Raw genomic sequence first — 104190 nt, 5'->3', positions numbered from 1 at the left:
CCTTTTTGGTTAATTGCATCAAGAATCCATTCAGGAAGATTTTTATTCCAGTTTTGTGTTTGCCACACCGACTGAATGAACTATGAACTCAAGAATTGTTCACACATATGTCTTATGAAGCTCAAACTGTATCGATGCATAGCTCACACGCAAATGCACAAAACATGCAAATCAAACCTGAACCATCTGGAGTTTAAATAGGCTAAGAAAGTAACCATATAGTATGCTTATTATACTGGAGCAGTGTTTTCAAGTACTTGTACCCTGTTTAATTATTGCCATTATTTTTTAGCTGCCAAGTCAGCTCAAAACAAAACTGAAGAACAACTAATATATGCTGAAACCTTTTTGTTGTTCTTTACATGAATTTTACTTCACATTAAAGTTAGAACTTCCTTATATTCAAATATCAGCACTAATCCCTGCGCTCATTAAAAGAACAGATACACACAATGAATTTCAAGTAATGTGCTTCAAATGATTGTTGCTGAAAAGATTTTATTGGGTTTTTGTTCCTGTTGTACAGATCAATGGAGAACATATGGATTAAGTGACCGCACATGGTAGCAAGTGTGATATGATTGTAGCAACGCATTACCTCCAACAATGTTTAAGACTTTAGGATCTTACAGGAAACAATGGAAGTCTTTGGCACTGACAATTTTTATTCACATAGTGTTGAGGTTATAAGATGCTACATCTTAGAGATCTATCAGGATGACCTCTTAATTTCTGTGCCCCTTGCTAATGGTCAGTACATTTTCTCTAGCTGTATATGATTAACAGTCAATGACGCAGCCAATCAGAATCGCATAACAAAACATAAAACAACATCTGGACCCACAATTCCAGATGTAGCTGAGACAGAGTGAACGTCAGCCAAGCAGTTTCCCTTAAAAACACCAGAGGGAGCTCTACTCAAAGAAATGCATCCAAAGCGCCATTGAAACTGCATTTGCTCTGTCACTTCACTTTTAAGAATTTGTTAGAAAAAAATGCATAAAAATCTTTGATTGTTCACGTTATTAAGACAATGATTCATTTGTTTTAAAACTAAAAAGTTTGTATTTAACTGAGGCTTTATCCATAACTGAGCTCAACTACAACATTTTATTTTTCATCAACAGTGAACGTGACGTTTTGTGAAGTAAAATGTTTTTCATGCTACAGCTGGCTTTGTGGGCATATTTGTTGTGGTGAGACTGGAAACTCCAAACGTCTGACAGCCAATAACAAGTCTGCAGGTCACACACAGACAGACACAGTGACCTCACAGGAAACAAGATCCAAGATAAGAAAAACATTCCGCGTTATCGTGCATCCCAGACGCAGAGCCCACAGTCCTCTTAATCCAAATCTACTGTTTGCAACGCATGCCCAGAACGTATGTGAACATGGTTCTGTATCCAGTAAGTGCGCACACTCACATGCCTTAACGCGTGTGCGTGTGTTCATATTCCCAGATGGTTTCCTAAGCAGTTATTTTACCAACAAACCCGGCCTGATGTATCACTCCTGACAGTACTCAAACAGACTAATGGTGCCTGCTGGGGATCAACGCTTGCCATCAATGCAATATGTTCACTACCACACACACCAAAACACTCTTAATGCACATAAATCCTTTTACGAGTTTGGTCGACCATATTCTGTCCTGAAATAGTTGAAAGAGCCGATTATGGGATCAGACGCTATATGAGGACCCTGCGGGGTGTAATAGATGGATTTCCTTCCGCTTTTTACCCAATCCAGCTGAGCTCTAAAACATTCGGCTCTGTGGAGATTATGAAGATGAAACTGAGTAACAATACATACTGCAGTCTTAACACTGCTGAGTAAGAGCTTCATCAGCGGTTTAGCTCAGTCCGAGTGCCTCTCTGCTCCAACTCTAGCTCTCTCTGTCTTGTGCGGGACACAGTAAGCAAAGCCAAAAGACTGAAGGTTCTGCTCTGTGCTTACCTTGAGATTGTACTAACCTAATGAGGCAGACAAAAACACACACAAAAAAATCTCATAGTTGCAAGCAAAAAAGAAAAAAAGTAAAAACATGAAATTCCACCTCGTCAGAAATTATAATGACAAGTCTTGCAGTTACCCTCATAGTCTTTAGATGAGAAGTATTTGAGTTAAAATAAATAAACCAAACATTAAACGTGTGGACGGTCACGAGCCAGTTTGCATTTCTGAGCAAATGCACAAACTGCAAACTGGTATCTCGCTCAGTCAGCCAGAGGAAGAGAAAGTGAGAGGAGCTGGTGGGGCTGCTGGATAATCTCCTGAGCTCAACCTGCACAGGTGTGCTGCATGGCTGAGCAGGTCAGCTCCACCCACCCACCACGAAGAAAGAGAAGACAAGAGGCCCACTCTGTGCCGCCCTCCCACTCCTGTGAGACATCTGTGAACACATCCGTCTATTTACATTGTGAAGAAACTGGACAATATGGAATTATGTTAAAATATTTTGCATGTGCATGACCTGACATCCCCTTCCAAACACTTCAGAGTCTGTGAACAGATTCACAGTGAAAAGTGAAGAAGACTGCAGAAATCATGAAAGGCCAGAAAGTCGCGTTAAAGATGGAGATGATCAGGAACTAATCTGACGTGTTTCTCGTCAGCTGTAGTTAAGACTTTGAAATATTATAGCGCATTTTGGCAACCGCACTTTTTTCACCCCTTTTTGCTGACCTGAGAGATGACGGTTCTATTTCCAACCGAACTTAATAACTGTTGATTATTTGACATCCCAGATATCAAGTTTGACTTCACTGCAGTTCTCATGTAGACCAGACTGATCTCAAGAATAAAACCTGTGACATTAATAAAAATACTACGCAAACGTGGATAACAGCGCTGACTTTTAACCGTGTAAACACACCGGCCCATAGATTATTAAGTCACGCACGGAATTAGTTTGATAAGTGTGTTTCAGACAGTTATCTGAAGGCAACTTTGTCTTAACCCTCAGTACCGACTTTCTACTTAACAAAGGCTGGCATATCAGTCCAGATTACCTTTGTTATCAAGAGTGAGAAAGTGTGTGTGTGTGTGTGTGTGTGTGTGTGTGTGTGTGTGTGTGTGTGTGTGTGTGTGTGTGTGTAAGTGAGAGAGAGGGGGCGAGAGAGCGAGAGAGGAGGCAGGAGGCGTGTCCCAGCGTTACAGCACCCTCCTGTTTTGTCCTACACACCAGAGCAGCTTGCCCTGACGCAAGGACGCACTCCTCATCTCCTCTCCGGAGCAGCGCGCAGGGCTCAGATCGATATGCCGGGGAGAGAGCCATGAGGTCCCAGCAGACTGCCCCAAAACAGACCACGGAGGTAAATAAATATATGTGATTTTTTTCTTTTTAGAAATAAGGCAGATATTTTTAAGCGTAATGAGGTTACATGTCCGGACTTCTGAGCGCATTTAAAGTGAGAGCTGACACAGACGACTGCGCAGAGAATTCCTGATGAATGTTTTGCATCATTAATAAAAATATTTTTGTCTCCTTTATTTTTTTTAGTTGCAGCAGACGAAGGCAGCAGAGAGGATTCAGTGAGGGAACTTTTCTTTCTTTCTTTCTTGGAGTTCAGCCGGAGATGGAGCCGGAGGAGGGAAAGATCTCGGTATGGGTCTGCCGGGAGGAGAAGCTGGTCTCGGGGCTGACTAAGCGAACCACCTGCGCCGACGTGGTCAAAGTCCTGCTTGAAGATCAGAACCTGCAGCAGGGCGCCTCGGCAGCGATGCTGTCTGGCTCTCCTCAGTCCTACTGCGTGGTGGAGAAATGGAGAGGCTTCGAGAGGATTTTACCCAACAAGACCAAAATCCTTCGGCTGTGGAGCGCCTGGGGAGACGAGCAAGAGAATGTTCGCTTTGTCCTGGTGAAAAACGAGGCTTCGCTGCCCAACAACGGGCCCCGCAGCGCCGAGGCCCGAGTCGTCCAGAGCCGGGAGAGTGGTAGTCCGGGCGGCTTGCTCAAGGGTACCGCCCGGACCTGCTGGACCGCAGCGGCCGCCGCGGCCAACCTGTCCCAGGAGAAACAGCGGCGCATCGTCAGGAAGGCCTTCAGAAAGTTGGACAAAATGAACAAAAAGAAGGAGCAGACTGTTTCTAAAGATAAAAGCTCGGTGGAAAAGATGGAGACGTTGGTCCACTTGGTGATTTCTCAGGACCACACCATCCGCCAGCAGATCCAGAGGATCAAGGACCTGGACCGGGAGATCGAGCGCTACGAGGCCAAAGTGCACTTCGACCGCATTAAGAGACACGGGGTGAACTACGTGCAGGACACTTACCTCGTAGATTCCACTTCAGGGGCTCCTGCCCTTTCGGATTGTAAGCGAAAAGCGGAGCGTCAGGACGCGCGGTGCACGTCGGAGACGCTTGCGCAGTTTGAGGAATACGCGCGCCGGTGCGAGGAGGTGGTGAGGCTGCAGGAGGAGCTGACGGAACGCGAGGCGCTCGTGGAGAGCATCACCGGGGAGATCCAGGAGGAGCTGAATCGGCGGTGGATGAAGCGTCGGCGGGAGGAGAGAGGCGCAGAAGCAGCACAGGACACGGACAGTGTTTCGGAGGAGATGTGTCTCACTGTGTCCGCCCCTCCAGCTGTGGAACCAGATGTTGAGAGTTTGTCTGAAAATGAGCTCGTACTGGAAGAGGAAAGGATCAAAACGCAGCTGGACACCAGCCTTTACATCGGCCTGAGACTGAAGACAGATCTGGACGCCATCAGGGGGGACTTGGACCTAAGTCTGGCACTCTGGGAAACCAAGGAGAGTGAACTGCTGGACCTGCTGGCCAAAGTGGAAACCATGGAGATAGAGCAAGCAAACAACACACTGACCGATGATGGAAAGGGGGAGCTGGGTGCAGTGAGCGCTGATGCAGAACCAGCATCAGGGGAGAAGAGCGGCGGTTGGGTGGAACAGGCCCGAGGTCTTTCCAAAGCCTGCAACACAAACGATGAGGACTCGGACACGGGGCTGAGCTCCATGCACAGCCAGGACTCTGACAACACACCTGTGTGCGAGTCACTCGTATAGACTCACTTTGCTTGGAAGCATGTTGGACTTTTATGCAATGCCATAAACTCAGGGGCAGAGAAATCAGTGTTGGCAATACTGGGAGATGTTCTCCCCTACCCAAAATGCACCTCTGTATGGATGATGTAGTTCTATAGCAATAATTCTGACATGTAGTCATGCACAATAAGCTAGAAAGGACAGCATGCTTATAGAGAGAGATGCCATGCTGCTCTATAGCTGACCTTTGACCTGTAAGAGGAAGGTCAACAAAGCACCACTTGTTAGGCGAAATAACCTAGAAGAGTATTATAACAAGCCTCTTAAAATCTGTAGTCCTCAAATTAACTTTAAGGCGTCATTGATGGAAGGATGGCTCAGCGGTAACAGCTCGCTTTTGTCAGGGAGTCCAACAACTCGCTGAAGCGACTGAAAGACACGGCTAAGTGTTGTTATGCTGAAAGTAGGTCTAATGGCCATGCAAAGTTTCCTTTAAAAGGCCAACATGAAATGTATCTTAATGCACAGTAAAGACTAGTCAGCTATCCACTACTATACAGATAGATGAGTCAGCTAAGAACATGTTACAGCTCTTTCAGTCTCCAAAAAAGTAAATGTGGAATCAGTTCATTGCTTCCTTTTCAAAATAAGACTGGAAACTATAAGCGCTGACTATTATTACCCAGAACTGCCTAATATTCTGAATGATATCAGGGTTTGGAGCAATTATACCGTAAAGTTTATGAACGTATACTGATCCCTGATCTAGTCGGCTAAGCAGAGCTGATAGATTGCTCGATATTGTCCTGTCATACAGTATAGCGTGTCTCTTAAGCACAAGAAGTCATACGTATTTAACCATACTGCTGAACTCTCACATTCTAGACTTAAAAAGAAAAAAATGAACTATTTGATTCTTGTGGTTTTTGATTGCTGTGAGCTTGTGACCCTTTAAACCGATGCAAAGTCAACATCATGCATTATATATTTCCATGAGCTCTTAGCGTTTCAAGTAAGCAAAGCCAGAGAAGGCCAAGTGTTATGTCATGAATAGCCCTGAACAAGCACCAGGTTTCCAAACATTTTTTTTTTAAGTTGATTTATCTATTTGATTATTAGGTTGAGTTAACAGCAAGAAAAAAAGTGCCATCTTTCTAACGAAACAGCTATGGAAAAAGGGGGAACTCCAGCAATGTAGTAACAGATTAGGGGAATCACAGGAAACGGACTGAAAAACAAACAGAAACAGCAGAGGCTCCTGTTTCTCAAACAGATCCCAAACCTCTGAATCTTCAGGATTTCCTAAAATACAACTGGATATGATCTCTAATTAGACCCTCCTGCCCCCTCGATGCCCACAGCTTTTAAATCTTAGACCAGACCATATGTTAGATAAACATGAGATAAGCTAGGTGTTGTCATGAGGAGTGACAGAAACAGAAAACATCAGCAATTTATTTACATCAGCTGGGGATTGCGCCTCCTGATGAGTACTTTGAATTTGGTTAGCGAAACTGACAGAGTGCTCCTTTAAATCTGGGTCTGGATTATTGTAATGGAACATCGGTTTGCTGCTCTGAGCAGTGTTGTTAACATGAAAAGCTTCTTACTCAAGCATAATCAATGTGAACAGACAAGAAAAGCCAGATGTTTATATCAAAGTTTAAGTCGAGGAATTACTTCCCCTATCAGACGCCACATGCATTTGTGTAACAAACTGAAACAGCAGGTTTACATGTGTGAACCTGCACGTTAGTTATTTACATTATGGTGGATATGTTTTTTGCCCAATCAGCAAAATACCCCCCCCCCCCAAAAAAAAAAACAAAAAACAAAAAACCCCCCACAAGAGAAACGTAGGCCACATTCCACACATTTCCATAAATGAGATTTAATCTTGAACTTGTTTTTATTTCCAGTTTAAATAGGCATGACAACATCCCACTTATTTACAGAAACAGATTAGAAAACTGTCTAATCTAAACCTTTACATGCTGGCGGACCTCTTTGAATAACACCTGTGAGGCTTTAAGATGCTTTTTGGGAGATTCAGCACCCCAAAATTTAGCAGTCCCTCCGTAGCCGACCACTGGACTATTTTAAGACTCTCTTCATCTTTTTTCTGGAAATATTTGCTCCAAAGCAGTGTTAGCTGTGCTGCCTGGTATGCTACTCTAACATCTGCAAGGCAGGGGTGCCTCCAGAATTTTTGCATAGGGGTGGCCAAATGGGGGCCACTAAAAATATTGGGGTGGCACACCAAAAACTGAATTTCCAGTTTCATTATGCTGTTGTTAAATACATGTTACTTCAAAAATATTTCCAAAAAAGAGAGACAGAAAACAATGATATGCCTAGATAATTTCCTGCTATTAAAGTTGACATCACTGAAAATAGATACATGAAAACCACATCAGATTTTGACATCCATAATAATCTGTTTAAAGCTGGAATAAATAACAATTTAATGTTTTAAGTTGTTTTGGGGTTGTCTTCCTCTCACTTGTGCTCACATTTATTAGAATTATTACCAAAATAGGACAGTCTTGCCAGGGGTGCCACTGCGGAGGCCCCCTTGGTGGCGCCCCTGCTGCAAGGGGAGGGGTCAGAAACAGAAGCTAATATATATATATATATCATTATTATTTTAAGATCGTCCTTCAAATAAATCATTTACCCTGTGTTATGTCAGCACTGTGTGATTTCAGATCTTGACTCTGTCTACCTGTAAATGGTGAAAAGTAACATGTTTATGACAGATAGCTGATAATACTGTGTCTGTGGAGTTAGCTGTGATGTGTCTCCTCACACCAAAATGACCAGCGTGTAGCTCATTTATGTCGCTTGATCAGGAACAGTTTGGGTTTCTTAGTTTGGGACATTCAGCCTGCTTTTTCTAGATAGACGGCTCTAGATTAGCAACTGTGAGGCTACAGCAACAGAAGTCACATGACGCCAGTCAGCACAATATTACACATGACTGTTAGTGTTGAAATAAATGGGGGAAAAAAAACCTGGATCAGTGTGTGGCTTTATTCGGTATGACTGACAGGGCTGAATGTATTTTGATCTCAAGCACGTCAGTGTTTTCACACCTCGATTAAAAGATGACTTCCTCCCGCTGCTAAACATCTTTTCCACGCACAAGTTTAGGTTTAGCCTGCATGCAGGGGTTAGGGATAGGAAGATACTTTGCATACCTCTAGGCCACAGAGCTTGACAGTGGAAGATGTGTGTGTGTGTGCATGTGTGTGTGCATGTGTGTGTGTGTTGGTAGATTGTGGACTACCTCTCCTGTTATCCTTTCGTACTCGTCATGCATAGTTGTGTTTAATCGCTGCCTCTTGATCACTCTTGCATGAACTCCTACATTAATTATGACAGGATGAAACGGAGATCTGAACATACAGAGCACAGCTGTACAGCTCAGGTTACTGGTTAGTAACACTTCCCTTCACATGGTCCTCAGGGGGTGTCTTAAAGGGTCAATTAACCACTTTATTAAAAGTGTACATTCTCACTTAGTCCTATCATCTTACTCCGTATCATCTCACTTTTTGTGGCGCTCACACTGATGATAAATTGCTTTTTTAAAATATTCATAAGTACAATGCTATTTTAGAAACTCTGTCCTGTGTGTCTGGATCATCCACAGACCTTAGTGTGGATAGTTTTGGATAGAAGAGTTTTCTTAGATGAAACAGGAGTGCTCCATTCACGTCTGCTGTGCTGGTTCTACAAATCCAAGAACAAGGCAAACTTAATTAAGTCAAAAGCTCCAAAAACTATTTTTCCAACTCCTGTTTCCAAAGTCAAGAATGAGTTTTCAGAACCGAGTAGAGAAAATGATTCATATCTAAGGGTAGACTAGCTGTAGTCTCAATATCATATAGTGTGTACTTTTCCTTAATGCACTAGCTCGCGCTCCTTTCTTCAGGCCTCGCGGACAAGTCAGTGCTCCTGTCAGCTTAACCAAAAGAATTCGAGATATTTCCTCGAACATAGGTTGTAATTTGGTACAAGTTTTCCTTGTTTGGTGATGTGTCACTCTGATCAGTTTTCCCCTCCCTGCCGTTGGCATGATTAGTATTATCTGCAGAGCCTGTGTCTACAGAATAAGCCTTGTTTCTACAACCTAACCTGCAACGGGGGAAATGGTCTTAAGTGTAGAGAGAAAACGTGTTTACCAAACAGGCACAGAGTATTAGCATCTTTGTGGGAATTCCAGAAAAGTGTGTGAGATGGAAAATGTGGACAATTGTTCCCCAGGGAGATGTGGAAAGAACCAGGAACTACAATTTTGTGCTTACTTCTACTGATCATTTGATCTGAAGGCACTGAAAGAAGCTGAGGCTAAAGCTGGGTGATAACACTAAGTTTCAATTTTATAGGAATTTAGCCTTGAGTGCAGCTTTCAGTAGAACCATTCAGCTGAAGTCAATGGGCATAAAAGAGTGATTTTGATTAACAGAAGCATCATTAAAGTTGAAGTCCTGAAAGAAAGAATGTCATTGAAAGTATACAAATTAAAAGATTAGATCAGAAATCAGTAAAAACACACAGTGAATGAAGAGAGGAGTGGGAGTGGTGCTGAAGATGTTAACCAATGAAAGCAGCTGAACTGGTAGCCATTGAAGCAAGTTTAAATGTGGAGTGAACTGACGTTAAAATAATACAGTTTTTCAATGAAATACCAGGTGAAATAATAGACTGTATATAAGTGATGGACACTGCAATTTGAGGCTTTAATGTGAGATCTGGCTGCCAAACAGTTATCTTGTTTCCCATCAGCTGTAAGCGTGCAACACAATGAACCGCACTCTGAAGTGCAGGATAGGTCTAGTTTAGTGACTCCAACTGAGACCTCACAGACACCGATTGGCTACAGCAACCTTCACTAGGACACCTGTCAATCAAAACAGCCACTCCCCCAGAATCCAGACTCACTTCCTGTGGTGGCTTTTCTGCTCTCTGTGACAGTAAACATGCTTTTTAAGGCTGCAAAGTTGAACATTTTATCACAGGATAAAACTCATTTTTGGAGCCACCTTCAAACAGCCATTAGAGGAAGTCATGTTTTTGGTATTTCATTCTTCATCCCCAAGGTTACAAGTGATAAATCAGGTTTCCTTGGAAGAAGTTAATGGTAACTAAACTTTACAACCGGGGTCTAAACTGGGGGGATGTTTTCCTCATGGTGCATGCATGAGGCTGGGCACGCTAGGCCTAAACTTTAGAATTGGTAACCCTTAAGGGTGAAACAGATTTGACAGTGTTTGCACGTGTATTAATTCTGTGACAGCGTGATGCTCTTTGAATGGCTGCATCAGCATCGCTGCGAACGCCACAGAGTCTACGTGCAGCGAAGCATATTTCAAACTTCAGTACTGTCATGTGTAGATAAGACATTTTCCCAGAGGGGTCGTCTCACATCTCAGCCAACTGTGAGCCTGCTGATCTGGGTCTCATCTAAACGTGTCACTCAGGATGCCTGCAGTCATCTGATACCATCTGTTTTATTCCTGCTCTGACGGGTTAAATTCATCTGGGTTCTCATTCACTGCTTAAATCCACCAGTGGTTCTGCTGAGTCCATCCATGCTGGACTGACGTAAGACGTCGGAGTGATCCAAGCTGGCAAACGACACCCACTTTCTCCTGTGTCTTCAGGAACAGAGTTTCAGTTACACCAGCAGCTCTTCTTTTTCCTCTTTACTTTCTTTACTTTCTGCTTTCTTTGACACTCTTTCCCCATTATTGTTCTCCACATGTTTAAGGTTATTTTTTGCCCCTTAATATGATAACAGATAAATATTTTTTACACATGAATGTCTGTATAAAAAGAGCATTTTGCTGCTTTTTTTTAAAGGAGAGAATATTATTTGCTTACCTTTGCATAAACTCAGAGACAGTATAACTATACTATATATGAAGTAATTTATAAAATAATTCCTTAATGGCAAATATGACAGTTGTCCTACAACACCCCACAAAATAGCCTTGAAATAGCTCATCTAGGAAACATTGCAGGCATATCGACTGGCTGTCGTAATAGAGATGCATGAGGTCTAAATAAAAAGTTCTAAGAACTGGTCCACAAGACTCAAACCCCTTACCCAATTTAAAAGCGGCTGATCTCACATTCAGAGTATTCTTCGCATTCACCTCTGGACCATTTTCAGCATTTAAAGTCTTTCTATGTTTTGTTTTGTGTTCTTAATTCGATTTGAAGTTCACTGGTGATTTTATACATGCAGTTTATGTCTTAGTGATGACTAGAAATCAAATTAATGGATCTCTTTGCATTCACTTATTTAGTTTCTTAAAACTAATTCCCTGGTAGTGTTAGCAAAACTGCCAAAAAGTAGTAAAAGTTGCTTTTAAAAGGGCTTTGCTAAAGTCTAACTCTATTCAAAGTTTATGGCTCAGCTCAAAAGTGAGACAACGAGAAATCAACTTTTTGGTTTTTTTTAAGGATCTTTCAGAAACATGAATTTTATTTAAATGATTAAAAAAAAAAAGCTGATCAGTGGACAACAGAGCACGATGAGGTCCAGTAAAAGGTGGGAGGCCTCCTGAGCCTCCTTCATACTTTTATCCACACTTCATAATCAGTGAAGCTAAAACACCACCTGTCTCATGTTTTATTCTAGAGTGAGACTTTTTTTGGCAATGCAGAAGGTTTGTCTGTTTTCTCTTTCCAGCAATGACAGCTGCACAGAACATGCCAATTTTAAGAAAACATGTACATTTTCTGTAAAACAAAAAGTACTGGAATATACTGAAAACTGATACTGTGAATTGTTATAACTCTGCTACGTCAAAACACAGACTTACTGATTGCATCAAAAAACAAAAGCTGAAAAATCAGATAATCTTGTAACTCCATGTAAAACCAGATCGGTCGTCTAACTGTTGGGTTCAGAATTGGTTTAAAGAAATTAAATACACTGAGTGAGAGTTCAGTTTTCGAGAGATTGGGAGTTACTGTCACAGTTCTGGGTCAGTTTGACCCAGTATTTTGAGTTGTGTTTTGGCTTATTTTTGAATGATGAATCTGCATTTCAAGGTACTTTGGTGTGTTTGATTGTTTTCTTATTCTCTTAGTGCTTGTGATGATGATTATGATGATGTTCTATGTTCCAGCTTATTCTGGTTTATTTTTAGTTCTGCCCGTGTTAAGTTTGTGTTTCTCAGTCTGCGTCCTTGTGTCTTATTTCCTGTTTTATTGTGAAAGTCTATGTCTTATGTTAGTGTGTGCAGCTTTGCTCCCCCTGTCTCGTTAGTCCAATTTCTCCCAGCTGTGTCTCCCTCCTGTTGCCCATTCCCTGATTACCACCCTGTGTATATTAGCCCTGTGTTTTCCTGTTCTCAGTGTCGTGTCCTCAGAATTATGCCTGTGTGTTCAGTTCATGTTTTTGTTTATCACCAGCAATAAAGCTAAGGTTCTCAGTTTCAATTCAGTCTCAGAGTCTTGCATTTGGATCCTCCTCTCCATCCGCCTGCACACAGAGCCCTGACAGTTGTGTTAGTTAACTTTAGACGTAACAAGGCCAGCTGTTCACCTGCACTTCTAGTCTTTATGTGAAAAACTAGGGTAATCCCATTTGGACTGTGACTCCACACTGACTCCACAATCTGACTTCCCACTCAGAGATCGGCCAGGTTTGCAAACAGGAAATAAGTTAGGGCTTTAATTTTTACCCATAGTGAGAGGCAGTTATCAAACATTTTAACAAACACCATTAAAAAAGTACAGTTTTTGGTATAAATGTTGTGTATTTGCATGTCCACCAACCCCAGCATCTTCCTCTTAGTCTGATCCAGTTCATAAAAGTAAGGCTTTATTTCCAAAACGACACCAAACAAACAAAACTCACAATGTGAACATCATCCAGAAACCAAATCTTAATCCTGGAGGAATTGATAGTGTGCTGACTTGTAACAAGGTCTGAGCCACTCTTTTTTCTCACTGAAGTGTGTCTAAACACACAGCTTGCGGTTCGGTTTGCACGAACGTGCCTTTTTCCACTGTAAACACTGGTCACTGTAAGAATTCGTAGCGCTCAACATGTATCCAAGTGAACCACAGAATAAACTGCACACTGTTGTGCAATCAGACAAACAAAACATGCAGTAATAGGAAGGCTGCAATTACTCTTAAACAGCCACTAACTACATGGGTTATGTGTGTGTCTGTGTGTTTCTGACCTCCTGGTGCCATGCTTGGCATACTCACTGCAAAACCATTCAATTTACTCAAAAGACTGGAAATTATGTAACTTGGCATTTAGGCTTCTGGGGATACATTCAGTGTGTGTGTGTGTGTGTGTGTGTGTGTGTCACTGAGATAAATAGAGACAAGCAGTGATGAGAAGACAAGAGGAGAGGGCGATACAGTTAGATTATGCAATTTTGTTAGAGTGTTTTGTGTGTGTGCAACTGTGTGTGTGCTTGACCCCCTGGTGCTGTGTTTGGCACAGACAGTGTGGGGTGGTATAAGGCCCAGTTAGCAGCAGCTGCTCACATCTTTATACCAAAAACACCACGGTTTATGTAACCAGACCTGGAAAAACGTGCAAGGACAACATGCATTATCTATGCACAATGGATGAGTGTAAATAGGACTTAACTAGCAGTTTATCGACATGGAGTTACTATAATTATATATAAACTCACCTGCAGGGACCAGATGCAATACTGAGGGACACAAGAAATGAGAAACGGGGCGAGAGCGTGGGGCATGAGAATGAGAAAAAAAGACATATGTAGTGAATGAGTGTATGAGTTGTGGTTCTGTTGCTGATATTCAGGTAAATTATCTCAAAGAGATGCAACATGCAAGCACTGATGTACTTTTTGAACCTCTCAATGATGGAAATGCTTTGAATTTAACTTAATTTTGCAGCCGGTGAATGTCTTCACCAGCTGTCGAGCTCTTTCGCTGCTTATCCCACAGATAAATGATTTCTTCCTTCTTTTAAACTATAGAAAATCTACGTGTGATTTTTGGATTCACCCTATTGGCCATCTGCCTCTGCGGTCTTAAAAAACCTGAGTTTATATACATACATACAGGCGGGCAGGGATTTATGGACAGCACGTGCACAACAATGATGTAACATTGTTACGTAGAATGAACTGAAAACCTCATAATGAAAAACAAAAGAAAAACAGGCAAAAGCTTACAACCACACAGCAAACTGAATAAATGAGTTTCTCCGAGTCCTTCAGGCCGAGGACGTGGATACACAAACAGCTGTCCAGCCTGGACAAAAGAGGATAGTGTTTGAAAGAGTGTGTGTATGTGTGCACGTGCAGTTGTGTGTTAAGTTAATCCCTGATGACAGCTTGCAGACAGACATACAGACAGAGCTGTGTGTGTGTGTGTTTAGTATTTGTGGAGTAAGATGGTCACCCCGTGTCTTCCAAATCATGTCACAACAGATCTGATGCACATTTCAGTGGAGACACATTCAAACACTATCTGGGCACCAGATCCTCGTCAGGAAATGTGAGACTGAAAGGTAAAATAGATGGAGAGAGCATCTGATCTGTTAAAGCAATCCATTCATTTGCCCTTTAAAGCTGCGAGTGTGTGTTAGCGTGTGTGTGTTGGGCACCCGTCGGTCACACAGCTGGTGACAGATGCAGCTTAATTTCTAGTGCAGCATTTTAAAAACACCTCGTTAGCAGCTCACCATGTCAAAATCTAATCCTCATTGAAAGGCTTTAACAGAATTTAATTTGGAGTGTGAGAAAGGGGCGGAGGTATTCTTAGGATGTGTTTATGCTCGGTGCCTGATTGATATTGTGCATTTCAGCTGATTTTATCTGGCAGCGATCAGCCACTGCGATAAGACTGAAAGCCACAGCTCGTCTTTCTGCTGTGTCCTTAACTGGCCTCTCGCTTTTCAGAAGCCAGTTTGTCGGAAACTACCTGCAAAGGGATGAGACATCAACTTATGTTTACTGAATAAAAGAAAAAATGAATGCTATACGTGCAGGACTCTTCTTTATGGGGCTACACGGTGTTTTGCACAGAACCCCCCCATTACTACCACCACCACCACCACTAACAACAACAACAACAAAAATGCAAATAAAAACAGTTTCATTGATCCAGTTTATGGAATCCCAGGGCTGCCAATATTAAAACTAAGCAGATTTTACTTTTTTCTTTTTGCATAACTTGATTAATATTTTTACTGCCTGTCATACAATAATTCTTTTGCCTCACATACCATATTTATACTTATGTCACACAAGAATGTATTTATTCATTTTTTAAAATTATTTTATCAATTTTATTTTATTCATCTATTTTAGTTAATTTATCTATTTATTAATTAATTTAATTTTTTTGCATTTAAATTGGTGGTCATTCATAGTCAAAATTAAGTGTAGACAGCAGTTTAAATGTTTATTTTAATAGATGTAGGATAGAATCCACTGTCAAATATGCTGTGTCTCAAATCAGACAGTGTAGCACTAGCAAAAAGCTGGTATATAGCATCAACTTAAGTTAAATATATACAGTCGGGGCTGAAGTTGCAAAGCAATACGACATCCCAGAGCCCACTTACAAGCTCACCACATCCCTTTTTTCTTCTCATCCCAGTGATGCGTTCATGGTGCAGATGCAAATGAAGTTGTGGTTGTGGTACTACCTAGCTAGCATCTAGCAAGTGAGCACAGTAGCTAGCGAACATAAAAAGATTCGTGATTTCAAGAAGCTCAGCAAATGTGATGAATGTGTTCGAAATTGTACTTTCAGCTAGCAGACACATCCTGTGGAAAAGAGTTTCTCTGCAGTTTGCCACACAATGAATCTACAAGCTAAATATACAGTTTTCATTAATGTGCAACACAGAGACGGAGACAGAGAAGACAGCAGAGGAGGATGAGAGATTATGTTTAAAAGTATAGACTGCTAAGCACGTCAAAAGTGGCAATTTAAGTCTTAAATTAATTCATTTTAGAGCTTTTAAATGAGATATTAAATCTAACTAACCCCCAGCTAAGTTGGTTAGCTAACAGAGTCATAAGACTAGCCCCAATAAAAGTGATCGTGTTGAGAATATGAATGTGCATGCTGGATTAGAAAAAAGTCCATCAAGTGGGTAACTACAAGAACATCTCCCATCAGACACTGCAGTAGGATTGTGCAGTCACTCTGGCACATTAGAGTTCCCTCCATCATTAACCTTTTATCATAGCCTACACAGAGCCCTGACCCCGTGCAACAAGTCACTTAGCTCGTGATTTATAATGCTTGTCAGTGATATTATTTATTTAAACACATTTTTACCCCAGGGTAGAATGTGTCTAAATACACATCCTCTATGAAATCCACTAAGGCTGACAACCGAGTAAGAGTCAGGCCATAAATAATGAAGCAGAAACAGCTTGTAGGGCCAGAGCTGCTGTTCTGCCATGTCAGCCTGTATTAAGACAGGGACTGATGAGGACAGCAAGGGTGGAACGTAATCATACGTTTTACTTAGAGAATCACAATCTGGTGGCAACACTAATGAGCATGTCAACATGCATTAGCAGGCTTGTACTTTAAGAGACCAGCAGGCAAAAAGATACCAGGGAAGAGTTTTTAATGGCATGAATTTGAGCTGTGTGGTTTACAACTTTCAACGTGAAGATACTGGTTAAAACTCAGTAAAGAGCAAGCGTCCCTGACGCCGAGAGGGAAACTTAATCCTCTGCAGCATCGGGGATTTACAGATATGTTAGCACTTTGTGACGGTTTTTCCTTAATAATAAAAGCAGCTGGCAGCAGCGCATTGGTTAATGCAGGTGCAGAGAGCAATGACAGGAACAAGATACTCCAGTCATGGAAAGGGATGAAATAAGCTTGCTTCTGTTTTCTGGCATGAAATCTGACTCAACACAAACTACTTCTGTTTTATTTTGACTGCTTTTGTCTGCCTGCTGCAGCAGTGCTGTCTGACAGTGTCGAATCCTTCAATCCTTCTTATCCACAGTCGTGTCACAGACAGTGTCTGGAGGCCAAAATGCATCAGAACAGTTGATTGTTTTGCACGGCTGATATTTAACACCACGTTCACCCTTTGGCTACTCATCATGCCGGTTTATTGAAGCAACTGCAAATATACAAACAAATTCCTTCTCGGCTCTGTGTCTCTTTGACACGTTCTGTTCTTAAGCTCTGTCGCAGCATTTCTGGAAGAGCAAGAAAACAGGCAGGGAAATGTTTTCATGCTTTTGTATTGAAAACACATCCCCAGGTCTTTAGGAGGAAAAAAGATGATTACATTTTTACCAGCTGCAGTTAAGGAGAAACATTTATTGAGCACACCTTAATGTTTTTGAGAAGACAGATTTATCCCTCGCAGTTTTCTAGCTTAGTGGTATTAAGAAGGAGTTACATGCTGTTACTATCTCAGTGTACAAAGTTCATCTCCAGCGTCTCCAGCTAGTGAGGCTTGTTAGATTTGGTCAATGACAAGAATCAGTGCTACTGGTGAAATGTTACCCAAGGCCACTCATAACTGAATAATAACATGCTGTTTTTAACACATCCATCCTGTCCATAAGTAAGAGATACAGAAACAAAAGCACATTTATAAATAGCCACACCTGATACAGTTTTAGCCACGACTGTGAGAGAAGTCATGATAAACTCACTGGAACAGTAGACTGATTATCAGCCTGGCTGATTATTGGATCTAATATATCTAATGATCCATTTGCTTATTTAATAGAAGTATTGGTATAATAAATTCATTTTCACAGAGAACCGCTGTTTTGGTTCTCTGTGACCAATACTGTTTATTTACTCATTAAAACAAAAATATGAAACATTTATGCTAAAAAAGAAATGATTATGTTTTATGCATCAGGACATGGAGGTTAGGCAGCAGCCATGTACTCCTGATCATCAGCTGGTGTGAGCACCTCTATAAAAGCAGAAAATTTTGGAGTTTGATGCTCTGGAGCAAGGATTAGCAAATGCATCAGCAATGGTCTTAGTCTAGGAAGAGTTATTAGTCCATCATTCTACAGAGAGATTATTCACAAATAAAAAACATTCAGGATCGCTGCCAACCTTCTCAGAAGTGATCGTCCCAGAAAGATCTGCTCAGAGAAACTGCAAACAATCTCAAGAGCTACACCTGAGATTCTGTAGGCCTCGGTTATTGCGTTAAATCTTAAAGTTCATGACAGTAAGACTGAACAAGTATGACTCGTTTGGACGGGTTGCCAGGAGAAAGACTCCTCTCTGTAAAAAGAACTCATATAACCTGTGAAGTGGAGAAAACTCTGCTCTGTTAACTGTAACTCAGATTTGTAAAATCTTTCACATGACCCCTGTGCTGAGGGCAGCTTTAAATTTGGAATCCCATCCATGTACAACATAATCCAACAGAATTGTGTTTGCATTGGATTGTTCTGGCACTCCTTCCTGAAAGTGTCCTGTCAGATTTAGTCACTTATTCCAGAAGAAAAAAAAAGCTGGATAGAAAAAGAGGAAGACGGAGAGAGGGGAGTGCAGGAGCAGATGATAAACAAGAGGAATGAGACACTGTGATTTATACGGCGAGGAGGAGGGAGCTGGGCTTTGACGTTTATGAACTCGATGAGCCGGTTCTTTTTTTCTCCTCTTCTTTCGCTTCATTCAGACTCTTCAATCATTTCTGCGGCTCTGTTGCTGCCAGTCAATTAAGGCAGACGCCAGCAAGGAGGGCGGAGAGATGATCAATATTTCACGAAAGCAGCTCAGCGAGACAGAGCGAGTGCCGGTGGTGACGCCAGAGACATAAAGACACGAACAAACAAACAAAAAGCTCCAGAGTCCAAAAACTAAAGTCAGTCCCATATACGAATTCCATCAGTTGGCGTGAACAGAACAGAGAGGCGTGGGTTTGATCAGCGGAGGCACAAGATTTATTAGACTTCAGCTGCTGATGTCCTCTGTAATCTCAAAAGTTGCATGAAAGTTGTTGAGGCAGTAGTTATGACTTGACTGCTGTTACTCTGCTTCAGTGCCAGAGGAAAGCTGATGCTGCACTCCTTAACTTTTTCATTAGCTCTTCCTGCGCCAGTGTTTTGTGACCTTCACTCAGTCGGTGTAGCCACAGAGGAAAATGACTCAGTTTGATAATAACTTAGTAGTGTGCGGCAAAGCGCGATGAGATAATTGAAGAACGTATCGCTCAAACATCAGGTGCCTTTCTATTTTCAAGCCACGGCGCACAAATTCATATGATAGAAAATCCAAAGAGCGTGGGCTCTTTTTGTGCTGATGAGATCATTTTTCAAGTCTGTGCACTTACTTTCTAATCAAATGTTTAATCAAAATCATGCAAATTCTGATGAGAAGTTTGAACTTTTGAGTGATTTCCTCTTTTGATAAACTTGTATAATCAGTACTTTTGGAGCGGGATGGTTAGCGGCCCCTTTCAAGCTTTCCTACATACTCATACTGACTAAAGTGCACCTTTAGATTAGATATATATATATACCAGATATAGTTGTGGTCAAAGTTTTAAATACACTCATGAACATGAATGGGTTTGTTTAATTGGACCACTGTACAGCTTATGTCTTTAATGACTTTAAAAACCAAGAATTGGGTGAACAAGTTAGAATTTGATCTTTTTAGGATTTTCTCTAATCCAAGTATACGCCAACATTTGGTTAAATAGCAAGGTGCGCTTCAACTCATTTTCCAGCACAGACGTGGCTTCTAATCGCAGTCCAGACATTTCACAAATGTTCAGCTTTGGGAAGCCCAGAAGCTTAATGGTAGCATGCTTTATCCACTCCACGCGTTTGGGATCATCGTCCTGTTGAAACATCCAAATATGTCCAAGTTTCAATTCTCTGTTAATACAGGTGAAGTTGAAAACATTTGGATGTAGTCATTCTCATTCTTCATTATTGGATTTGTACTATTACAACTTGCAAAACAGCCCCAGAGCGTGACGCTAACACTGCCATAAGCCGAAGTAAAAACACAGAAAACAAATTGAAACAAGAAGTAAACTTAAATGAAAACAGTTCAGAGGCTTTTAGCATTTCACTGAATTGTGTCACCTGCACTTCTGTCTCCTAAGGCCTATGAATGAATCTTAGTACACCATGTGGAAATCCTATTGCATTGTGGAAAAGTGCAATCATTCTGAAAATGAAAGAAAATAGGGGACTATTACTGATTAGGCTGATGTGGGAATTTTGCATGCTAATGAATATTTTGCACACCGAAATAAAAACCCTGTTAAAAGTCAGTGAATTTGCTCTTTAAGACATACAGCTGGGAAAGGTTCCACATGGAAGAGATGCAGTATTGTGCAAAGATTTTAGGCATTTAAAATAAAGTGAAGAGGCTTTCAAAAATAGTGCCGCCCATAGTTTTTATTCATAAGCTGACTTCATGTGAAGTGTACCTTCTAAAGTGGCTGCAACCTTGTCTCAGTATTGTGGCTCTGGATACACACACAGTACATTAGTTGGATCAATTCATTATTGATTTTTGTCTTTTAATGGAATTTGTTGAGTGTAATAAAAATGGAGAATATAGCAGGAGGAAAATGCTTTGCACCCCATCTTCTTCCAGCATGGCAAGATGGTGAAAATCCTCTGGCTCCGTCTGAGCTCCACACCAAAATAGCAAAGACAGAAAAAGATTTGTAGTCTGGATGACAATGTCAGCTGAGGACGCACAAAGCAAGTCAGAGAGAACGCAATGAAATGTAGAGAGCCTCATCTGTTAGAGAAATTGGAGATAAAAGACAGAGCAGCTAAAAAATGGCATCGCACACGAGAGCAGTCCTGACATCATTCGTGGATCACAGGAAGGAAAAGCACTCGTCTATTTTAGTCATCGTTGTTCCAGATGGGCAGGGCCGGGTCAGACGGAGCGGAACAGCACGATTCTCCATCACACTGATAGAAAGAAATCGATTTGTGATGAAAGGTGAAAAATACTAAGGAGCCAATCAAATGAACCTCTCAGTTCTGAAGGCTCACGTATACAGAGAGCTTCAGTTTTGTATGCAGAAGTTTTGCAACATCCGCTTTACATCTTTAACAGAAAATGCTGTAAGTTTCAAAAAACCCAGAGCTGCATCGATGGGTGGTCAAGACACCCTCTGCTTACTGCGATGATATTAAACCCAAAACTATTTGCTTGGCAGGACATAAAATATGGCTCTGAAGTTTAGTGATGGTAAGCAGGTGGATTTAGGGAGTTATCTGAGGTTAGTCCCAGATTCACCCTACATGATATCTGTATGAAAGTAATCTGACCATAAAAGATTCAGCTTTCTGATCTGAGAAGTAAAGGAGGTGCTTTAAACCTGCATTCTTTTTAATTGTCAGCAGGGGGCGACTGATCTGGTTTCAAAATGAAGTCTCACAGTGTAGAAGTCTATGAGGAAATAAGAAAACTTCTCACTTGGATTGTTATCTCACTAAACAGTTTCCAGTCTCAGTTGCTACTTTTAGGCTTTCTGCAACACAGGATGACTTTCATTTAGAAAATTATTCTTTCATTTGAAGTACGATTTGTGATGAAGGTGGCATCTGATTTAGAGGATTTGTGAATGAGTTGAGTTTAGGCCCTCAGTGCTCAGTGACATGACATTATCTGTTTTTTGTAGCACACTTTTATAGCATTAATCACCAATAGCCCAATGAGCTCGTTCACGCTCAGTGTAGCAAATGAATGTCGCTACACGCTGCGTTGAATCGTGAGACCCATTTAATTTCAGGTCCTGTTTTTCCTTTCATGTGTTTCTTGTAGCTGATGATGCCTGAATGGTTGTGAAAGTATGGAAGATATGACTGGCCTGTCAGTCTGTAATGCCTCAAACATTTAGGACTAATCATTTTACGCAGTGACTATCTTATCAGACACAAATATTGTGCAGGCTGAACCTAGCGCCAGGCAGCGACTGCTACTGGGCAACGTAAGTACCAAGGAAAGTCTCAAAGAGGCACCGCCTTAAGGACACACCAACGAATAAATGTCAAAATGTTCTTCCATGACTCACCGGCTCCGTACGTCATAACCTGACTATCACTCTGAGGCATTATTACTTCTGACTGTGCTACTCAGGACTACAAGCCCAATTCCAAGTTGGAAAACTGTAAAATGTAAATAAAAGTAGAATACAATGACTTGCAAATGTGATAAACCAATATTTTATCTGCAGTAGAACACAGAAAATTTCAAATGTTGAAGCTGAGAACATTTGAATGTGATTGCGGCAGGACATCCCATGTAAATAGAAATAGCTGATTATTTATCTCTCTATCGTTATGCATGTATGTGAACAGCACTCTACCCAGTTAAACATCAGCCAGGAGTCAACACACACTGCCTGAAGCTGCCTTAACCTCACATTCCTCAAAAAGTGTCAACAGCACAAACACCAGCCGATGTTAGGGTTTAAAAAATCATTATTTTAAAACACTAAATACTATATTTAGCAACTCTCCTTCTGTGGGTTGGTGAAAGACAGGATCTCTTAGGAAAAAGGAAGAATCTTTTTTTTTTCTCCAGACTTTCACATTTTCTCCGAAGGAAAATGGTCGATGGGCTGCGGTGGTGTGTGAATGTGTGCGAGCTCGTTCCCACAGGTGGGTGGTATCAGAGCTGAGCACCAACAACTTATCAATCATCCCACAGTGGAATTAGAGACAACACACATGCACGTGCACCCCTCCCCCACAACAAAAGGGTTTCTTTTTCACTGTTTAGTGGTGGAAAAGATTTTTTTTGTTGCTCACCAAAATCACCATTTTTTTAATCGAATAATATTTAAATCAAGTCAATTTTAAGGAGGAAAAAAAACATGACCAGTGAAAACCACAGGCACACTTTTCAGTCTGTTAGTCACCACTTGTTGTTTACACTGTTGTCATCATGTCAGTGTAATCTGAGATAAATGAGGAAGGGGCTTAGAAGGCAAAGCTGACTGAGGGGTATCAATCAAAGCCTTAGGAGACTGTTGAAAGGTATGTACATTTAGAGATGATCTACCTTTAGCTGGAGACTATTGAGGCCGGGTGTTATTAACAGGCTCCCCTGGATTACAAAGAAACCTACCCATTCATTACCATTGCTGGCATGATAGGTACCTATTATGTATTAGTATAAAGGATGGATGTGATTTGGATGCTTATTACATAATGACACCATTTATTATATCTAGAAAACCAATACGAAGGCTGTTATGGGGGCTTAACTCCCACACTATTGACAGAAGCTCCGTCTCACATGTACAAGAAAATCTGTATAATGACAGTAGGTGTAATATATATATATGGAAATACTTATTGTATGTAGTTATTGTATGTATCATCATACATACAATAACTAGAAACACTACGTTTTATGGTAAAGCTGAAGAGGTGTTTCGCGATTTTGATACTGGATGATCCCCAAAGAATGTTTTGCAAAATTTTATGGAAAATGTTATTTTCACGTTTTTCAATCAAAACCAACAATGACTCTCCTGGTAAAGAAGAACATAGTTAGGACACCAACGTTGCTCTTCAGTTGAGATGATCAACAGAGTCTGCAATAATCAGAGACAGAAAAGACAAATCATGCCCTCATGAAACAGAGATCAGGATCAAAAACAGCTCAGTGTTAGTCAGTATTTCTGGTAAATGAACCAAAATCCGTATAAGTCAAGGTGGCTGAATCTTTCTTATATTCTGATTTACTGTCACTAAATTTTCGAAAGCTTTGTGCTGAGGTTGTTGCAGTATCTACGTAACACTTACAAGCCACTCTATAGTTAGGATTGATCTTGCTGAGATGGGATGCATGTTGAGTATTGAAAATAACAGTGTGCTGAGAACAGAGCCTTGAGGGATTCCGCGATTAAGTATCGGCAACTCAGGAGCTTGCATTAGTAATGGCCAGAGAAAATGTTCTGTTTGAGATGTAAGAAAATAAAAGATCCTTGATAACTAACCCAGACGTTGTGCAGGACAGTAGAATGATTGATGGTACAAAGACTGAGTTTGCGCAGAGCCAAGTTAGTGCTAGCAACTCCAGATCTGGCACAACCAAGTGTGTAGTAACACCCCCATGAGGGACTTTACGAATGATGCAAACTGGAAAAATGGAAAAGCTGCAAATCTGGATGGGCATGGTGAGTATGGAAGAGGCAGGCAGGATGTTCCCTAGGTCTCCAGCCTCGCCATCGTCCTAACCAAAAGATGAATAGAGGGAAACAGATGCTGCCTTTTTCTTTCCTGTCTGTCGCTTCCCATTACCTCTGCAGTGTGTGCGCACTTACATAAGAGGGGTGTGTGTGTACTATCATCAGCACAGCTACAAATGGGGGTCGGTGTGTAAAAGGGCACGACAGGCCCTAAACCCTGAACTCCTACTTCCTTTTTCTCTATACGCAGGGCACCAAATACCAGGTAAATGCATAAATATCGTTTACACCTTATAATGATATTAATCAGAATAGTTCTGTCATATAATATTTAAAGATGTTTAAATATAAAAATTATAACAAGTCTGCACCTCTGAGATTTCTCTAGTCGGCAAACATCATGTGTTTATGAACTGAAATGAACGTTTTATTCAAGAAAGATTGTTGTTGTTTTTTTATATATATATATTTTTTAATTCTTCCACTGACAAAACATTTTTAATGATTGTCTAGTTAAGGTTTTTGCACTGAATAAATTTGGCTTATCACCTACCCTTGACACTGCCTTTTCTACTTTTATTTTATATTATTTTAGATATATTTTCCCTAAAGCACTTTATGGTTCCTGTCTGTTAAAAGCACTGGATAAATATTGGTTGCTTTTATGTGATGCTCTTCTGCAAAAACAGATTGTAAAATGGGAAATATTTTGGGATTATGGCATCATTTAAATAATTTCCAAGTTCAAGTTTTACTTCAACATACTATCCATCCATCCATCTTCATCCGCTTTATCCGGGGCCGGGTCGTGGGGGCAGCAGCCTAAGCAAAGAGGCCCAGACCTCCCTCTCCCCAGCCACCTCCTCCAGCTTATCCGGGGGAATACCAAGGCGTTCCCAGGCCAGCCGAGAGATATAATCTCTCCAGCGTGTCCTGGGTCTGCCCCGGGGCCTCCTCCCGGTGGGACATGCCTGGAACACCTCACCCAGGAGGCGCCCAGGGGGCATCCTTGTCAGATGCCCGAACCACCTCAGCTGGCTCCTTTCGATGTGGAGCAGCAGCTGCTCTACTCTGAGCCCCTCCCGGATGGCCGAACTTCTCACCCTATCTCTAAGGGAGAAGCCAGCCAACATACTAATCTATCCAAATAGCATCATGTCACTCTACATATTTTGTATTTATATAAAAGTCAGGTAAATAAATGAACTTTTACTGTATGTCATGTTAGAGCAAGACTCTGCTTCTAAAGCAGATTATTACCACATACAACGACATCACTGACCGATAACCTGGTTTTTCAACATGCTTTTGATTCATTAATCAAAATGTTCATGTTGTAATCGTACCTGACATGAGCCAGGCTCAGCTTAATTTAGTGAAAAGTAAACATCACATCAGATTAAAAGAAAGATTACGTATTGTGACGCATCAAATTAAACATGTCGGTAAAGTGGAACAATCTGAGCTGATGCTCAGATATCAAAAACCAGAATCATGTGTCGGTGACAGATTGGTGGAGATCTATTCAGTCTAGTTCTACGTTGTTCTCTGTTTACTTTGCAAAGTAACAGCGGCAGCACTCGATGCTGTCAGGAGGAACCTATCAGCAAAACAACAGCTTTTCCATGTGGAAACTGAGGTTAAAGGAGCGCACATGAAAAGCTTTGGCTTCACTCCTTGCTTCACTCCTTCATGTAATTTAAAAGATGGTAGTCTGGTTTATTACACGTTGAGAAGCTGTGAACTTGATTAATATTATTTTACTTCTTCTCTAATGTGTTTAACTTGATAATGAGATAAGACTAGTGCTAATAAACTTGAAGAATAAATACAAATTCGGGAAATTTATGTTCTTTGATGGTTTTTAAATCCCTTTCTCAGAGCAACTGACAGTTTACTGTTTCTATGAGGTAAATCAGGCATACTAGCAGATCAGTACTCTTCTTAGAGCAACCGTATCTACATCTTCACATCTTTATTTACATTTTCACTACTTTAAAATTCTTAACCCAGACTTTAAACTCTCAGTATTTCCAAATATCACAGTTTGTACAGAACTACACTGTTTGTCTGTGAAGGTTCTCAGTCATCCAGGTCATCGTAGTCAAAGGAGCTTGCAAAGAAAAGCGTCTGGACTTCTTTAAGTTGCTTGAAGACGTTTCACCTCTCATCCGAGAAGCTTCTTCAGTTCTTCTTCAGTTTCTTCAGTTCTGATTGGGACCCACACCCAGTTTCACACCTTGGCTCAGGCGATTAGAGGATCATCAGGGGGTCCTTTTGTCCCTCTGTGGGGGGAAACTCCCACTAGGTTTATATCTGGAACTCCCCACCATTTGACCTTAGAACTGAAGAAGCTTCTCGGATGAGAGGTGAAACGTCTTCAAGCAACTTAAAGATGTCCAGACGCTTTTCTTTGCAAGCTCCTTTAACTACACTGTTTGTTTTTTCTGCAAATTAAAACTTCTTTTGGTTAATGGTTAAGTCAGATTGCACATAACCATCTACTGTTTGAATTACAAGGTTATTCATATCAAGTTCAGACTTGCGCGCACTGACTCAGATCCAAATGATGTGAAAGGTTTTCAAAATCATCCAGTGCAGTCATATAACTTGAATTTTGTAGCTGTTTACACGTATTGCGTACATTTCCACGCTGTACGCTGTGCTAACCTCTTGTATAACCGTATTTCTGGGTCTTGTCATGCCAGCACTTGAACTAATTATGTATACAGACTTGGCATTATTATTTATGGTTTTATGATTAGTTAAGAAGCTGCAGTTCTTGCCTGGGTTGAAACCGACACTCCCACGGTTAGTTCGCACATTCAGCATGGTGCAGGGATATTTGGTTCAGAGGGACTGTCCTCCACTTTACCCTGGAATGAAAGAATGCCATTGTAGATTATCTGAGAGGGGAAGTTAAGAAACAGGTGGCAATCATTAACCTCCGGTTCCTATCCAACAAACTATGAATTGTCACATAAATTTCCCTGCTCCATATGCAAGAGTGACAGTATTTATGGTATATTCATACTAATTTGTTTGTGCAATGCATTTGTAACCATCAGAGAAACTGTAACAAAACAATTAGTCCAACCTTTAAGAATTTGGTGAAAAAAATATATTGAGCGGCATCACTCTTGCCAAAAGTAATTTTAAACCTGCAGTTAGTTGAAAGCTGAAACTAAAATAGCTTTGTTCACATTCTCAGCCACAACAGATCGTGCTACAATATACTATTGTAAATATTGAAGGAAACCATGGGAAAAATGTTTGCTGAAGGCATTGATTAAAAAAAAAAAGGGTATTAAGGCAGCAGCGTGTTACCTTTAATGATAACTGTACATCTGTGGGGTGTGTTTGCTTTAGTCTATGTCCCATCACGGTTGTATGTTACAAAGAGCTTTGCAGGCAAGTGTCTACATACTGTTACTGCAAACTGTCACTTCAGTGTCAAAAACATATGGAATACGTTCTACAGGAAAGCTTCATTATTGTTGCTGGTCCTTTAGCTCGCTGCTGAGAACCCAAAACTTAAAACATAAAACAAAATGTATTTAGTAAAGTAAATAGATAGAGATGATTAAAAAAAACAAACATGGACATAGAAATGTCTATGTTCAAAATTGGTGTTGAACTTTGCATTTTGAAGCCTCAATGTCAGCACTTTGGCCACCACAATGTTTGTCTTTACTTTAGCAAGAAGTTACTACATCAGGACCAATCACTGTCATTGATCAGGACCATAGGGCTCAGTGCTAAGTCATTATATAAGGCTAGCATGTTTTGTTAGCAAGCTGCATTCATAAACTGTATGTGCAAAACAAGCATACTTGCTCAGAACGACAGCAAAAGAACAACCCTGTTGGAGAGATTCAGTTCAATGACTGGTAAAAGTGGAGTCTATCAGGCAGCTACAGGTTAAGCCCCTTTCATGTAGGACTCGGCAAACACTCTGAAACCCAGTCTTTTCCATTGCTTGTATGAGGCAATAACGGTTGCCTGTGGACGAGCCGGTGAGTAGTCATGCATGCTGTAAAAGGGCCTTTAGGCAGCAAAACTATCAGTCTAAACAATCAAATTTAATCCCCAACAGTATCCAGATGGATAACTAATGAGCGGCTATGGAGGGTAAAATTATAATAATTATAATCCACAGAGGCCAAAGGTGTTTTTTATACCAGGCTTTAAACCAGGGGTCCCTAATCTCAGTCCACGAGGGCCGGTGTCCCTGCAGGTTTTAGATCTCACCCTGGGTCAACACATCTGAATCACATGATTAGTTCATTACCAGGCCTCTGGGGAACTTCAAGACATGTTGAGAAGGTAATTTATCCATTTAAATCAGCTGTGTTGGATCAAGGACACATCTAAAACCTGCAGGGATACCGGCCCCTGTGGACTGGGATTGGGGACCCCTGCTTTAAACAAACGTTTTAATGCTGTTAAATTGGGCATTTTAAAGGATGCCTCAAGTGGCCATTAGAGGAACTGCACTTTGTGTTGGCTTCACTTTTTAGCGGGGGGGGGGGGGGGGGGGGGGGGGGGGGGGGGGGGGTGTTCCTTTTCTGTTTAAGATTTTTCAACAAATCTGTATTTGACCCACGGGATAGGTAACCAGCGCTGTTGGTTGGACTGCATTCAAGTGCAGCTCCAGAGCCTCTGCACTGGTTGAACTACAGTCAACGATGGATTAACCATAGTTGCAGATAGTTGTAAAAAATATTGTCTCCTTCATGATATTTGTGAATCCCAGTTCTGGTATTTAAAAGAAATGAAAGTGCTTCATAATGGGCATCTGATTACCATTTAACTGATATGACCTATAATTTTAGCACTTCCTTAAACATCGAGCATACACTTACACAGGCAGGATGGGGAACAAAACCTCCATGGTGGAGGTAATAATATGTTAGGTGCCTTACATATAATTATCCCAAACAGCAATTTTCTGTATTAAACTTAAATCCAGAAATTTAATGTTTTACACTGAAAATATAGCCCTTATGATACGTAAAAGGAAGGTCTGCTTAATGGGTTTGGTGTTCTTTTGTTGTTTTAAGACTTCCTACAATAAATACAAATCCTTAATCTGCAGCATGACAATATTTTAGGGGCTTCGGGGAAATGTGTAAAAACATCAGAGTGTTAATGTTTGACCAAAATGTGATCTGTTTCGTTTTACCTCAGCTTAGAAACAGACTTAGTATCCTGTGAATCCAGGGACAAAATACCTGCTGTAACCAGTTTAAAACTAAGCACAGGCTTAATGTTTCTCATAGAGAGAGCTGATTTCATAATGACATACTGAAACTGTGCAGGCCAAGTGAACACAGGTATGCGACCTGCTCTGTGCACCCCCGCCTTTTTGGGCAGGTTGTGCAGTTTGTCTTTGATCCTGAACTACCGGGTTAACTAATTTCAAGGTCAGAGGGTCCACAGTGTACATTCCACAGCTTTTAATAGGTCACTGCTACAACACTTTGCACTGGAAAGAATGACAGAGCATGTACAAAATTATTAATTGGACGAGGAGCAAACATGTAGAGGAGGTGAAGGATACAAAAATGTTCCCACAGTCTATCTTCTTTCACCTGCTCCCCCATTTAAAAGCCTCCGCCATCTGTGAGCCAAGTATCAGGAACAATGTCTGCTTGTCTCAGACTATGCCCTTCACCCATCCTCTGAAAATGCAGTTTGCTGCGACATGATAGATTAATGCCAGCACTAAATCAAGCTCTTCTGTTGTGACACTGCAACCTGGTGTTAATAAACAGGGAGACCCTGGGCTTTCCAGGTAAACAAGGAAACAAAGGAGCAGTTAGAGTATGTTAGAACAGAATCTAGTGTTTATCTGGTATATAAAGTGCTGTAAGACCAAAAATAAATTATTATTATTGTATTACATGTAAATTAAGCTTCGTTACCATCGCTCCAGTCAGCTGAGCAAATCAGCTGCTGATTGTGGTTTCATATGTTTGACACAGATGCATTACAGATGCAATGCTTGCCTTGAGACTGTTGGTAGAGAAATATACAGATGATCAGAAGTTGCACATCTGTGCGCCAAGAGAGGAGCTATAGTACTGCATGAGGAGTCGGGAGTGGCAGAGAAGTACAGTATGTGATGGTGCAGGACACGTAACATGACAGTGGTGAAGCATGCGGCAGGAGTGACAGATGGGATGGGGTGGGAGTACATCAGGGATCAGCTGTGAGCCCATTCTTGTTTGCAGTGATGATGGACAGGCTGACAAATGAGGTCAGGCAGGAGTCTCCATGGACCATGATGTTTGCAGATGGTACTGATCTGTAGTAAGAGTAACAGGCAGGTGGAAGAGAGACTGGAGGGGTGGAGGTATGCACTGGAGACTAGAGGAATGAAAGTCAGTAGAAGCAATACAAAATACATTAGTGTGACTGAGAGGGAGACAGACTAAATGATGAGTATACAAGGAGCAGAGGTGGTGAAGGTTGTTAAGTTGGAGGTGTTTAGATTCTTGTTGCGTGTGGCCGGGATTACAAATAAGTATATGAGAGTGACAGCTGGAGAAAGAGTGGAAAGACAGATGGTTTGGACCTGTGCAGAAGAGGGAGAGTGGATAAACTGGAAAAGGGACATTGAATTTTTCAAAGCAGAAAGAAACAAGTCAGACTAGAGAGAATAAGAACTTCTACTTCTGCACCATCGAGAGCATCCTGACGGAAAACATTCGCACCTGGTTTGGGAACAGCACCAAGCAGGACAGACAAGATTATGATGGACCTCTCCCATCCCAACAATGGGCTCTTCTCACTGTTGAGGTCTGGGAAGCGCTTCCGCTTCCTTAAGGCCAAAACAGAGAGAATGAGGCGGAGCTTCTTCCCCCAGGCTATTCTTGCCCTGAACCAGGTGTAGGACTGGACTCTCTCACACACATCGCATCACCGCACACACTCTGTTTATTGGCACACTTCTTATAATTTTATTTTTCCCTTTCATAATTTCCTCTGTAAATCGTTATTTATTTGCACATTTTTACTGTAAATTTCTAAGTTAAAATCTGTAAATTTTGTAGTCTGTAAATCTCTAAATCTCACTGTCATTTAATGGTCGGGCATTGCACAGCAATAAGCATTTCACCACATGTTGTACTGTGTATGGTTGTGTGTGACAAATAAAATATGAATTTGAATGAAAAGGCAGAATTTAAAATTAAACAAAGTAGATCAGTTTAAAAATTTAATCTTTGCAGTCATGTTAACTTCCAAAACCAGTCACGTCATTTAATTACTTCAAATGTGAGTTAACTACAGTATCTTAAATTAAAACAGTTGCATGCTCTGAAATAGACATGATATTGTGAAAAGTTACTTATTAGGAAACCCTTTTTAAAGACATTTCCAAACACATCTGTGACATTCAACAAGTTGACTCCCTTCTGCTTTTGTAACTCACATAAACTTGCATTATTCTACTTTGAACTGTGGGAGGTGAGAGATCAGATTATATACACATACTGGCCTGAAATGTTGCCAAGTTTCAAATGTTAAGATCATGCTAACTAACAATGCAGCTAGAAGCTGCCAGCTTAGCTTCAGTACAACCAGCTGCTAACTGAGGGTCATCCCCAAAAATCTATTTCAGTCATTCCATGTCAGTCAAATGTTCTTCTACTAGAAGGCTACGTAAACCATTAATGATGTTAAACCATAAGCTTCAAAATATTTCCAGTGCTCAGCTTTGACTGCCGTCTTCAGTGGCTGGAACGCAGAGAGTTACATACTAACGTAAAGTAGCACCAGGACGAGTCAGACTTACGCACAAGCTTCCTGGTTAAAATTTAAATCACGAGGGAGCCACAATCATTGAAATCCAAACCAAAGATCTTGTGTTTTCTTGTTTTCCACAGTTCTTTACGTTAAAGTCTGATTAAATGATGCTAATATTGAGCTTTGTCATATTAAATGTAAACCACAGTCTCCAGTATCGAAGGCACACACTGAACACCCTGAACTTATTGATATTTATTGCAGTGCTACAAAAACATTCTGCTCTTTCTGTTCCTGCTATTTTTGAGTCCGAGGGAGGAATGACAGTTAATGTTAACAAGACAGTCCTCGTCTGTAGAATGTGGTCATTTTCAGCATTTTAACCAGAAGCCACCGCCTTTATCCTGGAGCACAACTGCACCAATAACCAGTCAAACTGACCCAATTTCCAAAGCTTTTTGCACTCAATTTAAATGCAGTGAACACAAACATCAAAGACTGAGCACTGGTGACACTTTCTGGGTGTGACTGATAAGAGTTCCAATACTGGTTCAAAATAATTACATAGTAAGACGGTGGTTTTGATAGTCTGATGAAAAACTGGCACAACCAACGCAGAGTGCAGTTTGGGCATGCTCCTAAATAAATAACGTGTCACTTTCAAAAACAATATCATAATTTATTAGTGTCAGCTGCTAAAGGGAATAAAATGTCAGTGTTAAGCATTTATGATTCAACTAGAAGAAATACATTGCACCAGTAGACAGAAAATAAGCACACAATAAAATTTCAGTTACACAATCAAACTACATAAAACAGTTAGCAGGTTTCACACTGCGGCTGATCTGAGATTGGCTATACAGCTCAGCACAAACTATAAAATCAGATTGACCTCAGATGATCTGGGTGTGTTTGAGGTGCAACTTAATCACACATCCTTTACCAACTATTCCAGATCCCAAACCAAACTACATAGTAAGGTTTAAGCACTGTATTCCTCCCTTGTTCCATCACATCTTTTCTTCTTCCTTCAGTGTCAGATCAGCTTAGACTCTTTGGCCTTCCTGAACGGGAAGCTGTTCTGCTGTCTGGATGACAACTCCCTGAAAGACAGAAATAAATGTGAAGAAATATTCAACTTTAGGGGAAAACAAAAAGTGGAGATTACATTAAATGACAAATCCTAGCAAGTTATCTAAACAAAAAGAAAGAAAAAAAAAAAACACAGATCCAAGGGCTTGATGGCACTGTGATACAGAAGTGCTGCAGTTTTTGAGCCAAACATCTCTCTACTAACATTTCTCATTATCGTACACATTTAAATGTCAAGTACGTTCAGTGTGTAAAGATAGTGAATTTGTCACTCTGCCATAAATACTAGGGATCAGCCAAACACTGGCATCATAGAATCCTAGAATAAGATAACGTTTACTCGACAATCGTCTAATGTGTCCAATCAATCCTGTGCTAAATGTTCAAAGAGAACATAATAAAGGTGTGACACAGCCTTTTCCAGAGGTGAGCAACCAATAATGACAATGAAAATGGGACATCTACTTTTTAATATACAAGAAGAAATGTTTGCTTTGTTACATTATTCTTATATCATAACTTGGGTTGGTTCTCTAGCTTTAGCATTAGTTAGCATCATGAGAATACAAACACACAGCTGGAACACTTCATAAGCTTGTTTTGGCAGAATGCCTACATGTTGCTTCATCACATGCGTGTCTACAAAACCTACACACTGCAAGAGATCTTAAGCTTTATCATCTAAGCAGAATCCAATAACGTGATTTTCAATTAATGCCGTTTTCCATCTTGAACATTTACTGTAGGACAGGTTTCATTTCATGGGAACAGTTTTTTAATACCCAAGCTTCCAGACTAATAAGTGACATGGCAGCAGACACAAACAACACTGGTGAGTTATAATTATGTTCTGGGATCTGACTGTTACACCCAGATGCAGCAGTTTAACCCGATCGACTTCACATATTTAGTTTGGTTCATTTAGTGAACTAATATAAAACGATTTCATTTTATTTCCTGGATATCAGAACCAATTCTGTGGGTTTATTCAGTTATTAATTATGGTTTCTGGCATTTATTTGAAATGATCCCATCCCATCCATACCACAGCTCCTCTTAAATTGCACCACAGATGATCACTCTCAGGAGCTCAAATGACATTTAGCTCATCTGCCAAAGCCAACAGACGTAGAAAATGTTCTTGGGTCCAAATAAACCACAAACAATTGTCCCCACCCAGCAGCTTATCTAAGAGAATCCGTCAGGCGAAAACAAAGCAACGTGGAATCAAATATTGTACAAACATCCTGAAAGAGGTTATGCATACAAAGCGTGTTTGGATCCAAACAGAGCAGCGCTCTGAATATTTCGGATGCCATCTGTCCTTCCTTTATTTTTCATTGTTTCTGTTTCTAAGGACTTTAAATATTTGACACAAAAACACTTCATAGATACACAGCCTTTGAACAAAATTAAAAAAGATGCATTGCCTGTGACACAAAGTATTATCGAAAATTCTAGCTATGCTTCACTGCACAGTGAGACCCCGTCTTTACCGTCAAGGCCGTTTCACTCTCCTTTGCCAGCCAATAATAACCCAGCCTGCATCAACTCCACATGAAATAAACAGCAATTGAGTTTCTTGGATTAAAATGTCTGACTGTGCTGTGATGATGTGAAGGAGGACTTGTGGCTGGAAGAGATATGAAAGTTTGTCTGTGGGAATATGCCTTTTCTCAACTCTGTGTTTGATTGACTCAGTGCTGTTTGGCTTGATTGTGTGTTTCTGTCAGTGTGTGAGAAGTGATTAGACTGAGCAGGTTAGCTATGGTGGCTTTAGCTGCATGTGGTTGGAGACAGACCCAACCTGATGCAAAACAGCCATTCACTGTGACCAGCCCTCAGTCTGGCTGTCTTACTATACAAGCCAGTGGAGGTAATTCAGTGGAAGAATTGACACTATGGTAATGGTGCTCCTTGACCTGGTCCCATACTATACAAGCATATGGCCAAGGTGGTCTTTATAACCATTTAAATGTTTCACTAAGCAGCACAACCCCATGGAGCAACCCCACAGTATTCAGTGCTCAGCCTTTAAATGAACTCAAATAATTACTTTATATAGGCAAAGAAATCCTATAAGAACCCCCCCCCCCCTCCAGAGACAGCTGAATGGCACAAGAAATGAAAACACATGGCTCAAACGAAAACAAGAAATGACCATTTGGAGAATAATGCACACGCACAAGCACTATTAAACAAGAAAAACACTGTTGAACAATTGCTAGATCTGGACTTGCATGGCTAATGATTTTTTTGTTGTGTGTGCAGCTGGACAGTCTACATGCCTGCGCATATGGGTGTGCTCCCTTCATTCAAGGTGGAAACCTAAACTTGTGAAAACCCTTTCTCCATGCAACAACCCACATAGAATAGAATAGAATAGAATTAAACTTTATTGTCATTGCACATGTCACAGGTACAGGGCAACGAAATGCAGTTTGCATCCATCCAGAAGTGCTTTAGCCATGATAGATATATTACAATATATATTAGCAATAATATAGATATGTAAGTATACTACAGAATGGGTCTATTACAGTATGTAATATGTACACGGTATGAAATATGTTATGAACATGCTATAACTATAAGTTACATTGAGTCACCATTCAGTTTGCTCGTTCCTGCCTGCCATTACATTGACCACACTCAAGTTACCCCTCCCCCAGACCACATAAATGTAAAAAACACCACAACCAAATAATAACGAACACCCCCCCCCCCCCCCAAAAAAAAAAAACAAACAAACAAAAAACCCAACAACAAAAAGTATAAAGTTGCCTGTAATCTGACATTGTTGCACGCATGGTTCAATTCACAAGGTGCATAGAGAATATTTAATTAAGAGAACGTTTTCTTGCCTAAATGCACACTGCTTTAGCTCACTGAGATTTGTGGGCAATCATTTGTGCACAGCTTTTATACGGGCCCGTCACAGGGTTTTCATTTGAGCTGTATTGTTCTGACCCCTAAATCAATACACAAGGGACACATTGATTTGTTCTGTTAAGGGAACGAGAGGTGAAAGCATCAGCTCTATATGCAATACATTTATCCAAACATATCTAACAAAAAGTGAGCACAATGAGCTCTCTTGACATGTTACAGTCTGACAGTCTGTAACTGTCAGACTGTTTGTCACTGACATATTTTAACATATTTCACCGTCGTGTCAAACAAAAACTGCTGCGTTAATGCTGTTTGCACTCACGAGGAGCTTCATGGCACTACTAGAACATTTAGTGTGGGTATCAGGTTGGGACCACACTACAGAGAGATGGATTTTTTTTTTAAATTTATTTATTTTTTAAAAATACACTAAGATGGTTGTGACATACTTGTGTCAAGCTCCGTCTCACACAGACACTCATACAATAAATCATGTAAAGCCTATTGTGTGTGTGGCGCAGTAATGGGGAATGATGAGCTGGGTAACATCAGTCAGCTAAACTGAGCTCAGGTTGCTTTTAGGCTCTAGAGGCTGTGTGCACAAAAGTAATCGGGGAAAGTTACAAAATAAACTGATGAATATACAGTAATGTATACAAACACAGATATGGACGGCACATACAGGCATGAAAAGAAAAGTCATTCTTACTCTGTTACTATTCTCACTCTCCTCTAGCAGACACACCATGCATAATTTAAATTCAATTAAACTGTAAGGAGACATAAAGGAAACAGGAGAGAGAGAGAGAGTGAGAGGGAAAGAGAGAGGGAGAAAGAGAGGGGGGGGGGAAGAGAGAGAGAGAGAGAGAGAGGGAGAGCGAGAGAAACTGTGGTACAGTGCTGCACCAGTAAAACAATTTCCTTTGCCGTGACTCAGCAAGACCCACAAGCTGGGCTCAGGTACTCTGTGCTTCCTGCTTTAACTGGCTTCTTAGTACATGATGCGTCTGTGACACCTGACACCAGTGATACACTTGGAGAACCACTGTGGAAATGGGCACTGTTGCACTTACGGGTCCCCAGGTACAAGCGCATTAAATTTAAGTTGAGTTAATATTACTATTTTTCTTTAACCTGCACACACACACACACACACACACACAACATCGTACTAGTTTGTTGACTGTGGCTAACAGCAGGAGTGCGAGAACAGCAGCCTTCAGAAGCCTGTGCAGAATGTGGTTATGCATTTCATCCATCAAATGATTATATGCTACTTTACACTGACACAGTTCACATACAACAGCTCATTTTCTACATTAAAGTGTTGCAGAACCGTGTTGGTTTTGCACAGATGCCATTTATCTTAATTTTCACCTTCTTAAACCCCCCCCCCCCCCAAAAAAAACCCCACTTCCTATTACATAGAAAAAAATCTAACAGGTGGCATTATAACACATCTGAACTAACAGGTAACTGCTGTTCTATATTAGTAGAATCAAGTTGTTTAGCTTTATTCAAATAGTATTTTTGGCACCGACTAGCAAGAGCAAAAACGTTTAAACAGATCTACAAATTTTTTTTTTCTCTTTACAGGTGGCGCACATGCTCTGTGCATCTACACTCACTAAATGTCAACTGCAAAATTCTGATGTTTAACGAGTAGGTATTCACGGTTTGAAGTGGCATGTTAGCATGACAACATTTTCGCACAGCACAGAGGAAGCTGGTGGTTTAAAAAACATTTATAAAGAGAAATTCATCACATCTTCACCATCTGAAGGAAAAAAAAAAAAAATAGTGCAAGGACGGGACTGAAATCACACACCTGTGATAAATGCAAGCGAGAGGATAAAGAAGAGTAGGCCAGTTGTACTGGGGGGTTTACAAACAGAATATCTGACTCTTACTCAAGTGTCGAGAAAACTCACTATGGCTGTATCTTTGTGATGTTTTGTCAGAGATTTCCTGTGTGGCCTCTCTTCTTTATTAACCAACATACAATACTCCATTTTAACACGTCAGTGGCAAGTTCTGCATTTGACAAGCAGAAACAAAGACCTCAGTCATACATCAACCTTTACAGCTCCCTCATCCTGTCCTCAGCAGGTGTTTATACTCAAGACAGCAGACATCAGATACAATCTAGGCTACGGGTAATAGGAAGCTCTGGGAAGTTAAAGAACTCGAGCATGACAGTTTATTTAAGACAAGTAAGATGCCGATCAGAGTAAGCACAGACCACCTCATTTTCCCCAAACACTTAAAAAAAAAAAAAAATATTAGTTTTATTTCACTTTAAAATAAATAAATACAATAAAATGAAATTGGAAAAAAGTATTGAGAAATATCATCAAGTGATAAACTAATCCAGATATCCTTTAATTCTTATGCTGGGACTAATTTTATGCATAGTGGGAGGAATTTTCAGGAATATTACTGCAGTTACACATGCTCATTATTCCAGCTTCAAACTGTGTACCACAAATATCTTTAAACACATAAAACTTAAACAAGTATCAGATATATATATGCCTGCTGATTATATCATGCTGCCCATTTTTCTTTTCCCAGGAAATGATCAGATAAATGAAGGTCTTTGCTGGGTCAACTGGTTCTTGAATCTGGTGATTAAATCACAATGAGTCTCAGACATAAAGCCTCCTAAAATCTTGAATTAATATCTTTGCACAAAATACCCCCGTTGGCTGTTGACCAGAGGAATTACAGATTGCACAGCTCTTTTATCCAGGCTGTTCTTTTACTGGCAATCACAAAGGTCTTAGTGTGACAGTCAGCGACTTTAACCTGTTCCATTCATTGCTGTAACTATCATTCAAACCAAAGCCTTTCATTATGCTTGCAGATAAACAACAACCTATGACATATTTCTGGTTGAAATCTCAACATTGCTGCCTTTTCCATTTTTCAGTAACAAAATGACATTTTTCTTTGTTAAACCGGACGACGAGTGTGTACCTAACAGAGAAATTTATGCTTAATCCAATTTATTACTTCCATTTGGGGGTGGGAGGGGGTATCCTTTTCATTCAACCCTTACAAAAACAGTGAGGTGTAGTCCATTCATGGCTCACTCACTTTTACATTTGTACCTGTTAGCTTTTGTTTGCTTTTCTAGATACATAGCAAGGTGTGGGCCAGTGGTGCCATTTATTTACAGTATGCCATCCTGCTGCCTTGAGGCTGACCCCTGACAGTGCAAAGGTTAGCCCTTATAATACTGTCAACATGGAAAATCGACTCTGGTGATATGGTAAATAGAAGTAGTAATAGCAGAAGTAACAGTACGCCAACATTCGTCAGTTCCAAAACAGCCAAAAATCACCTTTTACTTTGTCATTAAAGCCTCCCAGGCTTCAAGGATGACATGCCAAGTAGAGTGGGTGTTATATAAGGTATGTATGATCAAGCCATAATCACTGCGTGGGATATCAGTGCAACTCCTGCTGTTTTTTTCTTTTTGCTATGTTTTTATGCATGTGTGACCTTAAAATTCACACAGGTACAGCCAGGTGCATAAGCTCATATCTCTGCAGTAGTTGAGGCCAGTTTAAACACACAAACGACAGCCGGGCATCGCTGGGAAATCTGGAATGATGTCATGAATGATTAAGAGTAGAGTGGTGTACTGTATCAAGGGAACAGCACTTAGCTGAAAACTGAATGAATGAATAAATAAATAAAAACATGGAAAACAGCAGTAATGATGACACAGTATAGCCTGTCATGATCAATTGAACCTGTCATGTTTAACAACAGCTGAGCATGAGAGGATTAGCGACTTGTCACAGGAGCGACAGGCAAGTTGAGACCAGACTTGAAACTTTTTAGAGGCACATTGCTTTTGGCTGTCGCATTACATAACTGGGTTTAGGAACAGCGTGTACTAAATACTACAGTCTTTTAATATTTTTAAACTGCCAGAGGCAGTGAGAGAGATATAATTATATACAAATGAAAATACATAAATTTGCTACGAGGAAAGGAGACGGTAATAAGACACAAAAAGGACAGATGCTGATATTAGACTGTAATAGTGGTTTTTACTATAAAATTTTTAATTTTTATCAAATTCAGGTCTTGTTTGGTGTGAATTTCTATTTCTCTTTCTTTCTTATTAAAAACAAAAACACAAAACCAAACTAGTGAGTGATGATGGTTATTACTGCAAAAAAAGGTTAGCCAAGTAGAAGCTTGCTTCACTGGCAGTTTTTTTTTTTAGTAGTAAACTAGATGGCAAAGTAGCACACAGGTAAGTAAAATGAAAAGTAAAACCGCTGCTTAGCTGAAAAGCTTTAGCAGACTTTCACTGCTTACATTAGTGTACATTTTCAGTGCTGTGTTTGCTATGGCTGTGCATTGTCTTTATAGTGTGGACATATTCATTTGGTATAAACTTTAATATTCTTACTAACAGAAGGAGCTTTCGTATAAGACTCAGTCAAACAGTGCGTCATAAGCACCGAGAACAATCGGCACTAAACATAAAAAGCTAATCACAAGTACACTTCACACTAGATCTTATGTGAAGTTTAGTGAATGTACGGTCATCAGTTTATCATTTCTGGGATTTTTGTTGTTTCATGTTTTAAGATTGTGACTACACAGAGTAAAAAAGGCTTTAAGATATTATAAAAAAGACTAAATGTGCTCAATACGTTATCCTATAAAGTAACAAACTATCCAGTGACAGAATCCATACTTTACTGGTAGTGTTCAGGGGATGAAGGTCTCACGTGATTGGCCAAAGCACCTCACACTGCAGTAATGTTCCCACTGTCCCTTTCTTCCTTGTGATTGACCACTCATTCATCCTGTATCCTCACTACCCTGTTACATAACACTGCTACACCTGCATCTTAACAATGGTAAAGGTGGTGTGCGTGTGAATCTAGTACATCCATGCAAGCGCTTGACTTTTTCATGCACATAAAGGTTTTTGTTTTCCTTTTACACCACATTTCATTATATGGAGCATGTACGACTCAAAGGCACACATATGTAAAACGTGTATATAACACATTTCCCTGAGGGGAGAAGATGAGGTGAGTACCATGTGTAGTGGCTCCTACGCTGCTGCATATATGTCCTAGATGAGGATCAGATGACACACACACACACACACACACACACACACACAGAGCTGGCTTGTACACTTCTGCCACGCTGCAGAGTCACATATGTTCTGCTGCAATAATGTGTGTGAACTTTTATTACAGCCTTCAACACATGAGGACCGCTTTACTGTGTGACTCTGTATTGTTGCCTACAGAGACACACTTCAGTAGATTTATAAGACATCTGTAGCCTTGATATAAAGCCAGCACTTCTTAGTAAACTAGTCAGTGAAGGTGAAATCAAAATACATGCCATTATTTGTCGTGAATACAACGATATCTGTGTTATTATAAAGTAATACAAACGATTAAAAAGAAATCCTTTAGCAGACTTTGAAAGTGAACCTGGCTGCAGTTGGATTTAATTAAAGAAACTAACACGCCCAGTTTCTGTGAAGAGATGGCCGAGAGACACAATGTGTGTTTCTTAGTAAATGTCAGCTCACATATGTTTGCTCTAAGGAAAAAAACAAAACAAAAAACCTACCTTGAAAATTTACAATAAAAACAATATTCATAATAAACAATATACACTGTAGAACACACTGTACCTAATGCAAATGTGTACTTCAAGCACAAAGAAGAGTGTTTGTTTGTGTGTCTGTCTCTACTGCAGACAAAATACTGGTTGAACTAGTTACTTGGCACCGTGTCAGTAATAATTGGTTTTATGACACTTGAGAGAAAAACATGTTTTCTTGTCTCCTAGTGTGTCTATCTTGTGTTTCTCACATGATCACATGACAGAAAAGAGCAGATGGACGGAGAGACAGGAGGATGCACAGGAGTATGGGAAGTTCTGTGAGCAGGCCAAGATCTAGTGGTTTTTAGAAGAGTGTTAAGTACAGACCAAAGCTGAATTCAAAGCAATTTCTAAAACAGAAAATATCTGTCCTGGCAAGGCATCGTATAAACAAATTTAACTTAACCCCCCATTAAAAACCCCAAAAGGAATTCCAGCCCTTTTTCTTCAGCTTCAAGTTTTGAGCTCTAGCAATTGTGTCGCTTTGATTAAAGCATTCCTAACATTAACCAATACTGCTGGGTCAAAGAAAAAAATGCCACCTCACTTACTGTTTAAAAGAAGGAACAATCAGTACACAACTAATAACCAATACTGGAAACAATCATCCTGTGAGCAAACATGTGTTTTATGTGTGCACTCATTTTGCAGCCATGACATCAGGGTAAGTTTGTATGCAGTCATCAAATTTTCGAGGACCTCTGATTTAAAGGACTAGCATGCTATTATTTGCTAACTATGGTCAATTTATCAATTATTGTCATAACTGTAATTTTCAATTTTGTACTGATGATGGTGTGAAGAGTCAAGAGATCACCACAAAGAAATTACAAAGTCGTTTTAAATGAAACATTCATCAAATGTCATGACAATCCATTACCATCATTGCTCTTATTATGGTTCAAGCAATAGTCGCCCCAGTCAATCACCATCTGGTGACTATGAATGGAACAAAATGTTAGAAAGCCCTTTCCTTCTTTTTTAAAGAAAATAACTGCAAAAATGTTATTCCTAAGGCAATACAGCTAGCAAAGCACAAACCCCCGATTAAAAAATTATTTATACTTTTTATAGGTTATAGTGTGCGGTATTTAATGTTGTATTTCACAATATGGCATCAAAATAGAAAATATAGGCACAAGTCCCTTCTTTTATCCAATGGCTTTCAAAGTCCAAAATTATTGTTATTTAAATTAAAGGGGCTTTTAAGTCATCCCTGTTCACATACCCTTTAACCCTTTTTTCTTCTTCTTCTTTTATGAGGGGCAGCCAATTAGATTTAATCAGCATGTGGGCGAGGCTTCTGTGTTTTTGTGTGCCTGCCTGCTTTTACCAACATAAAGAAGCTGTTTAGAAATTCTGGCCAAGTTTAATATGAGCTTCACATCTTTGGTTTGGTTATATCTAAAAAAAAGAAAAAAAGAAATCATTCCCTGATGTGAGCTGCATGATGGAAGTTATGAAAAGGGGAAAAGTAATTTCAGGTTGGGAGTGTCAGGGCCTCTGGCAGGCAGATAGTGTCCATCACTGATGCACTGAATACAGGACAGCTTAGCTCATCTTCCTGCACATACCAATCCTATTGCCTTGTTTCCCACACTTTCAACTGCTCATTCCTCAATTTGTCACTAAGCTGTCAATTAATATAAAATTCCTAATGGCAATTAACTTATTAAAGAAAGTAAGTTAACCATGTGGATTCCTTTGATTATTGGGAGGGACACGATGTACAAAACCTGCATTGTGCGTAACCAACTCAACAGGAAAGTACTGTTCTATTTTAGTGCTATGTGTCCCCACCCTGACCTACTGTAAAACATTGGAAAACAATGCATCACAACGAGGGAAGGAGGGGGTCAACACTTTCTCGTAGTCTGTCACTCGCATACAACATATCTTATAAAACCATTAGACCCACCATAAACACACTGGTGTTTACAGCATGAAACAGTACATACTAATAAGGATTATAATCACTGGGAAATCTAGCTTTAGGTTTGTGGAACATGGCAGCCGGACGTTTGTGTGTTTCTGAGGCTAAAATATGACAATTTATAGTATTAAACATTCATGACAGCAAAGAAACATCAGTGGTGTATTATTAACCACTCCTGTCCCATAAATATTAATAGGATGAAAGATTAAAAAGTTGCACTTCAACCAAGCAAATGAATAATGAATGTTTTTGTATGGTGAGTAAGTCTGGTGCCATTTCCACATACCACCTGTTTCTAGAAAAGTGCACACAGTGAAAGGTTAATGGATTTCATATATCATTGAAAAAGTCTGTAAAGTATAAATATAACATTCACTGCAACAACATAATATCATAAAGTATAAACAAGCTAACAATCATAAGGCAGAGGTGGATACAGGGTCTTATTAGTGCTGCACAGCTTTTCATGCTAATATCATGATATTCAACGCCACTGTGCTCTCAGATATAGTTGTTAATACAATCTTTACATGTTAGTCCAGTGAAACACATCTAAATGTCAGTGTAATGGTGGGCAGCAGGAGTGAGCCAATATTCTCTTTCACTTTCTTGTAACTCGTAGCAGTATTACCTTTACTTGTGGCACTTGTGTCTGAATTTCTCCTTGAAGTACCTCAAAATGGTATATTATTACAATTCATGAATATTTAAGTGGCTGCTCTACATTGATTATCATAATTTGCATCACTAGTTGAAATTTTATTGAATGGCAGGTATAGAAATAGGAAGAAAAATGGCTTTGTACTTCTTCAAACTTTTGACTCTCTTGATATTGATTATACAGCTGGGTTTGGGAGACATTACTTCATAAACATTCAGTGTAAGAGCCAGCCAAACCACAAGTGTGTACCTTTAGACTAATTTTTTATGAAAGATAGTAAAATTATACTATATAGTAAATTAAGAAGTGTAGATCTGTATGCACTAAGCTGGGATCTAATATTTTGTTACTGTTTAGATTCATTCAATGTGTCTTGGCCTTGTTTTTGGAATCTTGGAGGGTGTAGAGGATGGCAGTGCATGGAAATTAACATTAATCTGGCTTCCAGTCAACTTTGGAATTTTCTGTTTAACAAAAGCTGAAAAAGAAATTGGTTTCTGTGGCAGCTGTCACTGCCTGTAAAATAAGTACACTTCCTCCAACCACATTATTACAGAATTACAAGCGGCTCATTTGATACTGTGAAACCTGATATGTTATGTGATGTGGTACGCTCTGCTTACCAAACTAATTTTAAGCTCGTCTCCAGCCTTATTCCATATCCGTTATCAGCCCATAAAAGAGTTTATTGGGCAGGTTACAGCCTGTTAATTAGCAGTAAGGTTGTCCCAACGTACTCGTTACGATCCAGCAAATCCACAGTAAGTGAAACCATTTATGGAACATTGTCAAATTTTAAATGTAGTAAGTTTTTAGCTCTTTTGTATCTTTTTGAATACATTCATACGACTGAAAACAATCAAGCCTGGCCATTTTAGTTTACCTTTAAAAATCCACGTCTGTCTAGATCCCGTACTAACATTTTTTCCCCCAAATTAAGTTGTTAGTGTTGAAATTATTCAGTGTGGATTAATCAAAATAATAACTGTACAAGTTGTTTCAAACTGGGTTAAGCCACTTTTAACTAAGAAAAACATAGGTGTTTATACAAAAGTCACAATGATATGCTATAAACCTCACAGTGCTTTCAGCTTTTCATATCTTTGTAACGTGGGACTCATTCAGAGAACACATTATCATGCAGCACATTTATTTGAGGTCACTGGAGGATAAATAATTCAATCTGGGTGGAAGGAGATTTAATGACAATGTCAAATTAGTCTTTTAATGAAATTAATTTTATGCTCTCAGGCTGTGTACAACTAAACACCCACAACACTTAACACTTTCAAGAATATAATATTCTGTGATATCAAATGAGCTTGTATAACTCTGGGGAATAAAGTTCTTAATTTTTCACTGCAGGAGGTATGGCAAGTCTGATGGCATTTGAAGGTGAAAAATGAATTTGTGGATCTTACTTGATGAGAGCTGTCCTGGGCGAGTCGTTCTGCTCCCCACTTTTAGGAACACTGGAGGGCTGAAGAGTAGAAGGTGGACTATGGGTAGATGGAAGAGTGGAGGATGAAGCGGGAACAGTGGAGGATGAAGCGGGAACAGAGGAGGAAGAGGGGGGAGGGGCCTGCTTAACTGGGCTCTTGACGCTTCGAAGAAGACGGAAAGACTTGACTCTGCTGTGATTGCTCCGACCGTGAACCACCTTGCAAACAGGTCCTGTACCTGACCTCTTTAAAGTTTGCTCTGACCTGAAATACAATCGTACATGGCTGTAGTTAATTTGAATCACTTCACTGAGGGATATTTCTACAATTAAATCTGAAATGTAAACATTTATACAATGCAGCTAAAGTGATCAGCAGTTACTTGTACATGGGAATGAATACATAAAAACAACAGCAGCAAGGGGTGAGAGAATCTATATGAATATGAAGCAGGAAGATGCAATGTAATGTTTTGGGAGCATAAGGGAAGAAGCTAGACCTTGTGGAGGGCCTTATTAGATTCACCTCAACCACATTATGATTCCTCTTACATTTACTCATGCATGTAACCTCATAACATGATCATTATGTAGGCCACCAACACACTTCATAACAAGTATGAATGAAAAATACTTAAAAAAAAAACAAAACCTGATGTGGGCAAGTACTTCAAACCTTTAGGCTACTTACACTACTATACACCAAACATTCTTCTATGTATATGTGTTAAATATACAATCATGACAATTTGTCACACTAACTTCAGGTTTTTGGGGCTGGGTGGTTAATCAGACTTTAATTTAAATTATGATTTTGGATTTCAGTGATTCAGTGAATGAAGCTTGGTCTTATGTTATAAATCAGGTTTGTCCCAATCATGTGTATGTCACCTTTCCTTAGAACTCACATCTCAGAGACAACATGACAAAAAGGAAAAAAAAAAACAAACAAAAACAAAAACAAAAAATAAGATCTACATCAAATGAACAAAAGTTAAAAGGTCCAAAGTAAAAGGCTTTGACAAGTAAATCTGTGGATCGTTCACAGATGCACCACCACGCCCACCATGTTCACCTCTCTCTCTTTTTTCACCTGATTATTTGAACTTTAAAAAACAAAAACCTTTTCTTCTCATCTTGCAGTTTTTGCAGTTATTGAGCAAACTCAGCTAGGGGCAAGTATAGCTTCTTGTTCCATCTCATGACAAACATGCATATACTGTAATGGAAAATACAATGAAACTCAATATCGGGGGTGGGATTACATAAAAATGATGCTAATGTCAAGACTTCAAAAGTTATTCCATACCATAAAGAACTTTCCCAAATAGATTTTGGATCCAGATTTGAAGATTAAAAGTATCACATCTGTTGAATGTATGTAAGCCTGCTTAGGCAGGTAGGGAGGCCAGGGGGAATTCTGAGGGACAAATGCCACAAAGGAACGCAGAGCATTCCTACTGTTGTCTGATGGACTGCCTCCTGTACGTCGCTTCATGTTTTGTCTACTGGTTTCTTAACAAATTCAACATGTCTGACAGTATACCTCTGAGACAAAGGCTAAGCAAAAATACTCAAACACTGCACAGGGATAGGTATGTCACGCAGTCTTGGTATAATGCCAAGTGACTGTGGTATTCAAGTAGTGTGACCTCCTAGTGTAACAGGGGTCACACACTACCACCAATCCCTGAACTTTGACCCCGCTGAAGCTGGCCCTACTTAGCCAAGCCTGATAGGATCCTAAGCAAGATGTTTTTCTTTGATGTTTGCTGTGAGCACACAGTAACTCTCAAGTCCTGGTTCAACATATGAATCGTTTGTGAACACATTATACAGAAAAAATAATCCTGATGCAAACTGAGTATTTTTGTTTGCCCTCAAGAGAAGAGAACAGAGCCCACCCTCTCAGTGACTTGCTGATTAAATTAAGAACATTTTAGAAATCCTTTGCAGTAAGCAATGTTAAAAATGTATTTTTACTGAATCCTTGAAGCCCTGCTGAGAAACAAAAAGAAAAGAACAAAGCTAACAAACTGGATCAGACTTAAATTATGCAAAACTCCGCACAAGTGAGATGTGCAAAGGATTTTTCTCATTGTCTTTGTTACTGAACATTTTAATTTCACACTTGGGTGGTGTGAACTGCTTCATTTTCACTGACCTGCCGTGACGAGAAATCGGTCTAATGTTTAAAACGTGTGTTCTTAATGTGACAACAATCTTACAGGCTAATATGAGGTTTAATTAATCTGTATAATAACTTAAAACAGCTCTATTACCATCTCAGATAATGGAAAACAATTACCAATGCTATCATCCTAAACCTGCATTAGTGTTTGACTCTGAAAAAGGTATATCATCCAGTCACACTTGTATTATTATCGTTATTGTTAAATACCAAAATATTTCTCCTTCTGTAAAAAACGCATCTGGAACGCAACTCATCTTGAAGGGGATTCAGTTTGGTTTTATAGGGCTTTGGAGTTGACATAACGCAACAATGCATTGTGGGAGCCATACTGGCAGGCCACGAATTAAAACAAACACTGTGTTGGAAGGAAGATTGCTACGAACCATACTTAAAAGCAGCTCAAAAGAAAAAGGACGGTATAGAGACAGATTGCGTCCGGATGCAGAGAGACGGTACTTGCAAAAAATAGTGTGCATTGGAAATGTGGACCCGTATGAATTACAGCAGTGGAGTACAAACCCTCAAGACCAACCGCTATTGACTTACCATGATATATTCTCGTACCTTGTCTGTGGAGTCATACACGGCGAACCAGTTTTGCAATCATAAATCTCTGGAGGCGCACATCCAATTCACCAAGGATTGGGTGCAAGATTTGGCTATTTTTAAACCTCCACATTGTGAATACGTCATCATTCAAACAAAGGTAAGTCAGCGTGAGACAAGTCAGCTTGTTAAGACAGTAGGCATTTTCACCGCCTGGTCCTAACCCTCATCCCCTAATTTGCCACCCTATTACAATAATCCCAGTGGTGACCCCTGGTGACCCACAGCCTGGTTACAACAACCTAAACCACTTGACACGAAGACAAAAGCTGCGAGGAATGACAAGTATGCTTGAAACATGAGCACAAACACATGCATGAGTACACACACATGTACACACACACACACACCACTAACATGAGTGTGACAGCCTATGAGAGGGGAAAAAAACCATTACAATGGGAGGATTAGAAGACTTTTGTGAAATTCTAAAAGCTGCTGAAAACCGAGTTGGTTTCACAATAGAGAACAATACTTTAAGTGACTGTGAAATTGTAAAAGTAAAAAAAAAATTAAATGACTGTATGCTACCATGCAGCAAGCACAAATTGTAACTGTCTGTGTTCTTATGTAAGGATTAAGGTTTCATTACATGGTGTTTGGCAAAACCAGCGGCCTGATTGGCAGGTTAACAAAAAAAAAAAAAAAAGTATCCCAGGTAACAAAAACAGCAAGAAGGGTGTGCAAAACTGGACAGTGTAAGCGATTCACCTGCATTTGTGACTAAAAATAGAAGCATCCAGACTGTTAAATGTATTTAGGAGTACGTGCACGAACAAAAGCAAATGAGTATCAGCCCAGGGGCCCGTTCTTCGTACGTCGCTTACTACATCCAAGATCAAATGACACATCCAAGATCAAATCATCGCGCTAACTGTGAGCTCGCTAATCCGGTTCCCCGAACACACCTGCTGTTGACGATTACTACAGCTGGACGCAGTAATGTGACATCACTGGGTGTCGTAAAAGGGGCTACGCATCGATAGTAGAAACATTGATCGGCAACCCTCTGATTGGTCGGCGAAAATGTCGACGGAGCGCGCTCGGCTCGGTATTTTTCGGCAGCAGAGCAAGAACTCTTGAGTGAGGGATTTCAGGAGTTTCAGAGTTTAATCAGAACGCAAGGGAACACTGCAAAGGCTGCAAAAGCAAGGAGCGAGGGCTGGCAGGAAGTTGCTGACAAATTAAACTCGTAAGTAATTTAATAATAACAATAATAATGGAGTGGATTGATATAGCGCTTTTCAAGGCACCCAAAGCGCTGTACAATGCCACTATTCAGTCACTCTCACATTCACACACTGGGGGAGGCAGCTACAGTTGTAGCCACAGCTGCCCTGGGGCAGACTGACAGAAGCCAGGCTGCCATATCGCGCCATCGGCCCCTCTGGCCAACACCAGTAGGCGGTAGGGTAGATTTATTATATTACACTATATTATCCAATATTATATTACATTATATTATAATATGTTATATTTTATCCTCTGTCACATTAGAGCCACGACAGGACCCACTAGAACATGGGAACAGGTAAAAGTGAAATATAAGAATATTCTACAGAATGGTAATATTTATCACTTATATTGCTTTTAGTCTCTTGGAAAGAGACCCTGGAATAATCTGTTTGTTTATAACAGCAACCAAGAAAAGGGCAGAGCAACAAAAGACAGGTGGTGGTCCTGCACCCCCTCGTCAACAAGTTGGTTAAGTAAATAATACCCTCACGGGAAAATCGATATCTCTCAATGAGCACACTGTCGCGCTGAGCTAAAGGATCCTGTCTGTCCCGCAATATACGCTGAATTCTGAGGACTCTCCTTATCAATCTTGCACCTTCCGCAATGGGTTGCTCGCGTATACGGACAGGACATGGCTGCAACAGGCTTCCCAAATCCACCTTCGCTTTTATAGCCGTGGTCTCTCATCTTGATTACACGAAGTAATTTACAATTGCTACTCTGAAATATGAATTAAATCTGTAATAATCACATACATGTAATAGAATGTTAATAGTACATTTCCCTTTTTTAGGAAATGACCTGTGTGAAATCAATAAATGGATCAGGTGCTGCATTGTCTTTAGTTACATTGATGTTATTTATTTATGGTGAAACAGTGGTGGAATATCGCTGTTGCTTTCGTATGAATGACGCGGACATACCTGCGTGGCCGCGATCTAATCCTGTTTACATAAAGTAAACCTGCTCCCGAGCAGGTTTACGCTTACGGCTCTGTTGCTATGACAGCAAGTCCCGGATGAGCTTCGGGGAACCGACTGATCCAGGATCACGCGAAATCGTCAACAATCTAATCCGGCTAACCTACTTAGCGAGGTACGAAGAACGGGCCCCAGGCAGCCTCTTACTCTCACTTTTACATACAACAAATACAAAATAACCAAAAAAGCAGTGACAGTAATCATGTTATTATGGTGGTAGTTCATTGTGGTGCTGCCAACTCTCCTCTTTGACACACACATACACACTTTTCACTTACTTCCATCCAGTGCTGGTTGGTTTTACACTGTGAAAAAGCTGTTTTAAAATGAGGTAAGACAAAAGCTGCCTGTGTTTGTCTGCCCATGCAAATAAACTGCAAATCTGGCAGATTTCATGCAGGAAGACATCAACCATCCGCCTCTATGTCAGTACCTGCAGCATGCAGGTGTGAGTGCAAGAGCACGGGGCACAGTGTTTACTCCAAAACATATATTGTTAAGATTTTAACACAACTGAAGGTTTTGATTGTTAAAAATCTTAGTGCTCTACACTAAATATTTAAGGTTAAGCTACCCAAACATATTTAAAAGTAATTAAAACCAGTTAAATGTTTAATGGGCCAGTGAAACAAATGAAACCAATAAAATGGGAAAATATAACATTGACATTAAATTACCCCTTTCTGTAGTTTCCCTTTATATTTACTGCAAATAAAGGAATGAAAAGAAAAAATACATTAGCCCAATCCTGTAGTTTAGGACATGCATGTTTAAATACGAGTTTTTGCGTCTGTTTGTGTTGTTCCTCATGCTTTTAATTGTTAACTGTATTATGTATGTGTGGGCTAATTTGCGTGTGTGCATAACCACTTTTAAATATGCATGGGCGGTGGAGGTCACAAATCAATTTACTTCCAGTGCCTGTCCCAAGCCTGGATAAACATGTCTGGCATTAAGGCTGTCTGGAGTAAATATGCATATGAATCCGCAGAGGGAACCCCATTAAAGTTTCGGAGCAACCGAAAGTATCTACTACTCACTTTTAAGTATGCATGGGAAAACCTCTCATACAGTAAAGTCCCTATGAGATAAAGAGTTTCTTGAATAAGCCCTACAAAGTGAAGACCAAATTACGTTTGTACACACCTAACTATGAAAATGTTTCATAGTCTGACAAAGGGACTGATGATGAGCAGCCCTCAGGACAAAATTATAATCTCACATTCCAATTTGTTAATGACTCATGCACAAAAGGTTTCTTACAGCCCAAACAGCTGCAGGGGAAATTTTACCGGATTGTGGGAATCAAAGAGCCCACCACTTAAATGAGCATAAAAGAAAAGGTGTTGATGAAAGGAGAGGGTTTCATGACTTTGTTTAATGTACATAAACAAAGGGAGTCTGAAATGGAGAGAAGAGTAATGATGATATCAGAAGGTGTTAATGTGTATAAGCTTCTAAAGGATTTATTGTGGATTGTACATATTTCGTTGGAAAATCCTAGACAAACGTATCTGTTTGTGCTGTTCCTTTCAAACAAACAAACAAACAAACAAAAGACTCATCCACTGTGGAACAGTGGACACTGTTCTAAACCACAGTCAAGCATAAAGTTTTAAATAATATAGCTGAGTACAGAGATCTCAAAATTAAACTTCCTTACCCTTCAGTTTTTTCGCAATCTTCTGCATCTCCCACAGTAACATCGTCACTGCTCTCCTCCACTACTGGCTGATTCGTGACGCCTCTCTGCTGCGTTCGCCTCCTGGATCGAATCTGAAAGAAGAAACAAGGAGCTGGTAAAGGAGCTGAAACCAGATGATTTGGGGCTGAATCACAGCGATGAGATGTATCCCATTCTGTCTCATCAGCTAGTGACACAATATCATTAATTATGAATGTGTATTAAGACGGTACTGTGTCATACCAACTGTGCGCATTTTCTATAAATTAAAAACAAACAAACACACAAATTAAATGCTACACAATTTGATTCTTTACCACAAAGTGCTGTTGTTGATGTTGATTGTGCCAAAACTGAACTTCAACACTTTTATAGACAATGAACGGGGATCGTGATTGGCAGACAGAAAACAAGCTAATAAAATCCTCTAAGAGTTATTCAACAGAATTAACTGAAGCTTCTTTGCACTTTTATGTTTTCAAACTTTGTCTGCTTGTGGCACACTAGATCAATTGGACACCTCCAATTCTTTTTCGCTGCTCTTATTTCTATTATTTTTCACTTCCAGTTTTGAATCGATCATCTTTATGGTTTTTTTTTTTAAATTTCTTCCGATTTGTTTCCAGGTTGCATGCCCAAAGTCTCTCACAAAACCCTAAGAAATCCAGTTATTCTGTCACTTACTTCATGGACAATCAGAGCAACAGTTTGTTTGTGACAAAAAGGTCACTTAAACAAAAAAAGTTGTTTTCACAGAAAATCCTTTATGTACCAAGCTGTGGTGTCAAAGTGCAGTTCCAAACGAATGAACAGAGCTGGATGTCCAAATGCAACCACCTCCAGAGATTTAGTGACCTGTGTGGTTTCATAACCCAAAGCTCCATCAATTTTATGCTCACAGCACTGTCTAACTGAGCTGTGCTGCTGAACGTGACCAGTTTATTTATTCAGTCATCAGGCTAATAATGAAGAACTACACTAAGTAGACCAAGCTTGAAATAATAAGCATTTGTTTTAAGATATAGGAATGTGCCCCGACAAATAATCCTCTTTTTCCAAATTTACTGTAGCTGCTTCTGTGCTGGCATGTAAGGATACAAACACTTGTGGTTAGAAGTTCAGAAAATCCTTGTTACTAAACATTATGTAAAGTCATTATGGGGACTATAGAGATAAGCCCTGCTGTGTCACAAGTGATTTACATGAGATGCCAAATTGGTGATTCTTGCTGCCCAGATTGGCTTTAGCTAAAGGATTTTGGATTGTGAATGGAGCTGTTGAAACTCTTGTCGTCAGACACTTGGTCTTTTGTTCAAGGCTTTCATAGATGCTGGCACTCAGTGAATGCTGGTTAAATTAAAAACAAAAGAAAACTCAATTTAGGTGAGAAAAATCAGTCTCCAAACGGCAGGAAATCTTGCAAAGAATTGAAGTGAAGGGGAATGAGCACTCAAAGAACAGCTTGGAAGAAAGTTTGAATCTGAATGAACTGTGAATACGAACGTTATATTACTTTATTATTAGCGAGCCAAACAAAACAAAAACCAGAGTAACGTACAACGGCAGTGATCGGGTTTCCAAGCACACCTTCTATTTTTGTTCTGTGGTGGGTTAAATGGAAAATAATTAAAAGGATGTGGTTATTAATCATTATCTTCTCAGTCATCAAACACTTGTGTCAGTCACAATGGAAAAGAAAGAAAAAGATACTGAACAAGTGAGTTTTCATAATAAATGTATACTTTTGCATGTGTAGTAAAGTAAGGCTTTGGCATTTAGAAAAATATGACAGATGTCAAGATCAGGTCCTCTCTGATATCTGTCCAGTAAAAAACAGGTCTACGGCAAGCAGCCATTGAGCTCAGGGCAACAAACTAAGACAGGAAAGCAGCCAGGCAAGCCTGTCCAATGGTAATAAAACCTCCCTACCAGCAACTCTAAATCTTATCTCTAGACATGTTCATACACAAGGTCTGTAAAACTCAGGTGTGACTATGATACATGAGCAGTTTTATCAAAGGTTTTATGCTGGAATGGAATCAAATGGTGAATCAGAGAAACCCTACAAAAAGAAAAAGGTCCAGGACCTGTCTTACGGAAACTTAAAGGACTTGTAATTTACAATCTATAGCTTTTTGCAGAACATGCAGGTATGAGTAATAATAAACATCTTATCTAAATCTCTGAGTAGAAGACACAACAATTCTCCATACAAAAAGGCTTGTGCTGTGAGTTACACGCTTTAAAACCTACTGTTACTGTCATGGTTTAGCTGTATTTCAAAGCAAGATGTCTCCAAGTTTTACCTGCGCTTGTGTTAATGAAGCCGAAGTCCGACTCCCGCAAAAGCGTCCAGTTGCAGGACTCTGCTGTCTGGGTGCTGCCTGTGTTTGTGAACTCTTTTTTTCGACCCGCTGTCGCCCCATTGGGTCCAAAAGGTGCCGTTGAGCCAGGCGCATCACCCGTGTCAGTATATTTACAGCACCTGGAAGTGTGACTGTAGGCAAAAAATACAACACAAGAATCTCTCATTCTGCTTGGAAGAAATTCCTAGATCTTTCATTCAGAAGAACTATTGCCTTTTGCTTCCTGGCTCTGTAAAACAGGGAATGTCATTTAAGATGGTGTAAATCTGCTGTAATACATTTTATTCAACTCTGATATTGAACACAACACTAACAAAATCTCAGGTACACAGTACAGATAGTGCTGTAGGCAAAGCATGCTGGAGTAACAAAATAAGTTATCATTCCATGACAGAGCTGCCCCTACTAAAATGCCCGTGTGTGTACTGTGTGTGTTTTGGTGTGTGTATGCGTCCTTGCTATACACAAATGAATGTTATCAGTAGCTTCCCATATTTACTCAGGGGGCAGAATCTGCCTGCTTAGGCAAGCTGTGAACACAAAGACTCACTTATAAAGTGTACTGTCCATGTTTGTGTGCAGGCACACTGATGCATACAATCACAGTCAAAGACTCTGTAGATGCATCTCATGTTTATGCAAGTGATTAAAGGACTGTGATAATTTTTCACAATGTACTGAAAGGAGACCCTGATATAGTATACCATTTCAACAGGACATCAGAAAGTGAGCATTAATTTAGCAGTTTGAAATCTTTCTGTCATCAAGCTGTGCTAGAAGAAAACCTGTGAAAACCTTAACATCCTAATATTCTTGTAACATTTTTGACTTTAAAATCCAGAAGCACGATTTTGAAAAAAAGCATCCATCACATTTTAACAATGTACCAGCTATGTTTATGAGCCTTAGCCTACTAGTAAGGTTCAACTTTGAAGACAGCTGTGTGATTTCCGTTCATCTTGTAAAATGTGTTAACTTGAATTACTCAGAAGACCTGGGGCTCAAATGCCTGGGACAGGAACTTTTCGTTGTTACAGACCAGTGACTGTTCCAATAAGGTATTTCAAAGTTTGACATGATCAGCAGCCCAGAGTAAAAAAAAAAATCAATAAAAAAAAAAAAAAAAAATCAGCTTACTGTCTGGCAAGCTGATTGGCCAGCTGCTGGGTCGTTGGGGCCAGTGATTATGTCACCACCAACCACTGTTGTGACTTGTGTGAAACAAACAGGCTGAAGTGACCTTTGCCAACCAGTAATTCTTTTTCTCGCCTTCAGTAGCCAATTTTCACATTATAGGAAGCCTGTGAGGTTACTGTGTTAAGGAGGCTGTTATTAGTGAAAACTCAGCAGGAATGCTGGCTGTGCTCGACAACACTTCACTTGCATTTCTAACTAAAATAGATGTATGCTGACTGTAAAATATGTAGGAGCATGTGTGTGATATAAAGTATTACAAAATTTAGCCAAAGCAGCCTCAGTGTTTCGACAAAAAAGCGGCTAACCCAGCTGCAGTGAAGATGATGTTTACTGTAGTTCACTGTGGAGTCTCTCCTCTACAATTGAGGCCTTAATTCCTTAAGCAAACTGATGACAAGCAGTTTAGCTAAAATATTAGAGAGGATTGTCTTGCAACAGTACTGTGGCTTAAATGGAACTATTAGACAAGTTTCTACTTGTCATACGTTTTGCATGGCTCTACCCTACTTTGAACCAGCTCAACTAAATTAGACTTCTTTTTTCTTGTTTTAGTATGGCCCTTTCACCACTTCCGCTCAATACATGGATGTGAGGGTTTCAAAACATTATGTAGACCAATGATGTATGAACACATGAACATTTGTGCACATAAGGGCAAACAACAGAAACTCACCCTTCTCAGTGGTCTTTTCTCCCACAGATGATGGTGATACATTTTCTTTCTCTTTTCCTTCTGTGACTTCACCAGACAGTGTGCCCTGAGTTTCACTTTGTTCTAAAAACAGCACATCAAATTTTAGACACAATAGTTTAGTTTACAACATTAGAGGCAAACAGTAGGAAATCTTTAAGTCTTTTTTTTTTTTTTACAGTTGGTTTTTTGTCGACACATGAAACATACACACAAAATCTACCAAAACTACCAGAATTTTCAGCACTCATTACTCGCCATAAAATTGTCTGATTTGCAACCAAGTCACAGTTATATACAACCCAATGTATGTGTTTTTTAGTTTATTCCAGTAGTTGGATTATTGTGTCTTTACTGAATACATTGTTTAATCAATCACACTTCCAAGCTGGGAAAGTAAGTGAATCTCTGTGGTGACTCTTCCAGAAGGTACTTGGAGTAAAGTGTTCCAAATTAAGGAGATGAGGCTGAAAGTGTGGGTTATAAAAAGGTACCTCTCTCTGTGTGTAAAAGCATACAGTCTGGTTACTTAAAGTCTAAGCAGTAAAACACAAAATAAGAATGATGTTAAGCACTCCAAAAACACCCCAAAACTGCCATGTCTTAAGTTTATGGAAAAAAAAACAAGCAAACGTAGAAACACTTGAAGATGCTTGAAACAATGTTGTCTGGACAGATTAAAATGTTTTTTATATTATACTTTTTGGTGTAAAGCATATGTTTAGGCTTGGAGGAAAAAGGAACTGAACCCAAACAGTCAAGCATGGTGGAGGAAGCATTATGATTTGTGCCTCACTTTGCTACCACAAAACCTGGACACCAAGAGAACAATAAATTCAAAATTGCATCACGAAATGTTACATTTTAACCATTAATTCCAAATGAGATGCTGTATAATGATATGGTAATAAGCCTTGTTCTCGTGTTCATTTTGGGAACTAGCCAGATAAAGCTGTGGTATGGTTGCAGTAACTGGGTTTAACCTGTAGCATGTGGCAAGAATCTGCAGAATGAACACTTCTAAAATATCAACTTGGTCTGAGATGCTGAATTTATTTCAGGTTTGTGCCATGTGGGTGGGAATGGTGGTTTAGACTTCTAATTTATAAGGATAAGGCTTCTGGCAAACAGGAAGAGCCAACAGTAAAGCGCAGTGTGTCCCAATCAAATGCAAGGTCTTTTCTGGGTCCTGAGTACAGTTATCTTTGATGTTAAAACAAGTCCATTTCCCAGACACACCCTCCTCCCCCCTTTTATTGCCAATGGCTCTCTCCAGTAGCCTCATGTCTCTCTTTGCTTCCTTCCCTCCCTGCGATCCATCTCAATCACTGTCAGACATCAGTTAAGGAGAGGTTACCTTCCATAGCCAAATGCCAACTTCAAAACACTGACATGTTAGAGCATGTCTCCCGTTAGCCACCCAAAGACTAACAGGATGAGAACATGTGGCATTAGCTCATCGCCTCTTTAAAATAAATTACAACGTGAAAGTATGTTCACTGCTGTTGTGTCGTGTGTATGCATGGGTACAAATTAGGAATGACTTAATAGCAAATACAAATAGTTGTCTCTGACATATACTTTATCTGTGACATCATAGAGCTGAAACAGTTAAACATACGTATATAAAAACTAACCATGGATTCAGGAACACCTGTGACCTCAACTCAAAGTTTCTGTATGACTCAGTGTTATAATTAGAAGTTCCAAATGGTTGTGTGTGTTTGACTTATTGCTGAAACTCACCCTAGAAGCACGTCTACCCTCACTGGAGCTGCCACCTAACAGTCGGCATTTTCACAGAACCTCAGTGATTTAAACAATACACGCAGGCATTACAGGACAAAAGCTACACTGTCCAGTATCAGACCAAACCTTACAATATACAGTTCAATGTATCAACACTATCAATTATTCCCTTAAACTGAGAAGAGTCAGAAGAGTGTGCAGTGTATCTTGGCACATGTTTAGGAAAAGGTGGGTTACAGGCTGGAAAAGCCCAGAGTCTATCACAGGGCTGACACAGGCTCAAATTGCAAGAGATTAATGGAGCTGCCTCTCCAGAGGGTTAGGGAAAAGTTCATGTCCCAGCACTTGGTCTAATCTAATCTAATAAGATCTGGTGTAAGGTAAATGAGTGGTGTTGAGTGGCTCTACAAAAAGGGACAAATTAATTAGCTATAAGGAGAAAAAAACCTGATATGTGAGAAAACTTGTAATGTTGCGCTTACGTTGTGATCTGCAATATCTTAGTTATTCCTAATATATGTCCGAGCTTACAAAGAGAGCATTAATGCCTGATACCTCTGCAGCTTTCAGTGAAAACTTCGTGTCGTTTGTTTTTTGGTCTGACTGATCAAAATTTGGGAGACAACCACCATCCAAAATCTGATCTTGTTTTGAAACTCACAAGCTGAGTCCATATCATTAGTTAACATGATGCTATGATCCTGAAAACTGAAGAGTTTGGAAAGAACAGAGTTGGTCGACCTAAAAGAATATTATGTTATGTATGGTATATTGGGGTATCCCTGAGTATCAAGCTAAATGGAAATCTATTTAATTAAAACTAGCTAAGACTTAACTTCAAGCTACGCGCAGAGATACAACAGCTCAAGATGAGGCAGATTCCATTTCAGGGATCACTATGAAAATATTCTGAGATTATCAAGAAATTCCAACTGGAAGGTGACAAACTTAATAAGGCATTCGACTGAAAAAGTCATTTGGATGAGTGACAAAAACGCTACGTCCAGATGAACAGAAGGCATTCACAGTTTCCCACGTTTGACTCAGCAAAGACAGCTAAAACATTTTCAAAGTAAAGTGGGAAGGACATAACAGCTTTTTGTAACCTTGTTAGAAGAAAACATTGAAAACTTTGAACAAGTAAAAAAATTAAATAATATACTTTCAGATCACCTTCACATTTACAGGACAATAGATGTACAATTGTGAAGAGTTTCAAAGCACGACCTGAATTCACTATAGATCATCGATATACAATGTAACCAGGTTTAGAACATCTCTTTACAATGTATAGCTAAGTGTATAGACGAGTGTTCCCTTCATCACCTTGGAGGAACAATGATCCCCCACCAGAACCTCCACCTCCAATCCCCACAGCATGCCTCAAGGTCTGTTTTTAGACACACCTACATGCATATCCATGTATATACACAAACAGAAAGACAAATATACAAAACCAACACAAACATAGTGATGTGGTTACTTGCAGCTATTACTACATATGGTCAAAATCCCAACTCCCACACAACCGGTTGGTAATGTGAGTGTAGGAAAGCTCAGCTCCGGGCTTTCTCTGTGACTCAGGGATATAATGAGAAGGTATGAATGACAGTGTGTTTTTCTGCCCACACTCTCTCTGCTTCTCTCTCACTCTCTCAATGTCAGTTTCAGATGACAGAGCACTCTGCTGATTCCTCAGTGTTCAGGAATTACTGCTGATGACACGCAGCCTTTTGAAGGTTGTGTTTTGGTGTGTTTGAAGCGTCGCTTGTCCCCTGGGAACAGGCAGCGCAGCACACCTGTAGCTGGGATTGGATAAGCTTTAATGTAAGCCTGGGCTCAGCAGATCCTGCAGCCTGGGAGCTTACTGACACTGCTCAATGGAGGCTTTGAAGTGCTGATCATTTACAAAAAGGAGGGGTGGTAATGGACACACAAAATGTCTTAAGGGAAGAAACACAGAAGAGGACGAGAAACATGGAGACAAATAGTCAGAGCCATGTTCATGTTTGACGTTTACCATGTTCCATTTTCTCTTTAATCTGTGCAATAAGTTTGGAAATGACATGTGACACCTGGGAGTCAGCGCAGAAAACACAAGGTTTTACTACGAGTAGTAAGCAGAAAAGCTGTCAGCCAGCATTTTTGAAAATTGGAAATTCTAGTGTGACATAATGACCCGAGGGTAAATGACAGGACTTCTGTCTACTAAGCAATCTTTTCATATGTTTGGTGATGTAATAAACACACAGACTGCTGACCTTAGATTCTGCAGTGTGCAACCCAATTTATTTTGCAAAAGAAAAAAAAAAAAAAAAATCCTGCAGGACAAACAAGACATGATGAAAAATATCATTTCTTATTTAAATCAGCATTGTGAGTAATCAACTAGGGCTGTGCGATATGACCAAAATCTCATATCCCCATATAAGAATTCTATTGTCCCGATAATGATATAAATCACAAAAATGTAACATTTTCTGTAAATTCTGTGAATCTCGGGCAGCTAGTCTTGCGGGAAGTGTTTCCAGCTGCACGTCATGTAGCTGGAGTTGAGTGTTTTAACCGATGTATGAAACTATACATTTTTAGACACAAGTTGTAACGGCCGCCGTTTTCTTTGTGAGTATTTATTACACGGCGTGCTGCGGGGAAAAAGCCTGTTTGAGTCTAAGGTTTATTTTTTAGCACCTGACGGCTCTTTTTTTACTTCTCATCCGTAAATAATCTGCTCTTTCACGTAATTCAGTTTATTTTGGAAAGTCTCAACAGGATCTTGAGCTTTATTGTGAAAGGTTTATGTGGAACATAAACAAGCAGACACGCGATGCTGTTACCGTCGTTGTTGCTAACCACAACGCATAAAAAACAGGCGCTTGTCCGTCCGTAGTGTGGTTATATTAAATATAAAAGAAAGAGAGAACTAAGAAATTAATATAGCCACTACAGTGACCATCAAAACGATGAAAAAAATATTGCCGTAAACAGTTTATTTTGCGACACCACGAAACAAACGATAGCGTAAAATGAAACGATAGATGTTTTTATATCGTCATCCGATATATATTGTTATATCGAACAGCCCTATAATCAACTGATCAGTCACATCATTCACAATAGTTTATTTGTAAGCTAAAGGTACCCTCAGTCGTTTCCGTTTATTTATTAGAGAAAGAAAGAATGCGGTGGTTCATGCGTCATGAAGACACATTATCCATGTGTGCACCAAGATATGAAGGATGATAACTATGTTTTAAGGTGGACAAGGGCCAGAATTATGGCCCAAGCTCTCACTGTGGTTGTAGAGATCGAATGGCTCGTAGAATCGGGGTGGAACCAAATAACTGATTGTTGATTTTCACAGTCAAATGACTGATTTCAAATTATATAATTACATTTTGAGTATACATTAACAGCACTGACACTGTGTGCTTGAAGTGAAAAACAACTCTAGCATTCAGAGCGGACATTACAGTTAACTAAGTGTAAAACAAAAAACACCCAACTGTGAATTAACCTGCTCGAGTGGAAACATGTCTGTGGATATTCTTCAGCACGTCATACGTTATACTCATTAAACCAGGGGCATAATCTCTTATGAGATAGATGGCCTAACAAAGTTCTTGTTATTTTAGCCTACTAGACATGACTAATCAATCTTAAGTCTGCAGACTAATAAATCAGACAACAAGGACACAGATGAGAATTTTTTTTACTCTAAATATTTGCTTTGGTAAAGACACTAAAATTCTAGTATGCTATTGGTTGGCAACAAGTGGACAAGTAGTCCTTTTATGTCTCTGGCTGATTCCTGAAATTAATTCAATTCAGTTTTATTTATACAGCGCCAAATCACAACAATGGTTGCCTAAATGCATTATATTGTAAGGTAGACCCTACAAAAATATATAGAGAAAAACCCAACAATCATATGATTCCCCTATGAGCAAGCACTTTGGCGACAGTGGGAAGGAAAAACTCCCTTCTAACAGGAAGAAATCAATATTTTAAAGCCTTTATTTAGAAGCATTCTTCTAAATGCCCTAAACTTTGAGGGAAGTCTCCAGAAGAAGAAGAAGAAGAAGAAGAAAAAAAAAAGAAGAGGCTAGCTGAAGTAACAAAAATAAATAAATAAATAAATAAATAAATAAATAAAAACAGAATTTAACCATCTTAAATTCTTAAGATGGTTAAATAAAAGGCTCCAAGAACAACTGATTGATTTTAGAGGTCTGCCTCTGGTCAGTCTTATAGAAAAGTAAATAAAGCTTCAATATTTTACATTTTAGTTAGAAATGTATTCCATAGGCTCTATTTAAATAGGCTGACTAGAGCAATGGCAAGCAGAAAAAAAACAAAACAAAAAACTATACAGCTAATACTAATAAAGAAAAAAAAAAGGCAGACAAAAAGGTAAACACGAGAACAAAAACAGTAGGAAAGACGAAGACAAATGAACACTGAGATAATCTCTGAAGTCTGTGGCTATGAGAAAAAGAAAGGGGATTTCCACAAAGAGGCCACGGTCCACTTAAAGAAAGAAACACAGACCCTCCCCTTTACTACTCACAAAAGACCTTTCTGGACATACTCTTAAAAGCCACCACTATAAATCAGAACTTGTTCTTAATTATTAGCAATTTTAAATCTAGTTTAAATACAATACTGATTTTAAAGTTTACTTACATGACCGTTAAGGTCTTGAAAGTACTGAAATAACTGGCTGTTTCCTATGAACTGCTGTGCCATGTTACTCACTGGGTTTGTGTGTCTGCATGTATCTTAGGGTACAGTAGGAAAGAATTATCATTTGGCTACAGAAAGGCAAGAGGACGACAGAAGGAGGAAATTAGATAAAGGGGTTAAAAATAAACCCAGTATATTCAGGAAAATGCAACAAAACACACTTCAACTTCACCCTTACGAACAGTTTGTGTAGAAACTAAAACATTTAGTTTCTAAACATTTAATTAATCATAATTTAACTCAGTTAAGATGAGACCTTTTGTTTCCTGCTGAAGACTTTCTGTGTTAAGATGTTAGATTTTGAAACATAGATCAGTAAATTATTTTAGGCCTGTGATTGGCAGATTGGCTGTCTGCACCATTCCTTTCATCCGATGGCAGTCACCCTTTCAAACATGTTGTGATCTCAGAGTTTTTACCTTTTTTCTTATTTGAGGACTTAGAACCCCATTTCATTTTCATTATAGTAATTTAGAGAATTAGTTCTTATTTATTCTTATTCAATTTGAGCTACGCCCCTGTTTCTACAGAGTTTTGGGTTTAACTTCTAATTCTTAGGTTCTTATAAGCTTCAGTTCCTACATTTGAATTTATTTTTTGTGTTTTCTTCCCTTTGCTCTTGTACGCTCCTTTTAGCTGACAAATTGTGTTTGATAGTGCCAAGTGTTAGTCTTGGCATGATCAAATGATGTATAGTAAATAAACATCCAGCATCATAGGCACCTGATATCCTTCTGCAATTTACCTTAAACAGGGAAGTGATTAAGTCAAAACATGGTTCAACTTGTTTAACTCCCATTATGAGTTATGTCCTAAATCCTGAATGTGTTTACAATATCTAATCTTAACCTCTTAACTATTACGCCTCAAAAGGACTCAATCATCAAGCATCAGGCTCCATGAGAGCAAACAAACACATACACCTACACTTCTATTTGTCACAACAGTCTGGGCTTACAAAAACACTTAAATAGCCGAGGAGATCATCTCTTCTCAGACAGTATGTTGTCATTTTTCAAAAAGGAGACAGCAACTAAATCATTCTTGTGGTTTGTTTTTGAATGTTGTCGCTTTGCGTGCATGAAACCGACAGACTGGAGAAGCTCCATTATTATTGGCATTAATCGGTGGTTAGAACTGCAAACAGCAGTCAGTAACTGATGACAGGGGAGTTGGGTAAAAAACAAAAACAAAAAGGTCTTCGCATGCGCTGATTCAGTCACTAATGTGGACAAAGAAATGAAAAGTCCCTTTAGTGTATTGGTATATCAATGGCTTAAGAGTATAGAGGCCATGACAGGGCAGGAGTAAGAGAATAGATGTTGCAGGGTAGGAAGAAGGGAGGAGGGAAAATAACAGCAAAGAAAAGGCTATGGCTGAGGAGGATGGAGGCAAAATGAGAAAGAGAGAGGACAAGCTGAATAGAGTAGGAAAGAGTTTCACAGGAGAGGATAAGTTAGAAATAAAATTGTAACTGTTCTGTTTAACCATGAACTAAGCTTGAGCTAATCATAAACTACATTTAAGGTAAAGCTTATGTAAGAACCAGAATACTGGAGGAAAAAACAAAATAGGACAAGAGACAGTGGACCCCACAAGTCTGGGGATGATAACTTGTAGGAAGAAGTTATTAACTCGTGATAATAACTTCAGGGAATAAGTTAATTATCTTGTGCAAACAAGAAACTAACTTTTATAACAACTTAATCTGATGAAACTTGGACAAAGAGGATTGGGAGAGAAAACAGGACATAATGGATGGGAGTGGGCCTGTTTGGCCCTGATCCCCTTTGACCCATGGGTATTGACCTCTACCACACCCTGTCATTCAAAGTGTGCCTCTTAATATGGCTTAAGCCTTACTGCAAGGTCAAAGTTCATCCCCAAAGGGCTAAAGTTCTAACAAGAACTCCAGAGGCTGAGATGCATGAGTAATAAGTAACAAGTAAAAGGCAGGATATGATAAATGTTAGCTTTGACACTGTTAATGTTCTTAGTACAGTGACTGAGAGAAAAAGGGGAGGATGTGCTCATTGAAAAAATAAACAAGAGGAAGTGCATGAAAAGAATCAAAGCAGTCATTTATCTATTTTCTAACATGTAATTACAACTGTCAAACTACACAGATGAAAGAATCTAAACAGAATGTGATGCTGCTCATTTAAACCCACAACATTAATGCCATGCCATTGTGACATGATAATAGCTTGGTCTAACACAACACCTTTATCCAACACAGATAAAGGTAAGTTTGATTGGTGATAATGGAGGCAACAGTCAGGTCTACCCTGCAATTTCTCTGTGGGTCAGTATGAATGCCGATTTTACATCCTGTTTGTTTTACCGTTTTTTGTTGTGTGTTTATTTTTTTTAGCATTTTCTATTTTTAAAATAGTGCAGCAGAGAAAACTATTTTACACTGTTTGGCAAGAAAAGAGATGACCCAAATGTATGTGTATGCAAAACATGAATAACCCCTTTAACAAATTATGCCCTAGATTTTAACGGAAGTAAACATAATTAAGACAATCCATTAATTATTAAGATGGCACATTCTCTGCTCGAGCCTGAAAGCCAAGTTCCAGCACAATGTAAACAAAGGTGCTTTATTCACATGCATGAGCACAAAACAGTGCTTCTTTCCTGCTCTTATTTGATCCCACACAAGCACGTTTCTCCTTTTACCTCAATTATATAGCAATACACACATACGCCAGGATAGCCAGAGGGACTCCACAGGGTGTAACAGCAGAATAGGTCAATGTTGTGTTGGAGTATGTGAACACACACACATACTTCGAGAAAAGGAAAGCAACCAGGCAGGAAAACCTTCAGGGTCTAACCCTGGAGGAAAGTATCCGGGGCTCAGTATGATCTGAGCCAGCAGTGCTTTCCTTTCTTTCCTATAAAAAGATAAGCTTTTGTCTTCGCACAGTCTTATCTCCTCTCCCACCTGCAGCCTCTAATCCCATTATCCAACACATTTATACACAAATCACAAATAATTAATAAGGCTCATAATTTCATCTAATTAAGGACCGTGTGCAAACAAGCGCAGAATTTCAAACCAGCTGCCTGCGTCTCATTTAATGAGGAGACACGAGGACACGGAAGCTGTGTTAAAGTCTCTTGCTTTGTGTTTTTTCTGTGACAACTCCTAACTTATGAAAACATATTTAGATGCAATATCAATATAACTATTCTTTAACTTAAAACAAACTATGCACATGATAAAACAGATTAGTTGGATAGCCTATAAACTGATTAACAGAACAGATCAGTAATCCAACAACTATGTCAGTGATATTTTGAACAGAAATGACATTTTCCATTTCTTTAATTCTGTCATATGTTGATTTGCTGTGCTTTTAATTTCAGTCTCATGTCATATACCATTGGTAGAATTAAATGATTCTTCAAGGGGTTTTTTTGGGACAGAGCACACTGAAATAACAGTACATAGCCCCCATTATAAATGAGGTCATATGTAATAGTAAAGATGTTGTAGTGCAAGACATCAGAGAGGCCAAGGAACTGTAGACCACTCCAGTGACATAAACCATTTTGTACCTTAGAAAATATGGAAGCTACTACTTCCTTGATTGGTTAATTTGCGCTATTGTGTGACTTTGTATTTTATTGTGTTAGTTTTGAGCACTATGTTAAACTGCAAATGCTACACTGCTTTCTTGAGGTGTGTTTTTTTCCCTATGTAAAGACAAGTGGTGGTGAAAATGGAGGCAAAAGAATTTATATGAATTCAAAACATTTTTAAAATTAGCAAAGAATACTGGGTGAGATTCGCTGTTGGGTAGGGAATTCCAATGATGCCAATGACAATCAAGCAAAGGAAGAGGAGAGGAATGTAAGTAGACTAAGTGAAATAAAGATTTCCTGGTAAAGACAGGTGTACTTTGAAAGGACTACCCAAAACAACTACCCTGACCAACTTCTTCTGCCTTACAACACAAATTCAGCTAATAGAGAATTACATCATGGACTGATTGAGTAGGTGTCATTCCAAGTGAACTACCAAAGACAAATTAAGATGAAGGACAATTACAACAAAGCCTTAGGAGAAAAGCTTACTAGAAAGCATTCTCAACTGAAAGGTCGTAGGTGGGATAATGGAGGTTAGAAAGGTGACATCCTCTTCCGCTTCTACTTATCAGTTTCGAGGGAGGACTGGAGCCTATCCCAACTATCACAGGGTGAGGCGGGGTGCTCTCAGAACAGGTCGTCAGTCTATCACAGGGCTTCAAACATCTCTATACAATATTTTACTTTAGCAACTCCGATTGCTGTTGAGAAAGGCAATAAATATATTAATCTCAGCCTGACCTTTTTGCTAGCAAGATTTAAAAAGAAAAATTGAAAATAAATAAATAAATAAATAACAAAGGTGAAAGAATGAGATCACAGACACAAGCGGTGGAAATTAACTTTCTCCAAAGGACGGATGGGCTATTCCCTTTGCAGCAGAGTGAGGAGTTCAGTCATTCAGGAGGGGTTCAGAGTATAGCTGCTACTCCTCCACATTGAAAGGAGCCTGTTGAGGTGGTCACCTCCTGGGTTCATGTTCCGGTGTGCCAAAAAGTGATCACTGAGCAAAAAGTGAATGTCTTGTTGGCCTAAAATCTATGAAATATTTGTCACACATATCTCTTGTGAATGCTATCTAGCCATTTTAAGCCAGAAAGAACATTTCTGTCATGAGGCAGAAGCTGCAATCAGTTGTTGACAACAAGACTATATATATTCTTTAATTACAAAAGTAGAATTCTGACATTAAAAATGTGTTTTACAAGAGAGATCAAGCCAAGAGAGTAGAAGAAATTGCAACCAGTGTAAAATAAGTTGATAATGATGTGGAAAACAGTATGTACAATAATGCAGAGTCATAAAGACATCTGCAAAACAGGTCATTTCTTTACTTTTACGTATAATCCCTTTGGAAATCCTGTTGACTTTAGACTATTTACCAATATAGGCAAACACACAAACACCGGAAAACATGTTTTGAAACTCTGGCTGAGCGTGTCCTGCCAAGTGGACGCACCGTACTAGACCCAGGATACAGTGGAGAGATTATAGCTACTGGCTGATCCTTAACTATTTTTCAAGTGGTTGTCACGAACTGTAGAACAATGTACATCATTCATAATGCACAACACAAAGCAACTTTTCAAACAGCTTCTCATCTGGACACTTGCAGTAGTTGTGCAAGACTAATTTTTCTTTTTTTTAATATATATAAATAGGTCACAAACTTTGGACTCTGACACAAAAAAACAAACAAACAAACAAAAAAAAAAAAAAGCACCTCTCTTGTCATTGTTTGTGTGTGGTCATTCCAGTTCTGAGGCCATTTATTTTTTGCTAGCTTGTTCCAACACAGACTATTTTCAACTATTTAAACAGACTAATTTTAAACCCCTCTACCCTAAGAGAATGTTCTGTTAAGGTCTATGAGCTGTGAAAGAATCATACTTGTTTTATATTGTCTTACTCCCTTGTTACGCTCTCTTTAGCAGAAATGACAGCAAAAGCATAAAAAATGTAATACACCAAGTTGCAAAGGTAGTATTGTGTGCCTGAATCATTTATCATAAACCAAGGAAGCACAGAGAGGGAGGAAATGGTGCCGTTACAGTTTTCACTAAATGATCCTGAATAGATTCTGACGCAGTCTAGCCACACATACACACACAAACACCCCCCCCCCCACACACGCTAATATACATAAACTACTGCAGTGTGTCCGCAGGAGCCAAATAACAGATGGACAAAGAGTCAAGGTCAAAAATGGTGTGAAAAGGGGATAAAACAGATTTAGAGAACAGATGGACACAAAATTCACCAAATAAAATGATAACAGTATGATTGCCTTAAAAATAACCCCCCAAAACCCCACTTTCATCTGGGTCAAAAATGTAAAACTGTTTGTAGTGCTGGATGTTATAAATGATTAATATGAATAGAAAAGAAATTAACTAATACCAAAGAGATCTATAAAACAGTGGCTAATACACCTTTGACATTAAGAAAAAAAAAAGAAAAAGAAAAAGAAAAAGGTAAAATTAGTGCAATTATAGAATTTGAACTCGAAGGTTTGATATTAACAAAACTTTCCTAGACACTGCTGGATGAGCCAGTAGACTATGTTATGTTATACAGGTTTGCAGCAAACCTCTGCTATTCTCAACTAATAACATTCCTTACCCTCTCCTAGTCATTGATGTGGTAATTTTAATGGTAGTTAATAACTGAATCATTCAGCGTTCCAAAATGGGTATTACATTATATGACAGTATTTAAATTCAAATGTATGCAGGATACACAGCACTGGTTGGAGGAAACAGTTTGGGGGAACTGAATAAAATGAATGCTGAGTCACTGCACTGAGGCTCAAGAAGCAGGCGGACAGGAAGAAAACAGCGTAGGTATCATGGGAGCCTGCTGAGGAGAACAGGACACTGGCATCTGCTACTACACCAGGGGAGGTGTGGGAAAAAGAAAAAAAAGAAAAGAAAAAGGAAAGAGACATATGAGGGCAAGAGAGGAAATGGAAGTACAGCACAAAGAGGAAAGGAGAAATGATGAAGTGCAGCAGAGGACTGAAGGGTGAAAAGAGGGCAACAGAGAACCTAATAAAAAAGGAGAATAATAGAAGAGCAGAGAAGGACAGGAAGAGGACAGAAAGCAGAAAGGTCTAAGAGGGGCCAGGATAGGGACAGAACAACATCTATGCGTTCTCAGTGCTTCTCAGCTTGACTCAGCAATAAAGGGAGAATTGAGTGACTTCAGATTATGCTGACTCAGCCTGCTTTTGGACGTGACCCCAAGGCCCCTATGGTCACAGGATATACATTTTTTCCCATGAAAAATGCTCATTAATATGCTATGCAGTTATAATTGTAAATAACAGAGGTTGTAATTAAAGATTTTATATATACATTACCACTTTTAAAAACAATGAGCTTGAAGTGGCTTCAAAGAAAACTGCATTTCCAATATGACATGAACTTGGTGAGAAATGGCACAGATCATAGTTGATGATTAATGGAATTATTTTTGTTAATCATGAATCACATGGTTTTTAATGAAATGTCAAAAAAGCTGTACAAAGGTCCATCTCTCTGTCAATCCTGCGCTCTAATGCCACAGTATTTTGCTAGTCAAGAATCTTGAGCATCAGCATTTGGGGCTTTGATTACAGTAAAACCTACCTTTATTAAAAAACAAAACAAAAAAACACTAAGAAAAGAAATTCCTTCTTGAACCAATCTGGATATTCATGGTAGGGCTGGGCGATATGGCCTAAAATTCATATCCCGATATTCTTTAGCTGGATGGCGATATCCGATATATATCTCGATATTTTTTTAAAGCCATAAAGTAAGAACAAAAAGAGAGTTCTTAGTCAAAGCTGTGTCCCAGATAATAATAATAATAATAATAATAATAATAATAATAATAGATTGGATTTATATAGCGCTTTTCAAGGCACCCAAAGCGCTTTACAATGACATTATTCATTCACTCTCACATTCACATACTGGTGGAGGCAGCTACAGCTGCCCTGGGGCAGACTGACAGAAGCGAGGCTGCCATATCGCGCCATCGGCCCCTCTGGCCAACACCAGTAGGCGGTAGGGTAAAGTGTCTTGCCCAAGGAGACAACGACCAGGACAGAGAGCCTGGGGATCGAAACCGGCGACCTTCCGGTTACAGATATGCTTTCCAACCCCCTGAGCCACGGTCGCCCCAGATCTCACATAGGCACTTTTATTAACATACAGCGCAAATGTACATGAAAAAATTACTCAGAAATAAATTATGAGCATTTAATAAATAATAATAATTCTGGATAAATAAATTAAAACAATGTTGTTTTTGTGCATAACAAAACGCTCACAATTGCGCAGTCAAAATGTAAATTAAAAGACGCCGAGCATAATAACAAAGACAGACAGATTTCACAGCTGCTCTGTTCCCAAGTTCTACTGCGTGACTGACAGCCTGGAATTTGACATCCTCTTTGTAACCACGTCTCTTACAGGTGCCATTTGTGGTCCTTGTCGCTACCCGATCCATACCGGAAACCCGATCGAAAAAATTTGCAGGTGCAAGTGTTGCATTTTGAGGATAAATTTATTTTGAGCGAAGAAAAGCTGAATTTGAGTGAACAAAAGTCATTGCTGCGTGCAAAAAATTTATTTCAATGACGAAATGCAACATTCAAGAATGCATTTCGTCTCAAACTCAAATGACGCAGTGGCGGAGGAACGCAGAGTGGCGGAGTTTGAAATATTACTCTTTCTGGGTCACAAAATAAACTTTTAAGATATTTTCATGCGAGAATGGTGCTGTGTAAACTTCTAATATCTGCTCGATTCATCAAGACATCACATATTTGCATAAGTGCTCTAACGTTTTCGGAGATGCCTGTTCACAAATAGAGAAAGAGTTGAGCGCGCATGGGCAGAAATGTTGAGAGCGCGAGCAACACATTGCGAGCAAACACTGAAATTTGCAGGCAGCAATGAATTTTGTTCACTAAAATTTAGCTTTTCTTCGCTCAAAATAAATTTCTCCTCAAAATGCAACACTTGCAATTTTTTTTACGTGCGCTCAGAATAGTGGCACAAAAATAACGCCATAAAATTGTGGTCATAAATATTTTGTACTTGTAAATCAGGATTTGCATGTGTAAAAAGAATTTGTGTGTGTAAAAAGAATTTGTGTGTGTAAAAAGAATTTGTGTGTGTAAAAAGAATTTGTGTGTGGACTTAGCCAAAAAATACGTGTGAAACTCTGCACTCAAGTTTCAAGTTACAAGTACGAATTTTGACCCTGTTTTTCTTCCTTTCATCTGATTGTGATTGACATGACATTGGTCAAATTTAACTATTCAATCAGAGAACAGATGGGTTTGGCTGTTGGAGGGGCGCTTTTTTGACTGCAGGTCCTTGAAGGGTAATACAGTTTGAAGCTGGAGGATCTCTATGTAACATCCGATAGAAGCTAGGTGCCCTAACTTTCAGCAGCTGTTGAAAGGATAAAGTTGTGGTATATCAGTGGTTAGAAATACCATTATTACTTTAGGATTAGTTTAACACAAAGTCAGGGCTGACCTGGGACCATGGCTGTGAGTCACAGTGCGCAGCATAAAGGTCCTTTCAGATCGGAGGCAGCACGTGCTGCTAATGCTTTTGCAGCAGCTCTACCTGTACTAGATGCACCTGGTCCTTGTCGTTTCTATCTCTGACTTTATGTCCTCTACAAGAGTTTGGTTTTTTTGCTGGTTCTTCAAATATTCAATAAAAACATGTATGCTCATTCATAACGAAGAAAGCTTTGTAACTATCCACACTAGTGAAGACTGTCATTTCCACAATACGAGAGTAACGCTGCAGCACTAAAATAGTAATCTCCAAATGTTTTCTTTTTACCGACCAGCTCCTCTTTGATAACTGCCGGGTCCATCTTGTCGTTACCTGCAGGTGAAGCGATGCAGGAGGGAGAGTTGTGTTCAGTGAACGAGAGAGGCGAGGCAGAGTAACGCAGCGTAGAGACAAAAGTGGATGAAAGAAAGGCAAACTTGCGGTCCCACAAGTATAATTATAATGTAACATATCGATATAAACGATATTGTCACATCTCTTATCTCGTATGAAAATATATCGATATATTTAAAAACTCGATATATCGCCCAGTCCTAATTCATGGTACGACACACGCATGCACACGCATGCACATACAAAAGGACAATTTCATGTGGAAACTGACAAATTATTTTACAAAAATTACAATTACTGTGTAAACCATCTTGGTATAAAAATAAAGCTGACACTTCAGAGCATAACAGCAGATGCCATTGTGTCAATGTAACTCAGGATAAAACACAGAAAAATATTTAGGAGATTTTCCTGGCCTGGTCTTTTATGGCATATAACCCCACTGAAAATATGCTGCAGTAGATCAAAAAATGAAGAAAACCACGAATCAACCACAACATGTGGATTTTGGCCTTGACGTACACTGAGAGAGAGCATGAAGGAAGATTTTATCGTGGTGGTAGCAGGACAGAATTCACACCAATGTTTTCCAAAGGTGAAGCATAGTTTTGGTCTTTTGTTGCTGGTTCAGCGAACTTTGATCGAAGAGAGATGAAACCTACAGTTTCAGATTCTGCGAGATGTCGGCTTTCAGCACCAGATGGCGTGTCCGTGTATGTGCTTACCTGTGCTTTAATCATTTGGTGTTTTATCTGTTTAGGTTGTTGAAATGGTCTTGTGAGGTTTTAGCTGAGATCGGGACGTTTCTTGCAAAATGCATTTATATTAAAAAAATGTTTTCAGGATTTATTGAATGGATATTGGATTAAAGTCCATTTGAATTGAGAAACTGATTTTTTAAACCCACCACTGAACAAATGTTAACTTATCTGGTACACATGTTAACATTAGCCATTAAAAATTTGACATTTACTCAATAGACACTTTCAATTTTCTTTTTATAATAATTTATTAAAAAGTGTTTTATCTTTTGTTGTAGCCAGCTGCAAAGTTTTAAAATCAGACAGTTACTTGCTAAATCTTTCTAATTTAGTATTTTGTAACTTCTCCATTTTAGCCAAAGTTCATTTTCAATTTTTTTAATCAATGTTCTCCGAGCATAGTTTCGGGTATGTGGCAGGCAGATTATGGAAAACTTGCCACAATTCTTTTGTGGGTTTAATATGTCTTATTGTCTTTGGCTTTTTCATGTAATACCAGTATGACTTCTTGATGCTGCGATTAGTGCTCTGTGGGGATGTACTTGTTGATGGAGGATAATTTGATCTTCTTGGGCCGAAGAACGTTTTTTGTGACTGTGGCAGACTGTTATGGGAAGTTCAGGTTGACTGTAAGTTATGTCTAAGTCTTGCTTCATGAACAGATCTATTTTCCAAAATGAATAATGTTCTAAAGCTGAGGCACTTTGTTTCAAGATTCAAGAGGCTGAAATGCTAATGAGAGTGTGGACCACACATCAAGAAATGTGTAATGACATTCTGATTATTCTTAAGCGTCACTGGCAGACAGAGTGAGTGAAAATGTAAAAGAAACAGACTGTTGGATTCTGTCAGAGGCAGTAAATGAATCAGCTCATTTCCCCCCCCCCCTGTTGTCTTCAGGGCTAGACAGTCAGACAGGCTGGCAAATAAGGATGACTCATCCTGACTCTCTCTCACACACGCACGCACGCACGCACGCACGCACGCACGCACGCACGCACGCACGCACGCACGCACGCACGCACGCACGCACGCACGCACGCACGCACGCACGCACGCGCCCGCCCTTCTTTCTGCTTTCCCCACTACACTGACAAACAGCCCTGCAGCCACCAACATGTGACTCATCTCTTAGCCTTTCTGAGTCTGTCAGGATGCACCCCAAATACACACACACACACTCTTAACAGTCTTTTGCGAAGATGAGACTCCAGTGGTGAGGGGTTTCCATGTCTTGTGGAGGTGATACCTGAACAACCTTCAAAAGAGATAAGCTCCTTTGTTATGTTCAGTTATACCAGGGACAGCTGAACTGACACACGCATGCACACATGAGAAGCCTTTTTTTTTTTTTTTAAATCAGTTTCTATAAGATGTCAACTGACACCCAGAGTCAGAGTGTGCCTTACCAGCATATATATTTACTTTAATTTGAACATTTCCATAAAAGCTAAATATTTTGATTTGTTTGTGGCAAGCAGCAAAACAACAGACATTCAAAAGCCCTTCAGTAGGAGACAAAAACCTAACAAGCAGTTTAACATTTATAAAGCGGTAAACTGTAGGAAAAAAGGGACTGAGGTGAACAAGGGGCAACTGTTTTCACCCTGTTGTAGCAGAGTTCTCACAAACAGGTTTGTGAATAAAGTGTGTGTGTGCGTGTGTGTGTGTGTGTAAGTAACAGGATCAGCATGTGTGCCACTAAAGGTTAAGTGATGAATGAGTTACAAGAATTTGAAAGGCTATTTGCGGAGTGCCCCAAAGTGTCCCTCTGCTTTGTAAGTTTCTGCCTAACAAAACATGTTCTGGTTGTGAGTGCATGAGTACCTGCTTTTGGTTCATTGTGGCTTTCATCCAGCTCCAGGCTGTTCATGCATTTAAGCTCCCAGTCTTGGACCTCTGTATTCCACAGGGCAGGAACCAACACAGTATACTGGGCCCTTTGATTAAGAGACAGTACAGGACACATTACTATGAAAATAAAGTGGACATATGATAATGCAACTTCTGATGTAGTATTCAATCTGCTTACAATTGCATCCAAAGTTATTCAAATGGATTCGATATGGTATGGTTTCTATAATTTAATTTGGGTTTATTGCTTCCAGCTTTTAAAAAAAAAACTGAAATTAACAGTAACTGAGAAGATGATTGATAGGTGAGAAAGAAAGTGTCAGGCTAGCCCCAGAGTTCACTGCAAATGGCATCTGTGTTAGAGGCAGATCATCTGTAACATACAGATTTGTAAAGTAAAAACTGGATCTTGGATAAAGAATAACTTATCTGTATGAATGATTTATGCTTCGGGGAATCAGCTTTAAGAACATCTAGCATAAATAAACCCGACTTCAATATGTACTTAACACAGAGTCCTAATACACATATTGATCTTCAGTTCACTCTAAAAGCAGACGAGAAATTTTAGTTAAAAACCATTTTTAACTGGAATTGGGATAGATCACAAGGTTCAGCCATGTCCCAGCATAGAATGACAGATGGCTGCACATAACAGCCAGAGCACTTTCCGGAAAATGAAAATTGAGTGAAATGAGTGGGAAGAAGATAGATGAATGAGGCAGAATTCTGATGGATCTGGGTTTTTGTCAGCTCATTAAAAGATCAAGCAAACGTTTCAGAGCCGGTGATGTGCTGCTGATGTATGATGAGCAGAAATCCTTCCTCACCAAACCAAACTGATGCCATAAACATACACGGCACACAAAAACGTTCCAGTTTATGAAGACCAGGCAAGAGATGCAGAACGGTTCTTTCAATTGTCACAAAACTTTACTTACAAAACTAAATAAACCATAATCCTCCGGAAGCTTGCACCACTAAAGAAACAAACAGAGCAGACCAGTATTGCTTTTACTGAAACTTTGCCCGCTCAAGTTCGTAAGTTAGATAAGAGTTCTTTAGTTGGACAAAGAATTACTATAGTGGTATAATTTGAAATGATCTGAAGTTGTATCCACATCCACTTTACTTACAAACTCTCAAAGCTAAAGATCATCGCTGAACTTCAGTGTTTAAGAGGAACACAGTGAAAGTGAAAGACATAAGACATGGCTTTGGAAATAACATGTGATCTACATCAAACTAACTTCAATGGTCTATTGTGAAGGTGTGGTTAAGAGGAGGTCACTGACCAGAGCACTTTCACCAACAGACGTTTTCAGCTCTATTACCACAGGGAGAGATTCGGGAAAGGAAAGAAAATTCATTACAGTACCTAATAACTCTTTACAATACAACGCATCGCAACGCATTATCAATATGGTAGAAATATACAATAAGGTTGTTTTTTTGTTGTTTTTAAAAAAAAAGGAATTAACGTACTTTTAAAGTAGTTCAAAGTATATACCAGATGGTGTTAGATCTTTTAAAGAAACCACCGAGACGTTTCTGTCAACTTTCTCTCATAGACTGAATTTCTCAAAGAGCAAACATGCTCGATACGACACAGCACAAGGCTGATCAATCCCAGACATTTTTTGTATCAGGTTTCTAAGAAAGTATTTTAAAAAGTTTGATTCACTAAGAGCAACTGAGCAACCCTCAGTGTGAATGCAGCAGAGACTTTTTTGTAAGCCACCCTTGTCACTGTGAAATAAACAAATGATGTGTCAACCCCTCCAGCTGAACTAGAGTGGCAGTGTGGATAAATGAATGAATGAAAGAACGCATAGGAGAGGAAAGGGGGTTGCAGAAAAGAAAATGAGAACACAGGGGAGGAGGGATAACCCACACTGTTTTATGGGAATTGACGAAGGAGGGGGTAAACAAAAAAGAAAGAGATCGTACTGGTGGCTAAGAATGCTGTGTATGGGAAGTGAGTGGGAGGGGGTGCAGAGGGGGAAGCACAGAGACAGGACTCTGCACAGGAGATATTGAAGACGGCACAATGAAAAGTAGCTACTGAAAGAAAGCGGTAAATGAGTCGGAGGGGTAGTGAAAGTTTCAAGGTGATTTGAAACAAAATTTAAAACAAAAACAAAGTAAATTCAAGCCAATTTTATTTGAAAATGAAGACTATAAACCTACAAATAAGTAACTTTTAACTTGAAGAGTTTTATATGTTTTACTGTGTCTCTACATGCTGTGCTCTCCAAATGCACCTAAAAGCAACATACTGAATAAGCACTGAATAGGTTTGCCAGCAGCCTCTGGAAAAAACTATTTAAAAGCAATGCAGTGCATCTGGCTGCTTTATCAGAGGTTCTATAGTGCAGCCTCCTGACTCCAGCTAAATATGAGGCTGACTCGACCTCAAGTCAAGATAACAACACTCATAAAAATAATTAACAAAATATGTCTGTAGTTTGTGGCAGTAACAGCTTAGGTAACAGCTTGTTAGTGGGCAGACATAAAAATCAATCCCCGCCCCGCAAAATAAAGAAAAAAACAAACCAAAAAAAAAAAAAGATTAGAGTGAAAACATTTCAGAGCTGGACAGTGCACAGCAGGCTTCTCTCTGGCTGACACACACCCACACAACAAAGAAATGACATAATGGAAACAACCAAGGTGGAGTGACAGATAATGTCTTTTTAAAGATAAGAACTCTTGTTTTGAAAGTTCAATTAAAACCTTTGAGGTTAAAAAGCCTGAAATGTTTATCAAACACACACAAGTAGACAAAGAATCTTTTCAGTTGCTCCACCCAGAACACGTGTTTTACTCAGCCACAGCAGGTAGTTAAACAGCAACCTCCTGGCTATTTTTTTTTCTAAATTCATGCAAAACGTTTTTTTGAAACGCGCGTTTGAAAAACTAATATGTGAATTTGTGTGTCATGCAGGCCTTTTACAACTCAGATGGAAAAGTGTGAATTTTAGGCAGCACTATTTTATTTCCCCTCATCAACACATATTACACCACACAAGGAAGTCTCTGTGCAATCTGCCTTGGTGTTCTGTGCAGTAGAGGGTGGCAGTGACTCCAAGCGGTAGGAATTGCGTGAGCTGGGTGTGTGGGGGTTGCACAAACTTGAACGCTACAGGACACGATTCCAGAGTTTTCATGACATGAAGCGCAATGGAGCTCATTTTAGTACTGCAAATAGTTCACATGGAGGATTACTTGTTTGCAAACACTTGCAAACGTCTTACCAAGTAGTACTGAAACTGAGAAAAAAAAAGCAAAACAAAAGCAAATGCAAATCGAAAACCGGCCGTTGAAATAAGTCCGCACAGCTTTTAACTTGAAGGTGAACATTCTTCATTTCCAGTTTGGGTTGTACTTTAAGCAGCAGTGAAACTTAAAACGAGTAGGTGGTGAGTGTTTGCAAACAAGTTAGCGTCTTCCAGGCAAACAAAGGTGACCAATCAAAAGGAGGTTTTTGGTGTAGTGCATTCTGACCAATTTCACTTAGCTTAAAATCTAGTTATTGCTTTTTTAATTTATTTGCTGAAGTTGCCAATCTGCAAGTTCTTTATGCTGTTTTTAAGGTGCCAGCTTTATGCTGACAGACTGCTATAGCCTGTATACATTTAACAGGTCTTGTAAACAAAAGGTACATATATCTTTTTTTTTTTTTAAAGAGCCATCATCACCATTATGTTGTTTTGTTTATACCAACAATATTAATGAGAATATTGATCATTATCGATAAAATCCTAGCGATGAGCATAATCATAACAAATACTGTGTTCAAGACACGTGGCAGCTAACAGCTAACAATAAGGGAGAATGTCATTAAACCCAGCCTCAGGGGGTCACAAGCTAATGTATTCCTAGTGCTGGTCGCAAGCCTAAAAATAGGGAGGGTTGTGTCAGGAAAAGCATCTGGTGGAAAATCTGTGCCAAATCAAAACATGTGTATCCAGCTGCTGTGCCAACCAATTGGAACTAAAGGGGCAGCCAAAAGTACATACTAGAGTTTAAAAAAAAATTCTAATCCATTTTAGGTTGATAAAGAAAATAGATTTTTATAATATCAAAGAAAAAGTACGCTAATGAATTCAACTGGAGCTCAGTAATACAATTTTAGGGTAGATAATTGAAAAACAATTTTCCATAAGCTGCTGACTAACTTACTATGCAAATCTTTTTAAAGAACAGAAAAATTAAGAAAAGTGAGAAAAACATCTATTAAACTCACATACCTGGATCACAGATGCAAATCAAATTAAAGAGTTAAGAGCTAAATTAGGACTTATAGGGAGTGCAGAATTATTAGGCAAGTTGTATTTTTGAGGAATAGTTTTATTATTGAACAACAACCATGTTCTCAATGAACCCAAAAAACTCATTAATATCAAAGCTGAATGTTTTTGGAAGTAGTTTTTAGTTTTAGCTATTTTAGGGGGATATCTGTGTGTGCAGGTGACTATTACTGTGCATAATTATTAGGCAACTTAACAAAAAACAAATATATACCCATTTCAATTATTTATTTTTACCAGTGAAACCAATATAACATCTCCACATTCACAAATATACGTTTCTGACATTCAAAAACAAAACAAAAACAAATCAGCGACCAATATAGCCACCTTTCTTTGCAAGGACACTCAAAAGCCTGCCATCCATGGATTCTGTCAGTGTTTTGATCTGTTCACCATCAACATTGCGTGCAGCAGCAACCACAGCCTCCCAGACACTGTTCAGAGAGGTGTACTGTTTTCCCTCCTTGTAAATCTCACATTTGATGATGGACCACAGGTTCTCAATGGGGTTCAGATCAGGTGAACAAGGTGGCCATGTCATTAGTTTTTCTTCTTTTATACCCTTTCTTGCCAGCCACGCTGTAGAGTACTTGGACGCGTGTGATGGAGCATTGTCCTGCATGAAAATCATGTTTTTCTTGAGGGATGCAGACTTCTTCCTGTACCACTGCTTGAAGAAGGTGTCTTCCAGAAACTGGCAGTAGGACTGGGAGTTGAGCTTGACTCCATCCTCAACCCAAAAAGGCCCCACAAGCTCATCTTTGATGATACCAGCCCAAACCAGTACTCCACCTCCACCTTGCTGGCGTCTGAGTCGGACTGGAGCTCTCTGCCCTTTACCAATCCAGCCACGGGCCCATCCATCTGGCCCATCAAGACTCACTCTCATTTCATCAGTCCATAAAACCTTAGAAAAACCAGTCTTGAGATATTTCTTGGCCCAGTCTTGACGTTTCAGCTTGTGTGTCTTGTTCAGTGGTGGTCGTCTTTCAGCCTTTCTTACCTTGGCCATGTCTCTGAGTATTGCACACCTTGTGCTTTTGGGCACTCCAGTGATGTTGCAGCTCTGAAATATGGCCAAACTGGTGGCAAGTGGCATGTTGGCAGCTGCACGCTTGACTTTTCTCAGTTCATGGGCAGTTATTTTGCGCCTTGGTTTTTCCACACGCTTCTTGCGACCCTGTTGACTATTTTGAATGAAACGCTTGATTGTTCGATGATCACGCTTCAGAAGTTTTGCAATTTTGAGACTGCTGCATCCCTCTGCAAGATATCTCACTATTTTTGACTTTTCTGAGCCTGTCAAGTCCTTCTTTTTACCCATTTTGCCAAAGGAAAGGAAGTTGCCTAATAATTATGCACACTTGATATAGGGTGTAGATGTCATTAGACCACACCCCTTCTCATTACAGCGATGCACATCACCTAATATGCTTAATTGGTAGTAGGCTTTCGAGCCTATACAGCTTGGAGTAAGACAACATGCATGAAGAGGATGATGAGGACAAAATACTCATTTGCCTAATAATTCTGCACTCCCTGTACATGCAGAACAGCTGTGAGTAATTCAAGAGTTTTAACAGCTTATACATATTGATGCATAAGAATGTGATATCTCATTTTAATCTGTAATCACCTGAGATTTTTAAAAATGTGAATGAAAAGAAAGAATAATGAGAAGTGGTTCTAAGAGTCCCTTGAAAAACAAATAGCAAAAGTTTAAATGAAAGAAAGAAAAATAATGTACTGGTATGAAATACAGAAGCTGCTCCTTGACTGGTGATATAGGCTGTGTTTGGAGTCATTATTATAGCCTATGTCTGAGATGACAGCTGACTGACAGCCAAGTGTAGACAGACAGTCACATGAGATGGATGAGCCTCTCAACCACTCATTAATCAGAATGGCCTATGTGGCTGCATGACAACACCCATTTATACCATTCACAGAGCAGAAGAGCTGAGAAGCTTAAAGAAAATTAAGGAGAGGTTGAAGGTCTCAGCCCCTCTCCTCCTTCATTTTTGTCCCTCTCCCCCCCCCCCCCCCCCAAAAAAAATTAATAAATAAATAGAAAAAATTAAAAAATTGTACCATCTCTCCCAAGCCATTTCCCTCTCTGACCCCCCCATTCATCCCTTTTCCTTTCCCCACTTGCCCCCTTTCACTCTTTCTTCAGCAGTATCTTCCCACTGTAAGGAGATCCTGCCCTGGGAGACAGCCGGACCACTTAGTGTTGACTTCTGACCAAGCTTCTGCAATGATGCCAAGCAGGCAACAAGGACTTCTCAATGTGACGTGATGGCAGGCTGCCCACTGAACGCCAGGGCTAGAACAAAACGGGCCTGTCAGTGCTGCCCTTGATGCATGCTTTTACAAACTGCAGAAGAGGTTCACAGATGGATCGAAATGTTCTGTTTCTTTCCTTGTAACATAAAAGAAAACACAACTGATTGCTTTTTTAAGCGGAATGTAAGTTAGCTATAAATGTTACAAGTACAGCATGATTAAACAGTTATTAAGCTGTTACACTCAATAGTCCTGCATATTTGGTCCTTTCTAATCTACTTTGCAAGTCACTCGTGCGTATCTAGTACATATGCTCCATCTCTGGCTCATGATAAAGTGCTTTATCACTACCTGTGACACAGTTACACTTATAGAAACTACTTGGCTGCGTTGCCTCCATTTGTCCAGGGTCTACTTTACAGATCTTTGTCCAAGGTAAACAACCTTGGGTCCACACAGTGTCACCTGTCTACAATGAGAAGCACACAGGAGGGTAGAATTCAAGTAGCTGAAGGGAGCTTATCTATTAAAACAAATATGATAAACTGAATTTTAATATTCACTGTGCAGCTGCACGTCTCTCACAGACAGACTGTATACACAAACCCAGTGACCCTGCTGAGTTTCCATAACTACAGCTCCATGTCAACAAAACATGTCCGTCGGCATGTGACGTTTATATTCAGCATAGTGAGAGAGAGACAGAGGGCTTCAACCAAAAGCACCATGGGCTGCCATTGAAGAAACTAATTTAGCAGAAAGGATGTTTAATCCAGACATGGACGAAAACAACCTCGCCAAAACACTAACACTCTATTTTTCCTGGAATGCTTGATGTCAAACATGTCCAGTCTGATGAGCTGATTGATATTCATGAGCTGCCTGGAGTTTTATTTAGTGCCTAAAAACTGAGCCCTTGGCTCTGAGAAATGTGCAGCACATTGTACCCATGCAGCTCAAGCATGAGGGTGGTCTGGGAAAATATTAATGCATGAAAGTTAAAGACATGTGACAATGATAGATGTCAGAAATAGAAGGATAACTGTGCACTAATGCTACAACAGCAGAGCATTCAGAAAGCTCAAGCTCAAGTCTCATTTTACTTACACATCAACAGGTACTCTTAACAGCAGGGGTAATATTGCTCCTTCATCCTTCAGGTCCATTAGTCGGGGCTCCAAGAGCTCAACAATGGTCAGAGCGGTACGGAAGACAGCTGACAAGCCTGTGGGAAGAAGTTAGAGCAGTAGTTTAACATTTTAGCAGTTTTTGCTTTTGTGCCCAGAATTAGATTAGAAGATCACTTTTACTGTCATCTTTACTGAAATCTGCAGGCCAGCAGCCAGTTACCCAAGTGAAGTTCTGTGACTGTGCACCCACCGTGTAGAATGATGAGATCCCAGACAGCCAGAACAGAGTCCCAGCAGGGCAGGGAAGTGAAAAGGGTCAGGAACCACGGCATCACAAAGTGGACTGACAAGATTCCCACTGACTCCTGAAGGGAGGATGGAAAAAAAAAAAAAAAATCAGGAAGGACTGATTTGGCATGACCCTTTAGTACTGATTGCCAATTTCCTTACTGAAAAATCCTTCCACTACATAAAATGATAACAGTCATACAAGGAAATTTCCCCTTGTGGGACTAATAAAGGTATATCAAATCAAACTACGCAACCTTGCAAAGGCTTTTTTGGTGTTTTCCTGTAACCATATACTTTAAGAAAGAACACACACTCTGGTTATTTTATGACAGTGTGGCATTCAAGATGCCTCCTGGCTGTGTGTGCTCAGGTCTGGTGTGTGCAGCACAAGTACAAAAATCTGTTTACAGCTGGTTTGCCTCGACTCTGATGAACAGCTCTACTACAAAGGAAATGCTGACCCCTGATCTCTAATAGGCTTCTTCTGTTTGGAGAGGAAAAAACTGCCTACAATAAACCCCTGGTGTGTGTGTGTGTTTTGCCTTCAGAGACAATTAATCAGCACAAATGGTATCAGTGAATAAATTTATGGTGGTTCTCAAACTGAGGCTGGCCACACTAATGGAACAGAGTCACTGCAGGTGGAGTGTGGATGACACAGGAAAATACAGAGCGAGACTAATTTGAATAAGTATACTTTTGTAGGGAAAACAAGACCTTGTTGATGTTATTTGTTGTTCATTAGTCATCTAAATAATGAATTCTTTTTTTTTTTTTTTTTTTTTAAATTGGTAAACTCATGTATATTGATTTAAAAAAAAAAAAAAAAAAAAAAAAAAAGACAAAAAAGCCCCCCCAAAGCCCACAGCGGCCGGCATAGGCCATGGTTTACAGCAACAACAAGAGAACAAGAGCTGTGCATAAGCCTCAGATGACGACTTAAAACCCGAGCTACTTCAACAACCTCCAACAAAGCACTGCAGTCTGCAAAATACAACCAGGCCACGAAGGCATGCTGCACAGAAAGAGCAAGTGACGAACGGAAATTGACGCAGCTACACGGTAGAAAAGCAGAGCATTAAGCAACTAGTTAACAAGCACAACCTAAGATAAAGCATCCTTGGCAGGCAATATCTGTAAGGTTTATTATACAAGACAATTGAGTGCAGGCTACTGAAGACTTATGAGGTTAAGTGACTTTAATTTAACAATGAATAAAGTATTAAACAGTTGTGATATACTTTTACTTAACATTTCTGGGGTAAGCGCTACTACTTTTGCGCTTACATTTGACTTGCACATACAGAGTTTATATGGTTGGAAAAGAAAGATCTAAAACACCCTTCACTTTGTTTGCACTAATAAAAATGCTGCTGCCTTCAAGCTGCAATCACAGATAAAGCAGTATTCTGTAGTTGGTTTGCTATATTCTCATGAATATCATTATTGCAAATCTGAGCCTAGATACAGACATTTTAAAAATGTCTAGTGTAGTATGTGGTACACAGAATAAACTGACATCTGTAAAGAAAAGCTCAAATGAAAAAAAAAAAAAAAGTACAATCTGTGGTTCACTAAATGAAACAAGTGTTACTTGTTCAGTAACAGTAGGCTTGGTGGCAGAAATCTGCACAGCTGTAGGTCTTTGCCCCGCCTAAAGTCACTCATTTTACAACTTTGACAAGCAACGAACCAACAGACTGAATGGGAAAGGAGGCCCAACTGATGATGGAGACATTACAGGGCCTCAGCTTGCAGATGAATCATTCATCACATAGCTGTATCTGGTCTCAAACACAAATGTGTGTATATACACATACACACATTAAAATCTTTCGGTTATTGTGGTTTTAGCAATGCCATTTAGATTCCCCAAATAATGCCAGCAGAAACAAAGGCACCCAAATAAGCACCAAGTTTTCAGTGTTTGCTTATATCAGGGTTCATACGCATTTTTCCTGTCAGGTCCTGTTATGCAAACACTTAAATTTGTCTGTTGTCTCAGTGGCTGATAGTGCCCCACAGGCCTCAATGTGAACTAGAAGCCATTTATAATTTTTAAGTTGTTTAATGTGTAGGTGCTCACAATAAACAGATTTTGAGTGAAAGCCAGGGAACTTCAATAGCAAAGAAAAGTGGCTATTCCCATTGCCCATATTGATCAGTCCCTCTTATTACCATTATTTGCTTATGCCATAAGTTGGCTAGTTAAATATCGGACTAACGTTTAAAGCTTTCACTTGAGTGAAGTAGCTCACATTACTGCTACTGCTAAGTAATGTTAGCTTACAGCATATTCCATATATCACCATGCCTTAACTACTATAATAGCGCTGCCATACTGCATCACACTCAGTGCATTTCAATCATTTCTCCAGCAAGTTTGATAGCTAGCAAAATAATAATAATAATAGTTTTAAAAATTAGCATGTGTTATGTATGTATACTTGAAAATCATCTCATCTGTCATGTGACTCAAGAGTACAAATTCCACCAGTGTCGTTTTCTATCAAACGCTCATTAAAACAGCAACGTCAAGTTTGTGCACTCATCCCAGACTGTCCGGGGGGAGGGGCCAGGTGGCGCATTGAAACAGACTGACGATGCAGAGGTGCAAGGCGGCCCAGGCGGAGGAATTTTGCTTTACACTTTGCGACTCATTTAATTTCTCTATCTGATAAGAAAACTGCTTGGTCAGATAGTTATTTGTGGTGAATGAAATACGGTTTCAAGCACGTTTAAGCACCACATCTGAAATTCAAGCACTTTTCAAACCTTGAAAAGACAATATTAAAATTTAAGCATTTTCAAGGATTTCAAGCACCCTGTTATATTCTCAACTCTAGCTGCTAGTTGTAAAAACAAACATTTTACTGTGAAATGGAATATTCATCTGATGGCAAAAAGCACCATGTGTCTGCTGCACAGAATACAAAGTGTTGCATTAATATAATTCACTTACATGATCACTCTACTTAGTGACAAAGTCAGAACAGCTGTGTATCTCTTCCTGATTCTTATAGATGACAATGTTTTGGTCCACTGTAATTAGGGAGCATAATTGAATGGACATTACATGGGCAACTAAATTCAAATGTCCTGACTTCTAACATTTTACTAGTTCTGCTTTGTTTGTAAAAATCCGAATTTGGTTCTAACAACTCTTTCAGCATGTTTTTGCATGTGTAAAAACCCATTAACAATAACTGTATACAGACAGTTAAAGCTTGTGTCTAATACACATTTTAAAAATACAAAATTCTCTAATTTTCAGGCACAGCATGGGGCCAATTTAGGGCTCGAATAATTCATAAACAATCCTGTAGTAATGTTAGCAAAAAGTTCACAACAAAACTCTGCTCTAAGCAGGGTGTTTAATGTTTCATGTTACATTCTGTAATTTTATTCATGTTGTTTCTTTACCTTGAGATGTGTAAGGATGTTCATGCAGAGACAAATCTACCTATATAACAGTTGCATGTCTCTTTGTATTGGTGTGCCCTCTTGTGGGCACAACAGGACACTAAATTGTCCCCCCCTTTAAAATAATGTGACTTTTGGGCATCCCTAAACTGAAACAAATTACTTCCAGGATTTTTGTAACTCAGATAGCAATTTAACAAAAATTAAAGTTTATCATCCAACTTTCATTGTTTGCAGAAACCCAAATAGTGAAACGCGGAAAGTAAAACGACTCACCATGTGCTTGGAGAGCTCAGGCTTCCTGTGTTTTAAGAACTGGTCAAACACCTTTACCTGGTGCTGCACCCTAATCAACAAGAAGAGAAAAAGCCAGACAGTTTAGCAGATCACAGACACAGAGACACACAGGGACACACAGGGGCACCAAAAAAAACAAACCCCAACAACAAAAGGTTTGTAATGATCGTTTCATGATAACCCAACTATCAGATAAAACTGAATTTTTCTTTTCTTATCCTTAATTTACATCAGTTATATCTACACATAAACCACCCTCTGGTTGTATTTTCTTTGTATTTGTATAAAGGCCAACAATAAGAACTGAAGTTTTCTTACTTGGTGAGACTAAGGTCAAACATTTCACCCAGATATTTGGGTTTATCCAACAAAGCCACCAGAGCCCAAAAGGCCTCCTCCTCCCCCAACTCCATCAGCAGCACTGCTGCTATGTAGGACATCCCTGTAAAATGCACACACATTTTTTCCTGGATGAAGCACAGGGTAAAAGGTAGCATTAATATGGTTTGTCAAGAAAAATATACACGTGTTTATAGGGGTGCTCAAGATCCAGCTAATCACGGGTGTGTGTCACCACATTCTGCACAGGCAAAGAAAGAATGTTGCTGCTTATGATCTCTGTACTGTGCTAAATCATCAGACATCATGTAAATAATGTTATACATAGCATATAACTGAAAAATTTCAGACACATGCTGTGTCTATCCTCAGGTTTGACTTGCTTTGACTGGATGATTAGTCTGACATCAGTTAATTGTTTTCTTGCTGCACAATGACATTGTCAAGCGCACCAACACCGACAATGAAACTGGCCATAAATAAATTTTTCTCCCACCCATAAATTTTAAAAGACATTCAAAATAGGACTTCTAGAATATATAATGTCATGCAGAAGATCACTAGAAACCATTGTTCATAAAGGGCCATCAAACAACATTGTTTTCTAATAAACATTTCCCAAACAAGATACAAAATGTAATTATGAGTATTGTCTATTTGGTGCAGATAACTGGGATCAGCTTTCGGTTATATAAGATTTACAAAATAACAAATGTTCTCTACAGTTTTACACTAAGCAGTATTCTTACAGAGACAAAATTAAAATGCCATTCTAACCATGATGTTATATATTTAAGAAGAAAATTGGGAAGACAGAGAAAAGGTGATGGTGATGTTTCACAAATCCAAAACAAAAAAGCAGGTATAAAAGCTTATGTAGTTATTTCTGCAGATCTTTAGGTTTTAAGACTAAATTATTCTAAAGTGCATCATGACAGAAATGTGCAATTAATACCGGAAAAGATATTATTACCGAGCTATTTTTAAAAACAACTTGACCAGCGTCAACTCTGCTCTGTATTAAAAGGTCATCTACCTCCATCAAGTGGTCACATGATGTACTGCAGGTATCTATAGAATAACTGAAGCAGCTTTCAAAAAAAGTGTGCTGACTGATGAGGGAGCACAGTGTTAGGTTTAAATCTCCCACAATATGTAGCATAAGACCAATAAAATGTTTCTAATTTATTGATATTATTTGCTGTGTAGCACAGGCAGACAAAAGGAAAGGGTACCACTATAGTATATCCAGTTAAAATGCAGGGAAGTGAAAACATGCACAAACAGTTCAGTCATTCGTCCCATTACCTTGGGTGTATCCAACCTTTGGGTTGTATTTGGCGCAGGCGATTAGGACCCTGAAGAGTTTCGCTTGACCCTCGATGGCCTCGGGACTTTCTCCCATCAAGGACCGATGAGTAGGGAAGGAACGCTCTGTTGGCATGGACCATTTCAAATGAAGTGCATTACTTTTATTTGTTTCAGCTACACATGGTGCAACATACAGAAACACTATGTAAAGTGAGTGTCTGAACTCACGAAGGTCCAGGGCGATTTGTCTGAAGAGTGTGATGTCATCGACAGAGTAGCGGGGCTTTGAAGGGCTGGTGGACTGTTGACGGTTTAAGCCCAGGTTGTTCTGAGTGTCGCTCAGTGTAGTGATTGCAGACAAGATGCCGTATTCACTGACTCCCAGGTCGACCAAAGGTCCTCGCACCTCAGACAAACATGTCTGTTGAAAAGAATACAACATATACTCTGGCTAGAAATCCATCAATAACATTAATGGTTGAAGGAGAAAGACACTAAATGCATGCAGAGTAACATGGATGAATAAAACTTCAATGAAACTGTGGCATTTGAACGCATTGAGGCTCTACAGAGCAGCTGGGTTAGGGTATTAAAAAACAGGGTGTTAGGTAAAGAGCGTATTGGCTCAAACATTTTAAAAAAGTTCAGTTGTTATCTTATGTATATTGTTAATCCATGAAATTGCATTTCAGTGGATACAGCAGGGTCTTTATGTTCTTCTTTATTGACTTTAATAAATGAAATTCACATCTAACTACTGAATTTGCACTAAGCAACCTTCCGGTTATATAGGAATATAATCAGAATAAAACCAGCTGGCAGCCAGTTGACTCGAGTCATTCAGACTGATGGCAACATGCTGGCAATCTGTCTGAATATATAAATTAAAGAGCAATTATTTGCAAACCTTTGACAATCTCTCTAATTCTAATTTGCAATTCTAAATTGGCCAAATGTTGTCTGTTGCTGTGTGGTAACCATGCAACAGACTGGCTACCTGTCAAGTGTGCACCCCGACTCTCAGCATACGACAGCTGGGGTAGGCTCCAGCAACCCTGAACTGGATAAGCCGAAGAAAATGGATCAATGAAAGTTACAAAAAAAATTCCCCCCAAAAATGACTAGGCAGTAGACTTGTAGTCAAGACCGCCTAAACCAAGACAATACCAAGACCAGAGAGTATCAAGACCAAGACAAAGTCGAGATGAGACCAAGACTGAGACAGAGACAAAAAAAGTCTTTAAACTGCAGCCAGATGCTGCTTCGTTTACGGGTGTCAGGCATATTTATGTGTTTTTGCGATACACTCGCACAGTCCTCCTCACTGCTGTCTAATGTCTCACTCACTCACTGAGGGGACAGACACACGCTCCACTTGACTGTCGCGTCTCTCACCCTCTGTTTTTCACATGATGATATTATCCTATATCCTCGCATGTGATTGGCCACATTATGGAGGGCTTGGAGCATAGCTGAGCCACTGTGTGAGAGCTGAGCAGCGAAAGGAAATTAAGTGAGGAGCTGGCTCTCGCTCAAGGGGAGTCGACTCTTCTGATTCACTACAAAGCACTCTAAGCACGGCTCTTAGAGCTGGTGCTTTTGCGCATGACACATTATAAAACATTACGTTGTGTGTCATGGATACTGTTGACTCCAAATCTCCCGACCACTATGTTGAACTGAGACAGCAAGACCAAGACAAGACCGAGGGATCCGAGACCAAGACAACACCAAGACCATGTAAAATGGTCTCGAGACATCCAACTCTACTTGGCAGCCACAGATTTATTTATTTTTGTGTAGATGCAAGGACCTTGCTGACCTATTTTACTTGTTTGACTGAGCTTCTAGCACTCTCTGACATAGAAGGTAGGTATGTCAAACTAAGTATGTTCAGTGTTGGATGCTTTCCCCCCCCCCCCCTCATTGAATCAATTTAATGCAAGTTTGTGTAACTAATACTATTTCAGGATGGTGGTGCAAGAGATAAGCCCTCTTGTTTGTATTATTCTCAGAGTACTTTAAATTATTTAATAAAACACTGATATTTGGTGTATCTGTATCGATACAATATCACCATGCAAAATATTGCAAAACTATGTTTTACAGACCTTTTTCAAACACCACTAGTGAATCGACCAGAGAGGTAATTAACAAATACATTTTTCTTATTTGGTATTATGTTGCAAGTAAAGAAGGGAGAAGGGGAGAGATATTTTCTCTCTCCCCCCCCTTCTCAGTTATTTTTGGTTAATTAAGTGAGATTCAGCAACTACAGGCTGCAGGTCTCTAGGCCTGTGCTTAGCTAACATTATCGTTAGCCAAGTTATTGTATGATGCAGTCCTACTGCTTAGTGTTACAGGAAATAACACAGCTACTAATGTTGGCTAGTTAACATTACTTAATTGCCAAATTGGGTTTGATTCAGCAGATGTAGAACTTATCCCCTTCTTTGCAACTTCATCTCACGAGCTGTTCACACATTTTTGTTTCACTTGAATTCATACAGTGAAGTTGCAAAATTATTCTTTTTTGTGCGCTTCCAGGCTGCCACTGTTTCACATAAAATGTTTTTCAAACAGTAACTACTGTGTGGAAAACTTGGAGCTGCTCCCGCAGTGACACACTGCAGTATCAGTACAATCTGAATCTGACATATCATTGGAAAAGCACATGGGTTTCAAACCTGTGACACTGCACGTAATGTGAAGGTACACAAGAATTTCTCATTCATGTCCAGTTGGGCAGAAACATTTCTCATCCATTTTCCAAGGTTGCAGAAATGTCAAAAATGACTAAAAACGAAATAAGTGCCCAGATCTCATGGGAGTATTTGTAATTTATTTTCAAATAAAAAGTATAAACCATCCTAATATTTAGTCAACACATCTAAAATCTGAAATGAGGGGATTTTTGTTGTTGTTTTTGTTGTTTTCTTTGGCAAATTGCCAGCATTTTTTTTCCAAGGAAGACTAATCAATGGCTCAATGACACAACTAAAGTTAAATGGTAGCCAAATTCTTTTAAAATTCCTGGTCAAAACGGATAGATTGAAAAAAATATATGGAATCGCCACTCTTGGAGGATGTTTATTCAACTTTTTTACTTTGCAGCAAATAAAGAAATCAAAAATATGTCTCAAAACTATTTCTGTTTAAGAGCTGAACATTCTGGCTTCACGAAACAAACCTAAACCATATTAAATTCACTTATTTTAATTAATAGCATGTTTTGTCCTTCTCTACATCAAGTAGATGAAAAAGAAAATTATGGAATCACATTGCAAATAATACTTGCAGAAACCTAAATATGTAAACTAGTCTGTAGTTTGCATGTGATTTAAAGGAAGTTCATCAAGAGAGCTCTCAGCTGAAAAAGCAAAGAGCTATAAAACTTGCACACAGAAGAAAATAAGCTTACAGTGAGCTAAAGAGAAACAATCCTGGGCTGCAGTTGAAAGCGATGCTCACTGATGAATCATCAATCTATATTGGCCAAGAGATGATGCTCATACTTTTGTCTGGTACTTTTGCACCGATTGTGAGAAGGAAAAAAGGGACTTTCCTCCACTCATGTGACAAGGGGTTGATGCCAGATAAAGAGCCAGAGGAGATGGCAAGCATGACATCAACACTAAACTCAAAGCTCATAATTTGGACACCTTTTCCCTTTCCTTATTGTAAAATATATTTGGTGAAGATGAAGTTACTTTTTTAGGGTGACAATGCACCTTTCCACAAAGTGTTAACTCAGTGACATGGCCAGCAGTCCTGATATCAGTCTGACAAATATTTCCCCCCTCAATATTGCGCAATTCCATCTTTTTGCTCAATCTATAAAAATATGCCATATAAATTATATTTGTTTAAGACATGTTCCATGAAGCCAGAATGTTCCACCAGTAAATAAAAAGCAAACAAAGCAAACATGGAAATACTTTTTTACAGCGGTTGTACACCGTTGTGGGCAACTTTATGATGACAATTCAGTGTTAAAGTGTGCAGCTTTGCAATTTCATTCTTTTGGATGTCACATGGTATATTACCTGGTAGTTGAAGTCACTGGCATCTCTCAAAATATCAGTGGTAAGCAGGCACTTCCATACTCTGCCGCGCAGGCTTGGAGGGATACCCATTTTGATAAATCGCTCAATCTGAAAACACAGCAAGAGTGCGAAGAAAACAAGCATGTTCGAATGGTTGCCAAATGTGCAAAACACAAGATTTTCATCAGTGCTTTTTGTAGTTTATACAAGTCTTACTTGGCTCTTGCAGATAAAGCTGGCTCCATTCCAGTAGCTGAGCAGCTCACACAGCTCTTTCACCCTCACTGAGCTCAGCTGGGGGTAGCTGATAGACAACACAACATGGTGAGCTTGGGCTGATTCATCAGCTTTTTCAATCAGACAGATACTGTCATTTTCAGTAATTCTAAACTCTGGGCTTTAAGTGCTCAGTGTCTGGCAAACCATGACTGCAGCTAGTCAGAGTGTAATACAATACTCACTGAAGGAAGTATTCAAGTAGAGATTTTTGCATTTTCATTATCATTTCACGTGTATGACGTGTGGACATGTAAGCCTGCAAGGTACACCTGAAATAGTTTTTAGCAGAGTAGCTTTGTCTAACATTATAAATATTCCGCTTAACTCAGCTTTTCTTGTTTGTTTCAGCAACTTGTTGAACTTAGATTCTATTTAATAAATGGATCAATACAGTTGGCGATAAATAATTTAAAAGACTTTAACCTTATTAATACAACGAGGTTTACACTTTTAAGAACAAGATAGTTAGAAACTCTTAAAGCCGACAGCTAATGTTACCACGACTATAACTTACTGAAGTGATTAGTTTACTTTAACAACAAGATTAAAATCATACAGTTAAAGAACACAGTTGAGACAGTGAATACTGAAATAACTGGCGTTTAGGAGTAAATGACTCGGGTGAGGAGCATAATAAGCCAGGCTAGTTGCTTAAACGGGAGCTAATGTATCGTGAACCTGTTCCGCACCTGTAATCGTGACACCGGTGATGAAGTTTCTGGTCCTTTTTTTTAGTGAGAGCAAAGCCGAATTCATCAAAACGCAAATTCTCACTGCGCCTTTTAATTGTTGAACTCCTCCTGGTGACGTTGGTATTGCTTCTCCGCTTCATGGTGATGAGAAAATCCTTCGAACACTACTTCATCCGTTCCCAAAAAGGAAAAGTGAAATTCACCGTCCAAATGATTTCTTGCCGCTGCAGTCAAAGTAACCGGCCGCTCTGGAACCGCCCCCTTTCCCTACGTCATCTCCAACCGAAAATGGGCGGGTAAATCAGAAACTTTGAAATGAGTGATGCGAAAATGCTCTAAATCTATATGACTAAACATCAAACAACAATATAATTCTTCTAAGATAAAGAAGCTTAAGACCTGATATATATAGTGAAATGTGACTTAACAATAATAATGCACTGAAGCAAACGCAGTATTCGAATGTATCTGGTCAGCATGGAGCTGATTTTCACAGTTCTCCACCCTGGGGTCAGGCCCTTAAGGGTCCCCGAGTACACCTGTTAGGCCATGTGATAATTAATGGGGAAAGCAAAAAAAGAAAGAGCAAAGTTCTTGAAACTTCTTGAAAATGGTGGTTTATTATCAGTATTTTGACTTTGACTTTTTGCAAATAAATGAAATATATTTATTCTGTCACAGTTAATTATTACTATCTTTTACATCACCATTTTCTATCACGTTTAAAACAAGGGAAATGAAGTAATCCACTCTGAGACTTTAATGCAAAGGGGACACAACGAAGGTAAACGTATAACCGGTCATAACCAAGAGAGGGCGCTGTCGCACTATTTACATCTGATTCACATGCATTTCCAACCATCTCAGCGCACTCACACTAAAAGTCACAAACAGTTCAAAATAGAACCTTCATCTATATCAAACTAATAAATAACGTTTGTTGCAGATTATGGCAACACAATCTGTAAAAAGCAGATTCCACAATTTATGTGTCGTATTGAAGTTTTAGTCTAGTCTTACTGAATGCCTGCTGTACTTTGAGGAGAACTGGATAATGTAAAAGTAAATCCTCTTAAGATTCTGATTTTAAGAGCATTCTACAAGAAGATGCAAATGTGCAGAGAATGAATGCAGCATGCACTCTGGTTCTGCGTAAACTGAGAACATTATTCTTTGATGTCTTGATGCATGCTCAATCATAAATGCAAGGAAATCCCAGAAAGCTGATTCTCTTCAGCTGGACGATGCGTTTTCAGTGGGAGACACGTTTCATCACTCATCTCAACACTTACATGAACTGAATCTGCTTTTTGGCATAATGTTTGATGTCGATGAGAATGTGTAGTGTAAATGAAATGAGAGTTTCCAGCACTATTTTGTTACTGTTTGCAGAATATACAATGTTGACATTTGGTTGTCCTTTCCTTGCTCTGCCTCCGCGAATCTTCACTCCTCATTGTCTTCAATACTGATTTAAGTAGGGGTTTTTTTTTGTGTAATTCTACTGTGTTCAAGTGCAATAAATAAGCTTTACAATACTACTATATTAGCAACGTATACATGAGGGATTGGAAGATTTTAACAACTGGGTAGACTGTTGACCAACTTCAGCAATGAAATAATGCCAACATTTTTGGGAGAACTCAGCTATTCAGCTGACAGAGACATATTCTACGTTACATATTTCAAACAGTTTTTAAGATGGAATTCATCATTCTGAAAAACATACTGAAAACCCTGACATGTAAATGCTCTTTATTGTGTTGCTACAAAGTATAAAGTACAATGCTTAAAAAGGCTTCAGTTAGACATGGAATTCATTTCTATAACCCTTCACAGTGATAAAGGCAGCATCCATTGCCAGCAAAGGAGCACTAAACAACAGCAGATTATAAAATACCCTATGATTAGCTTTCCTAGACGTGCTTTTTTTTTTTTTTTTTTTTTTTTTTTGCATGATTTTCAAGTGATAATAGAGATTTTAATACAGGATGCAGAATTAACCAACACATTCTCACACCCCACTCATCACACACTAAAACTTGTTCTGGAATTGCCTCTTGTCATATTTTAACACTGGGGTGCCTAGTTGATATCAGCAAATCAGTATAGGGTCAGAAATTCGCATAAAATAGCATGCATTATATATGTTGGCACAGTTAATGGCAGTTTTGAGTTTAAATGCAAACTTTCTATTTGAATTTCTGCTTTTTTGCCTCATAAAACTTTTCTCTAAATATAGTGATAACATCGTTATGGTGAGGTTTTTTGATCACAAAAATCATAAAGTGTAAATCTTATATTTTGGTAAACCAAGACAGAAAACAACCCTGTTTTAGGTTAAAATACATCTTTCCTTGAACTACACATTAAAATTAAACATTTTAAAACATTTCTTTGGTTACCACATCTTTCAACAGCAACAACACCAGTAGAGCAATTTTTCTTGGGAATGTTGAATAATTACACTTAAGGGGTACCCAGTACATTACAATGCGAAGCAGCTATGTCCTCAACAAACATCAGTATATTAACACTGTTGTAATATTAGTCTGCAATGACTTGGTCATTCTTGCGTGTCTCCACTTTGTAAATCGTCTGGTAGCCGTCATCCCAGGCATACAGCTGCTTGTCTCCGGGGTGATAGTGGATGCTGCTATGGCTGGTGTAACGTTTCGGGAAGAACATCACAGGACTCTCATTGCTGCACAGGGAACGGGATGGCACAGGGAAAAGAAAGTGGTTTGTCATGTAGATACTGTATGTATGTATGCAGGTGTATACTGTGCATGCATGTGCATGTGTACAAGCCAACCTGTGAATGGTGTCATGGATGTCATAGAGACACTGTATGGTGGAACGTCCTCCATAGCGTGTGTTGTAGACCACATAAAGGGTGCCACATATTAGGAAAGCTCCTTCAGCGTCATGGCTTCTACACTGTGTGTCCCACACAGACTCTACTGCCAAGGTTCCTAACATATAAAGAAACAAAGCTGGACTGAATGGATATATGTTCTTGCTTTATGTAAGTGGCGAGATCAAACCATAGAGGGAACAAAAGATGGATTTACTGCTCTGGGCAAAAGTTTTGAGTCACCAGTCATTTCCCAAAAAATATGCAATTTAGGTGCATTTATTAAATTTACATAGTATATAGGAAAAAATAGAGTTTATGCAGTTCTTATAGTTTTAAAGCAAATATTTGCTGTGACCACAACACAGCCTGAACTCTATGTTAGGGAACCCTTCTTGCTATTTTTTTAAGTAGTCTAGGGGAATAGTTCTCCAGGCATCTTGAAGGACATTTGATGTTGGCTGCCTTTTGTTATGTTCTCTCTCAAGATTATCCCATACTGCTTAAATAATGTTTCTGGGCTCTGGGAAGGCCAATCCATGACTGATAGTGCTGCATTGTGTGTTGTTCTATCCAGGTATGCTTTTACTACATTAGCAGTATGTTTGGGATCATTGTCATGCTGAAAAATGAAGCCAGTTCCTTTCAGATGCTTTACAGATATTATTGCATGGGGAATCAAAACCGTGCTATACTTTTATGCTTTGATGAGACCATTTATGGTAATGATAAACTGCACAGTAAATGGGTCAGTTGCAGGGCCAAATGCATTTCTCAGGTCCTGTATCAGGTCTTTACCAGAATTTTTTCCAATTTTTTTAGTAATCACTTGCAATAGCTGTTGTTTTTTTAGCCTTTCGTGTTCTTTTGACCTCCACTTGTCCAAATAAATAAATAAAGCACTCCTTTGAAAACTGTTAGGAGCAAGAACTAGAATGAGTGAACAAGCAGCCCATGTACAGAAAAACTTTGAAAGACCTTTAGATCTGTATAGTCCTCCTTTCTGACTTGTTGAATGACCTGAGAGCATAAACGCATAAGTTTTTAAAGAGCAAATAAGGTTATGCCTGTTTTCCCGTACATTTCGCCTCCTGTTGCCCATAAAAAAAGTTTTTTTTTTTCAATACAGTCTACGGATCAGAAACCACTCTGATGCTTGTTTTATTATATATATATATATACTCAAAACCTTTTTCACAGAACTGTGTATGTGTAGCAGGAGTAGTACTTTACCTATTTCCAGTTTGGTGATGACCAGGTTTCCTCCATACTCAGCATCTGCATGGATGACCCAGAGGCCAAGTTCATCAACAGCCATGTCCAGGTAAGTGTTAGGGTTCAGACTGTAAACAGGCATATGACCAGCTCCTGGAAGAAGCATGCTGTCCACCACTGTGCCATTCAGCAGGTCTACCTTTAGGAATTTAATTGATATGAATGGACATCATTATAGCATAGAGGGCCTTTTGTTTAAGTCACTTTATCTAACCACATAATTAGATTGAGTAACTACTGAAAGTATGTGAACAGTGGTGTGCTATTTTAGTCACTTTATTAGCACAGAGTTGGAGGGTACTGCATGTTGAAACTGGACTAAGATAAAAGTTAACGTTAGCATGCTAACAAGCTTACAAAAGATTCATTTCAGAGTAGCATTTTTGAGGCGATTGTTGTTGTGATTTGGTGGTATATAAATAATAATAAAATGAATTGAATATTAATGTAGACTATTTAATTTTGGTGACTAGTACTTGGCTTGTACAAACCAAAGGCTTTAAAAATCCCAGACAAGCCAAGTACTATCAAAATGTGGTTACTTTATGTACTACTTAAAGAAGGCTTCTGTAAGAAGAAAAAGAAAGAAAACCAGTGCACACATGAGCGACCTTACACAAATTAGCTGTGTTAGCAATGCTCCCATGTCAGCTAGAGTAGGTCAGAATCACTTGCATGGCAATGAGAGGGACACCACATTGCTTACTATTTACTATTAAGAAAGTGATATTAAGTACAACTGAGGCAAATATGACATTCCTCACAGACATGTATTATATTTGTGATTAATGGAATAAAATACTGGAAATTCTTCAAATCCCCCTAAAGTATCCTGACAAAAGTCTTTAGCTCTACTGGAACAAAACTGTTTTCTCTGCTCACTGACCTCAGTTGACACAGAAGTGAAGGAAAGAAAACAAGACCGACTCCTCAGTGACTAAGCTCCCTGTTATGAAGTCTCAAACTGGTAAACTGCAATTGTATCCAGGAACTGTTGCCAAGCGACATGAACAACTTTAATCAACCCCTTTTGTACACAGAGTGCAAATCAACACAAGAATGCCTTGATGTGAAGTACACATGAACAACGTCACATTCATGTTTGCTAAATCACTTACAAACCTTCACTATTTGGTTTGTTGTATCTGCTTTGTGGTAGTAGAGGAATCCATTGTAGACCACATGACCCGATCCTTGCCAGTGGAAAGGCAGCTGCACCACCTTTGCTGGAGATGAAGTCCTCTCTGTGAAGCTTTGCAGGGAAACGTACTCAAGCATGGTGTCGTTACGAATTCCGCTGAGCAGATAAATCTGAAAGATTTCACATTGGGACAAGCTGAGATTTTGCAGCTCAGCTTAATATTCTATTCTTTATGAAAAACTGTATAAAGGCTGTTTTAAAAAGCTTTTAGCATTTTGGTTGGCATCATATTAAGTGTTTAGAGCCAGAAAAACTACTTTTGCACAGAAAAGTTAGTTTATTACCGAAAGCCAGTAGGTGTGGTTAGTAATGTACATGTGTAGGGTGCATGTGTGAACAGCCGCAGACACTGTTTTATTCTAACTAACATTTAAATAAAATAATAGAATTTTACTCACTTATAAAGTTTGAAAAGACTTCTTGGACAGTCTGTTAACACACCTGATCATGCAGCTGTAAACATGTTCATTTAAAGCACTAAATGTTGCCACTTTAACACAGCAGTCCATGGGAATTGTTGGAACAAGCCTCAAGTGGCCAATCAATAAACTGCAGGCCTCAGCTTTTAAGTTCAGCTCCAGAATAGTGGGCAGGTGGTTTTATTCTGTTGGCCAATCTTATATAGCTACAATACACCCACCCATTTACATCTGGGTGGAATTATTAATTATTAGGAGCTCCATAGTATATAGCTTACACATTTGCCTAACAAGCCAAAGATTCCTGGTTCAGTCCCAGGAGGAGTGCTCAAAGATGTTAAAATGTTTTGCTGAATGGAGGGAAGCTGCTCAGTTGGTAATAATTGTATGTGGTTTTATCACCTTAAGCCAGCCATTTCCATCACAGGTGGTCATCTGATAACAGCTGATCCAATCACATAGGACAAAATAGTCCAAAAGCATGATTCATTTTGATTATTCAGAGAACAGATCAGTGAGTGTCCATTAACAGAGCGACAGTGAGAGAAAGATAAACAGAAGAGTGCAGCTCAGAAGGAAAGACAGCTTTACCTCTGCTGCAAACAACCAGTTATTTCATCATCTATAAAAAAAGAAGAGACCTTGGCTGATCCTTCCGAGGGGTCCTTGAACCAGGAACCATAGGTGTCTCCTGCCTTCTTCACAATCTTGAGAGACTTGATTTGACTCAGACCAGTGCTGCAGTCTGGAAAAAGCACAGAAGCAGGAATGAACATTTTGTTGTTTCTTTCTATTTTCCAAACTTATGTTATGTGGACCTTTAAATATCTCGTCTTATTTAAGCACCATTTTGCACTTTGATCTTGGCTTTCCTTTTCAGTAGGTCGAGTTCTGCCGCTTTTATCTGCTGTTCCAGCAGTGCCTCCTCCATCTCAATTTCAGACTGACTGGGAATTTTGTTTTCCAAATATTCCAGCTCTCTCTCCATCCGGTCTACACGTACAGACATGCCGTCCATCTGGCTCTTCACCTCTGATCTGTACAGCAAAACAGTGCTTATTTCATGTATTTCATTCAGTCTCTTGGAAATTTGTCATTGTTTCATTCATTTTTCATTTAAATAGTGTGTACTGAGAGAAACTTTGTAAAGGAGATCTTTCACATATGTTACCTGAGAACACTGAGTGTAGACAGATAACCTCTGATTTCACTGGAAAGGTCAAAGGTTCTTTGGGTGACGCTTGTGGTGCTCTGCTCACACTGATTCAGGCGTTCCTGGTTTCATGAGAAAAGGAGTTAAAATGAGAATATTTAGTTTGAGAACTGATGGAACCTAAAAAGGTTCACGTAAATTTTACTTGGTCAGGAACAATACCACAAAGTCTTGCTCCACTCATTCTGTACATTAATAGCACTTGATGCATTGCTTTGTTTTTAAGTTATTGCATTCACAAGAAAAGTTGACCTCTCACTGTTCATGTCACCCACCCACCCGGCCGTCTGCCAGGCAGGGTGACAATACCCCATCGGCCCTTTTACGGCTCAGAGGTAAAAACTGAACTGTAGCCTCCCACTGTGATGGGATCTAGTTTGATGATCACTTGATCCCCTTAATGGAAGGTGTCACAAAGTTTTTCTTAGCATTCACCTCTATTAAGATGAAACACAGTGGACCACATCATAGTGGTCTGTTTAAGCATGACAGTGACCTCAGCCTCAGGGCATGGAGGCTTACTGAAGGTTTAATGAAAATCAAAATGGTGTGAATTCTCTGCTATTGCCTACACAGTCACCAGATCTCAACCTTGTTTGGAAAACATAGTGTTAGACAGGATTCACCACCACTGCCATCAAAAAACCAAATGAGGAATATCTATAGAAACACTTTATTGTCTTGATCCCAGTTTCATATTCTTGGTTTCACTGTTTTAAGTCATGATCAGGGCATTCCTGTTTATTTTTGTTTTGTGTGGAAATAGTTTTTTTTTTTTGGAAGGGTCTGGGAGTTGGATGGTTTCCTTCACACCTGATCTGCTGCTCTTCATGTAGCGGGCAGTATTTCAGAGCGCCGTGTGCAGCAGATCATCGCCAGATTGTCTTCACCTCTTCGGTGCCCACCAGCTGTCAGCTGAACTCAACTCAACCGGTCCGTGATCTCCAGCCTTCTTTCCTGGTGATTTCCAAACGCTTTTCGGAACCAGAAAATCGTGCCCTCCTAACCGCTACCACCTGCCCACTCTCTGCCAAACTCCCCAGTGCCCTGGATTGTAGTATGGACTCTTCCTTCCTGGTTATGGAAATATCACAGCAAAAGTAAGGCTGAAGACTTTGACTGCCTGCTTTGGGATTCATTCACTACCACTCGCTTACACTCTCTCTCCTCCACAGATTGCACAGTTCACCCCCGTTTTTTGTCAGAGCAAGTTTTGTGTTTGTTGGATTTCTGGATTCCTGGTTTGGTTTTTCTTTGCTAATAAACTGGAAACTTTATCGTGACATCATTTTGTGTTTGAGTTCAGTTTTTGCTTTATAGTTATTCCAGAGATGAGTTTCAGTTTTGCAGCCCTGCCTTTTGGCTCATGTCTTGATTTCTATTAGTAGTTTTCAGTTGCCCTTAATGTTGCCTGTGTCTAGCCTCTGTGTTTATGTCTTGGTTCTCCTGTGCTCACTTGTCTGACATTTTGTTAAGTGTTAGTGTTCATGTCTGGGGCTTACATCATATGTTGATTTAGTTGTGTTTCTGTTCCCCTCCCTACTTTTTTCTTTCTTTCTTCTTCTCTTTCTTTTACTTGTACAGGGTATTCTCTCCCTCTCGCTCTATGACAGCTGGGGCTGGCTCCAGCTGTTCTGTAATCCCACGCTGCATAAACAGTAAGAATGATGGAACTGGCATAATTTGTATCTTGACAGCCTCCAGCCAAACACTCTTTAACTGCACAAGTTCACTGATCAGTCTTTTCTCTATTTGCTCCAGTTCTGCAAAACTTCTGGATTTTGATAACAGACTAAGCTAGTACCTGAAAGTCCTTCAAAATGTAGTAAACCCACCATAATGAGACATGTTGTATTTCTATAGATTGGAAAAACATACTGACTGATATTTTTTGTTGCCTCATTTAGATTTCCACAACTCTAGATGATCAGATTATGCAGTAAAGAGGAAATTTTCTGAACTGAACTGCACCATTCAGCAAAATGTCAAAGCAAAGTGAGTAACACTACAAACAGCAGTTAATAAGTGGGGGCTGAGTCTATGCTCTTTGTGTCTCTGACCTCGTGCCAGATGCACATACATGTAGTTGACGTGAAACAGAAGAACCAACATCAGCTTACCTCCATCTGAGCCAGTCTCCTCTCCAGGTACTGGATTATAAAGGCATCCTGAGATGAGCTTTGGCTCTGGACTGAGCCCACGATCAGACACAAAGATACGAGAAAGAGGGGAAGCATGCCCGACATGACTAAAACTCAATAAGTCTGGCCAGAGTAGTCAGCCCAAGTTTCACTGCCTCTGCAGCTGCAGGGAAACTTTAGTCTTTTTGTTTCTGAAAAACTTGTCAGTATTAATGAGACCACTTCCTGTATTTCCGGAGCACTCCTGAAGCACAGAGCTCAGTAAAAGTTCTCCAAAGTGAGAGCATACAACAGTTTTGCTGTGTTAAAAGCAATCCCAGATTCCGTAAGTGACTGAATTCTTCTTCTTCTGCTTTATTCAGGAAAAGTTGTTGCTCCAGAACGTTCTGCCTTGTTTCTCTAATAAGTTGTTGCTACACTGGGTTTTGGATCCAAGTGAACCTCACCCACGGTCCCTCCCAGTCTCTCTCTCTTCTAGTTGCTCCGTCTACCTCTCTCGCCCACCCTTCTACACTCTGTTTTTTGTGCATTTAAGGTATGAGAGAACCATCCAACAGAGGAGGGGGAGAAAGAGAGACAGTGAGCGCTAGAAATAACCCCGACAGTTTATACCCCATTGGTCAATCCAACATTTTTTCCATTGTAATACTCTCCAGATGGCCCACTGACACGTCCTCAGTTCTCCCACAGAGCAAACCATGACCCAATAAAGTTACCAGTTGGATATATTAACCAAATCAGTGCTCTATAACCTGTCTGTAAATATTTCTGAAGTATGAGGACAACCGCCATTTATACTAAACTCATTCATAAACACACAAATTGTATTTTACAGGCAGGATTTACAGGCTTTATTTGAATATACTGATACAAAACAATAATTACAAAGTTGTCTTTTAATTTCCATCTACTTATTGTTGTCAGGGGGGCTGGAGATAATGCCAGCTACCATAAGAGGAGAGGCAGGTACACCCCGGACAGCTCGCCAGTCTAACACATAGAGACAAACGACCATTCACACCTATGGAAAAATTTGATTTACCAATTAACTGCATGTCTTTGAACTGTGGGAGGAAGTCGGAGTACCTGGAGAGGACCAACACAAACATGGGGAGAACATCCCCCAACAACTCCACACAGAAAGTACCCGGCCAGTTGCTGGAATCAAACTCAGGATCTTCTTGCTGCTAGGAAACAACCGGGGTTTTAACATTGGTAACATTTTTAGCTCTCAAACAAAGATATTTTTTGTGTCCTTGGGCAAGACACTTCACCCGTTGCCTACTGGTGGTGGTCAGAGGGCCCGGTGGTGCCAGTGTCCGGCAGCCTCGCCTCTGTCAGTGCGCCCCAGGGTGGCTGTGGCTACAATGTAGCTTGCCATCACCAGTGTGTGAATGTGTGTGTGAATGGGTGGATGACTGGATATGTAAAGCGCTTTGGGGTCCTTAGGGACTAGTAAAGCGCTATATAAATACAGGCCATTTACCAT

General features: G+C 39.5%; 3 protein-coding genes across 3 annotated transcripts; 1 reads left to right on the top strand and 2 right to left on the bottom strand.

Annotated features, from left to right (window-relative positions):
- Positions 1-3189: 3189 nt before the first annotated feature.
- Positions 3190-8020, top strand: rassf10a (Ras association domain family member 10a). The gene is made up of 2 exons (XM_004569375.4): positions 3190-3317; positions 3506-8020. Exon 2 carries the CDS (start codon positions 3582-3584, stop codon positions 5022-5024), a length of 1443 nt encoding a protein of 480 aa, XP_004569432.2. The 5' UTR covers positions 3190-3317; positions 3506-3581; the 3' UTR covers positions 5025-8020.
- Positions 8021-31371: 23351 nt separating this feature from the next.
- si:ch211-266k8.4 (uncharacterized) lies at positions 31372-94074 on the bottom strand. The gene is made up of 15 exons (XM_004569417.5): positions 93593-94074; positions 92841-92928; positions 92625-92732; positions 88807-88999; positions 88576-88701; positions 87247-87370; positions 86908-86977; positions 83168-83282; positions 82895-83012; positions 75159-75271; positions 56537-56638; positions 54607-54797; positions 52280-52392; positions 45578-45862; positions 31372-33017 (listed from the first exon to the last, which is right to left on the bottom strand). The coding sequence occupies exons 1-15, from the start codon at positions 93733-93735 to the stop codon at positions 32951-32953; spliced, it is 1956 nt and encodes a 651-aa protein (XP_004569474.3). The 5' UTR covers positions 93736-94074; the 3' UTR covers positions 31372-32950.
- A 1259-nt stretch (positions 94075-95333) lies between these two features.
- Positions 95334-103213, bottom strand: olfml1 (olfactomedin-like 1). Its single transcript, XM_004569376.6, has 8 exons — positions 102681-103213; positions 100519-100622; positions 100194-100384; positions 99989-100092; positions 98850-99038; positions 97686-97866; positions 96411-96570; positions 95334-96299 (listed from the first exon to the last, which is right to left on the bottom strand). The coding sequence occupies exons 1-8, from the start codon at positions 102804-102806 to the stop codon at positions 96143-96145; spliced, it is 1212 nt and encodes a 403-aa protein (XP_004569433.1). The 5' UTR covers positions 102807-103213; the 3' UTR covers positions 95334-96142.
- Between the last annotated feature and the right edge of the window lie 977 nt (positions 103214-104190).

This window comes from Maylandia zebra, linkage group LG7 (genome assembly GCF_041146795.1).
Source record: "Maylandia zebra isolate NMK-2024a linkage group LG7, Mzebra_GT3a, whole genome shotgun sequence".
In the NCBI taxonomy this organism is placed as follows: domain Eukaryota; kingdom Metazoa; phylum Chordata; class Actinopteri; order Cichliformes; family Cichlidae; genus Maylandia; species Maylandia zebra.
Note: the sequence above shows the minus strand (reverse complement) of the source record. Positions and strands in the feature narration are given on the sequence as shown.

What these genes read in the sequence shown, in the direction of transcription:
- olfml1 (XM_004569376.6), bottom strand. Translation starts at nt 102,806, where the DNA reads ATGTCGGGCATGCTTCCCCTCTTTCTCGTATCTTTGTGTCTGATCGTG. An exon ending in GGAGACTGGCTCAGATGGAG is followed by an intron (nt 100,623 to 102,680) that starts GTAAGCTGATGT and finishes TCATGAAACCAG; the next exon opens with GAACGCCTGAATCAGTGTGA. An exon ending in CCTCGGAAGGATCAGCCAAG is followed by an intron (nt 99,039 to 99,988) that starts GTCTCTTCTTTT and finishes GAAATCTTTCAG; the next exon opens with ATTTATCTGCTCAGCGGAAT.
- si:ch211-266k8.4 (XM_004569417.5), bottom strand. Translation starts at nt 93,735, where the DNA reads ATGAAGCGGAGAAGCAATACCAACGTCACCAGGAGGAGTTCAACAATT. An exon ending in CCACAATGAACCAAAAGCAG is followed by an intron (nt 56,639 to 75,158) that starts GTACTCATGCAC and finishes TGCTGTTTTTAG; the next exon opens with AACAAAGTGAAACTCAGGGC. An exon ending in CTTCATTAACACAAGCGCAG is followed by an intron (nt 52,393 to 54,606) that starts GTAAAACTTGGA and finishes TTCTTCTTTCAG; the next exon opens with ATTCGATCCAGGAGGCGAAC.
- rassf10a (XM_004569375.4), top strand. Translation starts at nt 3,582, where the DNA reads ATGGAGCCGGAGGAGGGAAAGATCTCGGTATGGGTCTGCCGGGAGGAG.